The sequence below is a fragment of the Mauremys mutica genome, chromosome 3, assembly GCF_020497125.1.
Source record: "Mauremys mutica isolate MM-2020 ecotype Southern chromosome 3, ASM2049712v1, whole genome shotgun sequence".
In the NCBI taxonomy this organism is placed as follows: domain Eukaryota; kingdom Metazoa; phylum Chordata; order Testudines; family Geoemydidae; genus Mauremys; species Mauremys mutica.
The window spans coordinates 15,963,718-16,107,896 of record NC_059074.1 but is presented as its reverse complement, the minus strand read 5'-3'; the positions used below and the strand labels follow the sequence as shown (position 1 = coordinate 16,107,896).

General features: G+C 44.0%; 2 protein-coding genes and 1 long non-coding RNA gene across 3 annotated transcripts in view; 1 reads left to right on the top strand and 2 right to left on the bottom strand.

Moving 5' to 3' along the window:
* The window catches only part of LOC123365777, a 10,988-nt gene extending 900 nt beyond the window's left edge, over nt 1–10,088 (top strand). Inside the window, exons 2-3 of the long non-coding RNA XR_006577749.1 lie at nt 9,223–9,422; nt 9,977–10,088. This is a non-coding gene — a long non-coding RNA (uncharacterized LOC123365777). The remainder of the gene's footprint in view (nt 1–9,222; nt 9,423–9,976) is intronic.
* Nucleotides 10,089–62,776: 52,688 nt separating this feature from the next.
* On the bottom strand, nt 62,777–113,339 carry CDC5L (cell division cycle 5 like). The gene is made up of 16 exons (XM_045011435.1): nt 113,104–113,339; nt 108,645–108,748; nt 107,539–107,700; nt 106,702–106,829; nt 105,703–105,802; nt 104,778–104,996; nt 102,916–103,060; nt 102,246–102,434; nt 100,472–100,620; nt 98,325–98,487; nt 96,711–96,875; nt 92,624–92,704; nt 91,955–92,200; nt 87,341–87,538; nt 68,094–68,306; nt 62,777–63,267 (listed from the first exon to the last, which is right to left on the bottom strand). The coding sequence occupies exons 1-16, from the start codon at nt 113,146–113,148 to the stop codon at nt 63,163–63,165; spliced, it is 2,412 nt and encodes an 803-aa protein (XP_044867370.1). The 5' UTR covers nt 113,149–113,339; the 3' UTR covers nt 62,777–63,162.
* A 6,632-nt stretch (nt 113,340–119,971) lies between these two features.
* Nucleotides 119,972–134,529, bottom strand: LOC123367376 (zinc finger protein 91-like). Its single transcript, XM_045011577.1, has 3 exons — nt 134,415–134,529; nt 128,166–128,819; nt 119,972–126,323 (listed from the first exon to the last, which is right to left on the bottom strand). Exons 1-3 carry the CDS (start codon nt 134,455–134,457, stop codon nt 123,646–123,648), a joined length of 3,375 nt encoding a protein of 1,124 aa, XP_044867512.1. The 5' UTR covers nt 134,458–134,529; the 3' UTR covers nt 119,972–123,645.
* Between the last annotated feature and the right edge of the window lie 9,650 nt (nt 134,530–144,179).

Here is a 144,179-nt window from a genome sequence, read left to right as displayed (position 1 = left end):
ATACATCTGCCCCGTTCGGCCAGTAGTGATCATTCACAGCTCGGTCTAACAACAAGAAATCATTCTATCTATTTATTTTAGGGTGCCCGACATCATAGCATCTGAGCATTTGGTTAATGGGTCACTCAGGCAGTCAAATCTTAATGGCACAGTAGTAGTATATTAGAATGAATACCTAGAACACTCCCATGAGCACCCCTATCGCAACCTAGGGGAATACATCCTGACTCTTGCTGGACCTCTTCTTGTCAATTACTCTTCCTGCAGGGCATGTGAGCTTGTCCATCTAGGAAGCATCTGATGGCTTTTTCAGGGGTTCCTAGCTCTTAGACCTTTCCATTGCATTAAAGAGCTCAGCAGCAATAATTGAGATGCAGGGATGGAGGCTGACCACCTGGGAGGAGCTGATGGCTCAGACTGAAGATCATTAACCCCATCTGGTCATTAATCCCCAGGGAATCATAGAATCTCAGGGTTGGAAGGGACCTCAGGAGGTCACCTAGTCCAATCCCCTGCTCAAAGCAGGACCAATGCCCTGTGCCAAGGTCGTTATGGATATTACAAGCAGAAAAAGGGCAAAAGGAAGGGTGCAGGAGAGAAAGGGTTGATTTTCTTAAAGGGGTGATGCCATTACAGTTGGTGCATCTCCCCCTCACCTTAGTAGCTAGGTGTTGTTATAGCGTAAGTGGGAGCTTTTCAAAGGCACAAAGGGCAAGTAGGTACCCAAATCCCATTGACATTAAATCTGCTTTGGTCACCTCACTCCTGTCTGTGGCTATTGAAAAATATCCCCCTGAAGCTATAAAGCGCCTAAGCCCAAAAAAGCACCAGGAAACCCCCCCCCCCAAAGGGAAGAGAGCCCCCAGCCTGGAATCTATCGCAAGTCCAGCCAATTGCACGAAATGCTGTGATTTCAATGACTCGGCGTTCTGAAGGAGAAACATTCAATCAGAGAATTTCTGAGCGGATCTAATAATAATCCTTCCTTTCCCCCACCCTTTTTCTTTTGGCTCTTTTACGTTGTAAGTTATTCTGTGCAGATGCCTCTTTACTGTATGTCTGTACAATGGCGCCATTGTCTTAGGTGACACCACTAGGTGCTACCATCAGGGGGTGCCCTGCCGGTTGCAGTGAGGGTGACAGTCAGGCTGCCTTCGGCAGCACACCTGAAGGAGGTCTGCTGGTCCTGGGCTGGGAGGGATAGCTCAGTGGTTTGAGCATTGGCTTGCTAAACCCACAGTTGAGAGTTCAATCCTTGAAGGAATCACTTAGGGATCTGGGGCAGAATTAGTACTTGGTTCTGCTAGTGAAGACAGGGGGCTGGACTCAATGACCTTTGGGGGTCCCTTCCAGTTCTATGAGATAGAAAGGTTTCGGCAGCAATTAGGCAGTGGGTACACTGAAGGCACAGGACCAGCAGACCTCATGCAGGCATGCCACCAAAAGCCACCTGACTTCTGTGCTTGGGGCAGCAAAATACATAGAGCTGCCCTTGGCTACCATAATGATAATAATTCCTTTTGTGAGTACCTGTGAGAAAGGACACAGATTTCAGAAACAAATTGGGTTTAATCTTAACCATTGGCCAAATTTGTGCCTCCCCGACTTGCTGACTTTAAGTAGCACTCATTGATAGTAGTGGAGACTACTTTTGGAGTAAGGTAGTAAAAGGGACAGAATCAGGTCCTAGATGAGATTTACATTCAGAGGCCTGCAATGAGATTGAATTCAAATTTAACTTTAGTGGACTTTAGTGGAGCTACACCAATTTACACCAGTGGAGGATCTGGCCCATGAGTCCAGACTTCAAACCAGAGCCGGCAGTGGAATGATACAGTGAGTGCAGAGTTTAGCTTTTTTATGAGCTCGTCATGTGCAAGGATTTCTCTAAACACGGAAGATTTGTGGGCGCCAAACATCTCCAAATCACTGAACGCGGATCGTCCATCTGCCATGCGGTGTACACTTACATATATTCCACAGTGCTGGCTGCCAATTCCTAACAGACAGATCAAACCAGCATAAAACTAGATTAGTATCTGAAGATCGGATGAAATTCCCTGAAGTTACCCCTTAAAAGTTTCAGGTGGGGGATAAAGAAAAACTTGTAACTCTAAACCTTCTGATGTCCAAATTGTTATGTTGCATAGGAAATCTCCTTCTTTCTTACAGCCCCTGGTGGACTTTCACTGATGAGTGAATGGGCCATCTGTTTAATTTCATGATTAACATATGTGTTGTACAGTTACAAACATTTCTTGGAGCTGACCGGGTGCCCGTATCTTAAGTGTAGCTGATTTCAGTCCAAAAACTACAGCTCGGCGTGTAATTAATAAGGGCAATGTTGTGATATGATAAGTGCTGCAGTTTAGTGTGTGGTTGGGCCTATTGTTAACCTCAGAGTTGTTAATTTCAGAGTCCCATTTTAAGCTGCTTTACATGAGAGATAAGCAAACGTATCTGTATTTTAGTAATAATAATACTTAGCACTTATCCAGCTGCAGATATTAAAGCACTTTATAAACATTCATGAATTAAACCTCCAGTATTCCCAGGCTACAAAAAGATAAAGTATTATAGCCCCACTGTTAAAAACAAAATCCAGAGGAGCAGGGGAGATCAATCGCATGCTGAAGTCTGCTGACACAAACTGAAAACAACCGCTTACAGGTCACAATGGATATTTCTCCTTTGGGACTCAACCGCTTTGGGCTCAGTCTTGCTCCTATTGATTCCTATGGCAAAACTTGCATTGACTTCAGCGGCAGCTGGATAGGGCCCCCCCTCCCCCCACTTTGAGCTTTGATTAAAAGCCGGCATGCAGAGAGGACAATCAGTAAATTAGGGGAGAATGGTTGGGTTCTCCCTGGTATGTTTCATTCTGTGTTGGTAGAATGCCCTCGTTTCTTCATTATCTGGTACCATCACTTCTCTGTCAGGCCCTAAAATGTGCCATTGTTCTGGGGCTGTTTCCTTTTTGATCCCTGCACCAGCTGCAAAGAACTGTGTAGAAAGTGAGGGTTAAATGTCTCCATGCTAAGTCACTAAGGGCCTGAGCCAAAGCGCATAAAAATCAATTGAAAAATCAGATTTTTAAAGGTTTTTTAGGCTCCTAAGTCCCTTCAATGATAGTTAGTCACTTTCCATTGATTTCAGTGCGCTTTCTATCAGGCCCTTAGAGAACAGTGAAATAAAAGGGAGTTAGGAGCCTACATTAATAATCTGAACTTGCATAGGCTTTTCCATCTGAAAGTCTCAAAGTGGTTGACAAACATTGACTAAAGCTCACCACAACACCCCCTCAGGTGCGATGGGAATGCTAAAACTGTAGTATAAAGTTCAGCCACTAGGTGGTGAGGTGTGTTAACAGCTCTTACCTGAGCTGCTAACAGACATACCTTGCAGTGGATTCAAGTATCTGAAAGAGAACACATCTCTTGTGTCTCTCTCTCCATGATGGAAGCTCTGTAGCCAGTCCAAACCTGGTACAGAAGCCTGACCTGCTAGCAGCCGCCCTGCAACCTCCCACGTACAAGGAGCACATGACAGTAAGTAAGAGATCGATAGGGATTATTCCACCTAGCACTGAAAGCCACCTGGCCCCTTCAGTTGACTTTGGATCAGACCCCCAAGGACAAAGGCCCCTATTTGCAATAGGATGACTCACATTCTTAAAGTCAACATACATGAGTACCTTGCTGAATCAAAGCCCAGATGCTGATCTCATTGAGGTCAATGGAAAAACACCTGCTGACATCAGTGGGACCGGGATTTGGCTGCCTTATTAAAAAAAAATCCCATTGCTGAAAGCAAGTGGGTTCTACAGAAATGTAATGAGATGCTATAGAATATTCTAAGGTCCTGTAGAACTGACTAGCAAGTGAAAGACTTTGTATAGGTTCCATAGCTGGGATATGCCCTTCTGCTAATCTCCGTAGGCATTTTTCATGCATCTTCATCAGCAATTAAAAAAAAAAATTCCAGGCAAGAACTTTTACTTTCTCTGAGCTTCTGTCGCTACTACACTTGGCTTCTAAGGGGAAGTTGTTTGTTATGTTTTATGTAATGCACAGAAGCCTAGGGGTCCCAATGTGTTAGGCATTGATCATACATGTAGTAAGAGACACGCCTTGCCCCAAAGAGCTTACATTCAAAATAGACCAGTCAGAAAAAGGTGGTGGGAAGGACTATCCCCATTTTCCAGATGGGGGAACTGAGCCAGCGAGAGAGTAAGGGCCACATTTTCAAAAGTGCTCAGCTCCTGTTTAGGTATCAAAATAAGCCATTGTATTTTCAACTGAGTACATTGGGTGAATGGTGGGTGCTGAGTTCTTTTGCCACTCTGGCCCCGTGACTTGATTAAGGTCACCTCTGAAGCCAGGGGCAGAAACAGGAATTGAACAGAGAGTGCCTGTGTCCCAGTTTAGTGTCACCAGACCATCCTCCTTCCTCTGCTTCTGCCTCATCTTTCTGTGGTTACTCTCGCTGCATCCCAAAATAAACTGAGCATTCAGCCAGCCCCATGGGCTCAGGGTGAGGCCAAACTTAGTGTATGCTGAGTTCACAAAGGCCTAGTTATTGCAGTGATAGTCTGTAACATGACAGCTTACAATGGCATGACTGCCGGGTTTGGGACCATTACTATTGTATTATTGTAGGATACAGATTCAGGGACTAAAATGATATGCAAATTAGTATTATTGTCAGCTGAGATGCTTGTGGGCCTCCTGTACAATCCATTAATGTTTGTAAAGTGCTTTGCAAGCTGAAGTGGAAGGTGCTGCTGGCTTGCAAATTACTAACACCTCACTGAACTGGGCACCATGTAGGTCTTCGCAGGCCCCCAGGAGAGGGGAGTGCTCTTTGTCTCAGCAGCACGTGAGGGCCCTTAGTACACTAGGGAGAGCTCCATGACACATGAGCTATGGACACACATCATAAGTGCTTGCAGACAGACAGAAAATAATCACTTGCAAGGGAAAAAAAACCCAGTTCATCGGAAACGCAAGCGTGCCAAGAAAACTCACAGCCAGGGCTTCATAGACACTTTCCTGGTGCCAGAGGATGATCTTTAAACATCTGCTACAGCTCCACACAGGAAAGAATCATGAGCACATTAGCTTGCATGGTCAGACATCCTATCTCCGAGGGGAATGCGCTCATCAACTGACAGAGCTATCTGCAGGATGTAATCAGCCGTGCCGCAGCCAGGTACTTGGCAAGCACTTTGGTGACGATGTTCTTGGCATTGCACCTGCCTTGTGTAATCAGTCAAGGGCAGAGATTTCCACATTGCTCTCTCTCGCTGCCAGGGGAAGGAGCTGTGTGCTTGGAGCAAGAAGCACCCAGCGGTGAAGAGTGGAGGAGAAGGGAATTAAGGGTCTGTCGGGGTTGTGAAGTCACTTGTAATAATCATACCTCGCTGTGCTACACACCTGAGGATCTCAACATCCTTTTATAGTTGTTAATTGATTACAGCCTCAGAAACCCCTTTGAGAGAGAGAGAGAGCGCGCGCGCACTGTTTAATTGACAAGAGAAACTGAGGCACAGAGGGACCAGGTGACTTGCCCAAGCATGACATCGTGGCCCCATTGAACTTAATGGGAGTTTTGCCATTGGCTTCAGTGGAGCCAGGATTTCACCCTAAGCCGAGTCAAGAGGGGAGCCTTGGAGTCATGATCCCCACTGTCCTGCTCAGAGTGTTAGACCCAGCGCCACCCACTATGGCCTCATAGAACAGAAGCAGCACCAGTCCCAGCACCTGTCAGAGGGTGGCAAGAAGCACTGCAACATAAAAGGGGAGTGCTCCACTTTCACGGGTGTGTCTGGGAATGGTGTCGTTCCTGGCGCTGCTATGCACTAGCTCCTGGTGTAATATGTCAGGCGCTTCCAAGCCCAGCCGTTCCCATGCTAGCGCTTTAATCCAAACGGAAGCCGCACTCGTTAGTTGGGATCCTCATTCAGGCTCTTATTCCCTCCCTGCCAAATGTAAGTACCCTAATGTGCCATGTGCCCTGTATAGATGACTCGTTATACTAGTGAGGATCGAGTGGCAGGTGAGTAGACAGGTCAGATCTGGATGTTTATCCAAACCTCGTGGGCCTGCAGAATGATACTGGAAATCTCCCTGGAACAGCTGTCTTGCAAGGTTTCTGCTTCTTCCTGACCGGCCAGAAATACTGCAACACGGAACATTTCTCACGCTATTTCGGCACGTTTACTTCAGGGCCCAGCCAAAGTCCGTGGTGTGTGATGGACTGAGAAGCTGGGAGACCAAAGTCCCTTCTGTAGTTCAGTGTCCCTGTCCCCAGGTCCCCTTCTGCAAATTATAACAATATTGCCAATTGATGCTAGATTTCGTGTTATTTTCATGTTCTTTTGACAAGTGTCCATTGGGAGCCAGACAGAAAATACCACCTCATTTCATACCAACGTTCGATAGGAACAACTTTTGGTCATTACTGACTTGGCTCAGATTTGAACTGGTAGACTTGGGGTGAAATGAGCTGTGGTATTACCAATCCCCAGAGTTATCCAGTCTCTCTACTGGCTTCTGGGGCCACGTTCGGAGCTGGCTTACACCTTGTGCAACATACCAAGGTGGCAGTCCCCTCAGAAATAACAGGAGGTCTGTCTACATCAGAGGCAGGCAAACTTTTTGGCCTGAGGGCCGCACTGGATTTCCAAAATTGTATGAAAGGCCGGTTAGCGGAGGCTGTGCCTCCCCAAACAGCCAGGCATGGCCCAGCCCTGGCCCCTATCCGCCCCCTCCTGCTTCTCGCCCCCTGATGGCCCCCCTGGGACTCCTGCCCCATCTAACCCCCCCTGTTCCCTGCCCCCTGACAGCGCCCAGAATCCCCGCCCCTGACTACCCCCGGCCACCCCATCCAACCCCTCCTCTCATTCCTGACTGCAACCCTGAGACCCCCTGCCCCCATTCAACCCGTGTTCCCCGCCCTCTGCTCGCCCTGACCCCATCCACACCCCTGACCACCACCCCAAACTCCCCTGCCCTCTATCCAACCCCCATTTGCTCCCTGCCCCCTTACTGTGCTGCCTGGAGCACTGGTGGCTGGCGGTGCTACAACCGCACCGCCCAGCTGGAGCCAGCCACGCCACCACGCAGCACAGAGACCGGGACAGGCCGAGCTCTGCAGCTGCGCTGCCCCAGGAGATCGCAGCCAGCCCCCCAGAGCATTGCACCAGTGACGCAGTGAGCTGAGGCTGCAGGGGAGGGGGCCGGAGCTTGCTTTCCAAATGTGCATTAGCGGGTTATTTTGTATGTGGGGACCAAACAGACTGGGCCGAATGCAACTCCTGATTCCACTGAAGTCAGTGGCAAAACTCCCATTCACTTCAGCTGAACCAGGATTTGGCTCTGTGTTCTGAATGCAGCGCGTCCTGGTGTGTCACAGAGCTGATTGCCAGGAAGGATTCATATACCCAATGAGTATTCATATCTGCCACCAAGCATTTGTGATCAGTGTGTTAACAATAGGAGCCTCACAGCGGAATTTACCAGCTAATGCGTTCCTTCAGCCATTCTTCTCTTGTTGATATGAGAAGTATTGGAGACACCAGTTTCCAGTGTTTCACTGGCAGCAAGAAGAAAAGAGTGGTCTCCAGAAGTGCAACATTTCACGTTTAAGCTCAAACTGGGTTCTTGGGATAGGCGCTTGGAGACCAAGGGCATGGGCACGTTAGAAATACAATGGACAGTTACATTAGCTAGAGGAAGAATGGTCTTGTCGTTGAGGCACTAGATTGGGACTCGGGAGATCTGAGGTTAATGCCCAGCTCTGCCACCAACTTCCTGTGTGACATTCGGCAAATCATTTGATCTTGCTGTGTGTCAGTTCCCCATCTGTACCGTGCCTCACTCCCACCCTTTGTCTTGCCCAGTTAGTTTGTAAACTCTTCAGGGGGCAGGGGCCGTCCGTGCACAGCACCGTGCACAGTGGGGCCTTGATCTTGGTTGGAGCTTCTAGCTCAGTGATGCTCAGACTGAGGCTCAGGAGCCACAAGTGGATCTTCAAAGTGTCTCCTGCGGCTCTTTGCAGCACAGGATATTAAAGCTCTGTGTGGTTTAATTATTAATCAATCAACATTATTAACCAAGCTGTGAGAATTATATATATACAAATATTTCCCTTGTCACACTGTTTAAATATGAACATATAGCACTATAGTAAATGAAACAATGAATTCCCATTCCTGTGGCTCTTTTGGATAATGTTGATTGCTAATTTGGCTCCTGAACCATTGATGTCTGAGTATCGCTGCTCTAGCTGCTACTGTAATCATGATGACAATATGGAATATACACCATATCAACTGCGGGCCACCCAGCTCCGGCAGGCTGCATTTTGGCAGAGTTCTTCCAGCCTTGTTTCATACACAGGCTTCTTTTAGCTTAAAAAAAAAACAAAACCTGTTTCCTTTCCCGGTGAGTAATGTAAGGACCAGACTGTTAGAGAAGCCAGAGTGAACGCTGGAGACAATTTTGCTGGCATTCTAAAAATGAGTTTTATTTTCAGTCCATGAATGTTTCTTTAAGTCTATTTTAACATAGGCCCGAGTGCCTGGGGGTGACTGTGTAAAGGGCTTGTTTTTGTTAATGATGCTTTTTAAATGCTGCCTCTTGGAAGTGCTACTGTCACCATCTTGGAACATTCTCCAGCTGGGACCCGAGTTGCTCACGTGCTCCTTATTTTTTCCTTTCAGTGACACTGTGAGTCTATCGAGCCACTAATGACTTGGGGGACTGAGGCTCTGTTTCAAAGCCAAAATGCTTGAACATAAATCAGGAATCTAACCATTGAAGCTAATGGAGTTAACTGAGTGCAAGGGAGAGCAGAATCAGGCCCCGTCAATCTGCTTTGGAAACAAATGAGGTAGTTTTTAAGTGATTGTATTAGCTTATATTTCTCGGAGTGTGTAGCAGTTGGCAGTCTATTCCATGACTGTCTGAGCCAGGGAGACGCTCAGTACTGATATTAAGCAGTCTGAGCTGAGAGCCAGGGGGAACGACAGGCTCCTTGTCTGTGCTCAGAAGCTTCAGTAAAAAATCCCCTTTATATTGACGACAGCTGAGGCCTGTCTCTTCTCCACCATCAGATACACCACAGGCTTAATGCTGCAAGGTATTGAGCATTTTAAGGTGTTCAGCACCGATCAGAATAATAAAAATACCTGGCTCCTATGTATGTGCTTTTCCTCAGGAGGTCTGAAGGTGCTTTCTAATCCTTACCTCAAAGGATTGTGATCCCCTGTTTACCATACACCATGACTAGCCCCACTGGAGCAGCTGGGATGTATGGTGCTGCTGACTGCGAGTAAGGACCCAGCCTGGCCCATAGTGTTTGAATTCAAAGGAATCCAAAGTACTTTAATAACTACGCTTCGAGATGGACTGTGGCAGGTAGGTAGCTACCCAGTGCATGTGGTGTGAGGGCAAGTTATGGCAAAAGGCACTAATGCACTCCTTATGTTTGTGATGGGGGGGGACAGAGAGAGAAGGAAGGAGAGAAAGTGTGTGTGTGTGTATAAAGTTTTCGGTGGGATTTATGCCACTATGGGTATGTCCACACCGGAGCTGGAGGTGTAATTCCCAGCTCGAGTAGACATACCTGTGCTAGCTCTGATCGAGCGAGTGTGCTAAAAATAGAAGTGTAGCCATGGAAGTGTGAGTGGCAGCAGGAGCCACCTCGAGTATGGACATAGGGTCTCAGACAGAATTGTACTCGGGTGGCTATCTCTTCTCGCCACCCATGCCGCCATGGCTATGCTTCTGTTTCCGAACACTAGCTCAGTCACTGCTAGCGTGGCTCTGTCTACCCGGACTGGAAATTACACCTCCAGCTCCAATGCAGACATCCCCTAAGTCACTTAGGTGCTTTCCATTTTTTTTACCTGCTGTAAGTATTTGTTAAAGTATCTAATAGATTGTAACTTAATCGCTGCCATTTTCTTTAGAGCCTGAAATTTATTTGGAATACACGCAACATTTCAAGCTTGTGAATCCATTTGGAGAATCCAACTTCATCTTCCTTTGGAATCTTGATATATCACATTCTTACAGCTACAGAGGTAAGTAATAGTAAAGATCTATTAGATCAGGGGTCAGCAACCCTTCAGAAGTGGTGTGCCGATCTTCATTTATTCGCTCTGATTTAAGGTTTCGCGTGCCAGTAATACATTTTAACGTTTTTAGAAGGTCTCTTTCTATAAGTCTATAATATATAACTAAACTATGTAAAGTAAATAAGGTTTTTTAAATGTTTAAGAAGCTTCATTTAAAATTAAATTAAAATGCAGAGCCCCCCGGACCGGTGGCCAGGACCCAGGCAGTGTAAGTGCCACTGAAAATCAGCTCGCGTGCCACCTTTGGTTGCCTACCCCTGTATTAGGTCATCTGGTGCAGCATTTCTGAAATGCGGCCACTGTGGCTTCATGTGGCCAACAGCAGATTTTTTGACAGCCAAAACAGCCTCCAAAGCTTGGGTGGAGATTGGGGAGGGGGAGGATAAGCAGCAGCCCCCTCCCTGCAGCACTCAGCTATTGCTGCTGAATAGCTGTTACCAAGGGTAGTGAGATGTGCCGCCTTGGTGTTTGTGCACCGCGCAGCCTCTCTGGGGGCTCTGGACAATGCATCTGGAGATAGATGGGGCTGGTTTGCATGGTGCCAGAGGCGGCTCTTGTCTGTGGAGGCAGCTGTGGTGTTCGGTTGCCAGGGTGCTCCTCTGGGCAGCTCCCCGGCTCCTGCCAGTCTGGGACACGGGGAGCCTAGGAGTCTCCATGTCGCCGATGAGTTCCTGAGCCACCTTCCCCAGGACAAGCTCTCGCTGAAGGGCCGTGGGAGGCAGGGACAGAGAGATGGGTTTGTCGGAGCGGCCACCAACAAGAGTTGGTGGCCACATTCTGAGTGTATCTCCAATGGCCAGTGAAAGATTGTTAATTACAACATTTCTATTATATAGATACCATCAGATTTTGAAGCTCTGTTTGGAGCAGAGTAGTTACTTGAAGGTACTGCTGAAAACTTGTGTGTCTTACTTTGTATCTATCATATCATTTCAGAGACTTACTTGCCATGAATGAGGTACTCATTTTGGTATCACACCAGAGCACGATTTTACTAGTCCTTTTGAACTCAACATATAGATAACCTATGGAATGTCCTGCCACAGGATATTGTTAAAGCAGAAAGCTTTGTAAGTTTCAAAAAGTGGAAAAGTCATTTATGTGATGAAGGACAGCAGGATAGATTTTCAAAGGCGAAAATGGCTTCTAACTCCCATTGACTTTCTATGCCATTTGTGTTGGTGAAAACCTACCCCAGCATCTTTAATTACACTAATCATGATAAAATTACAAAGATCGTCAGTCCAGTCCTCATACTTCAAAGAATAAACTGATAATAGATGGGAACAAGAAACAATTTTCTCTCACTGCATTATTGCGAAACTAAGGGCACTATTGAGCTTGGGGTTGTTTTTCTGCTTGGCTTCCTTGCAAGCATCAGGCATTGTCCACTGTTAGGATACCAGACTGGATGGATCATTGGTCTCTCCATGTATGTAGCTATTTTTATGTTAACTCTTTTATAGGTTTGTGACTCTTTCTTTCTTAGCTGAGCAAGATATTGGCAGATTCACATATTCTTTATCTAGTACAGCACCTAACTCAATGGGGCCTCTACCAGGTTCGCATCTATTAATAATAACAATAATTAATTGTATTTTTGGATCAGGGGTATGCAGTTCCTGGAATACAAAGGGAAGTGCCAATGTCAACAATACAAAGAAGTCATGTTCATCTACTCAAAAGTGATTGTGCATTTAAATTTTGAATGGAGGAGGAAAAAGAGCTTTATTAATTATTGTGCTTGAACCTGGGTGAAATGGCAGACGTTGCTGTTTTTAAAACTTCCCAGCTGTTCTTTCCTTTGTTCTGGGGACCGCTTGAAAGTTTGAGCAGTGATAAAAGCAAGGACTCCTAAAACAGTTTGCAGAATTGTAGGAGACTTTTAACAGCTGGTATGATAAAACACCCACATTTCCCCTGGCAAATGTAAGCTTAACCGGTAGCTTTTAAGGAATGCGATTCATACTGAAGTCATAAAAGAAATAAAATAGTTAAGAGTACAGGTGACTTCCCATGTTTCTTCCAGCTCAGTAAAATTATAGCTATCCAGCTGCTATCACACAGGTGCACATATATCATTCAGCATCAGACATTTAGGGAAATAATCACCTCTAATGTGAGAGTAAAGTTAATGAAAGTTTGAAGGCATTACACCAGCACTGTTGGATGTATAATCAGCATCGGGTTTTTTGTTGTCGTTAATGAACCCCAGGCTTTTGTTTTGTTGATGTGTCTTGGTTTCTGGCTCTATCAACTGACATCTTAAACAAATCTATCTTCGTTAGACATCTACTAAAAACAAATGCGCATTTCCTGGAAGCTAATTAACAGAGGAAATTTGTCAAACTCCTGTTCATTATGGTCCTGATTCAGCAAAATACTTAAACATGTGCTTAACTTCAAGCATATGCTCTACACTCGTTGATTTATAATGGGGTGGGTGGGGAGAGGAAGTTATCCAAACTTTTTCTATATAATAGATAATGTTTAGGTTGAGTTAGAGTTGAGTTTAGGGTGAAGCTTCCAGTCTTATAAAATCTCCATTATATCTTTAATGACCTGAAAATATGGTAGGTACCTTAAAGCCACATTACATTTCAGAAACCTGTTGGTGCCTCCCTCACATACATATTCTCCTACACTCCTCTAAACCTCATGGTTTAATCATGCAGTTCTTGTCAACCACAGCCTAGGAGACTCCACTAGCTCTAATTCCACATCCAACTTGATTGGCACCCATAGTTACCTGCTGTGGTGGGAGACATATCACTCCTCTCAGACCTGCGGCTTGCTACCTGTTCCAAAATTTCTCCTAATCAAAGAGCCTGGTTGATTTTTGTTACTGGCATCTTTTCACGCCAGCAGTTTCTGTTCCCCACAGACCATTTTCTCTTATTATTCATCTTCCGGTAACAATAATAATCTGTGTCAAACAACCCGCCATTCCTTGTCCCAGTCTCTGCTAAAAACACATTTCCAAGAGGCATTTAGGAAATAATAGACTGAGTACTGTAGTGGCAGTAGGACACCCTACTATTTTTAAAAGGACCCTGTGAATTTGATCTTTTTGAAATTATCTGTATTTTGTAGTAGTTTCTGATATCGTTTATTTAAAATTTCTTAAAAGAAGGGTTTTATATGGGCTCTTCTAGTCCTCTGTGAAGAAGGGCTGAAAGCTTAGGCCAGCTCTAGGTCTGAGTATCAACTGACAATATGTCAGGCTTAATGCTGGTGGAACATTATTATAATTAAGTGGTTAAAATTGTAGTAATATATGTAATTTTTGGACTTTCTTAAATGTTGGTGAGTGGGTGACATACTCATATGCTAATCTTTGAATTTCTCATGTTAGGATAATATCTTTACATGTGTGTAACATAACTCTCATGTGGTTGGGCCACACCCCATGATAACAAGAGCCATCAATCATTACTGAGTTTCACCCATAAAAAATGGCTACATCCCTGAGCAGGGAGAGTGGTCAGTTGATACCCATTAAAAAGCAACATGTCCAGAGGAAACCCCTTGATTCTCAATACAGTACGTAGAACCCTGTTTACAGGACAGTGGAGAAGAGGAAACTCCCACCCAGGGAAGAGTTACACAGGATGATTTCACTGAAGAATTACCTCATGGACTTCCTCCCGCCCCCAAAATCACCTTTTGCATCTGTAAGGCGTGGGGTCAGAACACTCACATTGCAGCGTTTATGGATAAAAGCTGCCTAACAGATGGAAACGTTTTTTTCTACCAGATCCTAAGAGGGAAGGACTTTGTCTCCAGGTAAAGGACAACTAGCTGCCACAGCTGGGATAAGCCTCAGAAGCTGAATCTGTCAGTTTTGTTACTTTGAACAGAAATGTTATTAACTAATAACCTAAGTTTGCCTTTGTCTGTCTGTGTCTTTAGAATTCTTAGCATTGTACAAATACATTTTGCTTAATTTTCATTTAATTAATAAAACCTAAACAAATTTATTCCCGGGTTGGACTCCCCATTGCCTTATTGGATAAAGGAGGCAGATCTAAGGAGGAACTGACCTGTGGTATGTGTCTAGTCCTTTGGGAGCAGAGGAACATGGATTTTCTTTGATATTATGGTTGTCTTATGCTCCATTGTGTCTGGATCTTCTGCCATATACAATCTCACCCTGACACAGGGTTAATTAACAAACCCCAGCTTCATTGTGGCTGCTTACAAGATGGCTTCTTCAGTCTCATGGCTTCTCAGACAGTTCCCCAGACAGTGTCGCTTCCAAACAGTCTGCTGCCTGAAAGTGTCTGCTACCACTTTCATATTGTTACAGCCCTTCTCTTTTAAAAAAAACTGTCAAACACCCGAGCAATAACTGATAACATAAAATAACGTATTCCTTTCAGATGCTGACCGTTTTTGTGGTTACTGCGTTTATCACCATATCAGTTTGTCTAGCTATATACCTATACAACTTGGAAGGCCATCACACAAAATCCCTCAGATGAGCAGGTCTTTTAACAATCCACCATCCTTTAGTACAGTATGGTTCACTGGTGCCTCCCTGGTGCTGTCTTCCCCCAGTGTGGGCAACCAGAGTCGCTAGGCTTGGTGTTGCTGGCATATCCATTGAAACACCCTCTTCCTCCTGTCTATCCTCTGGTATGCCCCTGACATTTTCTATTTCTAACAACTCTGACTTGGGCATCTCCTGCTGTAGAACCGTAAGATGTGTGTCCATATTGTCCTTACAGGTTTCCTTTATATTCCTGAGGTGTCTATGGGTTTGCCTCACTATCTGTCCACGTCCATTTGCACTTGGTATATGATATTTGCACTTGATATGTTTCCTGGTTGTGCCACCGTAGCTTTTTGCCAGAACTTATCCATTTTTGTTAATGGTTGTATATGCACTTTGTCACCCGGTTCCAGAACGGGCAGATCTCTCATGTATCTGTTGTAGTAAAACACTTGTCTTTTTTGTTGTTTTTTCTGTGAAGCACCCAAATACACAGGCTCTGACAACCTGACAAAAGTGTCTTCATTCTCTGGCTCATCAATCATTGGGCCAGACTAGAATTTAGGCCTTGTGAGGGAGTATTCCTGTGATCTAGTAGTGCTGAGTATGAATCAGCCTCTGCAGTTTTAGTTTTTTTCAACATTTTCTTAGCAGTTTTTACTCTGCCATTGTTTTGAGGCTACCCCGGTGAAGATGTTACCAAAAGCACAGTCCTTATTGAACTTCCATAACTCTCCTGAAAAAAACCCCTGTGGTCCATTGTCGGAACACATGATATTTGGAATCCCATACATGCAAAGTGTGTTTTTATCTTCCATATGACTGTTCTGGATCCTGCGTCTGGTAAATTGTCTATCTCCCAGAAATTGGAAAAAATAGTCTACAATGATCATGTATCCTTTGCCTCAAATGGTAAATAAATCCACTTCCCGCCTTCGTCCATGGTTTTTCTGGAACTTCATGTTGCCACAGTCTTCCCAGGATATGCAGATATCACACTTTTCCATGAATGTCTATAATCATTCCTTCATTCCTGGCCAGTATATAGTCTCTTTGGCTCACTTTAAGCAACCCTCAATTCCCTGGTGTGATGAATGAACTTTCTGCATAATCTCATTCCTAAAAGATGCTGAAATAATTGCTTTTTCTCATGGATATATAATGCCATTCTGTACACACAACTCATCTCTTATCTGAAAGAATGGTACCTCTTTAGATAGTTGGTCTTTTGTGGCTGGCCATCCTTGTAGGATCATGAGTTTCAATGTCTGCGGCATTCTGTCATGCTCTGTATCTCTCTTAACCTTTCTTCTGAGATAGATAAGTACTGTACCATATTTATTGTCTCCACATCAGCCTCTATGGATCCCTCTTTGCTGGGTTGTGGCAGGTATGCACAGCTCAAGGTGTCTGCCAACATCAAGTCTCTGCCTGGGCAATACTTGATCTGTATATCATACCTCTGCAGTTGCATCATCATCTGCTGTAAGTGCTTTGGTGCACTGAGTAATGACGTTCTCTACATTCTTTTGAGAGGTTTATTGTCAGATTGTATGTCCACTTTGCAACTGTAAATGTATGGGTCAAACTTTTCCATTCCAAACAGTATTGCTTACAACTTTTTTTCAATTTCAGCATAGCCCTCCTCTGTCACAGACAATACTCTGCTTGCAAACTTGACAAGTTGTTTCTCTTGCCGACTGATAGCCCCTAGATCTGACTCAGATGCATCACAGTGCAGCATCAGGGATTCCTCTGTGCTGTAATGTTTCAAAATGGGAGCTTTCCCAATTATTTCTTTTATCTTCTGGAATGCTTGCTCCTCTTGGTCCATCCATTCCTATAAGGCAGGGGTTCCCAAACTTGGTTCCCAAACTTGGCTTGTTCCGGGTAAGCCCCTGGCGGGCCGTGAGGCGCTTCGTTTACCTGAGTGTCTGTAGGTATGGCCGCTCACAGCTCCCACTGGGACGCTCAGGTAAACAAAGCGTCTCGCGGCCCGCCAGGGGCTTACCCTGAACAAGCCGCGAACTAAGTTTGGGAACCCCTGCTATCAGGTGTCTCAATGTGTCAGCTGTCTCAGCAGCTCTCTTGCAGATCTCAGACAGATGTTAGCAAAACTTTGCTAAATAATTGACTAGTCTCAGGAATCTTTGGACTCCTTTGACGTTGCTGGATCTTGGCACTTATCTAATGGCCCTCACTTTTGCTGAGTCCACTTTCAGGCTTTTGGAAGTTAACAAATGTCCAGTATGTGGCACCTAGGTTACTCTCAACCTGAGCTTGTCTATGTTCAGTTTAATACTCTCATCTCTGTAAAAACTGTAGTAATTTGTAGTCATGATCTCGTTGTGCTTCTTCTGGATTGTAATCTTCCCGCACTATTGTCCAGATTCTGGTCAGGCCCTCCAATGCTTGGGTCACTCTGCTCTGTAATAGTTTTCTGGTGCCAGACTGAATCCCATTGGCATCCTTAATCTTCAAATAATTGGATTCTTCATCCAGTTTGATGTGCCAGAATCCACTTTTTGCATTGCATGCTGTAAAAAGTCTCATTTTAGACCGATCTGGTAATATGTCCTCACTTGTAGGCAGAAGGAACTGGCTACCCATTTCAAAACTTTGGTTAATGTCTTTGGGTCTATGCATATTCTTAGTTTTCTGGATGGCTTTCTTACCACCACTAGACTGCTTATCCAAGACTGCTCTTCTCTACAGGCTGTATAATTCCGTGATTCTCTAGGCTCTGCAGTTCGTATTTCAGTGGCTGTAGTAAGGCAATAGGTACTTTTTTTTTTTGGCAATTTAACTGGTGTCAATCTCTATTTTATAAACACTGTCCAGTCATCCATTGCCCTGAAATACATTCCTATACTTCCTCTGTATCATCGCCTGATCCCAGGTAATATCAGCCAAGGAATCTTCAGTCACTCCGCTATCCACTTGCATTATGCTTTGGAATTATACTTTTATCAGGTTCGTGGCTTGGGTGGCCTTGCTGCCCAGAAGTGGTACTGCTATCTCATCGTCTATGACCACAAAGTCCAGTCTGTATTTCTTTTTGTTCTTTGAATTTCTTAATTTAATTGTGCATTTCCCCAGGGGCTTCAATGTGATATGAATGTACATTGGTAACAGCTGGCTAGTCTCTTCTAACTGTATGTCTGGGTTCAACAGACTGGTTGGGATAATATTACAACTTCTGCCACCTTCTAATTGAAATTGTATCACTTTCTTCACAAGGAACATGATTCCATGCAACTCTTTCTGATGCCTACTAGGGTCTTCTTGCACTGTGTTTACCCATTGTTCGGTCACCCACATAATGTCCTCATACTCTCTGTTGCTCTCTTCAGTTACTGGGTATACCTGCGATTTGTTTTTCTTCTTTCTGGACAAACATTTGACTGCAAATTAAATTTGTCACCGATATGGCATTTTCCCCTATAAGCCAGACACCTCTTTTTCTGTCTTACATGTTTTCTCCCATAGTTCTTGCATGTTTCTGTACCATTGTCATCTACTAATGTATCTGGTTTTGATTTCTGTTTCTTATGTATTGCATGGACAGTTTCTCCTGACTGCATTTCCAGGGCTCCAGTTCTCTCTTTGACTAGGTCTGCAGCCCTTCATATCTCCAAGCTTTTCCTCAAAGTTAGGTCAGCTTCCCTCAGCAACCGCTCTCATACTTGTGACTCTCGGATCCCAAACACCATCTGCTCTTTTATCAATGAATCTTTAATATTTCCAAAATTGCAACTGGCTGCTAGCATGTTTAAATTGGTGCCATACTCATCTATACCCTCCCCAGCTGCTTGATCCTGAGTAAAGAAATGATATTATTCCACCATTTCATTCTTCCTGGGAGTTCAGGGAATATTAAAACAGCCTGTTACTGCTTCTAAGGTGTGTTGAGCTTGGGAAATTTCTGTGCAGTCTCACTTCTTTCTCTCCTTTTTCTAATCAGGTAACAGTTTTATTTTCTAAGCATCCTCTTTATCTGTCATAGTAATCTCTTTAAATTCCTCCTCCCAGCTCTTCTGTGCCTGAGCTAAATTCTTAGATTGCAGTGATTTTAGAGGTAGGGAAGACTTATTAGGTCCTCCTGCTGGGGCCATTCGAGGATTGATCCCTGTATGGGATTCCTGGTCCTCAGCAGAGAACAACAGAGAACCCTGGAGCTTACCCTCTAAAAGCAGATGCCCCTAAACTTTAGTTAAAGAATCACCTTTTGCTGTAGTAGTACTGTGGATTAAATCTTCGGTGAGCCAGCCAACAGAGAGTGACCTACGCACTATGAGCAAGGTCTATATGGCATCCAGTAAAGGTCATAAATAGAAACACATGTGTCCTCCTCACGTTACATATTTCCCCATCCAGCTCCACAGCAAAACTCATCTTCAAACATCTGAGATTCACAGGGCTTCAAATCCGGCTTGCCCAGCCACCTACCAGTGAAGTATTGTTCCTGCCTGTGTGTTCTCCAGAGCTCCGTCCAGTCCAGTGACTCAAGAAATGTCTCTTCCATCACTTCCCTGAGGGAGATTATTATGCAGTGTAAGAATACAGCTGAGCTCACTTTTAGCCAAAATAGATTTCACCATTAAGAAATGTTTAGAAAACTGAGTTGGGGAGCTCCTGATTTACAGCTGTCAAACAAAACAGGTTTCAAGGTGGTTAACTAGGAGAATGTCACATAGATTGTAAACTTTTTGGGGCAAGGACCATTGCTTTGTTGTGTGTTTGTACAGCCCCTAGCACAAGAGGATCTGGGTCCATCACTGGGGCTCCTGGTGTTGCCACAATATAATAATAATAGTTAATAAGTTAACATTTTCAATAGAGTCTTAAAAGGAACTGCCCATGGAGAATCTGATGGGTTCCTGGCCTCTCTTAAGGTCTAAATGCAGTCTGTCTTATTGGGTCAAGCTGATTAGAAAAAGACTTGCAATTCCCTGGTGAGCTTTAATCCAAGGCCAACTGCGAGTAAAAGAGATGTGAGCCTGAATGTTACCTGAAGAGCACAGAACATGCCAACTCAGAATGAGAAGACCTTGCCCCGACCAATTTAAAAAATGGCGGTGTCCATTATTTCTTTTACCCTGCTTATTTGTACTTTATTATTATTTGTCGGTCCTACAGGCTGCAATGAAGACTGGGTCACCATTGAACTAGGGGATGTGCAAACATGTAGTAAGCGACAGTCTTTACCCCAGAAAACGTATCTCTAGAAAGACAAGAGAGAGAAGTGGAATGGCCTACCTAGGGTCATGCAGCAGAACCAGAAATAGAATCCCAGTCTTATGATTTCCACTCTAGTTCCTTATCTACTAGACCACACTGCCTCTCAGCATTTAATTATTCATCCATAATTGCTCTAGGAAGCACATTTGTTATCTACTGGCAATCCTCAGCTGGAAGGCATTCCAGCTGCAATTTTCTTTTTGTAATTCTGAAGGAAACAAATTGCTTCTGTGTGATTTATGGAATTTTAAGAAGCCTCATACAGAAGATTTTTTCTGATGTTGATCTTGCAAGTGTCATCACTGGTGGTAATGCTCCAACCTTAGAATGCATGGAGCATGCTTCCAGGATCTAATTAACATTATTAGCAGGATGCTCTGATCAGTTGCCAGCATCTATCCTTCACAACACTAACCATAGATTTTCCCCCCAGTCTGCGTGGGCATATTTAAGTAGTATTCTGAAGTTTATTATCAAGCTATTTTTATAATTCATGAATATTTTATGGTGAACAAGGGAACACATCTTAATGTGATTCCACATAAGCAATAAAACCCCAAAGGACAAGCAAGCGAGAGCCTGTTTTTAAAACCCCAAAGGACAAGCAAGCGAGAGCCTGTTTTTTGTGTTAGAAATGATTTGTATCCACTGTTAGGTTAAGACCTAGAACATTTGCCAACTCCAATGAAGTTAAATATCTTTTACACCTTGTTACAAACAATGGCAGCTGAGCTCAGAGAGCAATCACTTGGGGCGCCCTGCTAGACTGGGTGGAGGAGGACAGAAAAATTCTGGGGTAGAATGTGGCAAAAAGACAGCCTCATTGCTTGGGATTTTATGTGTATCCTGGGTTTCTGAGTCTCCTACACGTGATTCCTTATTGTTCCCATAGAGATAGACAGTAGTAATGTAATGTACTAATATAATTGAGTGAATACTTCAAATTGTAAACAAATTTGTTTTGACTGTGTTCACACCCATTTTGTTTGCTTGCCAAGGATATTCTAGCAGCTGTGACTGAGCAGGTCTTTTCAGGATCCTCTCTGCTCATCCCAAATAGGGTGGGGGCTATGAAAGGGGCCCCAAACAGGCTGTCTCACACTCTTCCTACTGGATGGCTGTATCCAGTGTGATCACTCAACTTTGCCACCGAAATAAGAGTGATAAGACAATGAATGCTCAGAAAGAAGAACTGCCATAATTGACAGAGAATTGGCAAGACTCAGCATTGACACTGTAGCCCTTAGTGAGACCCACCAGGCCGATGAGGGCCAATTAAAAGAGGATGGAGATGGCTACACCTTCTTTTGGAAAGGAAAGCCACCTGAAGAGAGATGCATTCATGGGATTGGCTTTGCCATCAAAAATAAGATCGCCAGTCAGCTTTTGGAGTTTCCCCTGGGGATCAAAGAGCGTCTCATGACTCTTCGGCTTAAGCTCAGCAACAACCAATATTCCACGGTCATCAGCGCACATGCCCCAACTCTCGATTACAAGGAAGACAACAGGGAGCAGTTTTATAGCGCTGTTGATGCAGTCCTTACAGCCACACCTAAGGCAGACAAACTCATCCTTCTGGGAGATTTCAATGTCAGAGTTGGTCAGGACTCCCAACTCTGTAGCGACACAATAGGCAAAGAAGGGGTGGAAATGATATTCTCCTCCTCAGCAAATGTGTGGAGCATGACCTGCTCATCACAAATACCATCTTTAGGCAGAGCAACAAATTTAAGATCACCTGGAAACATCCTCGGTCCAAACACTGGCACCTCCTTGTCTAATATTATAGTCAGAGCCCGAGATAACACCAATGTCCGTATAACACGAGCCATGAGAGGTACAGATCACTGTTGGACAGACCATCAATTAGTAAGATGTATCATGTATCTGCAGGTCGCTCCGCCGTACCACAAAAACCCAAAGATTAAGCGAAAGCAGTACAACCTCAAAGCCCTTCAAAACCAACCCAGCTGTGAGATGTTCCAGCAACACTTGTCTGAGAAATTCTCTAGCTTCCTGACAACATCATTGACATTTAAGAGCACTGGGGTCAACTTAAAGACACCATTCACAGTGCATGTGCTGAAACCATAGGATATTCCACTCATTGGCACCAAGACTGGGTTGGCGAAAACAAGAAGGAAATCCTAACATTAATTCAACAGAAAAGAAATGCATTCTGTAACTGGCAAAATTATTCCTCTAACCAATGTAAAACATAAGGTCTATCGTCTGCTCAAAACCGAAGTCCAAAGGAGGCTACATGACATCAAAAACAAGTGGTGGCAAGAAAAGGCCTCTGAGATCCAGGGTTTCATAGACCAGGATGACATAAGAAACTTCTTTCAAGCAACAAAAGTTATATATGGGCCAAGTTCCAAAGGCCCAACCACTTGCCTCAAGGACAATGCAGCCATTAAACAACGCTGGAAGGAGCACTTAGAGAGCCTACTAAACCACAACTCCACAGTTTCTAAAGGCACCATTGAGTTCATTTCACAATACCCAGCAATGGAATACCTTGCTGATCCCCCATCTTCTGAGGAAGTCCAGTGTGCCATCACCTAGACAAAAAATCGCAAGACACCAGACCCAGATGGCATCCCAGCTGAGGTTTTTAAAGCTGGTGGAACAATGCTCCAGCACAAACTTTGCCAGTTCCATGACAAAATCTGGACCTGCGAAGAAACTCCACCTGACTTGAAGAACACCAACATTATTACAATATTCAAGAAAGACGACAGATCTTTGTGCAGGAACTACAAAGGTATTGCCCTCCTCTCTATTGCAGGGAAGATCCTTACCCAGATTAAACTAAATCCCATCTTTAAAAAAGGGAAGAAGGAAGATCCAGGGAACTACAGGCGAGTCAGTTCACCTCAGTCCCTGGAAAAATCATGGAACAGGTCCTCAAGGAATCAATTCTGAACCACTTAAAGGAGGGGAAAGTGATCAGGAACAGTCAGCATGGATTCACCAAGGGCAAGTCATGCCTGACTAACCTAATTGCCTTCTATGATGAGATAACCGGCTCTGTGGATGAGGGGAAAGCAGTGGATGTGCTATTTCTGGACTTTAGCAAAGCTTTTGATACAGTCTCCCACAGTATTCTTGCCAGCAAGTTAAAGAAGTATGGGCTGGATGAATGGACGGTAAGGTGGATAGAAAACTGGCTAGATGGTTGGGCTCAACGGGTAGTGATCAATGGTTCCATGTCTAGTTGGCAGCCGGTATCAAGTGGAGTGCCCCAAAGGTCGGTGCTGGGGCTGGTTTTGTTCAATATCTTCATTAACGATCTGGAGGATGGTGTGGACTGCACCCTTAGCAAGTTTGCAGAATGACACTAAACTGGGAGGAGTGGTTGATATGCTGGAGGGTAGGGATAGGATACAGAGGGACCTAGACAAATTAGAGGATTGGGCCAAAAGAAATATGATGAGGTTCAACAAGGACAAGTGCAGACTCCTGCACTTAGGACGGAAGAATCCCATGCACTGCTACAGACTAGGGACCGAATGGCTGGGCAGCAGTTCTACAGAAAAGGACCTAGGGGTTACAGTGGACGAAAAGCTGAATATGAGTCAACAGTGTGCCCTTGTTGCCAAGAAGGCTAATGGCATTTTGGATTGTATAAGTAGGGGCATTTCCAGCAGATCGAGGGATGTGATCATTCCCCTCTATTCAGCACTGGTGAGGCCTCATTTGGAGTACTGTGTCCAGTTTTGGGCCCCACACTACAAGAAGGATGTGGATAAATTGGAGAGAGTCCAGCGGAGGGCAACAAAAATGATTAGGGGGCTGGAGCACATGACTTATGAGGAGAGGCTGAGGGAACTGAGATTGTTTAGCCTGCAGAAGAGAAGAATGAGGGGGGATTTGATAGCTGCTTTCAACTACCTGAAAGGGGGTTCCAAAGAGGATGGATCTAGACTGTTCTCAGTGGTAGAAGATGACAGAACAAGGAGTAATGGTCTCAAGTTGCAGAGGGGGCGGTTTAGGGTGGACATTAGGAAAAACTTTTTCACTAGTAGGGTGGTGAAGAACTGGAATGGGTTACCTAGGGAGGTGGTGGAATCTCCTTCCTTAGAGGTTTTTAAGGTCAGGCTTGACAAAGCCCTGGCTGGCATGATTTAGTTGGGTTTGGTTCTGCTTTGAGCAGGGGGTTGGACTAGATGATCTCCTGAGGTCCCTTCCAACCCTGAGATTCTATGATTCTATGAAACTGTCTCCTCCCCCTTGCCAGGGCCGGCTACAGGCACCAGCGCAGGAAGCAGTGCTTGGGGCGGCCAATGGAAAGGGGCGGCACATCCGGGTCTTTGGTGGCAAATCGGCGGTGGGTCCCTCAGTCCCTCTCGGAGGGAAGGACTGGCTGCCGAATTGCCACCGAAGAATGAAGCGGCATAGTAGTGCCGCTGATCACGGCTTTATCTTTTTTTTTTTTTTGCCTCTTGGGGTGGCAAAAAAGCTGGAGTCGGCCCTGCCCCTTGCTGAGGAACTCCTCCCCAAATCACAGTGTGGCTTCAGGCCATCCTGAGGCACAACCAACATGATCTTTGTGGCACGACAGATTCAGGAGAAGTGCAGAGAACAACACCAGGAATTGCTGATGGCGTTCATCGACCTAACCAAGGCCTTTGACTCTATCGGTTGTGATGCCCTATGGAAGATGCTGTGTAGGTTTGGCTGTCCACAGAAATTCATTTCCATCATCAGGCTACTCTATGATGGGATGACTGCAACCATTTTGTGCAATGGCTCAGAGACCAAACCATTCATCATTCGCACTGGTGTCAAGCAGGGCTGTGTCATTGCTCCAACACCATTCTCCATTTACTTTGCCATGATCCTGAGTCTCATTCATGATCGTCTTCTTGATGGAATTGGGATTGAGTATCGTATGGATGGCCAACTCCTCAATCTCCAAAATCTCCAAACAAAATCTAATATCACAAGAATTGGCATCACTGATTTCAGTATGCAGACGACTGTGTCAATACTGCACACACAAAGGCCAACCCGCAAAGTACAGTACCCTAAATCTTTTTGCAGATGCTTATCACAGCCTGGGTCTCTCTCTCAACATCAGAAAAAACAAGGTACTTTACCAGCCCTCACCTGCACAAACTTCTTCATACTCCACAAATCACCATTGGGAGAGAACCCCTGGAAAATGTGGATCATTTTCCATGCCTTGGCAGCCACCTCTCCCAAACAGCCAGCATTGACACAGAAATCAAATACAGGGACTGTTGTTACAGCACATCCTTTGGAAGACTACAATTACAGGGATCTGCAAACAGGCACCAAGATCTTGGTTTACAAGGCAGTTGTTATCCCCACCCTTCTCTATGGGTGTGAGACCTGGGTAACCTACAGATGACATCTCAAGCATCTGGAGTGGTTCCAGCAGTGCTGCCTCAGGAGGATTCTCAGGATCAGCTGGGAAGACCGACACACTAACAGTGTTCTCTCTGCAACCAGCATCAAGAGTATAGAAGAGCGGGTCATGAAATACCATCTCCCCTCGGCTGACCACTTATGCCTGACTTTCGCCTCCCAAAGCAAGTACTCTTCTCTCAGTTAAGTCAGGGAAGAAAGGCTTGTGGAGAGCAGCGGAAACATTTAAAAGACATACTGAAAGTACATCTTACAAAGGGAGGCATCAACCCAACAAACTGGGAGGATTCGGCACGGAACAGAACACCGTGGCACCACACCGTACACCAAGCCACAGCTCACTTTGAGAAGAACAGACATGCTCATGAGACAGAGAAGCAACAAAGGAGGAAAGAAGGGGCACAACACTTCAGCCAACAACTATGTCTCTTCCAAGATCACACCTATCATTTCTGTTGAAAAATCTGCAGGGCACGAATAGGGCTCCTCAGCCACCTAAAAACACTACCAGTGAACCCCCTGGGCAGACATCAGCCTTGCATCGAGGGATAGTTGAAGAGTATAATTAGAATCTCCAGAGTTATAGTACTAAGTATGAGAAAATAAAGAAGAGCTTTGGAAGGACTATAGACCGTCAAGATTATGGATAGAAGCCACCCTCCAACTATTGCGGTCAGAGGAAATTTTCCATGGGCTCATGTTATGCCCTAGCTACCTGCTGCAGGGTTTCTTCCTCTGAATCAGCTGGTATTCACCATGATCAAAAAAGAACACTGTGCTAGATGGCCTACTGTTCTGATCCAGTGTGAGTATTCCTGTGTTCAAAACTCCCTCTGAAATCAATAAGTATTTGAGTGAACAGGGATTGTGTCAAAACTGAGGAAGAACCTGTATTTGGCCCTTGGTATGTAAAGTGCTTTGGGATCATTTGGTATTTAAAAGATCTGTATAAAGCTAAGATGTTTCAATATTTCAGGACAGAATTGATTAGACAGGGGCCAAATTTACCAAATTACGTGTTAGAGGAACTCGTCATCATCTTTTAGAGCTCTACCGGGCAAAGAAGATGAAGGAAAGGCAGCAGCATGTATAATGTTCTGCAACACAATTATTTGTCCAGTCCAGCTGACCAGCTATATTGAAAGAAAATGATGTTTGTTTTTGAGTCATTTTGTTAAAAGATATTGAGGTTAATCAAAAAGCAGAGAGAAACACTTCCCTCCTTCCTGTCTTGCAATGTTCTCACTTTCTTTCGGGCATGGTGCCCAAACTGCTTGATGAAGGCTGGGGTGTGAAAACTTTCCACAAAAGGAACAAAAGGACTAATGTGCTTCAAGTAAATGGAGAAGATTTCTGTAGCCACCCTCGGGTTTAATAATGGTGATGACCCTGGAGACTTCCTGTGCCATCATGCAATGCTACTTCACCTGAGCAGAAAGCCACTCAGCTTAAGATGGAACGTTGGGTGGTGGGCCTTGTAGTCACTGCAGACTAAAAGGTTGCACCTGTAATGCAAATGACTGGGGACTGCAGGCAACATTTTAGATTCTGTGGGCTGCATTTGAACCACCTCTGTTTTTCTTAAAAATTTCCAGTTAGCCACTGTAAATGTTTAGTAAGCACATGGGAAATCAGGTTGCATGTAGTATTGCCAACCCCAAACACTCTAAAATCATGAGTTGGGCCGCAAAGATTGGCTTTAAAAACATGAGAGTTTTTTTTAACAGTAATACATTTCAGGTTCTTTTGTTTGCCTTCTGGTTTCTGAATCTTTAGGATACACTTGGGTCATGTTCTAAAACTTTTCTCTGCAAGCATGAGGGTTAGAAGCTTCTTTTATTTAAAATGAAACCTGAGATTCTCATCTAATAGCACAAATCCAGGAACCTGGAGCTTTAAGACATGAGATCTCATGATAAAATCGTGAGAATTGGCAACACTCAATTGACCTCATGAGCACTCAGCTCAGTCAGAGTCTGCTCAGGTTCCTGGAACTATCTAGTTCACATTGGGCACACTCAGAAACCTGACAAAATCATTAACTTGATCACTGCCATACTTAGGGTGACCAGATGTCCTGATTTTATAGAGACAGTCCCGAATTTTGGGTCTTTTTCTTATATAGACTCCTATTATCCCCCACCCCCTGTCCTGATTTTTCACACTTGCTGTCTGGTCACCCTAGCCGTACTTGGTAAATATACTCAAGCCACCAAGCAACTGGTAGCATTAATAGCTGCTCTGCAGTGTTAATGGATGGAAGTTAAATTCAGCTAAATTCATTAATTCATTGTGGAAAAAATACAGTAGCTCTGTGCATTGTTCCTTTAGCGGTGGACTGTTTTCACAAGTTTTACAGCTTGTTTTGTAGTAGGAAGTTTCCTTCAAGTGAACATAAGACTATTTGATGTTACAATAAACCATTCTGCTGGCTCAAATCAAAGATGAGGCACAAAGGTGTTGTAAAAATCTCTGAGTCAATGAAAGACAGCTGGTTGAATCATTTCCCAGTTTTTCATATGACTCATAAATATGTTACATGGTGAGGAAATTCCCTGAAAGCTTTTTGGCAGGCGCTACCAGTCTGACCAGTAGCTAAGAAACACATAACCCTCCAGTTAGAAGAGGGAAGACAAGAATACGAAGACACTGCCTTAGGGCTTAAATGTGGGGGTCATTTTAAAATGCAGTCCTGTGCCCTGCCATTGCGGTTAGAACAATTCTGCTTGAGGGACCAGAAGATTTAAAGGATAGTTTTGTAGCTGTAAAATATACACAGAACAGTCTCTCTCTCTCTTGCCTCACTTATACATATAAACACACAAGGCCAAATCCTCAGCTGGTGGGAGTCCGTAGAACTATATTGATTTACTCCAGGGGACAGTCTGGCATGTCTAAGCAATGTATGGGCTTGGTCACACCTCACTTTAGCCAAGTGTGTCATGGGGAAGAGGGACACACAGTGCTCAGCAAGCCAGGACTTTTTTTCCTACCACCTCACAGATTACTTTGTGGCAAGAATTGTTTCTTATGTTGAGCGGGTTGAAACTTTTTAAATAAAAACTTTGTTGTTGAAAAATTGCGCTTTTTTAATGACATTTTTCTTAAAAGGTGTTTTTTCATTTTCTGATTTTGTTTATTTATTTTTGAATGAAGCTAGAAAGCAAAAAAAAATGTTTTTTATTTGTTTTTATTGTCCACTTTTCACGTTTATCATTTTTCACTTCCTCCCTCCTCTTTCTCTTGGTTCCCTTCCCCTTTGCCAAGTGGCACAGTAGGCGGAAAAAAGAGATGGTGGGAATGGGAACAAAAGAGGGGAGAAACGGAGCTTGTCTACACAGCTTTAGCAAAATTGCTGTATCAGCAGTGCCCCGTTAGTGTAGATGCCGCATATACTGACAGAAGGAGTTTTACTGTCAGCATAGTAATGCTGAACGCCATCAACTGTGGTGACAGAAGCACTCTTCTGTCGGCATAGCTGCATCTACACTGGGGTTTTTGCCGGCATAGGAGTGGGTTTTTTGTCACACTCCTGACTGACAGAGCTATGCTAGCAAAACTTTGTAGTGTTGACGTGACCGAGGAAAACAGAAAAAGCCCAAACTGTGCAAACAAAACGTTTAGATGAAAATATTTCTATAAAAAGTTTGAGATAAAAAATATTTGCAAATGTTTTGAGTGACTAGAACCCATGGAATGAAAATGACGGCAAAATCCCTGAAAATGTTCACAATGTTTTTTCTATTTATTGACCAGCTCTGGTTATGGCTGTAAAACGCATAGAGTCAGAACACTGGGGCCTCTGGGTGCTACCACAATATAAATTATAGTAAGAAAAGAAAGATTTCAATTGAATAGATACAAGTCATAGAATTATAGCAGTGTAGGGATAAGTCACCTCCTCCAGTCCAGGGGCGCCTTTTTTACCGGCCATAAGGGCAAGCGAGTGGGTGGAGGGGGAGGAGGCAGAGAAGATCGAGTGGGGGGGCAGGGTCTTGGGGGGAAGAGATGGCACTGTAGCAGGGCCTTGGGGGAAGGAGCAGCGTGAAGGCAGAGGCTCTGGGAGATGGTGTGGCGCGAGGGCAGGGCCTCGGGGGAAGGGGTGGGGTGGAGTCTTGGGAGAGGGCAGCGTGTGGGGTGGGGTCTTTGGGGGGGAGGGTGGTGTGGGGCCGAGGTCTCAGGGGGAAGGGCGGCATGTGGGCGGAGCCACGGTTCTGGCGCTGGTGACTCACCTCACTTTTAGGAAGCTTCTGCCATTCCTGGTCCAGTCCCTTGCATTGAGGCAGGACTAACTATTAACTAGACTATTAAGTCATTTCTTATTCTAAATACAGAGAAATATCCCAGAATGCCGGATACTAGAATGCTGACTTTTCAATGGCGACCACTGTTTTATACCTTGATTGCTAGTGGCAGCTAAAGTTAAATGTTGCCTAAGCATTCTGTTCCAAAGCCCTGCTCTGAGTTGCTTAGAACTATCCAAAAATGTCCCTTACTGGGCTGATGTGTTCCACACCTAAGCCAAGATGTTCAAAAACAGAAGAAAAAATTCTTGCTCCACATTTTGAAAAGCTTTCGACCTGAAATGGCTGGGTGTAGGAAGCTGTTGTCTGAGTGAGAAATAGCCCTCGCTGAGAAGAAGTGCTTGTGAAAGCTCCAGTGAAAAGCATGTTATGATTAGTCTAGCTTAGGAGACTTTGAAAACCACCCTTTATACATGCTCAGTGAATTTTAACAATAACAGCGGCACTTTTAAAGCAATGAGATGAAGGCAGGGCAGGGTAAATTAGGCATGAGAGTGCAGTTAGCTGGAGATCTCTTAAGGTGAGCACCCTACACCCACTGAAGCCCTGGCTTCATTTATTATTGGTATTGCATAGTGCTCAGTGATCCTTTGCCTCATATACTGTGCATCTTGTACATAATATAAGCGACTTTCATGGACTCTCTCTGCACATCATGAATTTATTCTGTGTGTTGTTATTAATGTCTTTCATGGGCTTTCATGTCTATCTGGCATAAACATAATAGTTAATACACAACACTACTGCCCAGCCATACCATAGCTAAAGGTGCAGAAATATTTTTGTACTATATTGTGCTATTTAAGGTCTAGTATAATGTCATTAATAACTCTCTCATGAAGCCTACACACCAGAGGGAACGGAATTAAGGTTGCATATGCAACTTTAACTTTGGCATTTCCGTGCATAAAGTAAACTCTCGCTGGACATTAACCTTCTGCTGTCATTTAAATTAACTTAAACTGAGCTACGCCACTACACCACTGGAGGATCTGGCCCCCTGCACTTTGCATACATGCACTCAGACAACTGTAGACACCCACAGATAAAAACATATTCACATATATTATTCACCACCGCTGATCAGTTTATATTCATACACAATCAGGAATGCACGCACACACAAATTCAGTGGAACCCTGTTTTACCCTTGATATGTTAAAAAAGTCCAAAAGAAGCATAAATGACATTTTATCCATTTGGAAAATGGTCAGCAGCAAAAATAGATTGCATTTCAATGACTTGGCCTTGTTTATTCATACAAAATTCAAAAGAATTAGAGTTTAAATAAAGAGTCTAAATGAAACTCCATAGATTTGTGTCTATGAAATGCGGCTCTTTTTAAGAAACAGACAGCTGATGCCTTGACGAAGCTCATCAATGGAAGGGGACGCTTAATGACACCCGTGGGTATGCATTCAATTAAAGCGGCTCAGGAATTTGGTCTGGTTGACAGCACAGCAATTCCAGCTCGATACATCCCCTAAAAAAGCATCCCCGTCTCATCCCAGATTTGGCTTCAAATTGCAGCATGAAAATATGTCCAATCAACTGGTTTAGCAGCAAAAGCAAAAGAAAAATCTCTAGGAATTCAGAAACCATTATTAGGACCGCTTTCCAGATTTTCTGTTTTCTTTTATTTTAATTTAGTAAAGGAAGTGGAGGCAAATAGTTTAATCACAACCATCCCTAGGGGCAATTTAGAATAATTTTCTCATTAGGCAATATAATGTGCAGTATAACTAATGTTTAATCAGATGACAGCTAGAAAGGCCTGTGCAGCCGCTGCAGTCAAATGCACTCTCTGTTGCCATGAACAGTTGTATGGGAATAATCTTGTCTCCTTGCATTTTGCTCGTTTGTCAGTGGGTGCTTGGAAAATGCTGCCTTGTGGTCAAACTGTCTTCTAAAAATAAGTGAACTAAAATGATCTCTATAGGGGAACGCCAAGCTTGTTAGGCCCCAGGGAGCCTGACTGCACAAAGCGGGGTGCGGGGGGGCATGAAAGGCAGGAAGTATTTGGGGAAGGAGGAGAAAATAAAAATGCAAAAGGTAGAAAATATGAGCTATACAAAGCTAGTGGGAGAAATCCAGGCACCACATGGATGGGCACAATATAAGTATGTAGATCCGTGATGCTCAAACTTTTTCAGTCCACGCTCCCGCCACCCGCCATTAGTAACAGAATCTGGCTAGGCTCCCCTGCCTCCCCCCCGCCCCCATTACTGCACAGCCAAGGCTTCCTCAGCAGTGGAGCTTTGCTGAAGGCGGAGCTGGGGTCGGCGTGGAGCTGTGGCTGGCAGCAGAGCGGATTTCAGGGGTGGCAAGGGAATGAGGGCAGAGCTAGGCTGGGGGCAGAGCAGGCAGCAGAGTGGAGCTGTGGTTGGGGCGGAGCTGATCTGGGGGTGCAGAGGGAGTGATGGCAGACCAGGACTGGGTGCTGAATGGGGCTGGGGGGGGGAGCTGATCTGGGGGTGCAGAGGGAGTGACGGCGGAGCTGGGCCTGGAGGCGGAGCAGGACTGGGTGCTGAATGGGGCTGGGGGGGGAGCTGATCTGGGGGTGGAGCAGGGCTGGAAAGGGAGTGGCACTCCCTTTCTGCCCCCTGTGGGGGCTGTCCCTGGCCCCACTGTATCCTCCGCCCCCCAAACGTTCCTCCTCGCCCCACTATGGGGACATGCCCCACAGTTTGGGGACCACTGATGTAGACAGATAGTCAAACTGATAGACAGACAGTTGGATAGATAGGCAGAGAGCTAAATGAACAGGCATGGGGTTGATTGCCTTGTGACTTCCCTCTTCCGATAGCTATAGGTGGGGGTGTTAATACTTTGACTTCCATTTACAGTGCTAGGTATCGCATGGGGTCCAGTTGTCTGGCCTCCCATTGTCTTTGTTGTCAGGCACATGGAGCATTAATGGTGAGGCACCCATGGAACTCTGGCACTAAATGGGGAACATACCAGGCAGATGGGGCCGCACTGGAGTCCTTGGTATGAGGGGGCAGCACCCAAATGATTGATGGAATTGTATGTGGCCTCTTAAGCAAAGCCAAGACCTTAGAAGTCATGCAGGTCACTATGTGCAAACGTTGCTGTCACTTTAGCCTGTTCATTTACAGACTGGAAGAGAGATGGGTACAAATCCCTGCAACAAGTTAGCTCAGACGGGGCTGTTAACTAGAACTCCTTCATAGGGGCTTGTGAAGATCCTTTTTCAGATTCATCCAGTGACGGGTTGACCCTCCTCGGTTTCACTTTACTCCTCATGGGTGAAACAAAGGAAAAATTCCCAGTGGAACTCATTCCAAATCTCCAAGTTTGGTTTAGTTTTGGCTGGAAACCAAGCAAAAGCACTTAATTCTGACATGGTTTCCTCCAGAAGCTCTATATTGGTCCACGTTTGGTTGAAACTCAGTCATGGCTTTTATCCATTCTACAGTTCGTGTAAACTATAGGAAGAAACTGAAATGATGTGATTATATGTGAATTCTCAGATCAACGCTTTTTAAAAAGAAAAACCTTTCCGTTCATTTGCGCGTGTGCGATGGACGATGTACCAGAATCGTTCTCAGTAAATTAGTAATAGGAGAACTGCTCTGTTCACCTTTAGCACCATAACCAGTGTTGTTCCCCCTGGGGGCTGGTTAGGGGAGGCAAGAGAGAACCAATGGCAACCCATTCCTAAAGAAGAAGATAGCAAGTGTGTGTAGCAGGGTAAAATGTCAACCTGTCTCACATGCGTCTTTGATTTTGGTTTCTGTTTCTGATCTCATAGCTGTAGGAAGGCTTATAGCTCTTGAAGGAAACAGAGACAAGGAATAAACATCTTTTGGCTGAAGCTACAAGGTGGGAGTGTCATAATGTGATGCAAATATGAAATATGCCCTGAAGCAGAGTGAAATCCAGTGGCTAGAAGCTGGAAAGTAGATCTATTCACACGGGGACTAGGCGGCCAATTACTTATCCACCGGAACAGTTTATCAAAGGAGGCGGTCAAGTCATCCTCACGTGGAGGCTGTACATTGCGACTGGATGGCTTTCTGTAATATGGTCTAGTTAAACCACAAATTATTGGACTTGATACTATTCACTTAGCTAGTCCGGAAGAATAATAACTGACGCCGCAGGACTCACTGGGTGAAATTCTATGGCCTGTGTTATGTAGAAAGTCAGACTAGATCATTGTAATGTCCCCTCTGGTCTTAAAATCTATGAATTGCGTATCCCGGCTAGCATAATCACTAGCCGTCACGAACCTGTCACTCATCAGCTAATCTTCCACAGAGGCCTAGTAGATACAGCACTGGCCTGGGCCTGCTGCCCGTCATGCTGACCAATACTGTTCACTTGTACTCCAGCTGTCTGTAGCCCCCTTTTGTCTTATACTTAGATTGAAAGCTACTTGGGGCAAGGCCCATCTTTTTGTTCTGGGTTTGTAGAACACCTAGCACAGTGGAGTCCTGGTCCATGATTAGGGCTCGCAGGTGCTACACTAATACAAATAGTTTATTATTAATTATTATTAATGTGTTTATTTTATTTATTAGATCTGCCACTGGCCTGCTGGATGAGGTTGAGAAAGCCACTTCATGGTTCTTTGCCTCAGCTGCCCCATCAGTAGAATGGGGTTAATGGGACTTACCTCCTTTATACGGGGCGTTTACAGCTACTGGTGAACAGTGGTGTATAAGAGCTAGGTGGGATTATACCAGGAGTGGCCAAACTTACTGACCCTCTGAGCCGCATACAATGATCTTCAGGAGTTCGAGAGCTGGGCGCACCTGCTGGGGCTCGGGGCTTCAGCCCTGCAGCGGAGTGGTGGGGCTGGGGTCTTCTGTCCTGTGGGCAGGTGGGTTTGGGGGCTTCAGCCCTGGGGGGGCACCTGCTGGGGCTGGGGGCTTCAGCCCTGCTCCTGCTAAAGCCCCCAGCCCCAACAGGTCTGCCCGGCAGGACTGACGCCCCAAGCCCTGCAGGTGCCTCCTGTAGTGCTGAAACCTCTAGCCCCACCATGCCCCCACAGGGCAGAAACCCTGAACTCCTCCCTACCCCCAGTCTGGTAGGTGGAGAATGTGGGGGCATGAGAGGTTCCACAGGCCGCACTTTAACTGTAAAAGAGCCGCATGCGGCTCAGCCACCCCTGTATTATACCCTCCACTCTGTACCTTCCTACTTCTGCGAGCAGGAGACAATTCAAAAATCCCTCCACGCTCTGTCCTCCTCCCTGAGATGCGCACACACTAAAAGTACATGAAAGGAAACAAATCATATAGGTCTGTCCCACTGCACGGGGTTGAATTGTTTCTCTTTATTTACAGTGCATCCACATCTGCTGCCATCGATAACCAAACTTCCTGGAGCAGACTTAGTTGTTTCTAGGAGTTCAGCTAGCTGGTCTGGAGAGGAGCAAATCTTCTCTGAAAAGGCCAAGCTATACTCAGAGAACCTGTTTCCTTTCTGAGCCTATTTCATAGCTAGTTGGTATATTTTGTATACAGAGTACAGCACGTTGGTGGTTCCAAAGCACCATGCAGAGCGAAAGCCTTCAAGCAATTACATCAGCACAGGGCACGGTTGCCAACTGTCACGTGGTAAATAAGCACCCCCCGACTTTCACAATAAACACAAAATCACATTTCAAAACAAGGCCAAAACAAGCCGATCCCTAAAACCCCAACACTCTATGTGACTAGATCCCCCCGGTGTGCAGTCTGGGACTGTGGTGGGCCCGCTGTGCACCCCTGACTCTCTCCCCCCTTTGCCCCTGCGTGCCAGGAGCCGATCAAAAAACAAACAAACAAACCCCCAAAAAGCTACAACAAGCAAGAAGCCAAAAACTGGCCAACAAGCAACTCACATGCCAATTAAGCCAAAAACAAGCCCAATTTCTGCGTTTTTTCCGCAGGTTTGGCATGTCTGGCACAAGGGGGTCTCTGTTTAGAATAGAACAAGTTTGCCAGCTTGTGGCTGGAAATAAATCGGCACATTGTAAACCAGTACCGGTGGCAAAAATCTCTGCATTGGAGACATAAAACACACAGTCACCTGCAAACATGCACCGATGTGTATAAATGTTGTGTATCTTGCTGGAAATGTTACCCAGCAACATATAAATCAAGAACTTGTTTACTATTCTCCTTCTGCCCTATGAGACCGAAATTACTTGCTGAAAGGTTACATGCGCACACAGACTCACTGTGGGTACGTCCACATTGCAACTGGAGGTGTAATTTCCGGATAGGGTAAACACACCTGTGCTAGCTTTGTTCAAGCTAACACACTAAAACTAGCAGTGTGGCCATTGCAGCATGCTGAGTACAGTCCCATGGGAGACCCTCACTATGTCCTCAGGAGGCTAGCTCCTCCTGCTGCTCTCCCTGAAGTGGCCACGCTGCTATTTTTAACATGCTAGCTCAAGCAAAGCTAATGTGTGTGTGCTTCTGCCTGAACTGGAAATTACTTCACCAGCTGCTGGGTGTCAAGGTTTTGCTATAAAATGGCTGCTCTAATCCACAGGAAAGATTACCATCCTAAATGACACACAAAGCAAAATGGAATTCCTAAGTGGACAGTGCCATACCCCCCAGACTGTCCCATGCATTACTCTGGATTTCCTCGACCGTCACTGAGATCAGAATCCAGCCCCAACATTTTAGGTCAAGCCGTTTCCAACCATGAAGGAGATTTTCTGAAAGCCTCTAAGGGACTGAGGAGCATGGTTCCTTTGCCTTTGATAGTACCCGTGCACCTAAATCCCTTGGATGACTTTGCAAATCTTTCCCTAAACAATTTATATCACGATTTTCCAAAGTGGGTAGTCTCTGAAATAAGTGGTATGATTTTCAAAAGTACTGCGCACCCAGCAGCTCCCGTAGAAGCCGGCACACACTGATGGGCTGACCATACGTTTAGAAATCAAGCCACTGATTTAGCCCTCTAAATATTGATTTAGGCACCTACCGGTAGGCACCTGCTTTTCAAAACTTTAACCCTCAGTACAGCTCTCTGGGGGAAGGTAAGTACTAGCAACCTCGGTTTGTGGCTAAGGCAGCTGAGTCACAGAGAGGTGAAGTGGCTTTTTCAAAGCCACCCAACAGGTCAACATCAGAGGCTGGCTTAGAATTGAGGCATTGCTGGCTCCCAGCCCCATACTCAAGTCACTAGACCGTGCTGCCTCTCAGACAAAAAGCAACAGGTTAAAATTAATATGAAAAATGGCTCAGTCACTCACCATTTCTGGTATAAGCCGAGTTCTAACCTATGGAGCAGCTAGGTCCCAATTTAGCAAAGCACTTAAGCACACACTGAAGGTCCCAATGAAGTCAGTCGGACTATTCACATACTTAAAGCAAAGCATGTGCTTAAGTGCTTTGCGCAATTAGAACCACAGGTTTTCCCTTAGTTTTGAGTTCTGATATATTTAAGGGTTACGTAGTTGCAACCGAGTCATATGACCACAATGTATACAGAACCTCCCTCCACTATCTCTCTGCCATACTGAGTAACACTATTTCCTTGCCTTTAAATCTCAGCTCCTTCATGTGAACCACGTCTGTATGTCATTAAAGGAAATGCCAGATAATTATTTTCCTTACTGTATAACCAGAGCAAAGGTACTAAAGATAGCAGCAGACAATTTTGCAAAATCACATCTTTTATTCTTGGTTGTGACAAGAAAATGCCAAACAGGATACACTCTTTAGCTCCACAGTGGTCACTGGTGTCATGACTCATGAGTTATTTTTATTTTCCTTATAACAGAACATCTGGCTGTGGTAATTACCGTAATCTTATTTGGTTTTGCCAAATGCCTGACCAAAATATATTGTTTGCCATGTTTTTGGAGCCATTTTGGTCCCAGGATATGAGTGAGACAAGGTGGGTGAGGTAATATCTTTTATTGGATCAACTTCTATTGGTTGAAGAGATGAGCTTTTGAGCTAAACAGAGCTCTTCTTTAGGTCTGGAAAAAGTTAACCAAGCGTCACCGTTAAAGACAAAGTGGAACAGATTGCTAGGCATAAGGGGTTCACACATGTTGCAGGAAACCCAGGGCTGGATTTAGGGCCAAGCAACCCAGGCAACCACTTGGAAGGCCCTGAGATCGGGGTGCTGTTTTTGTTGTTAGCAACAAAAGAGAAAATAGAATGTTTGAAGTAAAATGTTTCAGGTATTTTGTATGTGAATTCATTTTTCACTAACTTCCTAGAATGTTCTGGACCTTTGTAGAATCTTGTGGAACCTTCCAGACTTTCTGAGAACTACATGTAACTCACACACTTTCTGGGTGTGGTGTTCTCTCCCATCGAGTGGCACTGAGACCACTTAGAGAGAGATTAATGAGTTTGCTTTACAGCCTTAGCTAAGGGCCAGATGGCTTTTAGCTCATGCAGTAGAGGCCTATGCATTTAATTCCAGAGGTTCCCAAGTTCAATCCCACCCACTGACGACTGGGGTCTGTCCGTGTTACATACATTTTCCTCGAACCACCTAGAATGCTGTCAGTGAAATATAAGAACTAAATGAAGTTAAGTGAGAGCCCAGCTGCGATTTGTGAACCTTGTTTTGTTGTTTAATTGTGAAAATGTATTTGTGTTTAAGACTTGAAGAGTGTAAGTAGTAACTAATAAAGGACATATTTAATGAGATGCCAGAGATATCTATCAAATCCCTATCTACACAGCAATATAATAGAAATACTGTTACTTCTTTTACCATGCTTAACATGTAATGTTTGATGACTTTCTAAGACTGCAGACCATAGACTTTTGTTCTCCCTAATACTGTCTGTTTTCTCCCATAGAAAATAAATGATGCCCCCAAAGAAGCCTTCAGGAGCTCAGTATGGGAAGCAAAAGGCTCATTTGAATCTCGTTTCCAGCAAGGGGCAAATTTGATTGGAAAATATTAGCTTTAGCAATCGTCCCAGTACAGAGGAAATTGAGCAAAGAGTAAATGCTGGAAGTCCTATTACTAAAGGAATTAGCAGATTACCTGAAGATAAGGAATGAAAGTGTGAGGAAAGCGATGGAGAATCTGACAGTGTTCCTGGCAGCATAAAGGAGACTGATGATATCGCTGGCGATCCTAATATTATTATGACATGAGTATGGCATAATTACGATGTCTTTTGTGCAAGATAATCGTGAGATCATTGAAAAGGTTATAATGTACTGAATATGATTATCCTATTTGTCTGCATGTATCATTTTTGTATCTGAAGTTAGGAATATTGTCTATGCATCTATTACAAATGTGTTTATTTGTGGGCAACGCCCACAAGACAGAATGCAATCAGCCTACATTGCTGGCTGAAAAGGGCCGTTAGGAAGAACAATAGGTCTTAGAAGATGCTAATCTTGCACTGGGGAGCTTTCCTAGAAAGCCCTTCCTGGGGATGCTGCAAACAGCCTTTCAGTTATGGCTGCAGGGTCACGTGATCAAGTCACCTGATGCTGGACGCCATGATAAAACTAGTACTTTCCCACTGACTGGGGTGGGGGTGGGGATCACACTGGAAGACGAAGGAGTCCCACCATACGTAAAACCTATTTAAGGCAGGGGAATGACACAATCTTGGCTTCTTATTCACTGAATCCCTGCCCAAGATGACTGCTATAAACATCTAAGAAACAAAGACAGAACGAGAGGAGAAGGACTGAGCCCAGGCTGGAAGGTCGTCTGGCCTGTGAATGAAATATCTGAAGTTTTAAACTGCAGGCAAGTGCAGCTGGCCTTCAGGAGTCACTGCAATCTGCCTGAAACAACATTTAGGGTGAGAAATTGCTACTTGAAACCAGTTAGATTGAATTTTGTTTTATTTGCTAGGTAATCTGCTTTGATCTGTTTACTATCCCTTATAATCACTTAAAATCTATCCTTTGTGGTGAATAAACTTGTTTTTGTTTTCTCTAAAACCAGTGTGTGGAATTCATAACTGGGCGGGGCGGGGTGGGAGGGGAGAGATGTGCATATCTTCTGCCACATTGAGGGCGGGGGCGAATTTCATGAGCTTACGCTGTACAGTTCTCTTAGCTGAACCTTCCCATGCAGAGCTGATCTCAGCATCTGTGTGTAAAAGGATGCCGTTGGGTGTGTCCCTACCTGTGTGTGCTGGTAAAGTGCAGTCTGAAGCCTGAGGGAGGGCTTGGCTGGCTTGCCTCAGCAAGTAAAGGGAACCCAGGCTGGTGGGTCAGGCAGGCTCAGTGGTACCCCACTTCCAAGTGGCATCCCGGGGGGAAACCCGTCACAATGAATTTTCCAGTAAATGAGCAGAAGCAACACTTCTCAAAGTCACACTGTGAAAGAGTGCTTGAGAATGGTGAGAAACTGAATCGGCATTGGCTAGTTACTCAAAATTAACTGACAGCATTCTGTTTTTGTTGCAAAATATTTGACAAGAATGCCAAATCATTGACTGTGCTTTTCAGGTACAATTACTGGCATCATTTAGCTGATGCTCTGAAGCAACATGAAAAATCACATAGCTATTTTACGGCCTACTCCAAATGTTCGAGTCCAGGCTCAAGATGAATAAATGCATAGACACAGAAATCCAGCATATTATTAATGTAGAAACCCAGCAATGGAAGAATGTGCTCAAGAGTCTGATCACAATTACCCTCTTCTTTGTAAAGAATAATTTGGCTCATCGGGTAAGTTGTTCACTGAACATAATGGTAAAGGAACACTTCATCTGTTTCCGGACTGTGAATGACTCTACTGGAAAAGGCCTAACAGAACTGTGGATGAACACTTTGAATGAGAATAAAATAAAGCTTCAGGACTGCCGTGGTCAAGGCTACGACAATGGTGCGAACATGAAAGGAAGAAACAGTGGCATCCAGGCAAGGAGCCTTGCGCTGAATCCAAGAGCTTTCTTCATGCCTTTTGGCTGCCATTCCCTCAACCTGGTCGTGTCAGATGCAGTGTCATCTTTAGATTCAGTATCTCTCTTTGGAGTACTACAAAGGATATACGTCCTGTTTTCAGCATCAACTATCAGGTGGAAAATCCTCATGGACAATGTGACAAATCTGACCATGAAGCCACTAAGTGACACTCACTGGGAGAGCTGCATTGACAGCGTAAGGCCAGTGAGGTACCAAGTACTGAGGTTTAAAATGCCCTGATGGAACTGGTGCAGTCCAGTAAAGCCATGGTTGAAATCTGATATGAGGCACAAAGCCTGACAAACCAGATCACTGACTTCAAATTTCTGGTCTCAATTGTGGTTTGGCATGTTATCCTGTTCCAAGTAAATGTTGTAAGCAAGGCATTACACACTCAGTCAGTGGACATTGTGACTGCTACTACTTTGATGAGAAGCTGCCTTGATTTCATTGTGACCTATAGAGATAATGGATTTGAAGATGCCATCGCTGCTGCCAAAGAAATGGCTGAAAACTTAGGAGTTGAGTCTATCTTCATCAGAAGAAGAACCAGTTTGGTTATGAGGGCAGATATGAGGTGATGGGAAGCTTGAAGAAAAATTCAAGAGGGAGGTTTTTTTTGCTTGCTCATTGACATTGCTTGAGTGTCCATCGAAGAAAGATTTGGACAAATGAAGCACCACCAAAAGATCTAGGGTTTTCTGTCTGATCTTAGTAAGTTGCCAGCGGACAAGAAAACACTCTTAAACAATTGTACTGACCTTCACCGGACACTGATACATGGGGAATGTTCGGACGTCAACGATAAAGGCACATCTATATCAAATTGGAAAACATCCATCACATTTTGCAACATGGGAAGCACTCGCCACTCCAAGGTCTCCAATTCATTCATGATGCAGAGCTGAAGGACACTTTTCCTAAGGTGTGGATAGCTTTGAGGATCCTGCTCATGCTGTCGGTCACAGTTGTGAGTGGTGAGCGCAGCTTTTCGAAGTTCAGGCTCATTAAAACATATCTTCGATTGATGATGGCTGACAAGAAACTGACATTGCTTACTATTTTATCCCTTGAAAATGCCATTGGCCAGTCTTTGGATCTCTCTGATGCTGTGCTTCAGTTCACAAGGGCAAAGGCAAGAAAAGCAACCCCTTGAACTAAAGGACTAGGATTAACATTCTAAGTCTGTCACCTACTGTAACACTATTTAATACTGGTTCACCCAAGGTTGGTGCACAGTTCAATTAGTTGCTGTTTGTACATTTCAGTTATTCTTAAAATTAACAAGGTTTTATAAGGTTAGAGGAAACTACCGTAATTTTTTTATTTGCTTATCTATGGCATGAATAAATACAGATTTCTGGCCCCCCTCGGAGCCCTCACCCCCTCTTGCACCCCAACCCTCCGAGCCAGCCCAGTGAAAATGAGCAAGTAAGTGAGGGTGGGGAGAGCGAGTGAGGGGGAGCGGGTGGAATGAGTGTGTGGGTGGGGCCTCAGAAGAGGCAGGGCCTCAGAGGAGGGGCAGAGCAGGGCAGGGCAAAGGTGTTCAGTTTTGTGAGAGTAGAAAGTTGGCAACCCTGTAGCTGCTGGCAGAAGAGGAGAGAAGGGAGAGAGTGTATATACACCACATTAACAGGAAGTGTTCTGATACTGCTGTATGTTGCCTGCAAACATTTTCCATAGGTGGAGGAGGAGGGAAGACAATTAACATCTCCAAAGTACAGAACCAGTCTATTGTACAGCAGATTCCATGAAGGGACTTGTCAGCGTGGTCAACCATCTTCCCGCTCCACCTCTGAAGTTGCAACTTTAGCTCACTCTGTAGTCAGGATATTACAGCAGGCCTGCAAACCCCCAGCCTGCCTACCCCTGTAGGTCTCATACGGTTCACAGAACAATACCCAACTGAGCTGCACCGTGGCTCCTAAAGAGGGAGGGTGCTAGCCTAGGACTGAGGAGGCCTGTGTTTAAGTCCCTGCTCTGCCACAAACTTCCTGTGTGACCTTGGGCAGGATGCTTAGCCTTCATGTGTCTCTGTTCCCCTTCTGTAAAAGGGATAATAGCACTGCCCAGCCTCAGAGGGGTGTTTTAAGGGTGAGCATGTTAAAGTTTATGAGGTGTTCAGAACTTCAGATGTGAGGGGGGGCCATCTACTTCACAGCTAGGGAGGTAACTGTCTGTCATGAAGTTTCCCTGTGTGGTGATGAGCCTTGAACATAGGAGTTGCCACACTGGATCAAGGTATTTGTCTGTCTAGCTCAGCATCCTGTCTCTCACAACAGCCAGCACAAGGTGAAACTATAAACTGCAGTGGGCAGTTACGGGATAACCTGCCTCCAGAGATGTTTCAGCAACCAGAGACTGCCAGAAGCTAGCGGATGAATTCCTGGGGCCAGTAAAGACACAGGGAGATGTGAGTTCAAGGGGGCTAATATTTCACCCTGGGAGTTTATCATCCTTCCAAAACACTTGGACTGGTGGTGAATTATGGCGAATGTGGAAAGAATTTCAGGGAGTGTGGAAAGGAATTTCAGGTGTTTGTATTTGCACACCCACACCACCAGATGTCAGGGTAGAGCTCATTCTGACTCTGCTTACACTTGCATAAACTGTTTCAGTCTTACTCGGAGTTCCTTGGTTCCTGTCCTTTGCCTCAGCAGCAGCAGCCCAAGGGGCTGAAAGAAACTCTGCCGCCCAGAGCTGAAGCTGTCCTGCATGGCCTGTTCTCTCGTTGGAGGTTTCCAGCAGTCAGCATTTACATGGGATAACAAGAATATCCACAGTTATGGTTACAAATTATGCTCACTGTTAAAAATTTACACCTACCTTACAGATGTGTTGCACAGCTACAATAAAGATTGTGGTGTGCTCTTATACCATGGAGATGGCAGCCGTGTAAGTACCATAGTATAGCACTATTCTTTTTATGCTTTTTACGATACCCACAAAAGCTTATGCCCCAAAAAATCTGTTAGTCTTTAAGGTGCCACCGGACTCCTTGTTGTTTTTGTGGATACAGACTAACACGTCTACCCCCTCATGCTGTACAGTGATACAGAATGGAAGGATGAAGGACCAGCATTATTGCAGCTCAGTCTGCCAGGAGTACTCTGCAAATACTGGGCTCTCAGAAAAATATTGAATGAATATGTGACCCCCCCCCACCACATACACACACACACACACGCTGGCATGACTTTGTTTAATCAACTCCGAGTCTTGGAACATTTTCTGAACAAGGATTCTAGGGACCAATCAATCAAAGGCTCAGGTAAGGCATATGCTGAGCAAATATGCTGATAACATTGGCAGCAAAACTAACATTTTAAATGCAAAGTAGGCATGTTTGAAACGGTTTCAAACCTTGAAACCATGTTATAAAAATCAATTACTGTAGTGCTTTGGTTCAACAATTCTACCCACCTTGCTGCAGTAAAAGGCCATCTTTTGTGAGAGGAGGGATCATGAATTAATCATGCTAGTCTACATCCTAGTACTGTACTGTGGCCATACCACTGTCCACTGTGATCTTCTCAGATCTCACAGGGTCCAGCCTGGCCAATGTTTTGATGGGAGACCACAAAGGAAAACCTGGTTAGGCACCACAGTCAGTTTGTCACTAGGGGCCGCTCTCCTCTCTGTATCAATGCACTGTGTTACTGGAGTTTTTTAAGTTGAGACCTACAACGTAGGTCCCAGCCACGTTACTGACATGTACGTGAGGGGTGATTTGCCCCACAACATGGCCAAATTCTAACCAGGCTTTTTACAGTGTGCCTACCTAACTTGCCCAGTAGTTCCATCTGGATCCAGAGGGCCAGATTAGCTGGTGCAAAATGGCATCGCTCCACTGAAGCTAATGGAGTTATGCCAATTTACACCAGCTCACAATCTGGTCCCATTGTCTTCTTCTTGCCCTAAACTGTTGCCCCGTGTCGCTGTGCATTCTCCAACAACTGTGGCTGGATGAAAAGTTGATCCTCACATGTATCTTGTATAGCTGTGTGGATAGTAAAGCACCTTGGGATCCTTTCAGCTAAGCTTAAGCATAGTAGACGTGTAATATGTGAGGGCCCCTCTAACAGAAGCCTGTATCCTGTAGTCAAAAAGAAGTAGATAAGTTCAGGGCGTTTAGGTTCAGCAATGGCTATTAGCCAAGATGGTCAGGGATGCAACCTCATGCGCTGAGTGTCCCTAGCTTTTGATTGCCAGAACCTGGGAATGGGCAACAGGGCTCACTCGAAAATTGCCTATTCTGTTCATTCTCACCGAAGCACCTGGCATTGGCCACTGTCGGAAGCCAAGCTACTGGGACTAGATGGACCAGTGGTCTGGCACATGTTCTATTCTGCTCTTGAGGGAGAACTTGACATTATTTTACAGGGGCAAAAATGACGTTGGCTGCCAATAGAGGTGGCCCCTGCCCTGAAGGATTTACAGTGTAAACATCCGGCCTGATGCAACAGAAAAGGAGGGAGCAGGAGCGGCGCCAGGGTTTCTGGTGCCCTAGGCAGAATTCGGGGGGGGGGGGGCGCCATTTTGTGCGCTCCCCATGGAGCGCGCGGGAGCTTCCAGTTCCACTCCCATCGCGCCGCCAAAGAAGGACCCTCCGTTGAAATGCTGCAGGTGACAGCAGCAGTCATTGTGCTGCTCAATTGCCTACCGCTGTTTTCTGCGGCACATCGGCAGAAGGTCCTTCTTCGGCAGCACGACGGGAGAGGAACCGGAAGCTCCCGTGTGCCCCGTGGGGAGTGCACAAAATGCCGCCCCCCCGAATCCTGGCGCCCTAGGTGACCGCCTAGGGTCGCCTAATGGGAGCGCCGGCCCTGGGTGGGAGTTAACAAAGCTGTTGAGTGGGGATTGGTTGAGGCATGTCAGTGGTAATGAGCGTTTGCTGATCACATAATTACTCAGCAAAGGCTAGAGGAATAAAATTAAGTGACAAAAATGCTCTTGTTGGTACATTTCTTTTAGGCTCTGTGGTAGAAGTGGGTCTTCAGGAGGGATTTGAATGCACAGTGGATCTGGCTTCATGGCTCAGCATGGGAAAGGTGTTGGGAGGGAGGTGGGATGAGAGGAGACGAGAGTCATGGGTGAAGCAGGATGTGGGAGAGCAATTCAGTAAGACAAGAGTGAGTAAGTAGGTACGGCTGTCAGTAGCATCACTGGTATTAGGACACTTCATGCTTTAATAAACTGAGTGCTCTGTCCAGAACACTCGAGCTGGAGAAGACCTATTTTGTCTTCTAGTCATTGGTTGTCAGATTTCCCAGTGTCTCTGGGATTCTTGTCACTATTGCCAGGTGACTTTTTCACCCATATGGATTCTGATCACCTATTCATAGAATCATAGGGTTGGAAGAGACCTCAGGAGGTCATCTAGTCTAACCCCCTGCTCAAAGCAGGACCAATCCCAACTAAATCATCCCAGCCAGGGCTTTGCCAAGCTGGGCCTTAAAAACCTCTAAGGATGGAGATTCCACCACCTCCCTAGGTAACCCAGTCCAGTGCTTCACCACCCTCCTAGTGAAATAATTTTTGCTAATATCCAACCTAAACCTCCCACACTGCAACTTAAGACCATTGCTTCTTGTTCTGTCTTCTGCCACCACTGAGAAGAGCCAAGCTCCATCTTCTTTGGAACCCCGCTTCAGATAGTTGAAGGCTGCTATCAAATCCCCCATCACTATTCTCTTCTCCAGACTAAATAAGCCCAGTTCCCTGAGCTTCTCCTTGTAAGTCATGTGCCCCACTCCCCAAATCATTTTTGTTGCCTTCCACTGGACTATCTCCAATTTGTCCATATCCCTTCTGTAGTGGGGGGCCCAAAACTGGAAGCAATACTCCAGATGTGGCCTCACCAGTGCCGAATAGAGGGGAATAATCAGTTCCTTCGATCTGCTGGCAATACTCCTACTAATGCAGCCCAATATGCCGTTAGCCTTCTCGGCAACAAGGTCACACTGTTGATTCAAAGCCAGTTTTTCATCCACTGTAATCCCCAAGTCCTTTTCTGCAGAACTGTTGCTTAGCCAGTCGGTCCCCAGCCTGTAGCAGTGCATGGGATTCTTCTGTCCTAAGTCCTGCACTTGTTCTTGTTGAAACTCGTCAGATTTCTTTTGGCCCAATCCTCCAATTTGTCTAAGTCACTCTGGACCCTATCCCTACTCTCCAGCGTATCTACCTCTCCCCCCAGCTTAGTGTCAGCTGCAAACTTGTTGAGGGTGCAATCCATCCCATCATCCAGATCATTAATGAAGATGTAGAACAAAACTGGCCCCAGGACCTGGGGCACTCCGCTTGATACCAGCTGCCAACTAGACATTGAGCTGTTGATCACTACTCATTGAGCCTGACGATCTAGCCAGCTTTCTATCGACCTTTATAGTCCATTCATCCAATCCATACTTTTTTAACTTGCTGGCAAGAATACTGTGGGAGACCTTATCAAAAGCTTTGCTAAAGTCAAGATATATCACGGCCACCACTTTCCCCATATCCACAGAGCCAGTTATCTCATCATAGAAGGCAATCACATTGGTCAGGCATGACGTGCTCTTGATGAATCCATGTTGACTATTCCTGATCACCTTCCTCTCCTCCAAGTGCTTCAAAATGGATTCCTTGAGGACCTGCTCCATGATTTTACAAGGGACTGAGGTGAGGCTGACTGGTCTGTAGTTCCCCGGATTCTCCTTCTTCCCCTTTTTAAAGATGGGCACTATATTTGCCTTTTTCCAGTTGTCTGGGACCTCCCCTGATCACCACAAGTTTTCAAAGATAATGGCCAATGACTTTGCAATCACATCAGCCAACTCTCTCAGTACCCTTGGGTGCATTAGATCTGAACCCATGGACTTGTGCATGTCCAGCTTTTCTAAATAGTCCTTAACCTGTTCTTTCACTGCTGGGGGCTGCTCACCTCCTCCCCATACTGTGCTGCCCAGTGCAGCAGTCTAGGCACTGACCTTGTCTGTGAAGACCGAGGCAAAAAAAGCATCGAGTACTTCAGTTACAGACAGAAGACAGTTGCAGACAGAAGATGCCTCTATAAAGCTGGTTGCGTGTGACATCAGGGCTGAAGTAGATCAGTGGCAGCCTTAAGTTACAGTTTCTTTCCTTTTGCTGGATTGCATCTCAGTGTCAGATTATTTTTTCGCAGTTATGTGTGCGTGTGTTTCATTACAGCACCTGCTTAGCTGTACTTTCCTTGAACATCCTCCTAAGACACTCAGGCGCATGGTGCCAAGCTGCACTCAGAATATAAGAGCAAACTGCTTCCAGCTGTGAGTAGTGACAGCCTCCAAGCTGCCTGTGCAGTTGTTGGGGATTTTGCTCCCAAAGCCATAGAAAAGTCAAGGGATGGGAGTAAACGGGAGGAGAAAGGAGTAAGTCATAATGCTGATTTCCATACTAAGCCGTTGTTTCCCACGGCAACCTGCAGTGATGCTCAAACTGCAACAGCCAGGGTACATAGGGCCCTGCCAACAGGTTAAGAGAGTTAGTGACAAATGCAATTGATCAGGCTCTGTCTTTCACACCATCACTACATAGGGTGTAACAGCTCTTGGCCGCATAGGTGGCTGACCTAGATAGGAGAAAGGCCACCCAGCCTATGCAATCCATTTTCATCTCTTGTAGCAGATCTGGCAGAAGCAGCCCTCCATTTTCTACACCAACTCATGGAACAGGACTTGTGTGTGTCTTTCCCACTCAGCTAGTGTTCTGACCTGTTACTGACTAGGTTTGACCGGCTGTCAAATAGCATTAGGCTCTATGGGCTTCAGTTCAAAACTGTCCTCATTTTTTTGAAGCTCTTCTTTGGATTTGCTCCATCTGACTTCATGAATGTTGTGCCTCTACCCAACCCTTGTCTGGCACTGCCCCTTCTGTCACTTCACCCTGGCTCGCCAACCATGGAGGAAAAGCCTGATGGATGGTCTTGTGGACCAGGTACTAGCTTGGGACTTGAGATACCAGCTCCCTCCCTCTTCTTTGGGCAAATCACCTCATCAACCCTATGCCTCAGTGTAAAGATTTCCTACCTCAAAGGGTGCTGCAAAGGTAAAAATCTATTGTGAGGCACGTTGACCCAGATTTCCAAATGTATTTAGAACCTAAAGATGCAGAGAGGTGCCTAGTGTTTTTGTTTTTTTGCCTCCCTGCATCTTTTGGCACTGAAATATATTGGAAAATCTGGCCCTTAGAATACTACAATGTAGGGGACCGTATGAGTAGATTGATACCTCCAGCCATCTGGCTCAACCTCCCTGCATCTCTTGTTCTGTTATTGACAAGTCTCACCCTCCATCTGCTTTTCTCGTTTATTTCATATTTCAGTGTATACGCCTGTTTGTCTGGACCAAGTGTGCGCAGTGAACCACCACACTTTTGGCTGATTCCACAGTTTCTTCAGTTACTGCCACAATCACGTCTTGTTTGCCCCTGTGGGCTTGGCTTCAGGCCTGTGATCACTCAGTAGGGCAATCTATTGTTTGATCAAGGGAAGGCAGACAGACAGTTGGTCATTGCACAATCTGTATCCTGTGGTGACTGGGTAACAGTAAAATCAAAACAGATCCCTGTTACTAACCAAAAAGCCCTTGCACTGAAGAGACGGGGATGAAACCCAACTCAGTAAAGTTGGTTTGGTTTTGTTTCTACTTAGACCTGATGTGACCTGATAGGAAGCCAGACTGGCTGGCCCTATCCACACCCCCACCTTTAAACTGCTAATAAGCTTAGCACAGTTTAACATAAGGCAGCACACTTTGTACCCACTGCAGATTTCATGGCTGTCCTCTGCTTGGTTCTCAGGGTAACATAGTAAAATCTGCTTAATGAAGACATCCCAGTGGTGAGCCTTTCAGCATTCCTGGCCCTGCTGCATAGAACTGTGAAGTATGACTCAGGCACCCTGGATTCCATTCCTGGCTCTGCCACTGGCCTGCTGGGGTGTGTGTGTGTGTGTGTGGGGGGGTAAACCTTGGGCAAGTCACCTCATTGTCCGGTGCGTCAATTTACCCATCTGTAAAATGGGAATGATGATACACAGATCCTTTGTAAGGCACTTTGAGAGCTATGGTGGGCAAGTGCTATCTTAAAGCTAGGTACCGTTAACAGGTGGTTATGTTACACTCAACAGCTGCAGTACACCTGGACACACCATCTCTATCTACAGTATTATTCATCCCCTGTCACGGTGGTATCTGAGGGCCTGCCATGTTAGTGCATTGATTCTTCCAATCCCCTGTGAAATAGGAAAGTGTTGTTATTGCTCATTTTGAGCTGGGGGCTAGGTTCCCAAAGGGATTTAGGGGTGGCAATCAGAGTTGCCACACCTAACATTTAAGCACCAAGAAAATAGCTGGAACATCACTGAGATCTTATTGTTATCTGCAACGCCTCGGTGAGGCATGTAGGCTCCCGATACAATGAATGGGGAGAGAGAGGCACTACTATTGGGATCCTCGAAAAGCCAGCACGCTAGATGGGGAGTGGCCTAAACTAGCCCATGATAGCTGCCGATGAGAGGAGTGTGTCCTAAGTGCTACCTCTCTTGGTTCCTTTTACTGCCTGGGGTGCAGAGTTCCTGGCATCGGGTGGCTTAGGCGCCTACGTTTCCTGGGAGAATGAAGCTCCTGTCTCGTTCCACACGAAACAAGGCATGGGCGGGCAGAGGCGGAGCAGAAACCCCCCTTACAACTGTCAGCCGAGGGGTTAGAGCCCCCACCTGGGATGTGGGAGACCCAAGTTCAGTCCCCACTTTGCCTGATGGCAAGAAAGGATTTAGAACAAGGGTCTTCCACCTCTGAAGGGAGTGCGCTAACCCCTGAGCTAGGAGATATTCAGAGGTGGGACTCCCTCAATCTCACCTACTGAAGCTGTTGCCCATTGGACAAATAATTAATGAGTGACAGGGCCAGAGAATGACCCTACAGCCTGGTGGTGAGGGCACTCACCTGGGAGTTCGAGCCAGCAGACAAGACCCTGGGGCTTCCAATGACTCTTTACTTTGGCGAATAAAGTGGAAGAGCTCTGCTGGAGTTGGGTGCCTACAGATGCTTAGCCCTTTCTCCTGATATACCAGAGACAGAGAGACCCACGCCTCATTATAGCCAATAGCCCACTGGTTAGTGCACTCACCTGTTACGTAAGAGACCCAAATTCAAATCCTTGCTCTGCCTGCTTTGCAGCAGAACCTTGAACCCAGCTCCTCCAGCTGTCCCCCTACCAGTCAGTGTACGGAGTGTGCGGTGATGGGTCACCCTCAATCTCTCCCCCTGAAGCTGGTCCACTTCCTATAAATAAATGCTCATTGGTCCAGTGAAAGCGGGAGCTTGACTCTAGAGCCTGGGATGTGGGAAAGGCAGGCTCAGGTCCTTACACCAATACAGATGCATTATTTATATAAAGTGGCACGGTTCCAAGGGGGAGACCTGCCTCCAAACCCCCACTAGCGTGGTAGTTACAGCATTCAACCGAGAGGTAGGAGACGTGGGTCCAATTCCCTGCTCTGAATCAGGCGGAGGGGGGATTCAAAGCAGAGTTTCCCACCTCAGTGCCCTAACCTGTGGGCTGCTGGGTAACACTCACCCTCCCTTCTGCAGATCTCTGCCTGTAAGGTCTGCTCTGAGCATGCCCACAGGGGGACACGGAGAATCCCACTTCAGGGCCATGGCTTGGGCTAGGGCTCCAAGCCCCAGGAGGTGCAGCAGGACTTAGGCAGGTTTGCACACGCCCACTGGCAGGAACTTAGGCATCAAAAGGGTGAGGTGGCAGCTGCATGGTGGTTTTGAGAACATCAGTGGCAGCTACACACTGGACTGAGGCTCCTAAGTCTTTTTGGGAATTTGGCTCTGAGCAACTCATGTTAAGTTCACACAGAGCTGAGGGGGGGATTTGAATCTGGGCCACGTGAGCCCCAGGCTGCCAACTGAAGCCCTGGACCATCCTGCCTGTAACAGAGAAGAGCAGTGTGAAGCAGGCCCCATCTGCACTGGAACTGGGCCAAAGCACAGAGAGCGGAGCATTCAGTCAGCCTGGAAGGAGCAAGCTAGTGCGGGGGAAGCACCTGCTCCACTCTATGCACGTATATCAGCGAAGGAGGGACTGAAAGCTGCTGTTGGAAGGGCCAACATGGCACAGACACAGGCAGCAAACTACCCCCTCAGCAACTCACCTGAAGGCATCCCACGGAGATGGAATGGTCATTCTCCAGGGCTTCCCCCACTTAAACTATATCAGCTTACGTAGCAGATGTGCTAGGCGTGTTGGGCTAGAAGTGTTGACAATATATGTTACTGCATCAATATGGTAACACCGTGCATATGTTAGCAGTCCGGTTCTTTTAAAACTGCTTTCCAGCTCAGGTGAGCTCATTCTCCTAAGCCTGTGTGCGCAGCCCAAGCAAAAGAGGCTGGTGTTGGCTTTAGTTACCTCAGTGAGTTGGACAGTATCTGGGTATAGTTGGGCCATTCCTGGAGCAAACGTGCTCTAACTAAGCAATTATACCAAGTGCTCATCAGCAAGCTAAGTGCTTCCCAGACAATAAACGGCTGCTGTGATTCTCAGTGGTTCGCTGTCCACTCTTCACCTAATCTTACTCCCTCTGGGCCAGAGCATAATCTTATGTAAATCAGACCAGCTCCACGGGAGTCAATGGAGCTATGCTGATTTACACCAGATGACAATGCAGCCCCATGTGTTTATTTGGGCCTAATTCCAAAGCAGGCGGAAGGGAGGCCTTTCTTAAGCTGCAGCATCATTCTCTGCATATTTATTAATCGTCATTGTTCTTTCCTCTCTCAAGTCCCTCTGCCAGGCTCTCCCCACAATTCTCCTCTCCCTTGGTGATCGCAGCAATGAAAGGACACATGGAACATTCAGGTGGCTGCTGCACGCCGATGGTTCGTTCTGTTAAGAATTTTGAAGCACAGCAGGATGAATTTTGTAGAGCTGTGGGACATGTGATATTAATGTCTCTCCTTCGCCACCATGCAAACGGCTCCCAACTTTTCTCAGTTTCCTTCTTAACTTACAAAAATAAACCTCTGGCATTTTCTCTTTTCAGCTAAGAATACTATTAAAGTGCCAGGCAAAGGGTAAGGAAAATCTTTGGTGTTTAGACTTTAGATGCTTCTCTAAATCACACACAGCCAAACCAACATATAATACAAAGACCAGGTGCGGACAGCCTTAAGGTACGTCTACATAGCAAAAAAACCCCAAAGCCACAGCAACAAGTCTTAGAGCCCAGGGCAACTGATTTGGGCTCATGCTACGGAACTGAAAATAGCAGTGAAGACATTGGGGTTTGGGTTGAAGTCTGGGCTCTGAAACGCAGTGATGGGGGAAGCATCTTGGAGCCCGGGCTCCAGCCCAAGACAAAATGCTATTTTTAGCCCAACTCAGTTGACCTGGGCTCTGAGACTTGCTACCATGGGTTTTTGTTTTGCTATGTAGCTGTACCCTAAGGCTGTACGCACCTGGTCTTTGTATTATATGTTGGTTTGGCTGTGTTTGATTTAGGGAAGCTGGACAGGGATACCTTCCTGGCTTTGCCTGCAGTCTTTGTATGCCCTTTGGTATTAAATCACTCTTCACTAACGTAGCTATAAATGTGATTGATGGTCATATATTCATCTAGTCTCTCTAAAGTTATAGCTATGGTGGAAGTCTTGCCAACATCCTGTGACAATTACACTATGCTAATCAGGTTACATGTATAGTGCTAGCATGGTGGTTCAGAATTATAATGGTGAGTTTTACTAAGACCCCGTGCATCAGAGGAAGAGTTAGCTAAATATTTAGTGAAACAAACAATTCAGTGGGTGCTTTTGCATCTTATGTGCGAGCAGATTTATTCCCCTTAAATGGAGTTAGTTCTGGCACAAGATCTTGCAGGAGATCAAGTTAAAAGAATTCCTTTTAATTTGGTGAGCTGTTGGCCTGGCTTATGAAACTATTAAATATAAGTGACTAGCTATCCTTCCCCTCTCTTTACAGAAAGACTAATCATATAAACAGGGTGAACTCTTGGCTCCACTGAAATCAATGGCAAAGCTTCCATGGTTACAATGGTTTAAAATGTTACAGGCATGATGATTACACAAAATGGACCCCACATGTTTGGGTTTTTTTAAAGAGCATTTTTTGTCAGATCCCAAGCAACATTCACCTGCAGCATATACTTGGCAAGGGATCTGACACATGAACTGACTAAATAAGAAATATAGTCTCCATTTCCAGGCATCACAATTCATAAATGCTATCAATGTACATAAATGATCTTAAAAGAGGTACTTGAGTTTCCTCTGAGAAATCTTTAAGTAATTTGAATACATCAGAACCACTGTTACAACCTGTAAACGTTCAAATGATCTAATGAGGCAAGTCCGGTCTCATCCGAGATGTGGAAAACCTTTGCCTTTAACTTGAAAGGGAGATTTCTTGAGAAGCCCAACCCTGGCCCAATGACAGCCACTAACAAATCCTGAGCCAAACAAAGGAAAGAAAGAAAGAAAGACAAAAGACAACCTTGAGTTCCAATACGAAGCTCGAGAGTCAAGTGATTCATTTCTCACACCTGTTATGCATTTCACTATCATGGATGAGGCACTGGTAAATATAGAGGAAAGGCTACCTCGGCATTAGTGTGACGTGACTGTGCACAACCCCAAAATGAGGCCATGAGGCTATGCACTGCTACTCATCTTTTGTTGAATATTTTCAAGTCACTAAGGACTCCGTTTAGCAAAGCACTTAAGCACATGCTTAACTTGAAACACATGGAGTTGTCCCATCGACTTCCAGGGACTTAAGCAGGGCTTCAGTGCGTTACTGAATCAGGACTTTGCTGAAGAGGGACTGATTTATTCGTGCTTAAAATTAAGCACATTCTTCAGTGCTTTCTTAAACCAGGATCTTATGCTCTCCTTACAGTCCATTTGAGCTGTGCCACTGACTTCACTGAGAGCAGGATCAGCCCCAAAGTTGCTAATAAATAGCTTCGCAAGTCACAACATTAGAATGATGGAAGGGGGGAATCTGGAATCGTTTACAGGGACCAGGAACTGCTTTTGCTTTTAGAATTAATACCTGGCTTTTTTTCATCCAGCATTTCACAAAACTAAGACAATGGGGAAAATGCTATTTGATACTGCACTTTTAAATCCTTCTTGCTATACAGGTGCTGCTTTGAACTCTCAGCATGGGGGATAACTCCAATCATTGGATTTTGGAGATGAGTGTGAGGGAGAGTAAGTCCAGGCTGTAATAATGCCATCCTCCCCAGCAACCATGCTGTTCTGGGGAGTAAAATCAAGCCAAAATTTGCACACTAGAATAAGTCATTGCTGTAGGATTTGTAGCCAAAGATGTTCAGATTTGGGTTTCTAAATATAAAGCATAAAAATCCACGTTTAAGCCACATGTTAAGGTACCTTTGAAAAGTGGCTACATTTTCAAAGGTGCTGAACTCCCCACACAGCCACCATCCAGCCAAATTGGTGATGAAATATTGATTATGGTACCAAGCATTAGGAACACAAATTTTGGCCTGCATGTTCAAGGCTTCACTTACAGCTGCTAGACTGGCTAGTAACTTGTAACATGTCAAAATGATGGAAACTGTGTGGCTAAATGCAACGTTCATTGTGGAGAAGACAGATTTTCCCAGGCACCAATGGGAGTTAGGGCTTGATCCCGTTTGATTTTCAGTGGCAGCCTAACTGCCCTTCGTGCCTTGGAAAATCTCCCGCATCGTCTTGTTTCTGGAGTACGTTTAATGGTGTCATCTGCAGGATCCTGATCCTCAGCTGGTGTAAGTCAGCACAGTTCCCCAATTACTTCGCCAGGTGACTGATCCAAAGCCCAATGAAGTGAATGGCAGTCTCTCAATAAACTTCAATGGGCTTTAGAGAGGCCTCAGCTGAGGACTGATCCTGTACATAAATACCAAGTCTGATTCCTGTGGGTGAGAAGAAAATCACTGCACCATTGACTATTCTGATATGGAGTTCCCTCACTCTCTCCTACTGAAATTGTTCCACTTTAATTTAACTGGTCCAATTAAATTGTTTAATTAGCCTAGTGGTTAGAGCATTCACCAGAGAGGGGGCAGATCCCTTGTCCAATCCCTTCTGCCCCTCAGGAGGAGGGGGGATATGAACCAGGAGTTTAAGGGGTGATCTGGACGAACTGGAGAAATGGTATGAAGTAAATAGGATGAAATTCAATAAGGACAAATGCAAAGCACTCCACTTAGGAGGGAACAATCAGTTGCACACATACAAAATGGGGAATGACTGCCTAGGAAGGAGTACTGCGGAAAGGGATCTGGGGCTCATAGTAGATCACAAGCTAAATATGAGTTAACGGTGTAATGCTGTTGAAAAAAAAGCAAACATTCTGGGCTGTATTACCAGGAGTGTTGCAAGCAAGACACGAGAAGTAATTCTTCTGCTCTACTCCACACTGATTAGACCTCAACTGGAGTATTGTGTCCGGTTCAGGGGGCCACATTTAAGGAAAGATGTGGACAAATTGGAGAAAGTCCACAGAAGAGCAACAAAAATGATTACAGGTCTAGAATACATGACCTATGAGGGAAGATTGAAAACATTAGGTTTGTTTAGTCTGGAGAAGAAAAGACTGAGAGGGGACATAACTGTTTTCAAGTACATAAAAGGTTGTTACAAGGAGGAGGAAGAAAAATTGTTCTTCTTAACCTCTGAGGATAGGACAAGAAGCAATGGGCTTAAATTGCAAGGGCAGTTTAGGTTGGACATTAGGAAAAACTTCCTGTCATGGTGGTTAAGAACTGGAATAAATTGCCTAGGGAGGCTGTGGAATGGGGATTTTTAAGAGCAGGTTAGACAAACACCTGTCAGGGATAGTCTAGATAATACTTAGTCCTGCAATGCGTGCAGGGGACTAGACTAGATGATCTCTCGAGGTCCCTTCCAGTTTTACAATTCTATGAGCACTAGAAGCCAGCATGGATTTACTAAGATCAAATCATGCCAAACCAGCTTGATTTCCTTCTTTGACAGGGTAACTGGTTTGGTGGATAGGGGAATTCAGTGAACATCATATCCTGGACTTCAGCAAGGCTTTTGACACAGTCCCACGTGACATTCTGATAAGTAAGCTGGAGAAATGCGGGCTTGGCAGAACTACCATTAAGTAGATATATAAATGGCTAAACAACTGCCAAGAATAACTATTAATGGAACGTCAGATCGGAGGGAGGTCTCAAGAGGGGTTCTGCAGGGATCTGCTCTGGGGCCGGTGCTTTTTAACATCTTTATTAATTACCTGGATGTAGGACTAGAAAGCATACTGATCAAATCTGCAGATGATACAAAGCTACAGGGGGTTGCAAACACTTTGAAGGATAAAGCTAAAATTCAGAGGGATCTTGATAAATTGGAGAACTGAGCTATGGACAACAAAAAGAAATTCAATAAAGACAAATGTAAGGTGCTACACTTAGGGAAGAAAAACCAAATGCACAAATACAGAATGAGGGATAACTGGTTTGGCAGCAGCACTGCTGAAAGAGATCTGGGAATTGTGGGAGAGATCTGTGAACCTCAACATGAGTCAACAATGCGATGCCGTTGTGCAAAAAAAAAAAAAAATCAATTGCAATTTTAGGTTGCGTTAACAGAGGCATAGCATGCAAGTCACAGGAGGTGATAGTACCACTCCACTCGGCACTGGTTAGGTCTCAGCTGGAGCACTGTGTCCAATTCTGGTCACCAATGTATAGAAAGGATGTAGAGAAACTGGAATAAATCCAGCGGCGAGCAATACAGATGATCAAAGAGATGGAATACAAGCCATACGAGCAAAGGCTGAAGGAACTGGGTATGTTTAGTTTGGAAAACAGATTCGGGGGGGGAACCTTATAGCAGTCTTCAAATACTTGAAAGGCTGCCATAAAAAAAGGTGGAGAAAGTTGTTCTCTCTTGTCACAAAGGGCAGGACAGGAGGCAACGGATTCAAACTACAGCCTAGCATATTTAAATCTCAGGAAACGCTTCCTAACTGTAAGAACAGCAGGACAATGAAACAAACTGCCTAGAGAAGCCATGGAATCTGCTTCGCTGGAGGATTTCAAAAAGAGGCTGGACGGCCATCAGTCTTTGATGGTTTAGACCCAACAAATCCTGCATCTTGGCAGGGGGTTAGACTACCTGACCCTTGCGGTCCCATCTAACCCTGCAGTTCTGTGATTCCGAGGAAGAAGAGGGTCTTAGCACACATCCCTCCTAATGGCCAGCGTAAGCAGCTCACTGCCTAGTGTGGTGGCTTTGTGGATCACAGTCTAAGGCACCTAGCTCTCCCCATGCAGTGCCTAGACACCCATCTCAGGCTTACTGGAGCACAGTCGTGTTCCTGTGATTTTCTAGGCCCCTCAAACATTAGGTGCCATAACACGCAGTGGTGCGACACCCAAGTCTCTTTGCGGATCTAGGCCCAATTCTCTGCTCACACTTGACACTGTAGAACTCAGAGGTACTTCAGTGCAAGGGCCCTGGTTGTCAGTGACTCATGTGCATTATCTACTTTCTTTAAGGACTGCTAACAACTTCCATTTTTTAAAAACTTTTTTTTTTTTAAATTCCAGTCTGAGGTTCCTTTTAAGGACAAAACACAAAACTAAGGGTGAGATTTTCTTGAATGTACAGCCCATAACTCAGCCCAGGAGGACACAGACTTACGGTGACTTCAAGACACCTTTGAACCCTCCTGATCCTGGGCTGCTCTGGGGGCTGGGAAGGCTCCTGGGGGCCTGGCGACACTGAGGGCTTGTCTGCACACCGAAATTAATCAGGAAGAAGGCAGGGTGTGAATTTAAAGCAAATAAACCATTTCTGATTAATTCCCATGTGCAGACGTTCTTATTCCAGATTGATGCTAATTCAGAGCAAGGCATTCTGCTCCAGAATAAGAGCATTCACACAGTGGAGTTAATCAGTCTCCAAAATCAGTTATTCCAAAATAACTCCCGTCGTAGACAAGGTCGAAATATCAGCAGTCTCCACTGGCTGCCCCGTGGGCCACAGCACTGCCCAGAATCTCCACCCGTTACATGCAGGAGCCCTGCCCTAGACACTGCCCTCTCACACACCCTACAATAGGCCTTGCGAGGGTGTTCGCAGGAAGCATCTTTTGCAGTGCCTGTGCTAGGGGAATCCTCCCCTGGCTAGATATGTGGCTTTCGGAGTCCCTCTGTACTAGACAGAAGGGCTGGAGCAGTGTAAAGAGACCAGAGCTGGAGTCAGGAAAGTGTTTTTGTGCTTCCTTATTGATGTTTCATAAGAATCTTTTCTACATGGCAGAAACTGACCAAAGACAGGGGCAACAGTGAAATTGACTATATCCAAAGTGCTGTCAAAGGCAGGACGCAAACAACTGAGAACACAGAGTAAGATTTCTGTAAACTTCTTTCAAATGCAGTAACCTCCGATATCAATAACTACAGCAGGTACACACATTTCAGAGAGAAATGTGACTTTTCATGACGACTCTGTCCTTTAACTTGCCACCACAGAGCATACGGTCAGAGGCAGAAGGTTTGAGTACCTACTTGGCATAGAACTGTCAAGAAGAAATGCAGGAAACCTCAAAAGACTCTGTTGCTTTCCTCAACAAGAAAGGGAAGAATCCCAACTGTGGTTGTGGTAAACCTAAAAGGGGTTTTGTTAAAATCTCCAGCTACTATACAACCACAAGAACTGCTGTATAACACACCCGATACACATTACAAGATTTTCCTTTTATATATATACGCCAAAGTTAAAATAACCAAAATGCAAGATTGATCCTTATTTTCTTTATCCTTTAAAGACGCTTTCTCTGATGTAGTTAAAAACAAAACACACACACGCAAAAGTGAAGACAATAATTTCAGCTGTGTTAATACTTATGATGAGATCCCCCCTCTAATGAATCTGTATTGAAGAAAGAGATTCTGAAGGGCTGCTAATCCTCCCATCAATGATCAGTGAAGTCAGACACGGACTATCAATACCTTTCTAAATTGCTCAATCCAGCAATGAAAACGATGGCCATTGCCGATGCTTTAAACAGAAATCTGCACACCTAAGATCTTCATGCTGCCCTCCAACGTTCTTCCCATAAGGCTGGGTATGCTGTAATCAAGTAAACCAAGTTACAGTAGAACTTCAGAATTACAAACTGAGCAGTCAACCATACACCTCATTTGGAAACAGAAGGAGGCAATCAAGCAGCAGCAGAGACAAAACAAAACAAAAAAGCACATCCAGTGCAGTATTATCTTAAATGTAAACTACTAAAAAAAATGGAGGGAAAGTTTAAAGAAAGATTTGGCAAGGAAAGGAAACTGTTTCTGTGCTTTTTTCATTTAAATTAGGATGGTTAAAAGCAGCATTTTTCTTCTGCATAGTAAAGTTTCAAAGCTGTATTAAGTCAATGTTCAGTTGTAAACTTTTGAAAGAACCATAACATTTTGTTCAGAGTTATGAACGTTTCAGAGTTATGAACAACCTCCATTCCCAAGGTGTTTGCAATTCTGAGGTTACACTATATACGCATTAGCACAGAGACCCTGCATGATCACACAGCAGCCTGATGGGGTTTTGCAGTGCTTTCAGTTAAATTAAAAGAGGCAGCTGTTTGTGGAGTACATGAATAAAAGAGCAAACAACTGTTTTTAAATCAGTGGTGTAGATAACTTGCACCCAAGACTTTTAAAAGAGCTGGCTGAGGAGCTCCCTGGACTGTTAATGTTGATGTTCAGTAAGTCTTGGAACACCAGGGAAGTTCCAGAAGTTGGAAGAAAGGTAATGTTGTGCCAATATTTAAAAAGGGTGAACAGGAGGACCTGTGTAATTATAGGCCTCTCATTCTGATACCGATCTCAGGTAAGATAACGGAGCAGCTTATGCAGGAATTCGATTAATAAAGAATTCAAGGAGGGTAATATAATTAATGCCACTCAACCTGGGTTTATGGAAAATAGGTCCAGTCTAACCAGACAGCTTTTTTTGAGGAGATTACCTGAACCAGAAAAAAAAAAAGGGGAAAAGAAACAAGGGATGTATTTAAAAAATGTCAAAAAACCAACATGAAAGTAATGCTAAAAAAACATGGGCATATACATAATAGTAAAACCCAAATCTTTAATCTTTATTGTCTTAGGTTAGCCAGAACAACAAAAGGAAAAAGATTTGGGGTGGGATTCTGAAAAATTCCTTGGTGTGTTAGGAACACAAGTCCCACCCTTATGATTTAGAGGGAGTGTGTTAAGGTCAGAAGGTTACTACATGCATCCGACGAAGCGGGTATTCACCCACAAAAGCTCATGCTCCAAAACGTCTGTTAGTCTATAAGGTGCCACAAGACTCTTTGCTGCTTTTACCGATCCAGACTAACATGGCTACCCCTCTGATAGAAGGTTACTACAGTAACTCCTCACTTAAAGTTGTCCCAGTTAACGTTTCGTTGTTACATTGCTGATTAATATGGGAACATGCTTGTTTAAAGTTGTGCAATGCTCCCTTCTAACGTTGTTTGGCAGCTGCCTGCTTTGTCCACTGCTTGCAGGAAGAGCAGCCCGTTGCAGCGAGCTGGTGGGGGCTTGGAACCAGGGTGGACCAGCAGCCCCCCATGAGCTCCCCACTCCCTTAAGTTCCCTGTGCTGCAGCCGCACAGCAGGCTATCAAGGCAGTTCAGCTGTCCCTCCCTCCACTGCCATGTGCTGCTCCTGCCCTCTGCCTTGGAGCTGCTCCCAGAGACTCCTGCTTGCTGTGCAGGGGGGAAGGGAGGGGGCTAATGTCAGGGTGTCCCCCTCCCCCCTACTCCTGCACCCCGCTTACCCCTTCTCCATATAAAGCAGGGATGGGACACGGACGAAGAGAGACAGAGAGAGCCTGGGGCAGCAGCTGCTGTCTCAACTTCCTGATCCACTTAAAAAGACAATGCACTTAAGACTGGGTCAGCTGACTTAAAGGGGGGCAGTGTGCATCTCTCTCTCCCCCCCCCCAAGGTGTGCGTCTGTCTCTGTCTGCTATGCTGTCTCCCCTCCCTCTTGTTCGTGCTGCCTTGTGTGAGAGGCTACATTAACAACAATGTGTTAACCCTGGAGGGCTCAGCCGAGTGCTAGTTCATCATTTAGCAGCAAGGCATCCCCTGAGAAATATCCCTCCCTCTTCCACCCTCTAACTTCACCACCTCAGCCAAGCTTCACAATCATCATAGCTGTGAACAGTATTAAACTGTGTGTATATCTATATAATATAGTTTTTTGTCTGGTGAAAAAAACTTCCCTGGAACCTCCTTGCCCCATTTACATTAATTCTTATGGGGAAATTGGATTCGCTTAAAGTCGCATTTTACAGGAACATAACTAGAACGTTAAGCGAGGAGTTACTGTAGTCCAAAAACAGAGGGTGCGATTCTGTGCTGAGCCTCTAAGAGACACAATACAAAACTCGCAGCGCAGGAGGAGGGGCCAAGGTGGTTTCAGGCCACCATTGAGCCCTCCTAGTTCTGGGCTGCTCTGGGGGGCGAAGCAACTCTCAGTATTACTTAGCCTTGAGCCTGGCTACCTACAGTCAGTAGTACTGTCCAGGATCTCCATAGCACTGGGTGCTGCCTTCCTCAGGTTCTTCCCTAGCTGGATCGAGTGCCTTTAGAACCCCTTTATGCTGCTCTGGCCTCTTCTCCAAGTTTATGGGGCCAAAATGTGGGTTAGGGTCTCATCCAATAAATTGTCAGCTAAACCAAAAGGAGAGATACTATTACAGTGGGAAATTCAGAAGTGCTCAGAGCTGGCCTAATTCCGTTCCCCCTGAATTCAGAGGTAAAATTCCCATTGATGTTGATGGGAGCAGCGAGGCCAATGCTGAGTGCTTTTGGGAAAAGAATCACCCTATTCCTCAGCGGGAAGGTAAAACTAACCTTATTTCTTCAATCCTTTTATGTATCAATATGATCACTGGGTATCCAGATGTTAAAAAAGAGCATTGAGTAACATACGCATAAAATAATGGGGAGTCTTTAGTTTTAGCTGGCTTGCCTGCAATAGCAGGGGACTGGACTGGATAACCCAGGAGGGCCCTTCCAATCCTATGCATATGTCCCCTAGTTATACTACATATATGCCCTTACTGATAAGATAGGTCTTAATTATTTGACAGTAAAGTAAAAGAAAGGCTTTCCTATTAGCATGAAACAGATATTTCTTTTTCTTTTCTTTTTTTCAAGATTCCATTCCAAGTGAGAGACAAACATTTCTTTTTATATATTCCTTTACATTCCAGGTTTATTCAAGAGACATTATTCACAAGCACATATACTGCAGGTATATGTCTGGTAGATTTTAAGAATGGTAAGACACTAGGAGCATGAATCAGCAATAACCCTAGCAAACAACAACATGGCTAAAAAAATCCCAGTGTGATTTCTTCTTTTAATATCAAAGCCCTGGACGTTTAAATCCAAATCTCGAATATTGAACCAAGCCGTTCACACCTAGAACATTTGGTACAATGACAGTCCATTTACAAAAAACACAAGATGCAAAGAGTTGCAAATTTACCTACGCTTGATTTCTGAGATATGGATGGCAAGATGCAGGAGAAGTATCCGTGCATTTGAAAAATGTTACATCGAACAACCAAGTAATTTTGTGCTTCAATATTTTGATTGAAAAGTCTCCTTATCCAGCATAAAGTCTGCAAATCTCTGCTGGAGCTCCTTCTCTCGCTCTTGCTGCCGCTGCACGTCTTCTTTTAGACACTAATAGGAAAACAAAAAGTAACAACTGGTAAATTCTCACACAATTTACACTATCACACACTGAGTTAGCATGGGCTGTATTTTTCCTTGAGACCAAAGTGTGTTGTCTGAGATGGATATGCTATTTGATTATTAGAAACACAAGAACTGCTATCCTGGATCAGAGCTGTAGTCCATCCAGTCCAGTGTCCTGTCTCAGAGCAGCCAGCCGCAGCTGCTGCAGAGGAAGTGCAAGAAGCCTTATGCAGGTATGGGAAGATGTGCTCCCCACATTAGGTCTCCTAATCCCTGGTTCAATTAGTTTAAAATCCCATGTCTGAGATTTAATGTCTCTTCCAAAATCTGTTTGTATTCGTTATTTTTAGCTTTTTAACTCTTGCCAAGTTTTTGGCCTCAATGACATCCTGTGCCAAAGGAGTTCTGCACTTCAGTTACATTGCATGAAAAAGGATTTCCTTTTATTGCCTTTGCCAGTTATAACTAGAGCCGACTGGAGGATGATGACAATTTTCTTTTGTGGCAACTTTCAAGGTTACAAGGTTTGCTTTCACTCGCACTGGAGCAAGTTCAGAGTGATCAGACTATGTGTAAACCTAGAATGCTACACTGCTGTCGCGCTCCTCCCCAAGAGGCAGTAGATAGGTGGACAGAAGAATTCTTCCATTGACCTAGCACTGTCTCTACCAGGGGTTAGATCAACATAGCTACATTTTTCCAGGGCGTGGATTTTTTCACACACCTGAGAGACGTAGCAATGCTGATGTAAATTTTCAGTGTAGACCAGCCCTGGGGTGAAAAACAGCTCTGAATCAGGCACAGCAGGGTCTCCCACATCCCGGACCTGTGCCAGAACCACTAAGCGATAGAGATTGTCTATCTCTTTCTAAAACGTCATCAAAACTGATACGTCTCCACAAAAACATTTTGGCTTTGACAAAATAGCAGATTCCTGACTGACTAGTTCTTGTATTAACCTAATGACACAATTTTAAAGATCAGCCATTCTTATTCTGATTAACAAAACTCTTCACAATTTTCCTGTGTGCACTATTAATTATAGTTTCCAACTCAAAGGATAATTTAATACCAGTGGCTCCCAACCTATTGGCATACTACATCAGTTTACCTGATTAAGATCCTGGCTGTAACTTCTCATGGCTGCCATCTCCCATTTGGTTGTGTCCACTGCAGTCCACAATGAGAGTGGAGCTGCTCCAAACTTTAGCACATGCCACTGACTAGAGCAGCATTTCTAAAATGTGGCCACTAGCAGAGTTTTTTGTGGCCACGACAGCCTCTAAATCAGGAGCATAGAATGGGAGTGGAGGGCAGAGCAGCACCCAGCTGTTATCAAGGACAGCGAGATGTGCTGCCTTGGTGTTTACGCTGGCACCGTCAGCAGGGATCATCAGTGCCCTGCATCGTGCAGCCTCTTTGGAGGCTTTGGGCAGCACCTCTGAAGATACATGGGCCAATGTGCTTGGCACTGGAGGTGGCTCTTGTCAGTGAAGGCGGCTGCAGTGTTCTCTCAGCAGAGCGTGTGGAGCCTGGGACTCCACAGATGGCCGTTGAGTTCCTGACCCACCTTCCCTGGGGAAGGCTCTTGATGAAGGGCCACGGGAGGCAGGGACAGAGAGACAGGTTTGTCAAGAGGAGCCACCAGCAAGAGTTGGTGGCTGGACTCTGAGGCCACCAAAAATTTTGTTGTGAGAACCCCATGACTAGAGTGTTCACAATTGATTGACTATGACCAGCTTTGGGTTCAGAGCAGATTCATTCAAGGAGTGGCACATAGAGCACTAGTCACCTGACCTACTAACCTATGTAACAATGTCTCTCTTAGAAATCAAAATCTGGCCATTTACGTGCAGCAGAAAAATAAGTGATACTTTTGAACCACAGGACATACACTGTTCAATAAAACGGTGATGCATTTAAGACTGCAAGGCAGTGTACGCCAAAGATTTTGGATAAAACAATATGGGAGAAGGTGCAGGGAGTTTGCAGTTTCTTACATGAAATTCCCTACTTAGATATGGAAATCCATCCAGTTCTCGTAAATTGCCTTAAGTAAGACTGCTGATGATACTTCACAAACCTGGGACAATTAGTGAGCAATCAGCACCAGCTTTTTAAAGCATTGATAAACTCAACATTAACAAGTCACCGGGACCAGATGGCATTCACCCAAGAGTTCTGAAAGAACTCAAATGTGAAGTTGCTGAACTATTAACTAAGGTTTGTAACCTGTCCTTTAAATCGGCTTCGGTACCCAATGACTGGAAGTTAGCTAATGTAACGCCAATATTTAAAAAGGGCTCTAGGGGTGATCCCGGCAATTACAGACCGGTAAGTCTAACGTCGGTACCGGGCAAATTAGTTGAAACAATAGTAAAGAATAAAATTGTCAGACACATAGAAAAACATAAACTCTTGAGCGATAGTCAACATGGTTTCTGTAAAGGGAAATCGTGTCTTACTAATCTATTAGAGTTCTTTGAAGGGGTCAACAAACATGTGGACAAGGGGGATCCGGTGGACATAGTGTACTTAGATTTCCAGAAAGCCTTTGACAAGGTCCCTCACCAAAGGCTCTTACGTAAATTAAGCTGTCATGGGATAAAAGGAAAGGTCCTTTCATGGATTGAGAACTGGTTAAAGGACAGGGAACAAAGGGTAGGAATTAATGGTAAATTCTCAGAATGGAGAGGGGTAACTAGTGGTGTTCCCCAAGGGTCAGTCCTAGGACCAATCCTATTCAATTTATTCATAAATGATCTGGAGAAAGGGGTAAACAGTGAGGTGGCAAAGTTTGCAGATGATACTAAACTGCTCAAGATAGTTAAGACAAAAGCAGATTGTGAAGAACTTCAAAAAGATCTCACAAAACTAAGTGATTGGGCAACAAAATGGCAAATGATATTTAATGTGGATAAATGTAAAGTAATGCACATGGGAAAAAATAACCCCAACTATACATACAACATGATGGGGGCTAATTTAGCTACAACGAGTCAGGAAAAAGATCTTGGAGTTATAGTGGATAGTTCTCTGAAGATGTCCACGCAGTGTGCAGAGGCGGTCAAAAAAGCAAACAGGATGTTAGGATTCATTAAAAAGGGGATAGAAAATAAGACTGAGAATATATTATTGCCCTTATATAAATCCATGGTACGCCCACATCTCGAATACTGTGTACAGATGTGGTCTCCTCACCTCAAAAAAGATATTCTAGCACTAGAAAAGGTTCAGAAAAGAGCAACTAAAATGATTAGGGGTTTAGAGAGGGTCCCATATGAGGAAAGATTAAAGAGGCTAGGACTCTTCAGTTTGGAAAAGAGAAGACTAAGGGGGGACATGATAGAGGTATATAAAATCATGAGTGATGTTGAGAAAGTGGATAAGGAAAAGTTATTTACTTATTCCCATAATACAAGAACTAGGGGTCACCAAATGAAATTAATAGGCAGCAGGTTTAAAACAAATAAAAGGAAGTTCTTCTTCACGCAGCGCACAGTCAACTTGTGGAACTCCTTACCTGAGGAGGTTGTGAAGGCTAGGACTATAACAATGTTGAAAAGGGGACTGGATAAATTCATGGTGGCTAAGTCCATAAATGGCTATTAGCCAGGATGGGTAAGAATGGTGTCCCTAGCCTCTGTTCGTCAGAGGATGGAGATGGATGGCAGGAGAGAGATCACTTGATCATTGCCTGTTAGGTTCACTCCCTCAGGGGCACCTGGCATTGGCCACTGTCGGTAGACAGATACTGGGCTAGATGGACCTCTGGTCTGACCCGGTACGGCCTTTCTTATGTTCTTATGTTCATGCTACGGAAAAGTAACTGCACAGAAGAGTGATGTATGGGGGATGTTCCACCTTTCCTTCCCCTGAACGCCTTCCAGATAGTTTGCTATGTTGTAAAATAAAAACAAGGTCTTTCTAATTGCCAACACTGCACACATGACAAAGTAGCTTCTTCCCGTTTTGTACATCATCTCCTACCATAAGCATTGGGAATTAAACTTAGCTGTAATTTCTTTTTTTAAATACAAGAGGGAGAAGAGAATACAGCGGCTGTTCTGCAGTCACCTTGGCCAGCTCAGATCCTATATGAATCCCATATTTTCTTATCTCTATTTCCCATGTTTCCACTTATATGCATAAGAAATCCTTTTCGTGTGAAAACAATCTTATCCAAATGGGACCTTTTCCACTGTATAGGAATAGATGAAGAATGCAGGCACCTAATTTCCCATGGTTTTATACTACACAGTAATATGTCCATTCTGATATGGTTCCTCTACCACTTTTTCTTTTTAATTTTTATTTAAACATGACCATAATCTTATTACTCTTTGTTAACACTAACATAAGAAGAGATAACGGGCCTAGCTACAGCTGGTGTAAACTGTCATAGCTCCATTGACTTCAGCGGTGGATCTATCCCAATATATTATAATAGTCAACTAAAAATAACTAGGTAACATATAACTTCTGCTAAATCAAACAGTCTGTTGTATAAGATTAAAAAACCTAAACACAATAAAATAAACAAGGGTGGGAGAAGAAGCAGCAATAAAAAGATCAGCCTCAGCTGTAACATGGCCCGGGATCTCAGATGCTACAGTGATGGGAAACAGTGTAAGAACCTGGATAATTACGCAGAAGAAAGAACTTGACATTAATTTTAAAAAACGCATTATTAAAAAATTAATGTGGCCAAGGAGCAGCAGCAGCCCATGCAAATTTAACACTGTTAAACAAACACTTCTCTGTTTCTGTGCTGCTACACGATCCACTGAAGTGGTGTTTAGGAATCCTACCTCCAGTCTCCTGGGAATAGCCGCGTCTTCATGTTTCTTTAACTCCTCAAAAGTACGTAACTCCAGGTAAGCCTGTTCAATCTGGTCCCACAAATCATTTAACTGTTTCATGAGTCCCATTGCCCGAGACTGGTAACCACCAAGCAAAATCTTCATCTTCTTTTCCATCTTGGCAGCCCTCTTAGCTTCTGTTGTCATGTGACCTCTGTTTATCTGTAGAGAAGAAACCAATGTGTGTATTACTGATGCAGAACAACGCTAAATCTTTCTATTTCTGAAGTGCACTGTAGGATAAGCACCTTCTATAGTTCAACAACCCAAGACAGATGAGACCATAGGCACCGACTTCTGGCACTGGTGGGTGCTCGACCCTCCTCTGCTCCCGGCCCCACCCCGCCGGTGGGCAGGAGGTGCCTGGGGCAGGGGGAAGAGTGATATGGGGCTGCTGACGTATTACTGTGGCTCTTTGGCAATGTACATTGGTAAATTCTGGCTCCTTCTCAGACTCAGGTTGGCCACCCCTGGTTTAGTGGAAAGATATCTTGCCTAATCCCCTTCCCAAACTGGACTTTAAAGCTATTCTAGTGAAATTTCATATTCTAACAGCATGCACACCAGCAGCCCCCGCTCCAGTTGTGGCTTTATGATACACTAAAATGAGAGAAAAGAATCTGCACCATGGTAGAGGCCTGCCAGTTACCAGAATTTGATTCTTATTCCTGGGGTCTTGCAGTGAGCACTTTACATTGACTCATGGTAAAACCTTGGCCCAAGAGAGTCCTGCCCAGGCCTCTAAACTATTCGGATGGTAGCCACAGTCCAGAATTAGGGTTTTCAAATGATAAATGCTAATGAAAAAGATGAAATCCAAACACCTGCCACGTAGGACATTATATATGCAGAGGAGCAAGCACAGTAAAGACAATTTTTACCATTGGAAATGAAAGGCATCATAACCTGTCACGTACTGTGAGATATATGTCTGCCAGCCACAGATAGTGCTGAGAGAGAGACACCTTGCTTATCTGAGCAATATTAATTGGATCGTCAAAGTTTTGAAGGATTGTTAACACTTACACTCCTAGTCCAGCTCCAACTGATACTATCAAAGAAATGCTCTGTGTTGAATCAGCAATCTAGTAGCACTATGAAATATCACTGAACAGAGTCTGCGAGAGGTGTAGTATTTCATATCTCTATTTACGGACAATTTACGTGTTGTTTTAGGCTATTTTCATGGAATACGTCTTTTTGCAGAAAACGTTGTGCAAACGATTCTAAATTTAAAAAAAGGGTAAACATCCATCTTCTCAAAATGTGGCTTCCCAATACTAACGGTGTATTAAATAGTGAAGGAGATGGGAATAACTGTTTCTTTTAAACTGGCAATACAATCTGTAAATACTAAATTACAAGTTCCCAACTCAAGTAACAGTAGTCAGTGGGGTCTATTTTCTTTTAGAAATCAAGTGCTGCGTTGGTAAATATCACATCTATCAAACACAAAGTCATTATTAACCGATTAACAAAAACACAGAATACAGCATTGCTTTGTGCTAAGTCTACCCTCTGGTCTCCCAGTGCATGATGCGTTTTATTGAGTATGAAGATTGTAAGCACACTGGGCAAGGGCCATTTTTCTAAGTGTTCTGTAGTGTGTCAAATCTACTCAAATAGACACCTACGTCCACACCAATCAATCACAACCATTATAGTCACATGATCCATGTTAGGACAAAGCAGATATTAATGCCAACTCCTTAACAAGTTTTACTCTAGAACTAAACATGCGAATTAGAGCCTTTTACATACCAGTATTTTAACAGGCAAAATACAGAAAAACAAGGGGATTGTAAGGGTGGGAAACTGTTAATGGGACAAGGAAGAGAGATTTGCGCTTCTGAGCTGCCTGGCTTGCTGGTAGGGATTAGACTGAACTGGACTGTGGCTCTTTTCAATGTATTTTCAGAGTATCTAGAGCAGCTGTTTTAAAACTTTTTCAGCTGAGCCCCGACTTTGAGTTACGATTTTTAGTTGCAACCGCCTCTCCCACAAGCCAGAGAAAAACAGACAATACCTGCCCCGCCTCTCTCGGACTTTCAGGGTGGGGGGAAGGTAAGTGCGACGGTCTCTGGGGGTGGAGCCAGTGCTGGGCGCGGAGGCTGCTGGGAGCAGAAATCAGCGCAGCCACCGCAGATGCTGACACTGACCCACAGGCTGGGTGACCTACTGAGGTGAGTAAGCGGGTAGAGGGCGCTCCTTCCCCGAGCTGCTTGGCATTGCCGGCCCGAGCTGCATGGCATTGCTACTTGCTCCCCCATGCCCCACGGTTCGAAAACCTCTGATCAAGAGTATATGAAGAGGTGCCCCTTTCTCAACATTTGTAAACATCTAAAGAAAAAAAAATCACATAAATAAATGAGCCCCTAATCTTCCTGAGGTTACTTTATGACTAAAAAACTATGAAAACTTTAAACGTGCAGATGGTTAAATGTATTGTTGCTTCGTCAACAAACATAGCGACATAATAAATGGACCATTTTTCTGATTACTACTACTAAAAAACAAGTCTTTGGAATAATTTATGCTTGGATGCCACAGCATGGATAGATTCATAGGTAGGTAGAGAACTCTGATATAATAAAACTCTACTTATAGCAAAGGAGACGAGAGTACCACATTGTTTCATTGTATTGCAGTGCACAAAAGCCAACCTCCATTTATAATGAAGTTGCTCACGGGAAGAGGCTGGAAATGACTTCACTATAAGAGAGGAGGATTGTATAGCAGAACCAAGTGTGTAATCTGTGCTTTATATAACGTCCCATCAAAATGCTGGAGACCACAGTCCCAGCAATGACATAGGCTGGCCCCACACAAACAAGTACTCCTATTTCTATGGGCATGGCTACACTTGCAGATGTAGAGTGCTTTGAGTTAAACCAGCCTTCGTAGAGCGCAGTAGGGAAAGCGCTGCAGTCTGTCCATACCGACAGCTGACAATGCACTGGCATGGCCACATTAGGAGCTCTTGCAATGGCCACAGAGAGCAGTGCATTGTGGTAGCTATCCCAGCATACAAGTTCTTTTCAAACGGGGGCGGGGGGTAGAGTGTGACAGGGAGTGTGTTGTGTGTATGTGGGGGGAGAGAGATTAGGTTTCTGGGGGGGCTGAGAGCATGTCACTTGCTGTCTTGTAAATTCAGACAGCAGACCTCCCCCTCCCCCCACGTCCCTCTCTCTTTCTCTCACACAGCATTCCACAGTAATGGTTGCTTTGTCTCGGAGCAGATAAGCAACCGGCTGTCAAACGGAGCTTTCAAAGGGCATATCCAAAACAATGACAAGAGTGGCCACTTGACTTAAGGGGATTATGGGACACTTCCGGAGGCTGATCAGAGCGCAGTAATGCAACACCTCGTTCACACTGACGCTGGGGCGCTCCAGCGGGGGCACATCAAACATTATTCTACTCGCCGAGGTGGAGTACTAGGAGCGCTCTAGCCGAGGAGTCAGAGCACTCTACGTGCCTTGCCAGTGTGGCTGGGGAGTGAGCTAGTGCGCCCGGGGCTCCTTTAATGCGCTGTAACTCGCAAGCGTAGCCAAGCCCTAACACTTGATAAAGGCTGAAGTTGACAAAGGGCCCAGGGTACAAAGTAAAAAGGGATCCAAGTGAGATTCTTACTGAAAATACAAGTTGGATCTCAGTCACCCATAATCCAATACTTTCAGATCTTCAGAAGGTCAGAACTGAGCTCAAAGTCTCCACTTCTGGATACAGATTCTCATTCTCACCTACGTACAGATTCTCAAGCTGCCATTCACCTCATGCTTTTCTGCACTGCTTCCTGCTTATTTAGGTAATGACAGACATCCTGCCCCCCCACCCCCACCCCCACGTAATACCTGGTGCCTCCTAAATATTTAAAAACAGAAAAAACATCTATTCCTTCCTTCCTAGCCTGTAACCAAGAAACTGGAGCATTCTTCACCTTTCCCTCTTCCACCCAAACTAGAAGACTTAAGGACCCCGTGGAAGGGTCGGGGGAGGGGGCGTGTGTGTGTCTCAACATTTGGTAACAAATTCTAAGTATTAAAAATTGCTGACTGCTTCATTAATGCCAAGAACTGCATATAATTTTAGTTCAAGCTTCATAAAACGTTAAGGCTCAGATACCCGGCTAAAACACAAAGCCGTTAGGGAGAGGTGTGTTTAAATGCATTCTTTCCTTAAAACTGAGAAATGGATTTCAGTGAAGTCTGACAACTGTTTTCCACGTGAAAATAACAGGAAAATTAAAAACACTTGAAGGATTTCTCTGCTGAGTTACTTATTTCCTACTGCTTCTGGGCCAATTTTGATCATGCTGCCTGATGCACCCACTATCCTGGAACAGAACAATGTGCACAGACATGGGCAAAGTGATTCAATATCATTGGATCAGGGCAAAACCTTTGCATATCTTAAAAAGACACAGGAACCTTCCCTTTCCAGCCCCTGCGTACCATATTTCTCTCTACAGATGTGCAGTGGATCCTTTGGGAGCAAACCTGGAGACACCTACAAAAGCAGTTATCAGGGAGCCCTTCAGCTGCAATCGCTAAATATCAATATGCAACCTTTCCCGCTACCCCAAACTCCTGGCCCCTGGTCCGGGGAAGGAGAGACCAGAGGTCAGTTCTGTGGGATGAAGGTAGGGAATGGGAAGGTATCTAGAATTAGTATGTGTTAGGGAAGTTAAGGGAATGGAGATTTCCTGTAAAGTAGGAGGAGGGAAAATTGCTATGTGCTCCAGACAGGGCTGCAATCATAGATTCCAAGATTAATAGATTCCAAGGCCAGAAGGAACCATTGTGATCATCTAGTCTAACCTCCTGTATATCACAGGCCAGAGAACTTCCCCAAAATAACTCCTAGAGCAGATCTTTTAGAAAAACATTCCATCTTGATTTAAAAATTGTCAGTGATGGAGACAACTTGCTTGATAACTCTGGAGAATCAGGGTGTCACCACAAAGCTCTACCAGTATGAAGCAGCTTATATCCCCATAGCATGTGACACTGGAACATGAGTTAAATTACACTGATATTTCAAACGGACCCATGTGGACTAAGACCCCCAGCATCCCAGGGTCCTGTGGTGCTGAGCTCTTTCCATGCCAGTGTCAGCCGTCAGCTGTTTTGGCTGTAGACCAAACAAAAGGTCACAAGAATTTATTTTTTAAAATAGTGTTTTTTCTTCCATGCTGCTTGTATTCACAAATGACTGCCATTTTTTTCTGCCAGTCTTTAGCAAAGGCCAAGTATGGAAAGTTTCAGTCCAATATATGAAAACTTCAAGAAGTGATTGGGAAAGAGGGGGGGTTATGCAACCTTAGGTTTCTGTGCCAATTCCCACTTTAACAAAACAAAACAGAGTCCAAGGATTTCTTGACTGGATGTACACTGTGCAAGGATAGTCTTGTGGTTAAGGAACAGGACTGTGACTCAGGAGTTCTGGATTCATTTCTTACCTCCTCCACACCCTCTGTGTGTGACTTTTGGCAACTCACCAATAGCTCCAGGCCTCAGTTCCTCATTATCTTTCCTTCAAGCATCTTTTTGTCTGTTCTGCCTATTCAGATTGCAAGCACTTGGGGTAGGGCCCGTATCTCACTACCTTGCTGGCGTAATTGGGCCCTAATCTCAGTTGAAGACTCTAGGGCAGCGGTGGGCAACCTGCGGCCCGTCAGGGTAACATGCTGGTGGGCCGCAAGACAGTTTGTTTACACTGACTGTCCGCAGGCGTGGCCGCCTGCAGCTCCCAGTGTCCGCAGTTCGCAGTTCCTGGCCAATGGGGGCTGCGGGAAGCAGTGCGGGCTGGTGACCACTTCCCGCATCTCCCATTGGCCGGGAACGGCAAACCACGGACACTGGGAGCTGCAGGTGGCTGTACATGCAGATGGTCAATGTAAATAAACTGTCTCATGGTCGACCAGCGGATTACCCTGATGGGCCGCAGGTTGGCCACCACTGCTCTAGGTCTACTGTAATAAAAAAATAATGGTTTTAAGTAGTCTTTCTGGTCAGACAGTAAAGGCTATCATCTTCAAAGGTTAACTCATTATGTCAACTTTAGCACAAGCTCAGCTAATCAACACTACCACTTCATATGGTTCAATACACTATAAACTTAGCACTTCACTATTGTACTAACGAGGAGCATTTCTTAATGTAGCTTGGATGCAAGGATAAGAGTACTACCTGTGTACTGTATTCAATAAGGCCACTGAGTCTGACATCTCTTAAAAATTATGCAAAGTGAGATTTAAACCTGATTTACTCCGGCATCTTGATTTTTCATAAAAAAGTTACTCAATAAAAATCCCCTGAAGTGAGGTATTACTGTATATAATTATATCCCTGAAAACAGACATAACTCAAATGAGAAAAGGCCAGCTAACATTTTATGTTCCTATTTAATCCAACAATCAGGAGGCCTAAGGGTGAACCACTATTTTGCACTTTATTATATAGATTACATGCCACTACTGTTTATTAACACTTGTGGCAGACTGTCTCCTGAACAGTTTGGCCAAGATCACAACTAATAACTCAACAGCAGTCTATGAATGAAATATGTTGCTGGAGGTGGGGATTGTTATGAGCTTCCTTCAAGTTTCATAATACATTTTGGTTAAGATTTTTTTTTAATAAAGCCAATACAAGATTTATATCTTGTTACACCCTTAACAATATGGTCCCCTGGCTTTTACCAACACACAAGCTCATAACTTTCTCTGAAAATGGTGAGCCAATTAGCTAAATACTGGATTTATTTTATAAACAGAAAAAATTCGTAGGAGCCAGATCTGACTAACTTCATTAGCAATCTTTATAAACACTAGATTCATTTAGATCACATCTCCTTTTAACATCCCTTTGTGGAAATTACCTGCTATAATTGCAGTACACTGAATAACCTAGTCCATCATAATGATTGATCCCAATAAAGATAAACCTAGAGAAGTGTGATTTTAATAAGGAGGTGCTGTCTTGGATTCTCTCCCTCTCTCTTTTAAACATTCTTGAAGTCCTTTCCCTCTTCAGTATTTAAATTCTCTCATTCTCCCCACAGCTCAATACCATACTGCAGGCCAGTGGTTCTCAATCAGGGGTCTGTGGCCTCCTGGGGGTCTGTGAGCCCTTTCAGGGGGTCCGTAGAGCCTCGTCACTGAAACCTGGTGCCCCGAACCCCTGCGCCCCCTCACTGGGCTGAGGCTGGGAGTGGTGCAGGGCTGAAACCCCGAGCTCCTCATCCCATCTGCTGCTGGTGCCTGGGGTTGTGGCTGCTCCTCAGCTCCCAGCCCCCATTGACTGCTCATGCAGCCGGGGTGGCTCCAGGCCCAGGAGAGCCCTCAGGGCGTAACCATCGGCACACAGCCCCAGACAGGTGGGTGGCCTGCTGAGGTGAATCGGGGGTCAAGATGGCGCTCCCTGCCTGGACCCTGCTGTGCAGAGCCGGCCAGAGCCTTGCTGGCCCTTGTCTCCCCTCCCCAAAAAATAGAAGTCAAACTATACCTATGCCCAAGGGTTCCCACCCGTGGTCTGGAGCCCCAAGTTCACCCCCCACTGGCTGGGTCCTGGTGTTTTTCTACCATGTTGAGGGTGGCCTCAGAAAGGAAAAGGTTGAGAACCCCTGTTGTAGGCAACATCTGTTTACGAGCCTTTCACGCTGAACAAAAGGTGTCTGGGGGCTCCATGCTTTGGCATTCAAGTTCACAGTCAACAGTTTTCAGAGAACAGCACAACTCTGACTGGAAAGAGAAATTCCACCACTCTGCCAGAATACAGTACACATGCTACAGCACACTGGTCTGCCAAACAAACAACAGGAATCAAACCATTCTTTCTGAACATGGATGCATAACTAGTGTTTCGAAGTTACTTGTCCCAACATCATTTGAGCTTATATGGCGGGGTGGCCAAATTTACTGACCCTTCAGAAATTCGAGAGCTGCAAGATATGCACAACCTGCCCTGCGGGGCGGCACCTGTCAAGGCACAGGGCTAAAGTCCAGAGACCTCCCCTCTCAGCAGCGCAGAAGTCCCAAGCTCCCCCCGCAACCTGGTGGGTGGGGAATAGGGGGCGGGCATTAGGGGATCCATGAGCCGCACTTTAACTGTAAAAGAGCTGCATGCAGCTGACGAGCCGTGGTTTGGCCACGCCTGTTATGTGGCCTGTGTGTTTCTACTCCTAGTGGCTCAAGAGATATTGCCCGTAAAAAACAAACAAATCACATCATTCTCCTTGTCACTGTGATAACTCCCCTAGACTCACAATATGATCACAGCAACCATTCTCTCAAAATGACAGCTTTGATTAGCCATATTTATTTATGGAATGCACAATCAGATACTACTAAAATGTTATTGGAAAGCTGGGTTCTCTTTCTTTCCAATTGTAAAATATTGGTTTCTATGGCTATGGCTACATTAGCGCTTCAAAGCGCTCCCGCGGCAGCGCTCCCGTGGCAGCGCTTTGAAGCGCTAAGTGTAGTCAAAGCCCCAGCGCTGGGAGAAAGCTCTCCCAGCGCTGTCCGTACTCCAGCTCCCTGTGGGGAATAACGGACAGCGCTGGGAGCCGCGCTCCCAGCGCTGGGGCTTTGACTACACTGGCGCTTTGTAGCGCCGCAATTTGCAGCGCTGCAGAGGGTGTTTTTTCACACCCTGCTGCAGCGCTGCAAATTTGCAAGTGTAGCCATACCCTGAGTCTTTGACATAAAGGATGCTAAAATCATGTGGAAATTCAAGCAGAGAATAAAGCTACCTGGTAAATCAGAAGAACAAAGTACTCCATCTAGCTACTTAGTACACAATACAATACTAATCACATAAAGTAACGGAGAGCCTAGGAGCTTTTAGGAAATGCTAGTACCCAGGTCCATAAGGCTATCACCAGATTAGCTGGAGCTCCACAGCAGAACTGCAAATCACTGCATCAGCAGCAATTCATGCCTCCTGGCTGCGCAACATACATAATGGGCTACTCTAGAGCCAATCAGGTAAGCTCTGATAGCGTTTTACACTACAGCCATCATTTTACAATAGCTTCATAGGCAAATAGGTGGCCTCAAACCATTGAGCACTCGGATTCTTGACACACCAAAAAATAAATTATTGTTTAATGGCTAGTGTTTGTGAAATCCTTTGATGATAGAGAGCTATGTCAGTGCTAAAAAGGATGATCTTAATTCCTAATCATACAGATTCCTATTATGAGTTTGTAATTTTCAAATGTGTAAGCTTTGTTTACCAAAACAATATCAACTGCAATGGTTTTAGCAAAAAGAGTCGCCACCTCACTAATGGTAGCTGATTAAGCAACATGTAACTGCCAGCCATTTTACCTCATCTTTTTTTTTTGACTGCCAACTTACAGTTCTATTTGGATTATTGGCATGTCTTAAAGGATTCATGAGCAATGCCACTGCTGAGCACTGACACAAACAAGTCCACCAACTGGGTAAAAAGTCTGGTGCAATCCAGAGCCATCCCACCACTGTTGGCGAAGATTGTCGTAAACTCCGCCATCCCCGGAACCGACAGCCAACTGCGACCGGACATCGTCATCACCAACAAGGACCAGAAGAAGATTGTTATGGTGGACGTCACGGTGCTGTTCGAGAACAGGACCTCGGCCTTCTACGATGCCCAAGCTCGAAAGGTAGAGAAATATGCCCTTTTGGCTGAAACCTTGAGAGCTAAGGGTTACCACGTCCAGACACACACACTGATCATTGGAGCCTTAGGCACATGGGACCCCAGTAACAAGCGAGTGCTGAGAGAATGCAGAATCGGTCAACGTTACACTTGGCTGATATGGCAACTCATGGTGTCGGATGCAATCAGGTGGTCAAGGGACATCTACATAACACATCACTGGACATCGGCAATACCAGGAGGGATGACCTGGAGTGCCGATGAGAAGCGCAGTCAGGAAAGTAACAAATACTTTCCTCATGGATTGTATTTTCTAAATAGACAATCTAATTCTCAATTATTGAGGGACAATCTCCAGTCATTGATATATTTTGCTTTCCACAACCAAATCCCTGTATAACTTTTCATGAGTGATGTACCCAAGTATTCGAATTCTAATATCTAAACTGTATTGTTAAATCTATTCACCTAAATTTGGGTTATTGCTGATAATGTAGTCTATGTATCATATGACTTTTAAAAACTAACTATACATTTGTGGAAAATCTAAGCATTGTACCCAGATGTACAGACACTCTTTTCCCAACCTACGTATTATATACATTTTTTAACATTAACTTTAATAAAATTTTAATATAGAGCAGTTCTCAAACCATTCACACATTGTAGCCTCTTAGAATATTAACCCTCAAATGAGTGAGAGGCAGTATGGCTATGGCCTAGTGGACTATTTAGGAGATGGAAATTCAGGACATCTACATTCCTTTCTCTCCAGTAATCCACTGTGTGATCCCCGCAAGACCACCTGTCTGAGAACTCATTTGCCCCTCATAATATATAAGGTAGTATCTTCCTCACAAAGGTGCTGAGGATTAAATAAAGTTCATATAGCACATGGAATGTGTAAAAGCACTTTGCAGGTGCTATTCTAAGTCATTCTCCCTCAAGGGGCAATATTCATAGCTAGTTTCCAATCAACTCATTTGTCTAAACACCAGTGTCCCAAAGGTTAAAGTCCTAGGAATGGTCTACACTGGGGTGGGGGAGATACCGTAGCTGAAGTCGAAGTATCTTATTCCGACTTACCTCCCGTCCTCACCGCGCGGGATTGACGGCCGCGGCTCCCCTGCCGACTCCGCTACCGCTGCTCACTCCGGTGGAGTTCCGGAGTCGACGGGGAGCGTGTTCGGGGATCGATATATCGCGTCTAGATGAGACGCGATATATTGATCCCCGATAAATCGATCGCTACCTGCCGATACGGCGGGTAGTCTGGACGTACCCCTAGAGAACTGCTCACTTCTGAATAAAACCAAATTTACTTTCTCCCTCACAGGAAGACTCCATGGTCCAGTGTTGATCAGTTCTGTAACAGTTCTGTAGCATCCTAATCCAGGGCATGCTTGTGGAGAGGCGACCACCTTGTGACTGCAAGGCAGAAATTATGGGAATGGCAAAAACAAAACCAAGTCTCAAATCTGTGACTTCATTTGAATGTGGAGGGCAACTGATTTTATTCTAAACCCCCGGGAAAACTCAGATAGATTCTAAGGCCAGAAGGGACCACTACGATCATCTCATCTGACCTCCTGCATAACACAGACCACAGAACTTCCCTGAAATAATTCCTGTGTGAACTAGAACAGATCTTTTAGAAAAACATCCAATCTTGATTTTAAAATTGTTAGTGATGGACAATCCACCATAACCTTTGGAACATTGTTCCAATGGTTATTTATCCTCACTGTTAAAATGTACACCTTATTTCCAGTCTTCAATGTCTAGCCATCGGTTCGTGTTATACCTTTGTCTGCTAGATTGAAGAGCCCATTAAAGAGTTCCCCATGTAAGTACTTACAGACTGATCAAGTCACTCCTTAACCTTCTCTTTGTTAAGCTAACTAGTTTGTGCTCCTTGAGAAGGAACATTTTCCAATCCTTTAATCATTCTTGTGGTTCTTCTCTCAACCCTCTCCAGTTTACCAACGTCCTTGCTTATAGCATGAAAGGAAGCAGAGTTTCATAACTATTCAGTGCTCCAGGTTTCAGATGTTCACATTCTGAATGGAAAGGATGTTACACTGAATGTATTAAAAACAGGAGTAATAAAACTTGGCAGTTCTGTAGCAACTTCCAGCCAGAGCTCTGTGAATACTTTGCAAACATGGAGTTGCACAATAACCCTGCAAGGTAGGTGTTATACCCATTTTAAAGACTGAAAAACTGAGGCACGTAGAAGTTAAGTGTCTTGCTCAAAGCCATGCAGTGAATCTTTGGCAGCACTGGACCCAAAACTCAGGACTCCTGCCTCTAACTATAAGTCTTCTCCCTCCCAAGAGAAAGTATCTTCTTATTGTGGGTGTATCTGCTGCTAAGGAACATTATCACTTCTTCTGACCCCTTTATTGCCTTCCCTCCACCTACATTGCTGGTGGCTGCTTTGTTCCGTTCCTGGAAGGGCAAGAGAAAGAGGGGCTAGGTTCCTATCCAGCCTATATGGCAAACATTTCAGATTTATTAGTGCAAGATCTCTGCCCATTCAGCTATGGTTCCCTTTTCCAGAAAATGTGTTTATATTACAGGTAGAGATGGTACCTCTGAGATTAGTCTAACCATTTGGGATGTCCATGATTGGTATATGCCTTCAGCAGCTATCATGTTAAATATTATTATCAATGTATAACCATCATCAGATAACATGGAAAATGTGCCAGTTCTTCCTTAGTTTGCCTGATAGGTAGCTAGGTGTGTAGACAAGATATCTGGAGGCTCAGGCCTTTAATGAACCTGTGGCCTGAAGAGAGGTGTGATTTTCTGCCCCCAACTATACCTCAGTAGATTTTATTCTCTACAAGTCTGCAGACACTCTGCACCACCTAGGCAACTCTATACCTGTTGCAGTGATACCTAAGACAGAAATTTGAGTACAAGTGTTTAAAGCTGCTACCACACTGCCAGTATTTCTCAGCCTTTCCTCCCTTGGGTATCACCATATTTCAGCCACCTGATAAACCAGATGAGACTGAAAGATCTTGTAATTTTTTCCCCATTTGTTCTTGGATAATGAAGTGTCATTCCTATTTTAAAAGTGTCCTTTCCCCTTTCAACCCTAACCAACAGAACAATACCAAATCTGAAAACACACTTGAAGTTTTAAGTTTTAGAGAAGACAAACCAGAGATAGTATCGGGGTAGCCATGTTAGTCTACATCCACAAAAACAACAAGGAGTCCAGTGGCACCTTAAAGACTAACATTTATCTGAGCATAAGCTTTCGTGGGTAAAAGTGAGGTTTTTTAATCCACGAAAGCTTATGCCCAAATAAATCTGTTAGTCTTTAAGGTGCCACCGGACTTCTTGTTGTTTTAAACCAGAGATAGTATTTTGTGTATGTCCAATAAAATAAAAGTAATTGAAGCATCCACTAACACAGAGCATAGCATGTAATAAAACTAGGGTTTTCCAGTGAAACTGAATTCGGTCAAACTTGGCTGTGTAGAGGAGCAAAAATGGCCACCTGGTCTGAAAGTTACCATCTTGCTCATTCCTACTAAGTTCAAAGTAGCAACCAACAAAGAGCACTAGCTAATGTAGCCTCAGTGCAATGATACATTTGCAAATCTGACTGCGTGGAAAGTATAACTTACTGTGCTTTGTGGATACAATGTAACAAGAGTTTCCTCCCCGTAGACTTTGAATAACATTTATAATTTAGCAATTAACTGAAATGACGACATAACTACCACAATGGATATAAAATATTTATGTGCTGCAAGCCAGCATTATGAACCTTCTTTCTTCAAAGACAAAGTAATGCTGGCAGAAAACTGAACTAAGAAGGAAAGAAACTAACTTGTTAAGAAGATGCTCCTGCCATCTCTCATTGCACCTCAAGTGGTATACTTTTCACCAGAAAGTTACAATCGATGCATTAAGTCCAAAAATATTCTGCTTGAAAAAGGAGGGGGACAAGGTGTGGTATTACTTTGGCTGTACTGTTTGCCGAATGTTTGCCAGTGTCACATAAGTGTCACATCAGAAAATTCCAATTCCTGGTGCCACTAACCTTACAGCTGCACGTCAAAAAAAGATACCAATATTCTAGAAAGAAGGGAAGGAGGGTGGGTAACCTTGTAGTGAAAAAGAGCAGGACTGCGGATCAGGAGTCTCAAGTGCTGCTGCTGACTTCAAGTGACACCTTGGTCTAGTAATATCTGTGTGCCTCAGTTTCCCCATTTATAACATGAGACTAGTACTTCTTTACCTCAAAGGGATGTCGAGAGGCTTTATTTGTTAATGTTTGTCAACTGCTCTAAAATCCCCAGACTAAAATTTCACACCACTGAAGTGCAAAGTATTGAACTAAACATTCCAGCATTCAAATCATCATCAGGGAGTTTTTCTTATTTCTCATTATTGCTGAACAGCAAGATACCTTATCCAGGCATAAGCAGGCGGCTTTCCATAATTAACCTGCTCCTCCTGCAGAGTTCAATTACTAATGGCACAATCTGCTGTTGGTAATTGCACAATCAATTTCACAGAGGTAAATGTCACGTCAAAATACTCATCACTCAATCTGGCAGGCAGTGGAACCAGGCGGATTATAAGAAGATGACTGTTTATCCACACCATAAATCTAACTGGTAATTTCTGTGCAGTGAAGACAGAGCTAGGAATAACTGGGCTTTGTTACATTAGAACTGTGGTGTAACAGGCCCATATGGAAATGTTACACAATCACCACCTAATATACAGCTGCCTCTAGCCAGTACTGCTACGCCTACATTTTCTTTGCATGAGATTTTAGTTCAATCTGAGGGTTTAAAAGCAGCCCCAAAAGCTGACCAGCTACAGTTTTTGCTGCTGGCAAACTCAAACAACATACAATTTTTACTCATCTCTCAAGGAAGAGGAAAGTACTAGCAAATATCTTGCTGTATTAAAAGCGAGGCTGGTAACTCCACTTTTACAGGTTTCCTGACATGTCCCATTATAAGACTCTGTGTTCAGTTGATTATATCTTTTACAGAATGTAAACCGCTCGGTCTGATGTTTTCCATGCTGGGTCTCTGCCTCAGGCTGAATTTTTGTTCTAAAATTTCTGCCATTTCGGAAAACGAGGCAAGGGGAAAATATGTTGTTTTGCCCGTTAAAAAATTCTGGCAACGTTTTCTTCAAAAAGCTCTAGCACATCCATGCTTTGGAGCGGGGACTTGAGATTTGGCAGGGAGTTGGCTTTTGTGTCAGGGATGTGCCTTTTGCCATACCGGTAAAAATCCATCCAAATTTGGCCAAGCTCTAAATCTTTGAAAAAAACCAGTTCCCACATTCTCTATTGAGACTTCCATCTGCACGGAGCATGCTCCAACCTGGCGCTGAGGAAGACTCTCTTTGCAACTGCTGATCTGTGTTGCAGGCCGTGGTGAATTAGGGTGACCAGACAGCAAGTGTGAAAAATCGGGATGGGGGGGAGGGGGGAAGAGAAATAGGAGCCTATATAAGAAAAAGACCCAAAAATCGGGACTGTCCCTATAAAATCGGGACATCTGGTTACCCTATGGTGAATCTGCATCTGGATTTGGGCACCTAAGTAAGAGCAGGGAACCTGTCTCTCCTGTGCTGTCAATACTCCCCACCTCTGGACTCAGGCAGACTAGAGGAGGAAGCTGCCTAATATGAATACAGAGGGGACCAGAGCCAGACCTGCATGGGGGTGGGGAGGAATAGCTTGGGACAAGAAGCTGGGGGGTTGAAGACTGGGACTGACTGGGCAGCAAAAAACAGGTGGAGAGGGGGAAGACAGGAGCCAGTACGTTTTGGGGAAGTGGCGGGATGGGGGTAGAGGACTGAGATTGGACCGGGGGGGAGAAGACTGGCCCTAGTTAGACAAGAACCTGCAAGAAGGGGGGTGGAAGAGAAGGAGTGCCACTCAGATTGGACAAGGAGCCCAGGGAGTGACTTTGTGACTGGGAATCGGAGCGAGATTATGACTGGGAGCCGGCAGGGCCAGGGAACAAGCTGGAAGGTAGCCATGGAAGAGACAGATCCAGATGAAGAACCAGAAGGGGAGAAATGGGACTGGGACTGGCTTGGTAAAGAGACTGAAGACAAAAGTGGTGGGGGGGGGCAGTGGGAGGAAGGACGATAACTTGGAACGACTGGGCACAAGGAGTGGAACTGGGGAAAGACAAGGGCTTGCTGGGCAAGGAGCCTGGGATGAGAAGCCTGAGGAGAGAGGACAGACCGGTAAGGAGAATGGGACTCAAAAAGGAATTCTGGGTGAAGAAAAGCCAGGACTGAGACATGGACGGGTTGGAGATGATGAGGCAGAAGAGTGAGTGCCCACTAGAGCACACTCCCCTCCAGAGCCTGGAATGGAACCCAAGAGTCCTGAGTCTCACCAATAATCTGTGAAAAGTGTCCTGACCCCTCTAATACTGGTGCATAGTCCAGGTGGCTGTTGTCGTTAGGGCCCCTGCCTCATCTGTTGTTGCAGAATCTAGACGGAACATTGGGAATGAGACTGGGGATTGCAGGGATAGGATGGTCTTATAGTTAAGGAAGTTGAATGCTGCCCTGGAGAACTGGATTTTATCTCTGCCTCTGCCACAGAGTTCCTGTGTGACAGTAGGTAAGTCACTTAAATCATACTTTTCGCAAGTGGTCACTAGTTCTGTGTTCCTCATTTTCTGGGTGCATGACTTGAGACCCTGAGGTCTGATTTGCAAAGTACTGAACACTCACCGCTGCAACTGAAGCAAAAAGAGCTGTGCTCCGAATACGTGAAGTGCTATTTAATGCTAAGTACTCAAAAATCAAAATCAGGTCCTAGTCATTTCAAACTGGGCCCCAAAATTAGCTGATACTTTTGACCTTAATCTCTAAATTTCAGTCCCCCATTTGTAAAATGGGGATAATAATAGCCGCTCATCTCATAGGGGCGTTGTGAACTAAGTTAATAAATATTTGTATAGCACTCAGATACTATAGCACCTCAGAAAAGCCCATGATAAAAACAATAAGTCTGTGTTCAGAGCAGGGTCTGAATAGCGTGTAGTAAATAAAGCATGGGGCCTTACATTGAACAACAAGGGAAAAAAATATTGAATGGCTGCTCATTAAGTGAACACCATCCATCCTGTTCACTGATGAGCATGCAGAAAAAGAAATAAGTAATCATGTAATTAAAGATGGTATTGTAATGCATGCATAGGCACCAGCGTCCGAACTAAGTTAGAACAGGCATCCTTAATTCTAGCACTTCCTAACTTTTCAGTGCTTGACTTTACCTTAAAAGTTGTAGTTTTGTGTGTGCAATACTTAATTTTAATTCCAAAGATTGTGTGTATTTATACATAAATTAGATACAGTCCTCAGGCTCCAGGCAAGATGCCAACCCAGCCCTTGTCGCCACAAAGGCTGGGTGCTCCTGAACTAAGATATACCTTTTATAAAAAAAAAAAAAATTCTTTACAGCAGAGTTTACTGTCATTGCAACACAGCATAAAGCATTATGCAGAGCAACAGTGCACTCTGCTGGAAGACACTGAACATAACCAACCTTTATGTATTAATGGGACAAAGTTCCCTAGAAGGGAACTAAGGGATTGTCTACACTTGAAATACTACTGCAGCACAACTCAGCTGTACTGCTGTAGTGTTTCAGTGTGGACACTACCTACGCCAACAGAAGAGATTCTCCCACTCTGCATAGGTAATCCACCTCCCCGAGAGGTGGTAGCTAGGTTGAAATAAAAATTCTTTGGTTGACCTAGTGCTGTCTGTACTGGGGGTTAGGTTGGCTTAACTACATTGCTCAGAAGCATGGATTTTTCACACCCCTGAGCGATGTAGCTGGGTCGACCTAATGTTTTGAGGGGAGACCAGACCTAAGTAGTTATAGAGTTACCTGGAGCTGAACAATTTGTGGCTCAAACATCTACCTCTTACTGAAGCAAAACTGTCTTTGGGATTAGCTTCTTGGTTTGCACTTACACACAGACACAAGGCATATTTACTTAAATTCACTGAGTCAACCTTGCAAAGTACAAATCCAGCCTTCTGACCTACCTGGCATGCTACTTTCTTGGTACCAGTAGTTTGAGGGCATTCACTACCAGCAACAATAGATGTGCAGATAAAGAATTTACATAAAAAAGAAATCTTCCTTTTATCATAGAAAAATACGGTGCCTGCATTATTTAAAGGGACACCTTTAGCCTTAACATTGTAATTGTATTGTATTTTTAACTAAATCAGGTTTCCTTGAGTGTTACTGGTACTACATAGTCTTTCAAATGAAATAATCTGAAGCAAATCTTATTTTACACTATCAATGCTGTGTACTTTCCGCACTTATTATTTGCATGCATCAGTTTGTACAGCAACAAAGATGAAGAAACAGTCATTGTCTAAGGGGCTAGTGAGACAGATATAGGAATAGTTGAGAACAGAGAAGAGATGTAGGTGAGGGAGGGAGAGGCGTTATGCATAGCCTTGAAGCAGAGGACAAGAAGCTTGCATTTGATGCTGAATGTAATAGTAAGCCAATGGAGGGATTCAAGGATGGGAGTAAGCTAATCTAACAGGAGGACAATGCAGAAAATTTTGGCCCTATGTGCTTACCTTTGAGACTATGCTGACATGTTTTGCTGGATTGGGGCCTTTGGTTGCAGCATTTTTTATGTACCTGAGGTGAGTGAGATGACAACGGGGGAAGCCACTTTGCATAACGCTGACAACTGCAGAAAGAGTAGTTTCACTTTCTGCTTCACAGACCCTAGCACAATGCTGCGATATTCAGACTGCAGACACCCCAGCGAAATATTGAAATCCAATCAAAATATTTTCATTGAACTGTTTTTCTCTCTCTTTCCTTTCTTCTATTCTGAACTTGAAGAGGTGTTTCATTTTTATTTTACACTTACACACAAAACCTAACCTACATTCCGGGTCCAGAGGACCCAACATGCATAAAAAAAGTCTGAAGTTTCCTTTTTAAATGGACTGGAGTCATTGGGATCCACTCTCTTCCCTCCTTTCCTGGGTCACAGGAACTCACTGCCTCAGGCTGTCACTGAATCTTGTGAAGCACTTGGCCTCAAAGAGGGATTGGATGTTTATATGGATAACAAGAATAACCAGGGTTATAATGCATCCGACGAAGTGGGTATTCACCCACGAAAGCTCATGCTCCAATACGTCTGTCAGTCTATAAGGTGCCACAGGACTCTTTGCTGCTTTTGCAGATCCAGACTAACACGGCGACCCCTCTGATACAGGGTTATAATAGTTAATGCTAAAAAACTTGTGGAAGGGAACCTGAAGCATGATGTTTTATAAATCCATCCCCTACTATTAGGGAAGAAAAGAGGACAGCAGAGGGTCTTTTGATGCTCCGGGAGAGCTCCTGGACTCTCTTTTCTCTGCAATCCGATCTGTGATAGCTGAGTCAATGATCTAGTCATCTGTAAATCAGTCGAAACAATGAAAGCTGGCATTAAAAAAAACCATCAAGTGAAAAAGCAGAAAAATTATACTCACCTCAAGCCTTTTTTCAAGTGATTCTATTCTGTCTTTTTTGCTGGCCAAGTTAGCTCGTGTGTAGCGGTTCTGTCCTGGTAGGTATAACACCTGGCTATAACATTCTTCCCACACCTGGTTATAAGCCTCACTTGAAAGCTCTCCATGCCCCATTCCTTGCTTTACCACTTCCATCTCTTGTGCCAGTAGATCCTGGGCCTGTTGGAAATGATGAGAAATTACCAACACAAAGTACAGACGGCGAGAAAACTCTTCTTTTTGTTTTCAACCCTTTAGAGTGCAATTTTCAGAGGTAATTTCTCTCTCCATACAAAAAGCCCAATTTAGGTTAAGCTAAATATGAAATTCAACACAAATGTGTTAAATTATAAATGAAACCTAGGCAATGGGGCTACTTACATTGCAGCTATTCCTCATTTCACACAATTTGACCAATCCCAACAATCTGCTGTACCTAATACAAGCAGAGACAGGTTGAGGTGCCTAGCACTGATCCAGGGCCGGCTCTAGACCCCAGCGCGGCAAGCACGCGCGTGGGGCGGCCCTTTCCCGGGGGGGCGGCAGGCTGGGCCGGCGGACCTGCCGCAGTCTTGCCTGCGGGAGGTCCACCGGAGCCCCGGGACGACCGGACCTGCCGCAGGCATGACTGCGGAGGGGGCGCTCGTCCCGCGGCTCGGCTGGACCTCCCGCAGGCGTGACTGCGGCAGCTCAAGCGGAGCCGCCGGACCTGCGAACCGTCAGCAGCTGCGGGAGGTCCAGCCGAGCCGCGCGACCAGCGGACCCTCCGCAGTCATGCCCGCGGGAGGTCCGCTGCTCCCGCGGCTCCGGGGCGCCTCCCGGGCATGACTGCTTGGGGCGGCCAAAAACGTAGAGCCGCCCCTGCACTGATCCAATAGGGAAAAAGAGATACAAGTAAATATCTTAAGAGAGGGAGAAAGAACAGCTGCTTCAGCACATGCCTGAGGAATGGAAAACACCATCACTTTCTATTTTCTTTTGCTTGCTCTCTCCTTAGCACAGCTTCGAAAATCTGTTCTATCAGGAATGGATGAACGGTGCTCCATGCAATATGGGCTACAATGCAAGAAAGACTACTCTGATTACAGCTGAAGAAAATACAGCTTGACCATGTAGAAGGATTTGAATGTTCTACCATTTCCAAATCAGCTTATGAAGCATCTTAACGATGAGGAAGGAACAGAGAAGAGGAAAGGACTCATGATGCTCCCCCACAACCAAAAAGCATGACACAATTCATCTGGAGCGCATATGCCTCCAAAAGAGACGTACGGCACAAGTCCCAGTCTGTTGAAATGACACCAGCAAGAGACATTTAGACATTAAGATCAAACTGACAAGTAGATTTCAAGAGCTCCTCTCACATCCACAGAGCGGTGCAACTGTTCTTGTGACAATACGAAGTTTAAGAAATAAAGATTACTGCCAAGGTTTTCAAGAGCGACTAATCAACTGGGTTGCTTTAATTTCGGGGTGTGCGCCTTGACACATCTTACAAAGGCATATCAAGTTGGACGTGCCAAAACTGAGGCACCAAACTCACTAGTCATTTTTGAAAATCTTGGCCTATTTCCAACTAAATATTAAAATACAACATTACAAGAATGTAAGAAATCCAGCGCTCCAGCACTCCAGCTTCAGGAAAAGCTCTCAACACATAACTCAACATAATCTGATGACATTTACTGTGGGACAGGAACCCACTGCATAAAAGACAGAACTCTAAGGCGCCAAGAGTATCAAAGATCTGGAGCTCAATTAGTTGTTCTGTTGTACCAGTGTAACTCCTTTGACTTCAAATGTAGTTACACTGACAGAAAGCTGGTGTAACGGAGTGGTGAAACCAATAGCATCTGGTCTGATGTGCTGTACAGAACAAACAAATAAGGGAAACAAAAACTGCCATGTGACATATACTATTGACAGAGTCATAACTACACCTTCTTTTTTACAATATTACACACAGATGTAAAAGGCAAACTCTGAGTTTTCAAATGTAGTGATTCACTAGATACATTACTGAACTTCAGCTATAGTTTATAGCAACACACCATCAATAAGGCTACTTGGGTATCTCTGAAATCATCTTATCTGGTCAATCTAAGGAATAGCTAATTAACCACACAAGCCTGTAGCTCAGAAAGAAAGAAAAGGAGTAGCCCTAGTGTTATTAATATAGCTAAATCCCACAAATGTTTTTTTTTTTTGCTAGTATCAATTTTCACCCCTTTAAGAATTAGACTATGTGACTGTGACAGCTACATGGCTTTCACAGCTTTATTAGCTCGGGTATCATGTTGAGTATCATTAGTAGCCCTTTCCAGAGAAGGGCAATCACTGAGGAAATGCAGTACCTTCTGGAGGAGGAGGTGAAAAAAAAAAATCAGAAAAGCTTGCAGGATCTTGAGGATCATCACCTCATAAGGGACCATTCTTATTGTCCACCATACCTCAATGTGAAAGTGCAGTTTGGATATACAGAGGATACTACTCCCATGTGCAGAGAGATTAAGCCAGACAGAATGGGAAACAAATTCTGTCTAAAGTTAAGAAAATGTCTAGTGAATATACGGAAAATTTCCAGACCAGGAGCTCTATTAAACTGTGGAATATTTTCTAAGGGAAGTGATAGCAACCTCAACTCTTGTTACACTTCAAAAGAGACCAGACAAAGTGTTAAGATAATGTAGTCTAGGAAACAAACTGATATTGTCAGAGTGGTGAACTACGTGATCTAACTAGATTTTCCATCTACTTAATTTCTACTACTAAGAAATCTTCAAGTGTAATCTTTAATTTAATAACAAATTGGAGGTACATTCTGTTCAGCATTGTTGGAGTTGGACAAAGTATAGCTCTTGAATGATGGGTCAGATATGGGCAGGGAAAGATATTTCACATTTATACATCTTTTAACATGTTTCCAAGTAAACAGGGATGTAGGTGCTAAAATACCACAGTGTTGGGCACAGTCTAAGAATCTAGAGAGATTTTGTATAGAATCTACCAATGAAAAAGGCTTATACGCAGTAGTACAGGGGTTGTCCTTTTCATCCATTTTGATTGCCATAAACATTTAGGCTATGTCTACACTATCTACACTAGAGAACCTACAAGGGGCACCGCTGTAAGGTCTCCCATGTAGCTGCTCTATACTGACGGGAGAAAGCTCTCTTGTTGGCATAATTAAACCACCCCAACGAGTGGCAGTAGCTATGTCCGTTGGAGAGTGTCTCCCACCAACACAGTGCTGGCCACACTAGTGCTTCTGTCAGTGTAACTTATGTCAGTCGGGGTGTGTTTTTCCACAGCCCTGAGTGACATAAGTTTTACCGACAAAAGTGCTAGTGCAGACATAACCTTAGTTAAAGGTTACTGACACATTCACAGTGGAGACCCCCTCAAGGAGCCAACTCCATTGCTTTATTTCTGACCTGCCAGTCAGTCACTTGGCTGTGAAGTGAAACATCTGTAGCTACTTAATAAATGAACTCCCAGACCAGAGATCTTGATATATAACTTTGGGCATACAATGCAAGTGAGAATGGAGCTCTGAGGCCTGCTGCTGTGTTCCAGTTGCAGCCAATTCTGCCTTCATAGCCATGTCCAGCCAGCTATGGTTTAAGTACAGTTGCTATAACTGAGGATCATATTGATGTAGAGCAGCAGCCTTGGCAATGGCCTAAATCAAATGCTGTAAGCTTATAGCTGGATATAGCTAGAGTCTATTTAGAAGCTGAGTGATTAGATGGGAAAGGGGATCGAAAATGCTTCATTATTATTTTCCATATTATAGCTCACCCTTCTATAGCATCTCAAAAGGATCTCAAAGTGCTTTCCAAATGTTACAAAACAAACTAAACACCCTGTGACATAGGCAATGGATACTGGAAGACAGTGAGGTCTGCATGAGTCAGAAGCCCCCAAATTCTAATCTTGGCACTGCCACTGACTCACTGCACGGCTTGGGAAATTCACTTCATCATTCAGTCTCAGGTTTTCCCATGTGCAAAACGGGTAATACTTTCAGGAATTTTGTGAGCTTTAGTTCATGCCTATACAGTGCTTTGAATATGTAAAGTGTTATACAGAGAGTTATGTATCATTATTATTTTTATAATACATGGATTTGCCTCCACCTCAGCAGTGACAAAAAGAAACACACAGTTATCTAACAGTGCACAGGAACGCTACACAGCCAGTAGAAGATGGGAAGTTAATAATATCAGATCCAATTCAAACTTTGGGGTCATTTAATTTCATAAAACGGACTGTTATCAACCGGAGAGGCTATAGAGCTCCTAATCTTACTAACAGACAGGTGATCAGGACCACAGTTCTACGTTTCATCCAAAGGACAGCACCTCCATCCACACAGTGCCTCCCAACACCATGTTGGAGCACTGGCACAGTTATAACTCCCAGGGGAGAGTGCCACCTGCTGCATCTTCAGTAACACTTCCTGCAGCACCTACATGTTGCTTGGAGGTCTCCCACTAAATTTCATTCAGGCTTGCGCTTGTTTTCCTTGCAAGATGACAGGATCATAGTACCTGGAGCCCATATGTCAGTAATCCTGTGACACATCGTTCTTACCTTCCTGAGTTCCTCTTTGGAGTGCTTCTCATAAGAATTTTGTTCGAGGTACGTAATATGTTCCGCACTGTTCGTTCCAAATCCCGGGCCTTTCCCCTTTTTACCCCCAGGCTGCTCCCCATATGGGTGATGCAGAAGATCAAAATGAAGCATGGTGATCATCTCTTTCTTTATCAGCTCTTCACTTTTCTGCAAGTCTGTTAGAGGAGGCTCTACATTCAAAGGTCTCAGAATCGTTTCATTTACCTAGCCAGAAATAAAATATGTTCCAAAACATTATGCCTTATTAATGTCATGTCAGCCAAAATATACTTGTGCAATGCACATGCTAGAATATTGGTATTTAAAACTGAGCTGTATGTAACAGATGATTAAAGAACTTTGTACCAGCACAATAACCTAAAAAACAAATTTTGTTTTCAGTTATATGTATGCAACACCCACTGATTATATCCATATGAAGGCAAAAATTGGCCAAAGGATGATGAAATTAGCATACTGAAGGAATGATTATATTCTTTCATGATCCAGCTTAGTTGGATTATGCTTCACAGTGACTATTGTTTAAAAGAGAGCCAAACAACTATTCTCAATGTCTCCTTTATTCCTCTTTTTCCTTTAAACGGCATTTTGCTTTTACACCATCATGAAGAAGCTTCTGTTACTTACTTCTGTGGGCCTTGGCAGATCCTTCTGAACAGCTTTGTGCATCCGCTTTAGCTCCTTTACACGCTCTGCTTCTCGAATAGCCTAAACAGATATTTCAAATGTTAGTCCAAGCACCACAATACAGTCTGATTCCCAGTAATATAAGAACGATGAATGCCACTAGACTACTGCAGAAGAGATGATAGTATTATTATTTGGGGGTTTTTTGGTAAGAATAAAGGCTACAGCAAGAGACCGTAAGAGAATGGGAGAGAGCGTGTGATGACCAACTGACAGCTTACCTCCCACCCACTGGACTAGACAGAACTTAGGGCCTGAGCCAAAGCTCACAGAATTCAATGGAAAGACTTTCATTGGCTTTGGATCAGGCCCTTAGCCCTGGTCTACACGACGAGTTTAGGTTGAATTTAGCAGCGTTAGATCGATTTAACCCTGCACCCGTCCACACGACGAAGCCATTTTTGTTGACTTAAAGGGCTCTTAAAATCGATTTCTGTACTCCACCCCAATGAGGGGATCAGCGCTGAAATCGACATCGCTGGGTCGAATTAGGGTTAGCGTGGATGCAATTCGACAGTATTGGCCTCCAGGAGCTATCCCAGAGTGCTCCATTGTGACTGCTCTGGACAGCAATTTGAACTTAGATGCACTAGCTAGGTGCACAGGAAAAGCCCCGGGAACTTTTGAATTTCATTTCCTGTTTGGCCAGCGTGGCGAACTCAGCAGCACAGGTGACCATGCAGTCCCCCCAGAATGTTTCTACGCTCCAGCTATCATCTCCGTCCCTGAGGTTATCGCAGATTAGAAGGTGAAAAAAAATGCACTCGCGATGACATGTTTTCCGAGCTCATGCAGTCCTCCCGCACTGATAGGGCACAGCGTAATGCATGGAGGCAGTCAGTGGCAGAGGCCAGGAAAGAATTGTTGTGTTTGCTTAATAGCAAAAGTATCATGCCTCGCTAGCGATCCTGCCCGAGCCAGGTCGCTGTGTCACATGCACTCCATGCTGTGTCAGCCTTGGGCGGGGCATGACCGCTTTGTGAGCAGGAAGGCCATAGATATAGACATTGCATTAGGTAGCTTCTGTAGCTAGAGAAAACATTCCTGTGCATTTGGCAAAGTCTGTGGTAAATAAAGAGAAGCCTCGTAGTGTAGTGGTTATCACGTTCACCTAAAACGTGAAAGCCCCTTAGTGTAGTGGTGATCACGTTCACCTAACACGTGAAACGTCCCCAGTTCGAAACCGGGCGGAAACAGGTCACTGTTCCTTTTTCTGACTCCCCTCCTGCATTTTTTGTCTTAGAATAGACCACGCTGTGAAATTTTATTTTCAATTATATCAATTATGAGTTAAATAATATGGAAGCTCTCTCTAAATTAGTCCCGGGTTCCTTACTCTTTCAGCTGCTCTGATAAATTAACATTTTTGTTAGGGGCGGGGGGGAATTTTCATGAAGACTTTTATAGGGACTAAATGCTCTCTAGGTCTCTGAAATAATCTTAATGTGGCCCACAGAGTGCAATCCTTCCTTCTGGATTTGTCATTCCACAAGTTGAACTGCTCCTTACTACTGCCCAGGCTTCACGAGCCACAGGAGCAAGGGGCAGGCTGGGGTAGGTGTGATCCCACGGTAATGCCAGCTGGGAGAGCAGCCTGAGGCAGAAGCCTCCAACTCACATGATATTCCAGGCAGGACTGAAGCTCCACGAGACGAAACTTAAAGAAGAGAATGACCTGGAGTCACTCCCATTTGGTGCTCTAAGAGGAGGATAGCCATGTCTGTCCAGGCACCCCTGATCGACCTCACCGATGTCTGCCAGCTGAGCAGGGTTTAGCAGCACCCTGGCTGGCAGGAGCCGGCAGCCGTGGGCTGAGCGGCTCAGCCCGCTACCGGTCTGGGTCTCCGTCCATCGGCCCCGCTCAGGCCACTGCCTGCCTGGGGTTCCGATCATCCAGGTAGGCAGCGGGCTGAGTGGGTCCGGCGGACGGGACCCCAGAAAAAAGGCACGAAACGATTGTCTGCCGTTGCTTTCATGGAAGGACGGATGGAGGGGGCCTGACGACATGTACCCAAAACCACCCGCAACAAAGTTTTTGCCCCATCAGGTACTGGGAGCTTAACCCAGAATTCCAATGGGCAGCGGAGACTGCAGGAACTGTGGGATAGCTACCCACAATGCACCGCTCTGTAAGTCAATGCTAGCTGCGGTAGTGGGGACGCACTCCGCTGACTTAATTCGCTTAATGTGGACATACGCAATAGACTGTATAAAATCGAATTCTAAAAAATCGACTTCGATAAAATCGACCTAATTTCATAGTGTAGACATACCCTTAGAGAAGATACCCCTAATGAACCTTCACCCAACCGTAATATTCTCCCATGGGGTCATCCTTTTCCATACTCTTTGTTCTTTAGAAATTCCTCCTGTCCTTTGGCTTCAACCTCATGAGACACCTGCTCCACAATCCCATGTGGTCCTGGCTCATCCAGCCTAGGCTCCTTACCACTTCCTTTCATTCTGCTGGCAGGCCCCCACTTCTCCCTTCTATGAAATCAGGGGACTAAGCCTCCACCTGAATTACAATAATGGAAGTTTAAGAAAATAATAGGAGGATTCTCACACTTTCCAACACTCAGGGTACAAATAAAATGGAGAGGCAGCACTGTCTGAAAGCTCAGGAGTGTAGCTAGGATCTCCTAACTTTTAATCCTAACTCTGCCACTACGTTGCCTCTTAAAACAGGACACCAGCTGGCCCCGCATGGGTGTGCAAGAGAAGAAAAAGACAACAAAGTGACTTTGCCCAATGTACTTGCACAGGAGGCTGCAGGATACTGGAAAGGTTGAGGAGGATAGCAGGCCTTGCCTGCTGCCTTAGGGACCAATGGCCATTTATTCATTATTATTAAATAATAATGTCCCCTTCTCCTCCAAACACTAGCCAGAGGAGGGGCGTGTATGCATGCAGGCAAGGAGCGTTAGCTACACCTTTCCAAAAGCATAAGAGCCGCCTCCTCCGAGCCCCTTCTCTTCAGTGCCAATAGAAATATTGTTTCTTTAAAAGCACAATGCCTCCAAGCACCAGGTCTTGGACAGTGCACCTGACCCCTGCGCCTTGTTTTCCTCACCTACAAAATGAACATAGTACAATTTATTCCGGCATTTACACCACATTCACCACTGCTATATGTGAACACCTGCTTCTCACAGAGAGTTGTGACTGTTATTTGTGTAGCTCTTTGAAGTTGTAAAGCAGTAGGCAAGTGGGAATTTTGCACCCAACTATATTTTGAATAGCGATCCTCATTTCCTTGTGATCATTTCTACATTAACGAGGAATACATAGCATGTAATATTAATAGACCTTACAATTCATATTCCATTCCATATACACTTGCTTTCAATGGAACAGCCTAGCATTAACAAAACATGGAAAACGTTTGTCATATATGAATAAAGATTCAGGCTTCGTTTCCATCTTTAGTTCACTTGCCAATGTATAGCGAAGGACAAAGAGAATTATTAAAATATTGTTTTAAAGGTATGCACTGAAAGAAAATTTCTAATTATGTTCCCAAAATTAATACCTCAAAGAGCTTAGAAAATGCAACAAATAAAAACAAGGTGCTTGATAAATGGCACACATCCTTACTATATTTCACATGTAATATTTTGTGGTTGCCATATTAGATTCTGAAAGAAAACCTGAATAGACAGTTTTTAATTTAATTCATCTGCATAAAGTTAAGCACGTTTAAGCCTTTACAGAATCGGGACCAAAAAATGCGACTAGAAAAAAAAATATTTCAGAAAAATTTATATTTATTATCATCTCTTTCCTTGTGTTAAGATTAGGTGTGATTTACGATACTAGTAAATTAAAAAAATTATTTCAACAGAAGTGTGATTTTTAACTTGAGTGTGTTCCTTTAAGTATTCTAATATTACCCTAAGGCGGGTAACATACAAGTTTTACTAATTTTCCTCATACATACTTAATGAAAGCAATAGGTTGTATCTTGAGCTACAGGAAATAACATAGAGAGTAGAGAACTTTTACTAATTTCACAATGTACTCCCACCTGTTTGCGAGCATCCACATCAGCAGCATCTTCTATATAGGTATCATCTGTTTCATGTTCCTCAAGTTCCTTCTCCGCATTTTCCGGTAAAACAATCTCAAAGTCATTCTTAGGGGCAGGAAGGCCCATAAGCCCTAGACGCAGATGCTCACGAGACTCTCTTTCCTGTTGAAAGTTAATCAAGTTTTAATCACTCTGAATGCACAGAGGTTTATATTATTTGGTAGATTTCCGTTGTCCTAAGTTACTAATAACTTGAGGAAAAAGTACACAGATTCCATCTGGTGATTTTAGCTAGCTATGCAGTCAAGAAAGTTTAACAAATGAAAGATGAACGTTATTAATCCACATTATACAAAAGACAATGACTCCAGAATTCATGCTCTACGAATACAGTCTCCTGAGGCCTGTGGGAGGAAGATGTGCAGCTTCCTGAAAACAGCTTGTAAAAGGTGCAAGGAAAGGCATCCAAAGAAACAGCTATTTTAATGTAGGAGTATAGCACAGCAGTGGCTCCTCTTTTCTCACTGTCAGTTTCAACATGACACTAGAAGTTCAAGATTACATGCATTTTATGAAGTTACTCATACAGAGAGATATAGGGCTATTTGTGGAGAGTTGTCTAACTGGAACATTTCTCTTCAGATATCACTACTCTAGAATTTCAATGCAGTGGCTCACAGATCTGGAAATTATGCCAGTAGGGTAATGGCAAAAGCACAAGCATCTCTGGAAACTGTTAGGATGCTGAAGTCTCTTGTTGAACTTCCAAAGTCAAGAGCCAACCTTACCCTTGAAAAGGATGAGATGGCACTGAGACACTTGCAAGGACCTCCAAATAGACTTAGAGAAAGCTTCTTTAAATTAAGAGAAAACTTCAGATTCTGTATTAAAAGAGCTATTCCTTCAAAAGAACGTGCCAAGCACTTTGGACTGGAAATCCTTTGGTAGCCCAAAGAGAAACACCGGTGCCTCTGGTGGGAGATATCCAAAACCACAGTACAGGCTGCAGAATTTGCCACATAAAAGGAGCTCCCAAGGCAATTCCTATATAGTTCTGTGCCCTCTTATACCACATCTATTTGGCGCGATTCATCTGGCAGAATATCCAGGAATGGAAACGTCTGTTGACAAAGGTGATGAAAGAATCTGGACCAGACTACTACATTAATGGGCATCTCAATTTTGTCAACGGGGTACACTGATGAGAAAGTCCTGTATCTAGAACTGACGGCCAAAATATGAGGGATTTGAGGGTGGAATGGGATTACAGGATAAATGAATCTTTTCTTGGGACTAAGTATTTCCTGTTCCACTTCAAAGATACAAGTGGGGCTGAGGCCTAGTTATATCCAAATGTCTTTATGCGGTGGAGAGTGTTGGAGCTCTTTGACCGGGCATACTCAAAGCTGTTTTTCTTTTTCATTGTGGTGAGATTTTTGCTTTTAAAGTGTATTCTTGATGTGATGAAAATGCAAAGATGTAATTTTATTAGGTCATGAATGAATATTTATGTGCAACTAGTAATACAAGTTCTGTACAGGAGATCAAAATGAATTTCAAATCCCAGGAAGTTAATAGAACATTCTTCTCTTCCTCACATGTACTACTTACCAGTTGTTTTGCATAGGACGGATCACTGTAATCTGCCATTCCCTCTTCTGGATTGATGTTCAATTTATCTCGCAGGGGAGTCCTACCTGGAGTTGCTCCAACCACTGGTTTAGGAGTTATTCCACCACGAGGGGTCAAACCTTCTGCTCCATGAGATGGAGTCCTATAGAGTTAGGTAAAGGCACATTTGACCTTTTAATCAAAGGGCATCAGCTCTGAAAGCATTTGAATGCTTTTTTATATAGTAAGATACAGCTAAATTGATCCAATTTTCAGAACTTTTTGTACATCGCAATCTGTGATGATAGCTTAATAGACGCGGTTTCTTTCATAGAAGAAACAATAATGGAGAACACACGCGCGCACACAGAGAAAATCTATTACTGATTCAAAGCACCGTATTTAAGATGTGAAGTTAAAAATGCTATAGCCGTGCATAAATGTATTTAGAAAAATACTGCAGTTCTCTTTAGCTTGAAAGGATGGGGACTTCTTAAAATACTTCACATGTCAAAACGGCAAAGCCCATTTAACTTAGCCTATTGATTTTATTTAGCCCAGAGAAAGCTTTGTTCTGGTTGCACAGATGAAAAACACAGTTTTCCACGGGTGCCAAAAAAATTATTACAGGCTTGAATTTATTAAAGTAACATATTTTTTAACTTAGATTTTTCTGAAGTATTGTTATAACTAAAGTCCCCATGTATTCTGCATGGGTTAGTCACAGCAAAATGTTACAAATTTCAGATTGCCACAGAGTAATACTTCAGTACAGGAAGCATTTCAGTTAAAAGGGCTCTTAGATGTTTAAACTTGAGAGAATAAATAATAAAAACATCTAACCCATCTTAAAACTGTTAACATGAAGGTTCTGCTTTGTTATACTGCTTCCTTTAAATAAAAGAGATGTTGTATAATACTGTTTCTAACATAACAAGCACACATTTTTCCATCCAAGATTTTGGATGTGAACACCCAAAATGCATGAAAGTTAGGTGTCTAGAAAACAACCCTATTTGCATGTGCAAATCTGATCTTTAGTGAATGAAAAACTTGAATGCAAAATTAGATTACAGACACACATGACAGCAATTGGATCAGCACAGGCTGACATTTGCACTTGTGTTAAGCTGTGCTGACTTCAAAAGGACTCTGCATAAAATAAAGACCTGCTTGAGTGGATACAATTGCAGCATCTGGATAAACATTTTTAGGGAACAGACTGAGATTATTTTTGAAAAGTTGCCACAAGAATACCTGTTTACTTCATTTGCTTCTTCTTCCTCAAGTACAATAAACAGAAGTAAAATTTCAGAGTAGCAGCCGTGTTAGTCTGCATCCGCAAAAAGAACAGGAGTACTTGTGGCACCTTAGAGAATAACAAATTTATTTCAGCATAAGCTTTCGTGGGCTACTTCTTCGGATGCATAGAAGAAGTGAGCTGTAGCCCACGAAAGCTTATGCTGAAATAAATTTGTTAGTCTCTAAGGTGCCACAAGTACTCCTGTTCTTTTTATAGAAGTAAAATTAAAACTTGAGTTGAAAAACTTCAGCCACAAAATATACCAAGTCTATGGAATTTTCCAGTTCTACGGACTATGGCATTTGTGGGATATATTTATTCAGGACCTACTGTAAGAGTCAAACTAACAATTCCATAATGTTCGGATTGGCTGTACAAGAATTTATATATATAAATATATATATATATATATATATATATAATCTATATACACACAAACACGGCCTATAAAATATTCACCTCGGCTTTTCAAAAGTTCACAGAAGTTTTAATCAAGTGTCTCTCAACAGCTGAAACTCAGATGCGATACTTTGGAAATGTTAGGATCAAATGTTACAGAGAATGCCACTGTCAATTTTAAATATACCATATTTGTATTGCTATAGCAGACAGGAGTCCTAGTCATGCATCAGTACCCCATTGTGCTAGACACTGTACTAAAAGATGTGAGGCTCTCAACTTGACAAAGATGATAAGAAGAAAAAGAAAGTGGTATAATGAGGGCTAAAAAAAAAAATAATAATAATCAAGCTAGCATTTCTTGTAGGACAATAATCAAATCCTGTAATTTAAAATATTTTAAGAATTTCCACCCATCCCACCATCTCTGAATAGTTTGCTTTACCTGAAGGGTGTGGAAAGCACTGTATTTGGAGTCTGAACAACTTGTCTCTGGGGTGTCACTCCAGAGAAGTCACTCTCATGGAGGGGGGTATTAAGACCACCTTTCAGGGGGGTGTCTACGTTCGTCAGAGCCATCAAGTTCTGGGCTTCCTGTGTGACAGACAATATACAGAGCATGTTACCAGGATTTCCAAAATCAAACTCTGTTGTGCAAGTTTAATAGACCTAGAGTGAAAAAATAGGTATGAATGCTGAATAGTCATTTAAATGTCAAAGTATTTTGTTGAAATTGCTAAAAATTTCCTAATTTTAAGAAGAATACACTGGCTACTTACATGTCTTACAACACAGCTGAGTATTTTAATCTTCCTTAGTTGCTACAATGAGGGAGTTGCTTAATATTTCAGTTTTCTTCAACCTGGGTAGATACCACAGCTAAGATTTTCAAAAGTGATCAGTGATTTCTGACATGCAATTAAAGACACTTTAAAGGCGCTGATTTGCAGAAAGTGCTGTTCTCCCGCCCTCTGAAAATCAGGGCCTTTTAAGGTGTCCTACGTTCATCCAAAAGTCATCAAGATCATAAGGCCATATCTAGACATAATAAATACACTTCTCCAAGAGGCAGTAGCTATGTTGAAGGAAGAATTCTCCCATCGACTTAGAAGTGTCTACACCAGGGCTTAGTTCAGCCTAATTATGTTGCACAGGGGGTGAAATTTGTGATGTAGTTAGGTCGACTTAACTTCGTATGGTAGACCAGGCCTTAGTCACTTTTGAAAATCTTGGTATATGCCTGAAATGAGTCAAGAACATTTTCTTCTCACAAAGATTTTATCTTTTTGTCTTAAAGAAATCAGACAACCCTAAAGGTGAACACAGTGGATTAAACAGATTCACACAAGAACTGTAACTGTACAACACAATGATGATCTTTCTATTCTAGTATCTTGCCTCCAAAAGTGGCTTATATGTGAGGTTTGAGGCAGATGGCACTTCCACCCCATGCTGAAGTACCTAATCACTTGGTGGGGAGATGCTGCAGGAATGGATGGCTGGTGGGGTCAGGTCCTGGGAGAAGCAGGGGCCCCACAGGGTTCCTGCCTCAGGTGACATACTGCCTCCCACATAGTGCTGGTGCAGCTGGAGAGTAACCCGCTGGTCCCAGCTGACAGCAGCACCACCTTGGCCCCAGTCTCAGTCCCAGCTACTGGCTCAGCACCCCCGACTTCCTGCAGCAGCATATCTCTACAGTGCTCATGGTATTGGTGAACCTGGGAGTGCCAAGCTCTGCCCCCATACCCACGGCCCACGCTGCCCCGCCCGCACTAAAAGAGGTACCCATTCTCCCTGCCTCCGACCCTAGCACCTATTAGCCCTGCTCTCTTCATTCCAGGGCCCCTCAGGTCGTGGTGGGGGGGTGTCGCAGTGTCAATGGGTGTTAAAATTCCTTCAAATGTTTGCAAGTTTTATTTTAGCTGCTATGATTTACACTCTTTGTGAGCAGAACTGTGAGATAACACGAAAGGTGCTCTAGGAAATCAAATTACTACTTTTGATACTCAGACTCTTGTTATAACTATATTGATCAAAGCCCTTCTACTTTATTACGTGTATTCTTATAAACTACAGGATTTTCACCTCTTTGTGTTGTCTTACTAAACTATGGAGTGGCATAACTTCTTTTCCTTCGCTTAGGGAGGCTTGCTAGGACAAAGTCTGAGTACCCTCGCTCTAGTAAAACACAGAGCTTGCTCTACACATTTATACTTTACCTGCAGGATCCTGTCCTGTGCCGCTGGAGTTTTGGGCGTTCTAAGGGCGATGCTGTTGTTGGTGACATTGTATTCAGACAAAAGGGTGCTGGAAGCAGAGTTCGTAATTCCAGACTCTTCAGCTGTTTGACGTGCAATCTCGCTCGCCTGGCCTACTTTCACTACTTCCTCGAGCTCCGTATCTGAAATCTTTCAAAGGAAACCAGTATCAAACAGTGAGTTACATTTCAGAGAATAAGGTTCTTACTGGCAGGTATCAAGAATTACATACCCAAGGAAAAAGGTAGCACTTTAAGAATACTCTCCTCTCACCCAGCTCAAGCAGATACTCTATTCCTACTTAACGCACTGGCTAGTTGCTTATTCAATGCATTAAAAAAAATAAACAACCTGTCTGACATGTATGATCATAAAAAGGTGCGACATTGCAAGGTCAAAAGGTATGGTACGTGCAATGGCAGAGCAAGCTTCCCTGCCAACGTATGTCAGCTCTAACCTAGGAAAAGCACCTCTACGGATGAGAGGAAAGTTCCGTCTATGCCTGTTTGAACCTCGGTCTCTGTGACAACTGTGGTGCGCTGGGTACAGAACTGTGACCATTAGACTCATTTCACACAGGCCACCAAACATCCGACAGCTGGTAGCAGTTTGCATCTGAAAGACAATTTACCTGAGGTGCTGGAAGCACTAGTTTGCTTCTTTTTTTAGTAAACTCTGACACCCCACTGGTCTGAAGAATAGCTGAAGGCAAGTCAGATTCTTTCTTCCGTTTCATATGCTGTTTGTCTTTTTTGCGCTCTCTTCCTTCCTTCTCCCTGTCACAGTGGACAAGAACGTCATTTAAAATACTCAGAACTGATCAGGAAAGCAAAACTGGCGTTTCTGAGAGAGACAGACAATCCTTTGCTCTAGCTGGTGAAGGTGGGATATGCTGTAACAAATCATATTTCAGGAAGAGGTAGCAGCCTTGTGGATCAGAAGTCAATTGATAATATATGGATTGAAAACCATGCAAAGGAATGTCCCATCTGTAAATAATAGCATTTAGGAAACAGTTAGTGGACATCCATTGGTGCTAGATAGCACGTCAGTGACTGCAGGGAGAGGGAGGAGCACTAAAAAATACTAAGAAGCCCCCAGTGTAAGCAAGCAGGACCTGCCCTTCCTCACACAAGTGGTAGGAGGAAGCTAGGGAGCCATGGGAGCTTAGGAAACAAGGCTCTGCCCTTGGAGGAATAGGAAGAGAAGCAGCACATGAAATCTTGCATGGGAAGTTGGGGGAAGAGTTAGTAGGGCATGGAGCCAGGTTTCAATCTGTACATCACACACACTTTTTTAAACAAAACTTGAATTAGGGGCTATAATTCCAACAAGAGTTTCTGGTGAAGCCACTCGAGCTTCCTTCTCATGGTTCACAAGCACATGACCCTCTTGCTGGAACCGCAGCTCCGTAATTCACAGCTGTCTACTATTTCTACTGTATACAATGGATTGCCTCAACTAGGAATTATTGAAAGAAAAATTAATTAGATTAGAGCTAGTAAATCAAGTTGGATGGATTGTTGGATCTGCCCACTCAATAGAGAACAGTTGGCAGAAGTAACTGGAAGTGAATTGTGGAAGTACAAATAACAGCATGCTGGCTAGCTCTGCTGTTCCATCTGACAACATGTATGTCACTTCTCAAGTGCACATTTGCAGAGACAATTTTGTCAAATAAAGAAAAAGTACTTGAGCAGTTTCTAATAATAATATAATTACATGTGGCACAATGGCAATAAAACAAACTAACAAAGTATTGCTGACACGTCAAAGCTGCTCTTACAAGCAATTTAATAAAGCCATGTTTTGTAGGTAGAAAAATCGGTCATTTCTCCGATGAAAACTAAAATGCAGTTATCTTATTGATGTAAAAATATGACAGAGTGAGGTGATGCAATGGTTTAAATTCTTTAAAGCCTTTACATTCTTAGGGTCCAAGCAGTAAAAAAAAGCGTTTGGGAGCCCCATTCTTGTGTCCAGTTGATGACATTTTTCCACATTATTAAACTGACAAAATTCACCAAGACAAGCAATCATAGGAGACCTAGAACTGAAGAGAAAGGGCCTGCAAGTCAGAATCAAGGTGCACTGGCATATACCCAGTGAGGAACACACTTTACAGGAGCACTAAAAGTTCACTCAAAAAACTTAAAACAGTGGTCCCCAATGCAGTGCCTGTGGTGCCATGGTGCCCGCCAGGGCATCTGTGTGCGCTCGCGTACTGGCTGGCGGACGGGCGGGCATCCGCTGAAATGCCGCCAAGAAGCAGTGTCATCCAGAGGCGTCGCTGCTGAAATGACGCTGATTTTCGGTGGCAACACCTATGGATGATGATGCTTGTCGGCGGCATTTCAATGCCGACGCCTAATGACGTTGTCCTTCTCAGTGGGATTTCGGCAGATGCTCATCCGCTGGCCACGGTCCTCAGTGGCTCGTCTGGTGCACGCTGGACAAAAAAGGTTGGGGACCACTGACTTAAAACAAACTTACGATCTTAATTCTCCATCCAGGTCTTGCTGACGTAGCTTCCTGAAGTCCGCATCCAGTGCCTGGTAGTTTTCCTCCAATGTATCATAAAAGCCAGGAGCAGGCTTCTTTTCAAATGGGATTTCTGCATTGTAATCCACACCTCTCTTCTTTTTCCTTTTCTTCTGGATCTCTATCCCCGCAGCTCTAAGTTCCCTCCTCTTCTGGAGAGCAGCAAGACGTCTGAGGAAACACAGTAAATGCTACTTAATTCAAAGTTAATGCCTTCTGTACCACAGTCACCTGCTAACATGAGATATTACTTGGGGATGAGATATTATTTATAAAATGTGATGGACCATAATAGCACTGACATTATTAAATGTTTATATTCCAGGAGCACCCAGATGCCCCAGTCAGGCTGCAGACTCATTGTGCACATCCAAAGATACAATGACACAGCCCCTGTTGCCCTGAAAAGTTTACAATCTAAAGCCCTGATCCTGCAAAGACTTAAGTATGTGCTTTACTTTGTACATTGCATGTAGTCCCAGTGAAGTCAATGTGAGTAATTCTATTACATCAGTGTAAGCACAAACGAGTCTTTACAGGAGTGAGGCCCAAGAAGACGAGCGGCATATGAAGGACAGAGGAGGGGTACACCATATACTGCTGTTATACACACATTCGCAAATTTATTTTTTAAATCATTCTAACTAGATAAAGCAAAGTGGCAACTAATCCCATTTTTCTTTCAAACATCATCAACTTGATCATTTCTTTTTGGCATTTCAGTAGAGGTGGGTCTGGAAGAGAAGTTGAAAGAGGAGAGAACAGAAGCTTCACAGATCAGTTCAGGGAAGGGATTCCATGTGAAAGGGACAGAGGGAGAAACTGAAAACGCAAGAGACAACAGAGCAGACAAGTGGAAGGGATGGGTTGTGTCTACCTAGCTTCTTCCAGCTGCTTCTCTCTTGCTTTTCTCTTGGCCTTCTTTCCCTGAGTATTAGCCAGACGCGCTCTAGCTTCAGATAGCATTTCAAGTTCATCTGCAAAAAGTATAGAGAAGGAAGGTTACCAATTTTTCACATTATACTGGGGAGCTGGGGGTTAATATTAAGATCAGAAGAAAACCTTTAGAAAGATGCCAGGATCGGTGTGCCAGCATGGATTCTCCATGCCCTCTACATTCTCTCTTTACAATGAACACAAACAACAAGATGAACACAAGAGATCAAGCCACCAACCAGATGAACCAAACAGATCACAAGAACATTCATAATGTTGGCAATATTTCACTGATGTACGAGGCTGCTTAAACTGAAATCAGAATATTCCTAGTGAAAGGGAGACCTAGCACAATAAAAGAAAACAATTTCATTTAGATTTAGGCCTACACAATAATGATGAGTGACCTATTATTATGATGACAGGAACATGACACTTGAGAACAGTCCTTATTCAATCTTTAGCCTGGGCACCTTCATGGACTCCTACCCCTCCTGTCTCAAATATCACTGGTGTAACACACAGAAGAATTAGTATTGGTACATTTCAGTAATGATTCATCTAGGAGATATTAGCTGGTGTGAAGACACAGAGAGAAGAATTGCCAGTGGAAGGGCAGTAAATAGCAGAAAGCCAGGCAGTGAAATAAAAAACCAGTCATCCAAGAAAACATAGGTGATAAAGAGACAGAAGAGAAGGAGGAGAGCAGATCCAAAGGAGGAAGGGGACCATATGAAACTGAAGAAAAGACAGAGGAAACGTGAAAGACGAGAGCGAAACAGAGGACCTGAGGCAGAATACAAGATAAAGACTGTAGGAGGAACAGAGATAGGAGCCTGAGAAAACAGAAGAGACAGGATGAAGTAAACAAAGGCCAAAGAAACTGCAAGAGAGTGAATTGTTAAAAAATACTGATACATGTAACACATTCTTAATTTACCTTCATCCATATCAATAGGATCTGGACGGGCCGGTTTGGTTTCTGGATTTGGATCAATTTCTCCTGGTTTCAGTTTTCGAGGATCATCTGCAGTTTCTTCCTCATTGTCTCTCTGAGCAGCTTTATCCCTGTAAAGATGTACCAGCACATTCAGGTGACATGACCCACTTTATGAAACTGGGGAAAACGTGTAACTATCTCCTGAAATCCCAACCCCCAAAACTGCCCAAGAAATGTAAGCCAGTAGCTCACAGTAAACATTACAGACACTTACTAACTGCAGAGAGGAATTATGAATCATTGAACACTAATATTTAAGCCACTAAAACAAAAGCATCACAAATTAATAAAAACAACTGAAAGAGAGGCAATGAAACATGCGAAGTGGACAAGTCATCACTAATGAGGGTGATAGAAGTGAACTCACCTTTTGTGGGCAACAGCAGTACATGGAAAGATACTGATAATAGAAAACTGCTGCAAGACAAACCATCCTACATCTCACTTGTTGCTTCTAACCACCAACACCCTTAGAAGCAGCCTGAAGGAGAGGAGAGAACTGAGCCTGCTAGCAACCCCTGCCAGCATAGGAAATGGACCAGTCATTTCTCTCTCTGCCTCCCTCCAGGCCACCAGGGACCAGAAGCCTTTCCCATCAAGCTAGGCAGCCCAACCTAGCAGCCTATAGAAGGTCCAAGCCAACTTGAAGCCCTTCCAGCTACAGCACTCGGGAGGGAGAAGAGAATACCTCCACACATCCAGCAACCTCCTGATGTCTATATAACAAACTACAAACATTTTCATGCTCTTTATCTTTAGCAAAACAGAGTCACTTACAAAAGAAATTCATAGTGTTCCAAGCACTGCGCAGCTGTTCTTCCAATTATTGGAGCAATGGTCCTCCACTGGGTTGGCATTAGCTTGGCCAAGTGTAATAGTTTCTCCTCTTCTTCCCGTGACCATTCTGTCTTTTTGATACTTGGGTCCAACCACTCGTACCTGTTACACAGCGGTAAAATTAAAAGAGGGCATTTCTGGGACAGTTTATGACAATTCAATTGTGAGCAAGTCATATTGCTTCCACACACCATTATGATGGGATTTCAGAATCTCATCCTGGATATATCTGATCTATGGCTATATAAAAATGTGTATTATACGCAGCACTTTTATACATATAAAGCTTTAAGTTTTGTTCTCATTTGTCATACAGATCTTCCCATCTCTCCTCATCCTCATTATTTTTTGCCAAAAGACAGGATTCACAAAACTAGTCTTTACTAGTCATGTGGTTTTACATACCATTTTCAAATGGTTACAAGAAATGGTGGAGAACAATTAAAGCCCCGACACTGTAAATACTTAAGCACACACTTAACTTTAAGTGTGCAAATAGTTCCGTTAGACTATGCTTCCATTAAGTTTAGCATGTGCGATTCGGTGTCTGCAGGACTGGGGCCTAAATCTCATATGGATGTTAGTACATGTGTGTTAATTTTAAAGGTTGGGGTTTTTTTTGGTACACATTCAAATCTAGTACTGGAAAATAAAAAAAGGAGAGGCTAAACTGAATGGTCTGAAAGCCTCTTTATATTAATACAAAGAGCTTATTTAAAGTGAATTTTCTTTCTGACAAACATCTCGTTAAAATATGTAAATCAGACTACAAAGTGGTTATTTTGAACTAAATTTTCACAATGATCCTGTATCTTCAGTTTATATGATGTCACTGATGTCATCTGTAAAGTGAGTGGCTTTCTATTTTTGCTCATGTTGCTTTCAAGGAATACGAGTTTGTGATAGCTGCAGAAGATGAAATCAAGTAAGAATCACAAAGCTCTATCTCCCTCCCCTGGACCTGAACCACTGACAAACTTTATAGTAACTTTTAAATTCACATGAACTATGGATCTCACTTTCCCATTACTGTGTTCTCTACTTACCATCTGGCTTTGCATTGTTTTGCTGATTTTCTGTGCAACAAGGAAGCAATACGAGACCACTGGTTTTTGCCATATTTCATCACAGCTGCTTTAAGAATTTCATCCTTAAAACAAAAAGAATTCTTATTACGATGGGTTATTAGAAAACTTTATCAGAGATGAATGCTTGCTTTGAGCTCTGTGAGGAGAGATGGAGGAGAGGGTTTGACAAGGACGGTGGCCTGGTGGGAAGGGCAAAGGAACCCTCTTCTTCCCAAAATTTTGCTCCCATCAAAGATGAGTGAAGATGTAGGGCTGTTTTACCAATGTCGTTACTCTTATCGCTAACATTGAAAATTACTGTAGATGAAAGAGGTTAGCAAAAGAAAATTATTGCCATTTCATTTGGGTATTTGACAGCACTTGGTGAATGGCCAGTTTCATTGTTTCTCCTGTACAGTAAGTTTCCAGGGTTGTGTGGATCCTTCAGGATGGTGAGAAAATATTTTTAACAATAGGACATGGTAAAAGCATGAAAACTGGGGCATGTGTGGCACCTAAAACCACTTTCAACTTTTTTTAAATTGAGTAGATTGCAAGTTGGTGATGTCCCTTTAATTGGAAGTTTCAAGTTTGCGATGGAAATTGAGCCAACTGCCTAAAAAACAGCAAGCTTTGAAGGTCCTAAAAAGAAGTCGTCAATATCAAGACAAGCACTTGGTTGCAGATCCAGTCATAGTTAGAACTGTTTATTTTTTGATATTTGCATCCTAAACCTAAGTATGTTTCTGTTCTTGTATAGTTCATTTAATACAATACATGGCAGATTAACAGCCATTTCCTATTGTCAGCTTTGTTTGGAGATAGCGGACATGATGATATACATGTGCAGTAGGACCAAAGTGTTGTTAGGAACACTTGTTTTGTGACAAGGTAACCGTAGACACACTTAATTTTACAGTTTAATGGCAATACATTACTTAGGAGTGCAAGAAGTTCTTGTACCAAATCTGAACAACCAATGGCATATGAAATCTATTTATGAAATATCTCATTTGCAGGTGTTTCAACTGAAACAGCTGCGGACCCTGAGAAGACTTCAAACAAAGAAAAGAGGATATGATCTCCAAGTGTCATGAAATCTTCACTACAAGAATTCAGTAAACATCGGCTCCAATTTTCACAGGGTTATCTCACAATAAAGTATCCATTAGGGCTGACACTACATCACTACACTACATCAGGACTGACACTACATCACAAGAAAGGTGTGCACCATGACTTCCTGATGGCAAGTGACATAGTGACGATAACTTCAAGACACTGGAATTCAAACCTGTGTTGAGATAGAACAGTTCTGTCTCAGAAGACAAAATTATAGAAGCATCAACCCCATGAAACAGAAAGAGCTTCATGTCCCCAAGCCCAAACTTTGCCTCTTCTACAGAAACCATACATTTCACTTTTATTATAAGAAGTTAGAACCTTCAAATTTAAGAGATTCTGGAAGAAAGTTATGGACCTGTTGCAGACCATTCTAGCATGGAAACCATGAAGTGCATGCACTGGAACTGTGGCCAGACGTGAACAAAAGCTGAAAAGCTCAGTTACCCTTTGAAGTTTTCCTGGGATCAGATGGCATCTTTTCCTAAGGGAAAGTCTACACTACCTACACTACAGAGCGCTCTCCTGTCAGCATAATTACTCCACCTCCGTGAGAGGTGGAAGCTATATCAGAAGGAGAGTGTCTCCCTCCGACATAGCGCAGCGTAGACATCGCTTTAAGTCGATGTAACTTATGTCACTCATGGGGGTGTTGTTTTCACCCTAACTGAGCTGAAAACAGAAGCCTTGTTTTGTATAGAAAAAAGCACACAAAGTGATCAAATAAGCGATCTACTATGTGTTCCACAAACGCTCATTATAGCCTAGTCCAGGGGTCGGTAACCTTTCAGAAGTGGTGTGCCGAGTCTTCATTTATTCACTCTGATTTAAGGTTTCACATGCCAGTAATACATTTTAACATTTTTAGAAGGTCTCTTTCTATAAGTCTATAATATAATAACTAAACTATTATTGTATGTAAAGTAAATAAGAAGCTTCATTTAAAATTAAATTAAAATGCAGAGCCCCTCCGGACCAGTGGCCAGGACCTGGGCAGTGTGAGTGCCACTGAAAATCATCTTACGTGCCATAGGTTGCCTACCCCTGGCCTAGTCTGTACAATAAGAGTATCCATTGCCAACAATAGAAATTTGCCGTTAAACTATGTTCAGTGCCAGTTCAACTGCACAAAGTTGTTTTTCCTTATGTACACAAGCCTTCAGAGTGCATTTAGCTTTAACCGTAGGCTGCTGAGTTTTGGTTTGGGATACTACAGGGGTATATCTATATATATATATAGATATATATATATATATAAAATGAAAAAACTCTTCTCTCTCTCTCCCTGTGTGTGTATATATATATATATATATATCATACTTCCATCTCTTGCTGCAATATTCCATTTGCTACAAGTTAGCACCACAGTAATACCATTGATAAGATGTACAAATAATCACTGGTAATTTTTTGCATGACTACCTTGTAGCTACTCATATGTTTATTGTGAACCAATCACCACAGTACGGCACCAAATACAAACACTTGCTTTGGTGTCATCCTGGTAGGACTCTAGCCTCTGTAAAGCCCTCAGAGGAGATGCATTCTTGAGATCATCATCCTTTGAGAGGATAAGGACGAAGGGGAGCGAATCTCTCTGAAAGGCTGAGAAGGTAGGAGAACACAGGCCTTGCCAGATGGAGGGAAATGCTTGTGCTTGTTATGTCAGGATATGACCAAACTTTAGCTAACTGAAGGACCACATTATTGCTTTGTCAGAAATGCTTCTTACCATAGGAGAGGAGCCTATACTTAGTCTCACCCTTCCTCATAGGGAGAGATAAAGCATTCTGCAGAAAGAAACACTTTCCAGCACACAGGGACCCATGCGGCTCTGACCCCCTGCCCATGCAGCACTCTCTGAACCCCAGTACATAGAACAGCTCCCAGAACACAGGGCACATGTGGATATGAGTCCCCTGCTCATACTGTACACTGGGGACCCAAGCCTGCAGAGGAACCGGCACAAGGGGCCCCTGCCCATTTCTGCACACTGGGGACCACTGCCAGCACATGGGTGTTCACGGGGTTCTGAGATCCCTGGCTATGCTGCACACTGTGAACCACAGCCTGCAGCAGAGCCAGCTCCCAGCACACAGGGCCCAGGCGGATCTGGGCTCCCTGCCTATGCTGCACACAAGGGAGCCCAGCCTGCAGCAGAGCCAGCTCCCAGCACACAGGGCCCAGGCAGATCTGGGCCCCCTGCCCATGCTACACATGAGGGAGCCCAGACTGCAGAGGGGCCAACTCCCAGCACACAGGGCCGAGGCGGATCTGGGCTCTCTGCCCATGCTACACACTAGGTACCCCAGCTTGCAGAGGGGACAGCTCCCAGCACACAGGGCCCAGGTGGATCTGGGCTCCCTGCCCATGCTGCACACAAGGGAGCCCAGCCTGCAGAGGGGACAGCTCTCAGCACACAGGGCCCAGGCGGATCTGGGCTCCCTGCCCATGCTGCACGCGAGGGAGCCCAGCCTGCAGAGGGGCCAGCTCCCAGCACACAGGGCCCAGGCGGATCTGGGCCCCCTGCCCATGCTGCACACGAGGGAGCCCAGCCTGCAGAGGGGCCAGCTCCCAGCACACAGGGCCCAGGCGGATCTGGGCTCCCTGCCCATGCTACACACGAGGGAGCCCAGCCTGCAGAGGGGCCAGCTCCCAGCACACAGGGCCCAGGCGGATCTGGGCCCCCTGCCCATGCTACACACGAGGGAGCCCAGCCTGCAGAGGGGCCAGCTCCCAGCACACAGGGCCCAGGCGGATCTGGGCTCCCTGCCTATGCTGCACACAAGGGAGCCCAGCCTGCAGAGGGGCCAGCTCCCAGCACACAGGGCTCAGGCGGATCTGGGCTCCCTGCCCATGCTGCACACGAGGGAGCCCAGCCTGCAGAGGGGCCAGCTCCCAGCACACAGGGCCCAGGCGGATCTGGGCTCCCTGCCCATGCTACACACGAGGGAACCCAGACTGCAGAGGGGACAGCTCCCAGCACACAGGGCCCAGGCGGATCTGGGCTCCCTGCCCATGCTGCACACGGGGGAGCCCAGCCTGCAGAGGGGCCAGCTCCCAGCACACAGGGCCCAGGCGGATCTGGGCCCTCCCCCCTCTGCACACTGGGGACCCTCAAGTATTAAGCAGGCGGGGGGAGAACCCGAGGCACAGCAAAGTTTCTCAGAGCCCGTGCTGAAGACACCCTGTGCACATGCGCAAGACCCCTCCACCACCGTTTCAGCGCATGCGCTCCACTGCCCCTTCTCGCTGCCGAGCGGAGGCTCAGCGGGCGACCCTGCGGCTGGGCCCCAGGAGCGGAAGCGGCCCCTACCTCGGTGTTTCGCCACACGCCCCCTTTGATCATAATCCGCGGCATCTCGGCAGCGAAGGCGAGCGGGCTGCGGGAGAAAAGAGACGATGGCGGCGTAGGAGAGACACCACTAGGCTCTCCGCGCTACGGGCGGTTGAGATTCTGCGCAGGCGCAGTTCGGACAGGGGCGCGGGGAATGTGTCAAAACTCCGAGCCGGCGCACAGTTAGTCCGTGAGTCGTAGCTGCACGCATGCGCATTGAGAGGGAACAGTCTCCCGCGAGTGAGATTACAGAAACTGCGCGTGCGCAGCTCTGAAGGCGGAGCGAGGGGAAGAGACGAGCCGGGCCGGTGTGCAGGGCCGCTCAGGAGCAGCCGGCAGGGCTGGGAAGCATCGTCATAGCGCCATCTGGCGCCCGGCGGTGCTGCGGGCACAGAACCCCCCCGGCTGGATGCAGCCTGCGGGGCCCGATCCAGTCCGTGCGAGGCTGCGGGAGGGGGGAGCGGGGCTGGGTCTGACCCTGGACGTGAGACAGCCTCGTATGCTGGGGGGGGGGAGGGGCGCCGGAGGGCGGGGCGCGTGTGTGGCTGTAACCAAAGAGCGTCTCTGGGGCCGGGGTGTTTGGGAGCCGTCTGTCTGTCTGTCTGTCTGTGCAGGGGAGTGTCTCTTGGGATGGGGTGGTGGGGAGCCGTCTGTCTGTCTGTCTGTGCAGGGGAGCGTCTCTTGGGCCGGGGTGGTGGGGAGCTGTCTGTCTGTCTGTCTGTCTGTCTGTCTGTGCAGGGGAGTCTCTCTTGGGATGGGGTGGTGGGGAGCTGTCTGTCTGTCTGTGCAGGGGAGTGTCTCTTGGGATGGGGTGGTGGGGAGCTGTCTGTCTGTGCAGGGGAGCGTCTCTTGGGATGGGGTGGTGGGGAGCTGTCTGTCTGTCTGTCTGTGCAGGGGAGTGGCTCTTGGGCCGGGGTGGTGGGGAGCCGTCTGTCTGTCTGTGCAGGGGAGTGTCTCTTGGGATGGGGTGGTGGGGAGCTGTCTGTCTGTCTGTCTGTCTGTGCAGGGGAGCGTCTCTTGGGATGGGGTGGTGGGGAGCCGTCTGTCTGTCTGTCTGTGCAGGGGAGTGGCTCTGGGGCCGGGGTGGTGGGGAAGCTGTCTGTCTGTCTGTGCAGGGGAGTGTCTCTTGGGATGGGGTGGTGGGGAGCTGTCTCTCTGTCTGTGCAGGGGAGTGTCTCTTGGGCCGGGGTGGTGAGGAGCTGTCTGTCTGTCTGTGCAGGGGAGTGTCTCTTGGGCCGGGGTGGTGGGGAGCTGTCTGTCTGTCTGTGCAGGGGAGTGGCTCTGGGGCCGGGGTGGTGGGGAGCTGTTTGTCTGTCTGTGCAGATGAGCGTCTCTTGGGATGGGGTGGTGGGGAGCTGTCTGTCTGTCTGTGCAGGGGAGTGGCTCTTTGGATGGGGTGGTAGGGAGCCGTCTGTCTGTCTGTGCAGGTGTCTCTCTCTTGGGCCAGGGTGGTGGGGAGCCGTCTGTCTGTCTGTGCCCGGGAGCGTCTCTTGGGATGGGGTGGTGGGGAGCTGTCTGTCTGTCTGTGCAGATGAGCATCTCTTGGGATGGGGTGGTGGGGAGCCATCCCTCTGTGCAGGGGAGCGTCTCTTCGGATGGGGTCAGGCGGACCTGTCCGTGCAGTTGAGTGTCTCTTGGGATGGCCATGGGGAATTGTCTGTGCAGTTGGGTGTCGTTTGGGAAGGGGTGGTGGGGAGCTGTCTGTGAAGGTAAGGCAGTGCTTTGGGATGGGGGGTGGAGAGGAAGTGTCTGTGTGTGAAGAAAGTGAGGTCCCTTGGGTGAGGTGGGATACAAGTGTGCGTTGCTGGGATTGCCCTGGGCTTCTGTTCCCATTCGACACTGGGTTTTCAGGGCTGGTATTCAGGGAAGCCACCTTTTTCCTTACAAAGAGAGCCTTTGAGAACCACTTGCGTAGAGGAGCGCCACATCAGAAATCTGAACCCCCATGTTCTGGGGGGTTTCACAGGGCATCTGGGAGAAGCTGATACTCAATTAATTCAAAATATGGATCCTCTTCTCCCAGACTGTGCTGCAGTCTCCAGTACCTGTGGCTCATTTAGCAGCCAATATAAAAAGCCAGGGGGCCTACCACAATCTAAGTCAACTCAGGACAGGAATGCTTCCTGCACATTTTTACTGGTTTAAAAATGTTTTCTTCTCCCTTGTTAGTGAATGAAAGACCTACACAAACAGAGGAAACAGACTGGCTGTGCCTAAATGCTGTCAAATACACCAATTAAACAAACAGGAAAATATATTTTCTCTTTCACTTACATTAATAAACCTTGTGTTATTTGTAATAGTAGGTTTAACAAAGTGTTATTAAGTATGGCTGTGGATTAATCACAGTTAACTCACATGATTAACTCCAAAAAATAAATTGCAATTAAAATATTGTGATTAATCACAGTTTTAATCGCATGTTAAACAATAGAATACAAATAGAAATTTATTAAATATTTTGGATGTTTTTCTACATTTTCAAATATATTGATTTCAGTTACAACACAGAATATAAAGTGTATAGTGCTCACTTTATATCCAAAGAAATAGTATTTTTCAGTTCACCTCATACAAGTACTGTAGTGCAACCTCTTTAGCGTGAAAATGCATCTTACAAATGTAGATTTTTTTTGTTACATAACTACACTCAAAAACAAAACAATGTAAAACTTTAGAGAATATTTGAAAATAAACGATACAAAGTGTTTGAAGCGTCAGTTATTGTGTCATTGGGGGTAATATACAGGTTGTAGGGGGATATTAGCATTTTGGTATTGGACAGCATATACCATATACAGTCTGTCATGTCCCCAATGTGGGGTGTACGGTGGGTGGGATCAAGATACAGTCAGGAGGCAGTGGGGGTACATCACTCATACAAACAGGTTACAGACAGTCATGGGCATGAATAAGCGGGCTGGATAATGGGGATGGGACGACCCTCACATAGTAGAGTTCAGTACAAGTCCACTCAGTCCTACTTCTTTTTCAGCCAAATCGCTAAGACAAGCAAGTTTGTTTACATTTACAGGAGATACTGCTGCCCGCTTATTTACAGTGTCACTTGGAAGTGGGAACAGGTGTTTGCATAGCACTTTTGTAGCGGCCATTGCAAGGTATTTACATGCCAGATATGCTAAACTTTTGTATACCCCTTCATGCTTCTGCCACCATTCCAGAGGACATGCTTCCATGCTGATGACACTTGTTAAAAAAAAAAAATGTATTAATTACATTTGTGACTGAACTCCTTGAGGGAGAATTGTATTTCTCCTGCTCCGTTTTATCCGCATTCTGCCATATATTTTGTGTTATAGCAATCTCAGATGATGACCCAGCACGTTGTTCATTTTAAGAACACTTTCACTGCAGATTTTGACAAAATGCAAAGAAAGTACCAATGTGAGATTTCTAAAGATAGCTACAGCACTCAACCCAAGATATAAGAATCTGAAGTGCCTTCCACAATCTGGGAGGGATGAGGTATGGACCATGCTTTCAGAAGTCTTAAAAGAGCAATACTCCGATGCAGAAATTACAGAACCCGAACCACCAAAAAGGAAAACCAACCTTCTGCTGGTGGCATCTGACTCAGATGATGAAAATGAACATATGTTCGTCTGCACTGCTTTGGATTTTTATCGAGCAGAACCTGTCATCAGCATGGATGCATGTCCTCTGGAATGGCAGTTGAAGCATGAAGGGACATATGAATCTTCAGCACATATGGCATGTAAATATCTTGCAACATAATCTACAACCGTGCCATGCAAATGCCTGTTATCACTTTCAGATGACATCGTAAACAAAAAGTGGGCAGCATTAATTCCTGCAAATGTAAACAAAACTTGTTTGTTTGAGAAATTGGCTGAACAAGAAGTAGGACTGAGTGGACTTGAAGACCCTAAAGATTTACATTATTTTGTTTTTGAATGGTTATTTTTTGTACATAATTCTACATTTATAAGTTCAACTTTCATGATAAAGAGATTGCACTACAGTACTGGTATTAGGTGAACTGAAAAATACTATTTCTTTGGTTTTCTACAGTGCAAATATTTGTAATAAAAATAAATATAAACTGAGCACTGCACACTTTGTATTCTGTGTTGTAATTGAAATCAATATATTTGAAAATGTAGAAAATGGACAATTTTTTTAAAAAATGGTACTCTATTATTGTTTAACAGTATAATTAATCGCCGTTAATTTTTTTAATTGCTTGATAGCCCTATTTTTAAGTTGATTGTGCATCTTTAAATTTACAGTACCTGTGTATGGTAGAGTTAATGTGATATAGTAACATCCATGGTCACCTGAAGACAGCTTTAAGGTATATTTGGATTTTTACATTTTAAACATCTGGACTTTTTCCTAAAACCTTCTCCTCTCTCCTTAAAACATTAACTTGGCCCTTTCATCACAATACACAGCTATATGTATTACAGTGGTTAAACACTAGGAAGGCTAAGCCTAGAATTGTTTTTCACAACTCAGCTAGCAGCAGTAGAGAAAAACAGCCAGCTGAACCAGGTACAGCAGTACCACTAAGGGAAGCAGGAACTGAAATCCAGGTGAGGTTGCTCTTCTTCCCCTCTTCTAGCATCTCCAGGCCCAGCATTGTGCAGGGGAAACCTTTTGTCTGGGCGCGCCAGAGCCTATGTAGTCCCACACTTCTGAGACATGTTTGTTCCTGGACAAAAGGAACTGGTGGCAGGAGCCAGCTAGAAACGGAACCAGCAACAGCAGAGGAAAGCAGCTGAAGCAGTGGCCTGGAGTCAGATGATGTTAGTAGCCTCTCACTGGTTTTTACTGCATTTACACTGGAGTTCTCTCCTCTCTGATCGGTGGCTGTTGGCTCCTGCTCCATTATGCCACCTTCCTTCTGGGCTCCCATTTTTCTTTCCCCTCCTTTTAAAGTCCATGCTTAGATTTTTTTTTAAAAGCTAATTTGCTCTCAACACAACCCCATCCAACTATTTAAAAAAAAAAGTAGCTAACATACCTACTGCTGACCATCACGTTGTTTACTCAGATTAGATGTTCTCCTTTGTCTGTCTTGCTTATTTAGACTGTAAATTCTTTGGAGCGGAGACAGACTCCTATTCTGTGTACACAGTGCCTAGCACAGTGGTATCCTAATCTTAGTGTGGTCCCTAGGTGCTGCCATAAATAATTGAGTAGGGTGTATTTAAAACTCTGTAAACTGTCCCTGCTGTAACCATGTCACCTCTCCTCACACTGCACTTTCACGTTATCACGTTTACTGAAGAAGCAAAGGAACACCCAGCTTGTGCAGAAGAAAGTTTTGGTGAAGAAGGTGTTGCTCTTTTCTCAATCATGATCAAACCAACATTCATGCATGGTAATAGGTGGCACTCTGGTGCTGTCTTTCCACTAAAACATGAAACCAAGGTTCTGAACAGTAGTGGCTCATGAACAGTTTTGGAAAGAATAGGGGTACACTCTGGACAAATTAAAACTGTTGGTAATTAAACTTGGCCTACTCCAGATTGCTTCTGTAATTTCATCAGGATATGATAAACTTTCTCTTACTGTTAAACAATTAGCACAACAGATGCTGGCTTAAGTATCCTTCTGTATATAACTGAAATTCCTCTTCTACTGAAGGAATTGTTCTGCTTGAGCATAAGAAGATATTTTTGCACTGCAACGTTCAAGCTCACCTGATTACAAACTAGCCAAAGTGCTCAAGTCAGTTGGAAGCAGCCCAGATTTCAGATATACTTGCTTTCCTTTTATCATTGGTGGGTCACAATCACTTTGCCTCGGTTTCCCCATGAGTAAAAAGATACAAATTACTTACTGTATATGATAGGCAGAATAAATGCCTGTTTGTAATGAATTATGAGATACACTTCTCCCCACTGACTCTCCATACTTTCCCTTCCCAGTCTGAAGTTTGTCTGTCTGAGGGCATACTGCTACAAGTTACTGAGCACCCTGTAGTCTCACACAAGTCAGTGGGCCCTGAGGGCACCAGAGCAGGCCCAGAGATTGTAAGAACTTCGGAAAAAGGCATGTCTACCTATGGTGCCGGTTTAGGCACTCATAATATCCCATAACCGTTTCATATAGGCATTTGTTTAACGTTTGTAGAGCAGTGCAAATTCCTTGAAAGACACTGTAAATGCAAAGTACTATTTTCTTCACATATTTACTTTAAAGCAACATGTGAGTGGAACTACTGGATCTAAGTTACAAACCACTCAGCTTGTAGTAGTATGAGGAACTGTTAGAGTCCTATTTACTCTTATCTTTTAAGATGTCCATAAAGGACAAACTTACCTTTATGAAGGTCTTTGCAATGGTGTACTACATACTGTACAAAAGCCCTAAGACTATTTTGAAGGCCTGACAGCCTATTATTCCAAGGTGGAGCTGTATTGCCTTTCTCACTTGACTTCCCATTAGGGAGGTTCAGTCTAAAAACATATCAGGAAATTAGCAACTCTCACTGACATACATTTATAGTTATGGAGATAGTAGGAATTTCTAAAAGGTTTTGTATTGCAACACTGGCTCTTTAATTGCAGTGAGGCACTGTAGGTAAAGCTCTCTTTTCTCTTAAAAGCTGGGGTGTTTAATGCTGTACACAATTAGTTTTCCAGTTTTCCTTATTTACACTCCTATGTAGTGTTCACACTACACATAGTTTTAGCTAAAGAAAGCTAAGTAGCTATCCAAAAATACAACCATTCACTGTAGTTAAGCTTTAAATAGAGATAGATCTTACCATTTGCTTTCCACCGTGGTCATTAAGTGGATGTGAAGAAAGCAGTTGTAAAGACTCTCTCATTTTCACAGCAAAGTAGGCAATATCTTTTCATTATTTGACAATGTGTTTTATTATTTAAAAAAAATAGAAATCACTGCTACTAATACAGATCACAGTATTTTTACCTGATCCTTGTGTGTCTGAATCATGAGTAATCTAGTGAAATCAACAGGACTATTTACTTGAATGAGACAAAAATTTCATCCTCTAAATATTTCTCTAGTTGAATACAACCGGTTCTAGAATCAGTTACTAAGCAGACCATAAAATTTAAGTTCAGGTGATTAATGACTGTTTACAAAAGAACATCTTTATTGATAAGAAACATATGACATGGATCAGGAACATTCTCTTCACATATATTGACATTCATGTACCTGAAGGCCTTTTATATGCAAGAAAAGTAAAGGAGTGTACTTCATTTGTTCCACAGAGACCTCCAAGTGTACTTTCATTTCAACAAGGACCATCATTTTTATATAAATTCACAGTCTTTTGCTTGCTCTTACTACAAAGCACACACCAAACTTCCATATAATGTATATTAATATTCCTTTTGCACACTGAACTCTGATACCAAGAAACAACATGGAACAGCCTTCACCTTATTGTAATTAAAAAAAAAATTTTTTAGCCCAAATGCCTCCATTAATAGATAAATGAAGTGGTCCAACTTATTATATGAAATTATGTAATTCACCTACACCCATTTACTTTTCACAAAGATGAATTTTATAATACTCTATAGTCTGGAAAAGGCACACTGCAAGGTAGTAAGAGTTGTGGTGCATGGCATACAAAAACAAGACTAAAGTATAGAAATCATCTGTCATTACCACACTTTTCCCACTGGCAAGGCTATTCACTCTTTTCCGATGTTTCAACAACTTTTAGATAGGTAAGATCAAAAACAATTGAGCACGTGCAGTTACACCTAGAGAGCACTAGGGGGCCCCACTGGTATAGTGCATAGTTGCCCTTTTAAATTGATTTTTGCTGCGTTCTTCAGAATTTGTGGTTTCAATTATAAATCAAATTAAGAAAGCTTTTTATGTTTCAAATGTAGACTCTACAGCATAACAGGCACTTCTGTGCTATATGAAATATCAGGAAAGATGAGAGATGGACCATTGTAACAGAGGTTTCAAAGCCTAGTAAGAACCAAAGTACTACAGCATTAAGCACTGGCAACAAAAACCAACAGAAAACCAGACACTTTTTAAAGAAAAAAAAAATGAACTAAAAATATCTTTCAGGCCAAACTATGCCCTATTCAGAGGCTATATAAGTAGTTTTATGGGAGCCTGAGAGCTGCTCCTAATTCCATAAAATGGAGCATACTGCAGCCACACTCTGGTAATGTGGAGATGCAGCCGAGAGACCATCACCCTCTCCTCAGATCAAGAGAGCAACTGGTGCTGGAAACCTGTAGTCTCTATGCTATACCTCCATATTAATAAGCAAGACCACAAGGTACATTTGGTCCCCAGTTCTCACCTTAGGTTCCCATACTTCATGCTCTCATTTTCTAGTTTTACTTATTCTGCAGTGCAACTTTCCTGTCTTGTGGCATCAAATAGGAGATTAAAGAAGGGAATACCAAGAATCCCCTAGAGTTTTTCTTTTAATTTACCAGTCTCTTAATCCTTTGCAGTAATTGTAACAGATGCTGGGCACAAAGTTCTGCCATTACAAATGCCCTGGTGCAAGTAATGCTGCGGAAATCTTAGCACCATACATTGCAGATGCTCAAGTAACACCTACTCTTACCGCATGAAAGAAAAACCCCAATTCCATTCTTGGCTCTCCCACTTGCTGTATTTTTACTAAGGTGTAGCTAGATACTTTGTTGAGCTAGCTCTTTGCTTGAGTGGACCTTGCACATGCAATTTTAAAGAGACAGTATAACGTGATTTAATAAAATTGCTTTGACGGCAGTCTATCAAAATGTTTAGAAAAAATTTTACCAATTTTTCCATTAACATCTTTAACATTACCACAGTGTTCCTTAACATTACTATGGTTCATTCAAATATATCTCCCTACGAGGGCAAAATTAAATATTTTAATGGCAAAAACTGAATTTTACCCACCTTCGGCAAAAGGGAAATTATTTTAGCACTTGAGACTAATGTTAGGAAAATGCGTCAAAACCATGAAAACATTTTACAAACATTAACTAAACTGTTTAATACAAATTGCTGAAATATACATACTACGTTTCCCTTATTTGTCCTTTGAACAGGGCTAACAGAGGAATCTTCAAAAGATACAGGCAGCACTGAAAAGCATAAACTTGAATGTTTCTGAAAAATATACCAGCATTTTGCCAAATGTATTTAAATCAACGGAGTCATTTCCTTCATCTAAAATAAAGAAAAAAGTTTGACCCACAATCAGAGACAGACATTTGGAATAAACACTTCATTGATAATGACCTGTATCAACAACAAAGAACATAAGCAAACAAGCAGCTCTAGTAAAGTCTCATTTAAGGAGACAGTTTAAACTGTAGGACTCTTAATGGATCCACAGCTTTTCTATCAAATCCTCTTAATGAAGGAGATTTTCTGATATGCAACAGAACACTTGGAAAGCAGGCATCAAATGGTAGGTTGGGGGTATCCATTATTTGTATCTTGTGCTTCCTACTTCATTTCTTGCAAACAGTTTGGAACTTGTCTTGCAAAGTGCTTTGAGAGGGCACAGTATTTTACAAGATTAGGCCTTTGAAGGACAGCAATACAAAACTTTAAGGACATTTCTACTCAGAGTCCAAATCAAGAGTTAAGCCTCAAAAGTACTGATGCAGCAGTACTCACCAAAGCCAAATCCACATTAGTAACTTGTTTTCTGGGGGGTGTTTATATAAACATGCCCACTCTGCATTTCTATAATCAATTATTGTAACTAGTGGTTTTGTAAGTCACCCTCTCTTGATTCGGTCCTCTTGCAGTATTAGGTAGTTGCGGCAATATGAGTAGTTGCAGAAGGACTTCAGAGCAGTGAGTGAAGGTGGTAGCCAATAGGTAGGACTAATTTGTAACTAGATTTTTGATCTGCAGGTTACTGATTTGTGACAGAGAAGAATTTGATTTAAATTCTTTTCAGAAATATAGCATATTTTGGTTGTAAAACCCAAGTAAGTGCGACAGGAAGATCTGAGTGTACGGGTGACCCAGCAGTGGAGTACAGCCAATGTAGGAGCGCTGACATCACACCCTCTTCCTTGCTGACAGGATAGTGGTATAAAGTGCGCTTACTGAATAGTTGAGCATTAGCAGAAGTTTGTCTGAATGTTCCAAGCTGAGATAGTTTAACAGCCCCCCTTGTGACTTTTATAGGCCAGTATAATTTAGAAACAGCTCTGAGGCTTCTTTAACACAGCAGTGGAAGTAATGCTCATAGCAATAGGGCAGTGTTTTATGTCAGCATTCCACGCCATCCCGACTTTCACTCTATATGCCGTGGGAATACCCAGGAGTCTGGGTCCATAATCGTTGCCATGCCAATTTTACCTAGTGCCAGTTGAAGACATTTCATGTAGGTGGGATACAGGGCAAAGAAATTGTGCTCTTCTCCCAAGGTGCAAGTTCAAACTACCGCAAACTTTCTAGCTCTAAGCTTGTAACTCAGGAATTTTAACAAATCCCAGTTTTATTTTCCAGTTTATAAATGCTGTTTCTTATATTTCTCTAAGAGATGTATGGTGGAAAGTGTTACATTGCACTTTTGGCATTTGTACATGTTTTATCCTTGTGTGTTTTTACATGTTTCTCCAGAGCACATCTATCTATTGTGGAAAACTCACACTTGTTGCAGTGTAACTTTAAATGAGTTAGTAAGTGGCGCTTCAGGTGGCTAGAAGTGCGGAAAGCAAGAGCACACTGATCACATTTGTATGGCTTTTCACCTGTATGAATTCTCAAATGCTGCTTGAAGTTTCCACTATGGGCAGTAGCATAGCCACACTCTTCACACTTGTATATTTTGACAGGTAGTAGCGATTGCTCTTGGACTTTGCTACCAGCCAAGTTTTTTTCATCTGAATGTGAAGCCAAATGCCACTTAAGGGATTGCCATTTGTCTGTTGAATAGTCACAGTTCCTACATTTGAGGCGTTCCATCTTTAAATGCACAAGCTTGTGTCGATTTAGATGACCTGAAGTACGAAACTTCTTCTGACAAGTGTCACAGCTGTGGGGTTTTTCTCCTGTATGAATCCTTGTGTGTAGCTTGAGGTTGCTTAAAACATAAGTGATGTAATTACACTGTTCACACTTGTAAAGTTGTGAAAGACTTTGTGATGGCAGAACATGTTCATTTTCTTTGCCCTCATGATCATCCATCTGTTTCTGCAGGTCTTCTGAGCTGAATATGGAACGGACACACTTTAAGTCTTTTGAGGAGATAAGATCTTCCCTTTTAGGGCAGGTATCCTTATGTATTTCACAATGTAGTTTAAGATCGTCCGAAGTGCTGCCCAAATAATGGTCACATTCTTGACCTTTCTTTATGTGCACAAGACTATGTCTCCGCAAATGGCTGGAGGTGCGAAACATCTTGTTGCACTCCTTACACTCAAATGGTTTTTCGCCAGTGTGTATTCTAAAATGCAGCTTGAGGTTGCTAAAAATGTAAGTGGAATAATCACATTGTTGACACTTGAACAGTTTGTGAGAAGTCCCAATAGGAGGCTGTACATCAATACACTTAGCATTTTCCACAGCCTTGGGAGCATTTGTAACTCTCTCATTACATTCTTGAACTTGTGAACGAGTGACCTTCTGAAAAAACAGATGCTTCTCTTTGCAAAACACTAAATCACACTGATCGCTCTTGTAAATACTGAAAAGAGTTTCTGATCCAGTCCTCACAACAGGCAAATTGTTGGTTCCCTGGCTGCTTGGGCACGTTTTTTTGCCATAGCATAGATTCATATCCCTCTCAAATTCATTCTCCTGTTCAAGTTCTGCTCCTGAAGCCAGCATTTCATGTGTCTCATTAAGCAGGTGATCAGCCCATTTATTGTCAGAACTAGAAGAAACCCAATCCTTTTGGTAATCATTGTCATCTTTACATGCTTTGCTTTTACTGTATTCATTACTCTCATTTGCATAATCATTTGCAAACATCTCATCACAGCCTTTAACTTGGGTATGAAATTTCTCATGAAAGCAGCGCAGTCCTTTAGAGTAAAATACTACGTTACATTGATCACATGTATAGCTCTTTGGAGGACTTTTAGTTCTCTTCCCCTCGACAGGCAAGCCAAGGTGTTGCTGCCCTTGGTACAATTCTTTGCCAGCATGTATATTTGTGTGTCTCTTTAAGCCACTTGTGCTTGTGAATGATGACTGGCAGAATTCACAGGAATACGGCTTAGCCCCTGTATGAATGTAACTGTGTTTCACCATGCTTGCAAAATACAGTGAAAAAAACGTACAGAACCTGCATTTGTATAGTCTATAGCCAGCATGCCAGTACATGTGATTTAGCATGTAGGACAAGCTAACACAAGAATAGTCACACTGGGGACACTGATAAGGCTGTCTGCCTTTGTGTCCCTTCATATGATAAACAAAAAGCTTAGGATCTGGTGAAGCAAAGAGACAAATTTTACAAGAAAAAATAACTGGAGCATCTGCAGTTTTACAGTCCCTTTCAATTTTGATGAAGAATTTCCCATACTTACTTTCCTTTTTTTTATTCACAGATTGTGTTTTTGCTGGGTTCTCCTTCCTGGCTTTTTCAGTGTTCATACTTCTACCTTTTCTTGTATTTTTCAACCTGGCCATTTTCTTATGAAATTGAAGATGGCGTTTAATGTTGACAGAAAAGAAAAAGCTTCTTTGGCAAAAGCAGCATTTGTGAATTTTTTTATCCTGATGTGCTAAATGAATATGTTTCTTTAGAATATTTTTACTTGTGCACACAGAGCTACAAAACCTGCATTTCACATTCAGTGTCTTCTCATGCTTGCATGTAGAACAAGACCCCATAGAAAGAGCTTCGCTGTTGTGCTCATTACCTAGTAGGAATGTCTCTTCTTGCTGCTTTACAATCACATGAGAAACATCACAATCTTCTTGCTTATCCATCTCCCTGGGAGAATGAATTACAGACTGATGAATAAACTCTTCAGAAATATTTAATCCAGGATTATCACAAGCATTCATTGCCAAGTCCCCTACATCTTCTAGCAACTCTCCTGCTGTAGAAAAGTCACCATTAATACAAGTAAAACAAATACTTTGGACTTGCTCTATTTCTTTTACAGCATTCAGATCTTCAAAGTTGCTATCCATTCCACAATTCAGAGTTTCATCTGTAGAGCCATTTCTCATTCTTGTTCTGTCATCAGTTTTATTCTTTGCTTTCTCTAGAGGGACAGTACCTAAAAATGTAAGAAAAAATACATGTGACATGTCATCCAGTAATCTTCTATAGCCTGGCATGACCCGAGGACTGGAGATGCAGGTGGAAACTCTGGTCGAGTTTAGAAGGGGGTTCGAGCAGATGATGGAGCAAAGACATGAGGAGGCTGAAAGGATAAGCTCAGAATTGCAGATGGCAGCAGGACCAAAGAATTCTGAGGAGAGACTGCTGGGTGAGGAAAGTGGACGGTGGAAGCATGTGACTAAGAGAACCAGGCAGAGGAAAAGACGGGCCAGTGAAGGAGAAATAGAACTCAGGAACAGGTTTGCAGAGTTGGAAAATGAAGAAGGGGCACAGCAGGTGGTCGCTGAAGGTGAGAGGGCAAGGAAAAAGAGAAGAGCAGCTAGCCCTACAGAGGGGAAGAGTCAATGGAGACAACACCAAATATGAGCCCCAGGAGGGTATGCCCAGTGGTCTGTGATGGGATGTTAGATGGGATGGGATCTGAGTTACTGCAGAGAATTCTTTCCTGGGTGCTGGCGGGTGAGTCTTGCCCACATGCTCAGGGTTTAACTGATCGCCATATTTGGGGTCGGGAAGGAATTTTCCTCCAGGGCAGATTGGCAGAGGCCTTGGAGGTTTTTCACCTTCCTCTGCAGCATGGAGCATGGGTCACTTGCTGAAGGATTCTCTGCAGCTTGAGATCTTCAAACCACAATTTGAAGACTTCAATAACTCGGACATAGGTTAGGGGTTTGTTATAGAAGTGGATGGGTAAGATTCTGTGGCCTGCTTTGTGCAGGAGGTCAGACTAGATGATCATAATGGTCCCTTCTGACCTTAAAGTCTATGAGTCTATGATCTCAGTAACTCCCGCCTAAGTGATGATAGACTAAATGGCGACAACAAAAGAGCCCTAGTGATAAAAGTGGAGAATTACTTACTGCCAGCAGATTTTGTATTCAGAGTAGGGAATGCCACTCACTGATGCTAAAAAAGGTAAAATGATTTCCTTATATAATTTCACTCAGCTGTAGTAGAAGTGGACCACGCAACATAACTACTGGTTCTCCAAGAGTATTCACCAACAGCCATATCTTCATAGCCCTTAACTTTGCTCACCAATAAGGATGAGGTAAAGTGCTAAATTAGGGACTGAAACCACTGACTAGAGGTATAAATAATGTAGGAGAGATGCAGGGCAAGCTTCCCCCAACAATACAGACAGAATTCCCAACCTGCAATACACCTGTTATTTTGGTCCTGGCCTACTTGTGTGAGCACAAACTGCTGGCTGGACAAAGTCTGTGCAGAAATTTTGTGCTGGGCATGAGAATGAGACCAAGTTCATTTTCATTCACACCAGTAAATCATGTACCACGTTTCGCCATACAATCATTGAATGAACACTTCTGTGGACAGGTCTTGAAAATTTACCTAATGCCTACTAGTTTGATGACTCAGTTTACTTGCCAGGAAGGAAAAATGCCTGTGCCACCACAGTGCCACTCCACTCCAAATTAAAGCAACAGAACAGCTGTGTACCATTGTAACACTGGCAATCATCTTTCTATTTCATAAATGTATTGCGTGTGCCTCTATTAGGGGTGGTCAAATAGCAGAAAAAAAAAGTCAGAGTATATCAAATTCCACCATTATTAATCTTTTTCTTTCCTATACTACAATATGGTGTAACTTTATCCTGAGCTGTCTTCAGTGCACTTCCTTTCTCTTCCCCCTTTCCCACTCTTGTGTTTTGTACCTCTTTCTTTTCTCACTTCTTCCCCAAATCTCTCTCAATACCATACTTCTGTTTTTTAACCTTAGCTCGTGACTATGTCCTTGTCCTTTTCTCTCTTACCTTCAGTCTCAACACATCTCTCTGCTTTTTTACAATGGAGAGCTGGCTGGCACTCTTGATTGCAGTCAGAGGAACTGATTGCAGAAGTCTCACGTTCCTTTCCATCTTTAAATATTGCTCCTGGAATCAACTGCCTAGTTGTCTCAATAGTCAGACCATCTCTATCCTTATTGTCACCACATGAGAGAGGAACAGAAACCTTTTGGCAATCGATGTCATCCTTGCATTCTTTGCTTTCGACACATCCATTTATTTCTCCAGGGTCCATTCTGGGAGCTGACAGACATGACAGATAATTTTGGCTGGGTTTGCTACTGCCCAGAGCATGTTGATCGCTTATAGAAACTTGGGGTGAATTTAAATTCTCAGACACACTTAAAGTAACCTGCTCTTTCTCTGGACATTTTAGAACAACTTCTTCATTCAAGCTGGGCTGCACTTGACTCCTTAGATCACCACCACTTGAAGGCACCTGCTTTTCCACTTTGGTTTTTTTTAGATCACCCTCACTGGAAGTGAGCACCTTTTCTTCTTCACTCTTCAAAATATCATCATCACTCAAGACTGCCTGCTCTTCATCTTCACTTTCTAGAAAATCATCATCACTCAGCACAAAGATAGTGATGGGAAGGTCAATTTCAAAGACCTCAGACTCTGAAAATAGACAAAAACAGTATTAGCACTCTTTCAAAAACAAAAAAACAAAAAACAAAAAAAAAACCCCAAGGCACATAGCTCTCTTCAACGTAGAGTAAGATAGAAGCCCATCTACATAATCAAAAATTGCATTGCTACTTGGCAGTTCCAAGATCTACTGTGCACAACATTTCTAAGACACCTTGTTTCCATAGCCATGGTTCACAGGCATTGCAACTACCATCACAAAACACAATCTCTGAGCACATCATTGACACAGCTACAGGCTGGGCTGAGCAGTCCACACCAGTAATCTACATATTGTGCAGTGTTACAGCTATGTCTCCACAATCAGCAGGCATGAGAACTATTACTATTATCTGTACTACAATAGAACGTAGAGCCCACAACTGAGATCAGGATCCCATTATGGTAGGCACTGCACTCTCATACTCGTATGCACACACACTACGATTGTCAAACCCAAAGTTAGTTTACAATCTAAATATACAACACAGGCAAAGGGTAGGAAGGGAAACAGGCACAGAGAGGAAAAGTGATTTGATCAAGGTCACACAAGAGGGCAGTGACATAGGCAGGAACTGAATCCAAGTCTCCTGACTGCCAGTCCAATGCTCTATCCACTAGACCACACTGCCTCAAGACACCAAGGTTCTCACTGGTCTTGGCTCTGCTGGAGAAATGTCTGGAGAAAATATGAAAAATAAAGTTTATTACTAAATATAAGCTTTAATAAATATAAAAACAAAAGAAAAACATTTTTCTTCTTCTCTTGTAAATTAAAAAGTTTCCTCATTTCTAAACATCTACAGCAAATTAGAGCTCTGTGTCCTACGTTCTTATAAAAATACATAATCTAAAAAATCCCACCTAAACACTTCTGTATTTCCTCAGTTTTTTTTAATTTATTTTTGGGGAGGAGTGGTAGGGGCAGGAATGTGAGAAGAGGGATCAGGGGTCATCTTATCATGTAACTTAAATTCTTAACTCTTCGGGGAGTAGGAATTACGTGTTCTTATTTGTCTGCAGAACACCATGTTCAGCTACAGCACTGTCACAACGTAAGAATGGCCATACTGGGTCCAACCAATGGTCCATCTAGTCCAGTATCCTGTCTTCCGACAGTGACCAATGCAGATGCTTCAGAGGGAATGAACAGACAAGGGCAATTACTTTAGGGAGCCATCTCCTGTCGCCCAGTCCTAGCATCTGGCAGTCAGAGGCTAAGGGACACCCAGAGCATGGGGTTAAAGTCTATGAGATGATGAAGAACGTAAGGTCAGAAGGGACCATCATGATCATCTAGTCTGACTTTCTGCACACTAAAGGCCACAGAACCTCACCCACTTCTGTAATAGACCGCAAACCTCTTGGTGGTTACTAAAGTCCTCAAATCATGGTTTAAAGACTTCAGGTTACAGAGAATCCACTATTTACACTAGTTTAAACCTACAAGTGACCCATGCTGCAGAGGAAGGCAAAAAAAAAACCAGCGGGGTCTCTGCTAATCTGGCTCGAGGGAAAATTCTTTCCCGACCCCAATATGGCAATCAGTTAGTCTCTGAGCATATGGGCAAGACCCACCACCCAGACACCTAGGAAAGAATTCTCTCTAGTAACTCAGAGCCCTCCCCAACTAGTGTCCTTAATAGCCATTGGTGGACCTATCCTCCATGAAATTATCTAATTATTTTTTGAACCCTGTTATACTTTTGGCCTTCACAACATTCCCTGGCATATTGTGAAGAAGAACTTCCTTGTGTTTGTTTTAAATCTGCAGCCCATTAATTTCATCACAAGATCCCTGGTACTTATGTTATGTGTAGGGGTAAATAATACCTCCCTATTCACTTTCTCCACACAATTCAGGATTTTATAGACCTCTATCATATCCCCCTTAGTCTTTTCCATGCTGAACAGTCCCAGTCTTTTTAATCTCTCCTCCTATGGAAGATGTTCCATACCCCTAATCATTTTTGTTGCCCTTCTCTGTACCTTTTCAAATTCTAATACATCTTTTTTGAGATGGGGCGACCAGAACTGCATGCAGTATTGAAGGTGTGGGTATACTATGGATTTATATAGCAGTATTATATCATTATTTATCCCTTTCTTAATGGTTTCAAACATTGTTTGCTTTTTTTGACTGCTGCTGCACATTGAGTGGATGTTTTCAGAGAACAGAAATTAAAAAGTACAGTGACTAGAGTGAAATCCCTGCAAGATCATGGACACTTTTCAAAGACACCATAATAGAGGCCCAACTTAAATGAATACCCCAAATTAAAAAACACAATAAAAGAACGAAAAAAGAGCCACCATGGCTTAACAACCATGTAAAAGAAGCAGTGGGAGATAAAAAGGCATCTTAAAAAGTGGAAGTCAAATCCTAGTGAGGTAAATAGAAAGGAGCACAAACACTGCCAAATTAAGTGCAAGAGTGTAATAAGAAAAGCCAAAGAGGAGTTTGAAGAACGACTAGCCAAAAACTCAAAAGGTAATAACAAAATGTGTTTTAAGTACATCAGAAGCAGGAAGCCTGCTAAACAACCAGTGGATCCCTTGATGATCGAGATACAAAAGGAGCACTTAAAGACCATAAAGTCATTGCAGAGAAACTAAATGAATTCTTTGCTTCAGTCTTCACGGCTGAGGATGTTAGGGAGATTCCCAAACCTGAGCCGGCTTTTGTAGGTGACAAATCTGAGGAATTGTCACAGATTGAGGTGTCACTAGGTGGTTTTGGAATTAACTGATAAACTTAACAGTAACAAGTCACCGGGACCAGATGGCATTCACCCAAGAGTTCTGAAAGAACTCAAATGTGAAATTGCAGAACTATTAACTATGGTTTGTAACCTGTCCTTTAAATTGGCTTCTGTACCCAATGACTGGAAGATAGCTAATGTAACGCCAATATTTAAAAAGGGCTCTAGAGGTGATCCCAGCAATTACAGACTGTTAAGTCTAATGTCAGTAAAGAATAAAATTGTAAGCAACATAGAAGAACATAAACTTTTTGGCAAAAGTCAACATGGTTTCTGTAAAGGGAAATCATGTCTTACTAATCTATTAGAGTTCTTTGAAGGAGTCAACAAACATGTGGACAAGGGGGATCCGGTGGACATAGTGTACTTAGATTTCCAGAAAGCCTTTGACAAGGTCCCTCACCAAAAGCTCTTACATAAATTAAGTAGTCATGGGATAAGAGGGAAGGTCCTTTCATGGACTGAGAACTAGTTAAAAGACAGGGAACAAAGGGTAGGAATAAATGTTAAATTTTCAGAATGGAGAGGGGTAACTAGTGGTGTACATCAAGGGTCAGTTCTAGGACCAATCCTATTCAATTTATTCATAAATGATCTGGAGAAAGGGGTAAAAAGTGAGGTGGCAAAGTTTGCAGATGATACTAAACTGCTCAAGATTGTTAAGACCAAAGCAAACTGTGAAGAACTTCAAAAAGATCTCACAAAACTAAGTGATTGGGCAACATAATGGCAAATGAAATTTAATGTGGATAAATGTAAAGTAATACACATTGAGAAAAATAACCCCAACTTGTAGCTAATTTAGCTACAACTAATCAGGAAAAAGATCTTGGAGACATCATGGATAGTTCTCTGAAGACATCCATGCAGTGTGCAGCGGCAATCAAAAAAGTAAACAGGATGTTAGGAATCATTAAAAAGGGGATAGAAAATAAGACAGAGAATATCTTATTGCCCTTATATAAATCCATGTTATGCCCACATCTTGAATACTGCATACATATGTGGTCCCCTCGTCTCAAAAAAGATATACTGGCATTAGAAAAGATTCAAAGAAGGGCAACTAAAATGATTAGAGGTTTGGAACAGGTCCCATATGAGGAGAGATTAAAGAGGCTAGGACTTTTCATGGAAAAGAGGAGACTAAGGGGGGATATGATAGAGGTATATAAAATCATGAGTGAAGTGGAGAAAGTGGATAAGGAAAAGTTATTTGCTTGTTCCCACAATACAAGAACTAGGGACCACCAAATGAAATTAATGGGCAGAAGGTTTAAAACAAATAAAAGGAAGTTCTTCTTCACACAGTGCACAGTCAACTTGTGGAACTCCTTGCCTGAGGAGGTTGTGAAGGCTAGGACTATAACAGGGTTTAAATGAGAACTGGATAAATTCATGGAGGTTAAGTCCATTAATGGCTATTAGCCAGGATGGTTAAGGAATGGTGTTCCTAGCCTCTGTTTGTCAGAGGGTGTGGATAGATGGCAGGTGAGAGATCACTTGATCATTACCTGTTAGGTTCACTCCTTCTGGGGCACCTGGCATTGGCCACTGTCGGTAGACAGGATACTGGGCTGGATGGACCTTTGATCTGACCCAGTATGGCCAGGGGCAGGGGGAGATAACTCAGTGGTTTGAGCATTGGCCTGCTAAACCCAGGGTTGAGTTCAATCCTGGAGGGGGCCACTTAGGGATCTGGGGCAAAAATCAGTACTTGGTCCTGCTAGTGAAGGCAGAAAGCTGGACTCAATGACCTTTCAAGGTCCCTTCCAGTTCTAGGAGATAGGTATATCTCCAATTATAATAATAAAAAAAAACATTCTTATGTTCTTAATGACTCAACAATCTCTTTCTTGAGTGATAACTAATTTAGACCCCATCATTTTGTATGTATAGTTGGGATGTTTTCCAATGTGCATTACTTTGTACTTATCAACACAATCTTTGTTCTGTGTTACAACTGCTTACTGCAAACACATCTGGACATAGTACACCTCTACCTCGATATAACGCTGTCCTCGGAAGCCAAAAAATCTTACCGTGTTATAGGTGAAACTGCGTTATATCGAACTTGATTTGATCCCCGGAGCGCTGCTTTACTGCATTATATCCAAATTTGTGTTATATTGGGTGACATTAAAATGAGGTAGAGGTGTAATTAGTACTACGAAAGTTTCAGTGGATCCCTTAGAACAGTTAAAAGCTTGCAGGACCAAGTCGTCATGTCATACGGTTTCATCTTGAATTCACACTGTCACCCCTGCAGGACTATGTGAGTCATTTGGCATAGCTCACCTACTGTTTCGGACAGAACATCCCAGGTTTATTCTGTAGGACTTCAGGTGAAATTAATCAAACACCACAATTGCTACTCTGGATTTTGTTCCAGGTTGCAAACCGTATTTCCCGATTACAAGCCGGAGGATTGTTGGCAGCGAGGCGGATACCGTCACATCAGCGGAGCTCGCTTCGCCTGTGACTCAAGCGAGCCCAGAGGCATCATCTCTACCGCACCGGCAGAGCAGTGCCACCCACCCGGCCGGGCACGCGGCGCTCGCAGGCTCCCGGGGGCTCGAGCTCCCCGCCAACCATCCGGCGGGCAGAGGGGACCCTCGTTCTGAACGTGCCCCCGCCTTGGCCCGCTCGTCCCCGTGGGGGTTGGGCGCCCTGCAGCTCAGCCAGGCCGGGGAGCCCCGGCCCCTCGCCCGCCCTGACCCAGCGCCCCCGGCCCGGCCCGGCCCCCGCCTCAGCTGGAGGCGGCCGGGCTCCTCCCGCTTGCAAATCAGGGCCGGGAACCGGCGGCTCCCCGGCGCCCGGCACCTACCGCCGCTCCCGGCCGGCTCCGGACTCCGCAGCGCCCCCGACATGGCTCGGGCCGGCCCGCGGACCTAACAACCGCCCGACACCTTGGAAACGTGCCAGTACGCGTGCGCCCAGCTTCCCGCGCGCATGCGCGTTATGGGAGCGGCGCCTCAGCCCGCACCTTGCCCGGGGGAGCTTCGGCGCAGGCGCGGGGGAGGTCCCAGGCTAGGGGGCCTGTGCGCGGCCAGGGGCGGGGCCCTGCTGCCCGGCGTGCGCCGTGCGCGCACTAACTGGGGCTGGACGTGGGGGCCAGCCCGGGGGCAAAGCCCACCGCGGGGCCGCAAGGGGCAGCGCCCCCCCCCCGTACTCGGGGGTCTGGAGGGCGAGGCACCCCCCCCCCAAGTAGGAGAAAACGTGAAAAATAAGGGCACAAGGGAAAGTCTGGGCCACGCAGACTGGCTCGGAGTTGGGTGCTAACCCTGGCTGCAGCCCTGCCTGGGTGGGTAAGACCCCCCCCCCTCCCCATGCAGGACCTGGTAAAAAGATTTATGGAACCTAAATGACTCTGTTAAAACAGCACCACATTTCAAAGGTGACCCCGTGGGCCCCTCCCACGCAAGTTTCCCCTTTTGGGGTGACAGAGCAGCAAATATAGTAGCAAGCGTCTCCATAAACAGACTTGCTTGGAAGGACCCCCATTGGGGTCCCCGCCCCCGCATTAGGAATCTTTCCAAGGAGGTGCTGACACACTCAAGGCACGGGACCCTGGGCTATATATGCCCTCCCAGCTGGATTCTACCCCCAATCCTGAGCAAGCCCCTCTGGGAGACAATCTAAAGGGCACCCAGATGTAGGGGCAGCTGCAATAGGGTAGGTGAGTCCCCAGCCTGAGGGGGAGGGATAACACAGAGAGATTGGTGGCACCTTAAAGACTAACAGATTTATTTGGGCATAAGCTTTTGTGGGTAGAAAACCCACTTTTTACCCACAAAAGCTTATGCCCAAATAAATCTGTTAGTCTTTAAAGTGCCACTGGACTCCTCATTGTTTTTGTGGATACATACTAACATGGTGTCAAGTATCAGAGGGGTCGCCGTGTTAGTCTGGATCTGTAAAAGCAGCAAAGACTCCTGTGGCACCTTATAAACTAACAGACGTTTTGGAGCATGAGCTTTCATGGGTGAATACCCACTTCACCGGATTCACCCACGAAAGCTCATGCTCCAAAACGTCTGTTAGTTTATAAGGTGCCACAGGACTCTTTGCTGCTTATACTAACATGGCTACCCCACTGATACAGAGGGACTGGAGTCTCAAGGGAGTGGGCATGTACGCCAGCACCCCTGGGAGAGACCAGGACGCGGGACAGATGGGGTGGGGCTCAGGACACAGTTGGGGACAAATTGGTGGGAGGGGCTAGGACACAGGGAGCAGATAGAAGGCTAGGAAAATGGGCAGATGGGGCAGGACACTGGGGAAGGGGACTGGACACAGTGGGGAATAGGTGGACCGGGAAAGGGCCAGCCTTTTTCTTCACTATTTTGGTAAAACAGTACGAATCCCACCATTTTGCACAGTGTTGCCCAGAATGTGTCCAACTCTTGTTTCTCCATATAAGTAAGATATGCAGACCTGACATTGACCAACAGGCAAATGTTAGTTATCGGCATTGATGAAATATTTGTAAATTCATATACAAATGAGCTGCAGCCTTGGACTCTTGGGAAGAAGTTATTGGGGCTCTTAGGGTCTGGTTTTCAAAAATCAAGTGCAAGAGTAGGCCTAATTTGCATGCACTATTCCTGTGATTATGCCTACAAATGGATATTTGCCTGCAGAAACAGCCACGTAGCTGTGTTGCTGGGGCTGTTGGATTCTAAAAGTAACAAGACTTGACATTTCCTACAATTTATTTTAAACAGAAATCACATCAAAATGTTCAGATTCACAGAAAGTACGTTTCTCTTCTGAAAAATGAAATTTCAATGTGGCTGCAGATGCAACAAGCCTTAACAAATAATTAGGTCCTTCAGTTGGGGGTGAAATCAGTACACCTGTGACTTGCTCTGGAAATATCACTACCTGCCTCATGTATTTTACAGGTATCTTCTGCTTTTGACTGCCGCTTTAAAAAAAAATCAAGATGACTTTTATAGGTATTATTATTCCAGAATGTTTTGGTTCTTAAGAATTGGAAGGAAATTGCAAACTGGAAGAGATTTAGGAACTGGCCTCTAGATATAAACAGCATTTGGTATCTTCCACTGAAAGTAGCAAGACACAGAACTGACTGATAGGAATTTAGTGCCGTCCAATGTGTCTAATTACATATTTGGCCTGGTTGAATTACAGTACTTCATCTTTGAGCTGTCATTGAGCTACTGCTGAGAATATTTTTAGAACTGTTTTTCTTATGATTTCTGTGTTCAAAAAGAAAGCTTTAATAATAATAATAATTAATAATGATACTACTTGGAGATCACTGATAATCTTCCCATTTTACCTAAGAGGAAACTATGGTAGAGAAAGATTGTGACTTGCCCAAGGTCTCAGAGGAGGTCTACAAGAGGCAGAAATAGGACCCAGTTATCCTGAATCAAGTCCCCTGGTAGTGAAATCCTGAATTTGCTTTAACTATAAGATCATCTTCATGGAACCATACAGAATGTAATCCTTTAGTTATCACAGGTCCAGCACAAGTTTTCCTGCCCTGATCTGGGATTGATCATGTCTGTCAGCTAAACCTCGTGATGTTTCTGGGTCAACTACTGTTGCTAAAGCAGCAGAAGGTGGACGTGGTATGGGATGAATGCCTGAAAAGGGAAATAAATAGTGTGATAGATTCAATCAATATAAAAACAATTATACCTATGGCCAGGAGAGAGAGAAATGTCATGCTATGAAAAAGCAAATAGAGTTTAAGGCCAGAAGGGACCACTGGATCATCTCCTGTGGCCTCTGGTATGTCACAGTCCAGCAAAGCCACCCAGCACCCTCACACTAAACCCAACAACTAAAATTAGACTAGAGTATTGCAGCCAACAGGAGACTAAACAAACCATTCGGGAGAAATAAGCAGCTGTGCTCAAATCACGTCAATTATATTTTTTACTCAAATTATAAATGAAGCCCCTCCCTTCAGAAACGTACACAATCCATTGTTTTAAACTCTACTTAAGGACATTTTCTACAAATCAGTTTTATGGCAACTAAATGTGATAAATGAAATAAAAATGTTCATCATAACTTCACAAATATCGCCTGGGTACTGATGTAATAATTGGGGCCTAGAGGGCCGACGTCAATGATCCTAACTCTGAGCCTAACTGCGGGAAAGTGGATGGACGTTTATAACATCTGTAATAACAAATGTCAGGAAATGTTGATGGGGGGAAACGTCACAAACGTCCAGCTCAGTCTGTTATATAAGGTTGTTTATAAAAATCAGTAAAAGTGAAAAACTAGAGTGAGGTAGTCTCAACAAAAGGGCTTTTACCAACATAACTCAAGGAACGTATTCAAAATCATGCTTTATAAATAAAAGCGTGGAACTGGAAATCAGTGAATCAGAATTGGCATGTCAGAAATTAGGCCTAATAGGCGAAAAAATAATGAAAAGATGGATTATTCCACCCATCACCTCTCTGTTGGGGCCCTTAAAAAGAGATTTGGGGGTGGGGGGCAGGACTGATGAATTGACAGCAGGAATTCCTGGAAAAGGGTGAAGGCTTTCAGGCCTGTGCCTCAGTCCAGCAACTTCATCCTTTGCTTGGGGATCCCAAAGGTCATAGCATCATCCTGAAATCCAGACCTTGATAGAACAGCAGAGACTCCAGCTGGGGACACGAGATCCTGCTTTGTCTCCATTTCTCGTGTGTACTCCTTTCTGCCCCACTCTTTTCCCTTCTCTTTCTCTTAGCTTTCTGTCCAATCTGATCCTGGGGTCAGCTGTATCACACAGCACAATGAGACAAGGCAGCCCATCAGCTCTACCCAGTTCTGCCCACCCAGCCTGAGAATGCCCTGGTCCCTCTCCTGTACCAGTCTATCAGATGATGTCGCAGACCCAGAGCCCAGAGCACTGGGTTGGCAGGTTAGCCATGATAGCAGAATATCTATCTCTGACTGACCTGCTGCCCAGAATCTCAAGAACATCAACAAAAGCCATGTTTCTGCTACCCTTACTAACCTGTCTCTTCAGCCCCTTGTGTCTATCTGTTTGTTAAAAGTAGGAAAAGTAACCATCCTTCACATCTCGGAAATGAACCCTTTCCTTCCTACTAAGTAGGTTTGTCCAACTAAATAAGGGACTCGAACTGATATCCTTTCTTCAAAAGGGACTTTGATGGGTGTTAGTTAAGTTTGTCTCATATCATCTTTTAATTCCAGTTGTAAACAGCGTTATCAATTTTAAACAGCTTTATAACTTGTTTTAGCTCTCCCATCCCCGTATTTTAGATAATACATTCCTAAATTACTTTGGCATGAGTTTTAGTGTGTTTGCCATGCAAATAACAAACCAACTTCTCTATATGCCCATACCCCAAATCTTGTTTAATGTCAGACAGTGACAGGGTCATGTTAACACCTTTAAATCTTTGGGCCTATATATTCCATCTACATTAATAGCCGCACTGCACATAATGTGAGTGGCTTCAACTCCGAGAATGTGGGATAGAAATGAATGTGGAAAACTTTGGACTTCAGAGGAAGCCTCTACGGAATGCAGTTGAAATCCTTGGTTATGTGTATCTATTTGTATTTATAACACAACAATCTCAGTTATATCCTTTTCCAGAGACCAGGCCCTGCACCGAGTTGAACACCTCATCTGTCAGCAGTGTTCAGAACCTAACTAACTTTTGCTGTCAGCTGCAAAGTGTTTGGCATGTGCATCCCTGGTCTTGTAGGTAGCTCCCGTCTGTATCGCTCTGGATGTTCTAAGGCACCGAGGAGATATTCCATTAAAAGAATCAAACGAGAAACAGGACTGAGTTTGGATAAAGGGCTTCTGTTTCTGTCTAATATGGATGTGATTAGTTTCACAAAAGAGTCAGAATATTTTTTATGAATGCTCTTTAAACAGCTGGTCAAAACCTGAGAATCATGCAGCACCCCTACTCTATTCTGTGGAGTGGAGCTCTGCACCACCCTGCTGGATGGTTCAGCTCAGCTGCTCCCTGGTCAGGTCCCAGATAGGCCCAGAAAAGCAGTCCTGCCAACTCCACCATGCCTCACTTGATCCTATTGCTTCCCTCGCTGCACTGGAAATGAGAAGGCTAATAAATGGTAGACAGACAGATAATGATAAGTGATTTGCACTGTTGATTACTTGGTACATTACAGAGACTGCAGTATTTCCTGTGAAGCTGCTTGCACAGTGTGCCATAGTCTTTGGTCTTGTGAAATTAGCAATACAAGTCTCTGGCTTTATATTAGGGCTGTCAATTAATTGCAGTTATCGCAATGCAATTAACACTTTTTTTTAAAACAAGTATTAATCGCACACCTCTGGAGACAGTGCAGACAGACAATCCTTGTACATTATCTGCAATCTTCGCACTGCCGTGGAATCAGACAGGGGAACTTGCTTCACAATCTTATCTTTATTTTTCTCTCTGACAAAAAGCTTGTCCAGCATTTCGAATGTGCACTACTTCACAAGCTCTTCATCCGGGAAAGGCTTTTTCTTTTTTGCTAGTGCCATATTTTCTGAAGAGAAGCAGCTGTCACTTTTTTCTGGACAGTCGCTGTTATTGTGAGAATGACATTTGAAGTATGATACAAAGATTTCAGATTTTCAGTTTTGTCATATCTTGCAATGCTGCCAGGAGGACAGGCTGCAATGCGTTGAAGTTACTGTGCTTTGATTCAAAGCGGTGCCTCCTGTTCATGACCTTACAGGCAGATACAGTGGTTTGGCATATTAAATAAGAACATAAGAATGGCCATACTGGGTCAGACCAAAGGTCCATCTAGCCCAGTATCCTGTCTTCTGACAGTGGCCAATGCCAGGTGCCCTACAGGGAATGAACAGAACAGGTAACCATCAAGTGATCCATTCCTTGTTGCCCATTCTCAGTTTCTGGCCAACAGAGGCTAGGGGCAACAAAATTGTGTAGTGTAGACAAGGCCTAAGATAAGGGTGGATATTTGGACATACAGCCAAAAGAAGTAAATGGGATTGGAACTAGGACGTGGAGCCAAAGTCGGGGGGATTGAGGCAGACATTGAGCCAAGAAGAGATAGGAGGTGGATACATACTGGGACAAGGACAGTGTAAAGGGGCCAAGGGCAGAAGGGTCTGTAATCACTAGAATTAAACATGGCCCTCTGAAAACCGGGAACACCTGGATTCCTGAGTCTCAACATTCCTTTGCTGGCAGCAGATTGCTTCGCCAATGGGTTTCACAGCTGATGTCTCATCTCCCTTCTAGTGGCTGGTCCACAGAGGATTACAGCCCACTGCTCTCAGTTAGTGTGTTCACTCAAGTGGCGGAGATTTATGCTGTGAATCTAAAGGTTATAACCCTGCTGAGGAACCATGTGGTTCCTCATGATGGAATTTCTGGTATTTTCTTTTTTTAAAAATCTAGGACATCACATACAACCCCCATCTCCCAAAAAACCCCACTATGTTAAAAGTCCATTAAGGTTGCAATGACAAGTATTGAAAAGTTAGGTAGTTCCAGAATTAAGTTTATTCATGCATATGTATTATGATAGTGTTTGATTACATCATCTCAGACTATTTTTTCTACACGCCTTCTGACTTCTTCACGTCACAGACTAGAATGAGCTTACTGAATGAGCAGTTCTTCAGTATTTTGTTTTCTCGTCATTCATTGCATGGCCCTATACTTCAGTTGCTGCACACCATACAAATGTTGCTCTGAATGCAGAATTCAGAGGGTATTTGTTTATTGTTTCCTGGTGATTTTAGGCCTCATCCTTCATTCACTGAGATCTGGCAAAATCCCTGAATTGAATGGGAGCAGGATCAAGTCCTTTTTGCAATACTGACACTGCATTAATAATGTTTTCTGCATTTCTTTTCCTAGAGCGTTTTCCACAAGAACACAAAATTTGTTTATGGAGTGGATGTAGAAAAAAAGTATCTAGAGCAATTCAGGTTGTACAGGTTACAAACTTCACAATCTCTATAGCTGGTGCTTAAACCAATCACAGTCCAGCAAAAGATTTAAATCTCCTCCCTAACAGTGAAATCTTTAACAACAATTTGGCCCAAATTTCAATCCAGCTTCTATATTTGTTCAAACAGATGCATGAATAGGATGTGGTCTACTTCCGGAATGGTAAACAGGAAGCAATGATTCAGATACTGTCTCTGGGTTAGGGTAATTGTGCATCTAATTGCCTGGCTAGCTATTCAAGAGAACCATGTTTAATTTCATGCATTGACCCAAACTTATTCCCTAATTCACAAAGGGCGGCTCATCTGTTGGTGTGAATTAGTAAGGCATTACTGTTAGTGACGGAAGACATATCCGCTATGAAAGACTTTATAAACGTACCTATTCATGTGGATGGAAGTTCCTTGTCTTGAGAGGGAGTTTGTGAACCTGGATTAAGATGAGCAGTACAAACAGAACATACATACAACTTGCTAAATATACACTTTACATTTAATAGAGGATGTGGGGTGTTTCAATAAAAAACCTACTATATTAGAACATTGGCTACTTTACTGGATCACATATTTGTAGCTGGACTGCTGTGATATACTCCATGTCAGGCTACACGCTGAGACGAGACAGAAACTGAAGCTTGTGCAGACTGCAACTCCCTACATTACATCAATGCTCTGTTGTCTACATTGGTTGTCAGTATATTTCCAGGTGAATTTCAAAGAATTGATTTTAATCTAAAAAACCCTAAGAGACCTGGTTAACTAACCCACTGCCTGCCAGCTTGTGTCCTGCTGTTGCTGTTGTGATCATAGGTTTAAAAGGTTGCGGCTAGGGCATACTCTGTGAGGGGTCCTCAACTTTTGAGTGTGCCTTGACCCATGAGAGTGAGGACTGATAAGCCAGCTATCTGGGAAAGGTGGTGTGTAGGTGTGGCATCCTGTACTTCAAAGCAGCACCCTGGAACCCCCATATTCATCCCAATCATATAATTATGATATATTTCATACAAAGCATGCCATGTAAGATATCATATGAAAAGTCATGATCTGCTGAAACCCATTGTTCTATCAAAATATGTCTCTCGTTAGTGTGTATGAAGTTATGAAATTTTGCTCTATGGTTGTTACTGAAATATGTTGTAAGTTTGAGCGTCTCTACTTCTAGTCCCCCAGTAACAACAAGGGTGATGATTCCTGCCCTGGAGGGTGTTAAGTGACGATTAATCCGCAGGGGAGTTGCAAACAAGGGATTTACAATACTGTAAGAGGGCTGCACAAGCATCACACAATGGGCGGGGGTTGCTCAACTCTATGACTCAGCAAAGCCCACCAGGACATGCCTGGGTCTGGGCTAGTGTTTTCCAGGCACATAGACTGAGGACATGTAATGGGTGACGGTGGCATCATGCTTTTGCCTTTCTCCTCCCCCACCTACACTGGAAGCGAGAACGCTGGGAAAAGCAAGGCTATGTCTACACTGCACTTTCGTCGTTCAAACTTTTGTTGCTCAGGGGTGTGAAAAAAAAACCACAGCCCTGAACGACAAAAGTTTGAATGACAAAAAGCACTAGTGTGGACAGCGCTTCATCAGCAGGAGATGCTCTCCCAGCGATGAAGCTACCGTTCCTCATTCAGGGTGGTTTTATTTTGTCACAGGGAGAGCTCTCTCCTGGCGACAAAGAGCGGCTACACTACGCACCTTACAACAGTGCAGTGGCACAGACTTGAACTGAGGAGACTGGTCCCGGGCTTAAATGGGTGTATTAAGAACTGTAACAACTAGTGGAATGAGAAAACTGCTTAACCCAAATTCTGCCTAGTCTAATAAGGTTTAAGATTTAGACTTTGCGCTTATCTTTTATTTTCTATGATAACTATCTGACCTTTTGTGCCTATCACTTAAAATCAATCTTTTTAATCAGTTAATAAATCTGTTTTATATTTTACCTAAAACAGTGTATTTTGGTTGAAGTGCTTGGGAAATCTCAGCTCAGTTTACAAAGGCTAGTGTGTATCCTCTCCACATCAGGGGTGGGGAGGGTGCGGGCTGGGTAATGAATTTACACTGGTTAGGCTTCTGACCAGGGCAAGATGGTATATTCTGGGGGTGCAAGGCTGAGGGCTTGGGAGATTTGCTGGTGCCTTTCTCTATGTGATTGGTGAGTGGCTTTGGGAGCATTCATGCAATCTAGCTGGGTGTGGGGCTCAACATGCTATTGTGCTGAGTGATAACAGCACCTGAAGGGGTTTGCTGCTTGTCACTAGCAAAGCATTGTGAGAGACAGCCCAGGCTGGAGAGTTAAGGGGGCATACCGATATCTCAGTTCCAGGTTGTACCCCAGGGATCCCGTCACATAGGGTAATAAAGTATTTGACTTGGAGTTACTCATTTGATTGTCTGCAGCATGCTCGAATGATACAGCACTGGACTGGGACTCAGGATTCCTGCAATCTGTTCCCAGATCTGCCACTTACCTGTTCTGTGACTGTAGGCAAGTCACTTCACCTCTGTGTGCCTCTGTGTCTCTTCCCACCCTTTGTCGGTCTTGTCTGTTTAGACTGTAAGCTTTCCGGGAGCTGGACTGTCTCTCATGTCTATACAGTGCCTACCACCAATGAGGCCCCCGTGCCAGCTGG

What these genes read in the sequence shown, in the direction of transcription:
- LOC123367376 (XM_045011577.1), bottom strand. Translation starts at nt 134,457, where the DNA reads ATGTCGGGGGCGCTGCGGAGTCCGGAGCCGGCCGGGAGCGGCG. An exon ending in GGAGCCGGCCGGGAGCGGCG is followed by an intron (nt 128,820 to 134,414) that starts GTAGGTGCCGGG and finishes GTCTATTTTCAG; the next exon opens with AGTCTGAGGTCTTTGAAATT. An exon ending in GAGATGTGTTGAGACTGAAG is followed by an intron (nt 126,324 to 128,165) that starts GTAAGAGAGAAA and finishes TTACATTTTTAG; the next exon opens with GTACTGTCCCTCTAGAGAAA.
- CDC5L (XM_045011435.1), bottom strand. Translation starts at nt 113,148, where the DNA reads ATGCCGCGGATTATGATCAAAGGGGGCGTGTGGCGAAACACCGAG. An exon ending in GAACACTATGAATTTCTTTT is followed by an intron (nt 106,830 to 107,538) that starts GTAAGTGACTCT and finishes ACATCTTTACAG; the next exon opens with GGATAAAGCTGCTCAGAGAG. An exon ending in CACAGGACAGGATCCTGCAG is followed by an intron (nt 100,621 to 102,245) that starts GTAAAGTATAAA and finishes TCTGTCACACAG; the next exon opens with GAAGCCCAGAACTTGATGGC.